General features: G+C 30.8%; 8 protein-coding genes and 1 long non-coding RNA gene across 10 annotated transcripts; 3 read left to right on the top strand and 6 right to left on the bottom strand.

The window, feature by feature from the left end:
* Window positions 1-1,232: 1,232 nt before the first annotated feature.
* LOC124939893 (chaperone protein dnaJ 20, chloroplastic-like) lies at window positions 1,233-3,188 on the bottom strand. The gene is made up of 2 exons (XM_047480350.1): window positions 2,548-3,188; window positions 1,233-1,633 (listed from the first exon to the last, which is right to left on the bottom strand). Exons 1-2 carry the CDS (start codon window positions 3,055-3,057, stop codon window positions 1,502-1,504), a joined length of 642 nt encoding a protein of 213 aa, XP_047336306.1. The 5' UTR covers window positions 3,058-3,188; the 3' UTR covers window positions 1,233-1,501.
* A 32,354-nt stretch (window positions 3,189-35,542) lies between these two features.
* LOC124937530 (small subunit processome component 20 homolog) lies at window positions 35,543-54,587 on the top strand. Its single transcript, XM_047477806.1, has 31 exons — window positions 35,543-35,748; window positions 35,873-35,995; window positions 37,079-37,236; window positions 38,163-38,207; window positions 38,346-38,424; window positions 38,502-38,575; window positions 39,194-39,300; window positions 40,303-40,485; window positions 41,573-41,791; window positions 41,888-42,101; window positions 42,193-42,267; window positions 42,357-42,697; window positions 42,873-43,065; window positions 43,177-43,432; window positions 43,512-43,845; window positions 44,044-44,227; window positions 44,320-44,460; window positions 44,607-44,868; window positions 44,977-45,411; window positions 46,135-46,595; window positions 47,308-47,444; window positions 47,556-47,737; window positions 48,033-48,386; window positions 48,799-48,924; window positions 49,156-49,221; window positions 49,303-51,104; window positions 51,183-51,462; window positions 51,902-52,135; window positions 52,719-53,213; window positions 53,303-53,465; window positions 54,129-54,587. The coding sequence occupies exons 1-31, from the start codon at window positions 35,683-35,685 to the stop codon at window positions 54,383-54,385; spliced, it is 8,046 nt and encodes a 2,681-aa protein (XP_047333762.1). The 5' UTR covers window positions 35,543-35,682; the 3' UTR covers window positions 54,386-54,587.
* Window positions 54,588-56,498: 1,911 nt separating this feature from the next.
* On the top strand, window positions 56,499-60,828 carry LOC124939772 (probable magnesium transporter NIPA1). The gene is made up of 10 exons (XM_047480214.1): window positions 56,499-56,609; window positions 56,794-56,972; window positions 58,497-58,553; window positions 58,909-58,999; window positions 59,263-59,423; window positions 59,510-59,634; window positions 59,731-59,868; window positions 59,949-60,041; window positions 60,170-60,376; window positions 60,641-60,828. The coding sequence occupies exons 2-9, from the start codon at window positions 56,843-56,845 to the stop codon at window positions 60,353-60,355; spliced, it is 981 nt and encodes a 326-aa protein (XP_047336170.1). The 5' UTR covers window positions 56,499-56,609; window positions 56,794-56,842; the 3' UTR covers window positions 60,356-60,376; window positions 60,641-60,828.
* An 8,742-nt stretch (window positions 60,829-69,570) lies between these two features.
* On the top strand, window positions 69,571-88,284 carry LOC124938698 (beta-galactosidase 9). The gene is made up of 19 exons (XM_047479192.1): window positions 69,571-69,838; window positions 70,610-70,705; window positions 71,110-71,222; window positions 71,735-71,801; window positions 75,475-75,567; window positions 75,667-75,810; window positions 76,015-76,103; window positions 77,916-78,021; window positions 78,423-78,510; window positions 79,139-79,260; window positions 80,217-80,420; window positions 80,668-80,897; window positions 81,732-81,847; window positions 82,809-82,906; window positions 83,241-83,351; window positions 84,886-84,996; window positions 85,732-85,940; window positions 86,551-86,899; window positions 87,872-88,284. The coding sequence occupies exons 1-19, from the start codon at window positions 69,656-69,658 to the stop codon at window positions 88,019-88,021; spliced, it is 2,679 nt and encodes an 892-aa protein (XP_047335148.1). The 5' UTR covers window positions 69,571-69,655; the 3' UTR covers window positions 88,022-88,284.
* A 941-nt stretch (window positions 88,285-89,225) lies between these two features.
* LOC124938501 (RPM1-interacting protein 4-like) lies at window positions 89,226-91,863 on the bottom strand. 2 transcript variants are annotated; one of them, XM_047478945.1, is made up of 4 exons: window positions 91,697-91,863; window positions 90,954-91,481; window positions 89,945-90,133; window positions 89,226-89,612 (listed from the first exon to the last, which is right to left on the bottom strand). In XM_047478945.1, the coding sequence occupies exons 2-4, from the start codon at window positions 91,377-91,379 to the stop codon at window positions 89,577-89,579; spliced, it is 651 nt and encodes a 216-aa protein (XP_047334901.1). In that variant the 5' UTR covers window positions 91,380-91,481; window positions 91,697-91,863; the 3' UTR covers window positions 89,226-89,576. The 2 variants fall into 2 exon arrangements, with proteins under 2 accessions (XP_047334901.1, XP_047334900.1); XM_047478944.1 differs by having other exon boundaries at window positions 90,954-91,478; window positions 91,697-91,862.
* Window positions 91,864-95,401: 3,538 nt separating this feature from the next.
* Window positions 95,402-99,616, bottom strand: LOC124939982 (TBC1 domain family member 13-like). The gene is made up of 9 exons (XM_047480451.1): window positions 99,081-99,616; window positions 98,863-98,955; window positions 98,622-98,726; window positions 97,850-98,002; window positions 97,379-97,477; window positions 97,174-97,302; window positions 96,416-96,595; window positions 95,927-96,043; window positions 95,402-95,763 (listed from the first exon to the last, which is right to left on the bottom strand). The coding sequence occupies exons 1-9, from the start codon at window positions 99,405-99,407 to the stop codon at window positions 95,602-95,604; spliced, it is 1,365 nt and encodes a 454-aa protein (XP_047336407.1). The 5' UTR covers window positions 99,408-99,616; the 3' UTR covers window positions 95,402-95,601.
* A 1,662-nt stretch (window positions 99,617-101,278) lies between these two features.
* Window positions 101,279-107,658, bottom strand: LOC124939799 (chromatin assembly factor 1 subunit A). Its single transcript, XM_047480246.1, has 12 exons — window positions 107,392-107,658; window positions 107,073-107,229; window positions 105,848-105,943; window positions 105,361-105,437; window positions 104,613-104,692; window positions 103,650-103,710; window positions 102,995-103,062; window positions 102,821-102,902; window positions 102,212-102,295; window positions 102,063-102,140; window positions 101,765-101,884; window positions 101,279-101,673 (listed from the first exon to the last, which is right to left on the bottom strand). The coding sequence occupies exons 1-12, from the start codon at window positions 107,557-107,559 to the stop codon at window positions 101,497-101,499; spliced, it is 1,248 nt and encodes a 415-aa protein (XP_047336202.1). The 5' UTR covers window positions 107,560-107,658; the 3' UTR covers window positions 101,279-101,496.
* Window positions 107,659-109,144: 1,486 nt separating this feature from the next.
* LOC124939752 (ER lumen protein-retaining receptor-like) lies at window positions 109,145-112,043 on the bottom strand. The gene is made up of 6 exons (XM_047480192.1): window positions 111,736-112,043; window positions 110,202-110,467; window positions 109,875-109,990; window positions 109,716-109,789; window positions 109,483-109,546; window positions 109,145-109,397 (listed from the first exon to the last, which is right to left on the bottom strand). The coding sequence occupies exons 1-6, from the start codon at window positions 111,824-111,826 to the stop codon at window positions 109,361-109,363; spliced, it is 648 nt and encodes a 215-aa protein (XP_047336148.1). The 5' UTR covers window positions 111,827-112,043; the 3' UTR covers window positions 109,145-109,360.
* Window positions 112,044-117,829: 5,786 nt separating this feature from the next.
* Window positions 117,830-119,974, bottom strand: LOC124937626. Its single transcript, XR_007099378.1, has 4 exons — window positions 119,849-119,974; window positions 119,257-119,301; window positions 118,526-118,564; window positions 117,830-118,067 (listed from the first exon to the last, which is right to left on the bottom strand). It is a non-coding gene; the product is annotated as an uncharacterized LOC124937626 (long non-coding RNA).
* Between the last annotated feature and the right edge of the window lie 24,205 nt (window positions 119,975-144,179).

The following is a 144,179-nucleotide window of genomic DNA, read 5'->3' as shown; positions in this document are numbered from 1 at the left end:
ATATGTACACCTATTTATTGATTTTTCTAAAATCAATTGGTGACTTTGTCTTCAAATAAAAAATCTTTTATTTTTAAATAATTTAAATCGAATTTCATGAAAATCAAATCGACATTTAATTATAGAAAATTCTTATATTATTAAAATTTGAATAAAATTAATTAATTTTACATTTTAAAAGTTGTCGGAAACTAATAAAATCTTTTAAAAATATTTTTTTATTTTAAAATATATTTAGCACGCAATCAATGTTGAAACTATCGAATTTTGAGCTACCAGGGACCCCGTATTGCATAGTGTCCACCAAACACGTGCTAAGCTACAAAGAGATTTTCTGAGAATTAAAAATAAAAAATAAAATATAATTGGTAAAAATATTTTTTTCCAAATCATGTGATGTAAATCTTTTGTTCGGTTATAATTATTTTTTTTCACAAATGTATTAAAACAATTTATTTATTTATTTATTTTTGTCAAAAACCAAAATATATTATCCGTAAAAAAAATTATAAGTATATTTAGGTTTGAATTATTTAAATAATTCAAATCTAAAAAATATTATTTCACTCTCCTTTTTTATCACATTATTTAATTTTTTAATTAAAATACTAAAACACTATTTATTTTAAATTATTATTATTATTTATTTTATCATTATATATTAAAAAAATTTAAGTTTTTTTACTAAAAAAAAATAATAATAAGTTTTTCATCTCCTCAAAATCATTACTTATTATTAAATTTTCAAATAACTCAATTTTTTTAAAAAACTTTTATCCAAACAAGACCCAAACTTATAATAATAATAATATATGGCACAGAAAAACAAAACTAGAGTAGGATATATAAGACCACACATTCTCCAATATTTTATCATCACATGTATTAACAAAACAATGGATGATGCTTGTTAGCAAAATATAAATAAAAAATAAATAAATGGATGATGCCTAAATTTCAACAAAATATCAAAGATAGCATGATTTGATTCTACTTTCTTTATTAATAAATACAGAACATTCAATATTATATAATTTAAAAATCACTGGAATTGACAGATCGCTACTATGGGTTTTGGTTTGTTGAACAGTTGTTGCGATGGTTACATGTTTTGTTTTAGTTCTAGAATTCTGTAAACCAAACAATTTTTTAATGTTACAATAAAAAAATTAGAAAATTAATTATGGTAGTTAACAAAATAAGGAAATTTACTCTAAAGTCAAACCTACCCAAAGTTAAATTATTTTTATAAGCTTAATTATTCATGCTATAAAATAGAGCTAAATGATTTTACAATTACTTTTTGTTAATAAAAACACCTTATTATACATATAAAAAAGAGAAATAAGTTTTCAATATATATATATATACACGGTTTCATAATAAAATATTATAATATAGTGGTTCAAGATAAAAAAAAAAAAAAACTTTTGAAAAAAAAGAAAACCTTAACTATAAGTTCATTCTTATATACACTCAACTCCTAAGATTTCTCAAACATTCATGATTCCGAGTTCCTTTGCCTTCGCATTTGTGCACCCCAAGACATGTTATTCGATTCTTCCTTCTTTCTCTTCAACTCCGATAGTTGTGACTTCCATCGAACCTTCCATTCGCTTTTTTCTACCATTACCTATTTTAAACAAAATTATAGCCCAATTCATTATACAATCAAGATACATAAAAACTAGCGTAAATTGAAGGAATTAAAGGATGGTTTCAACCCTATTGTTTCCTTAAAATTTATTAATTACATCTAATTGGGATTAACATGAATAAAAAAATAAGTTTTATGTTAGCATAAAACCACATTCATGACACCCACTTTAATTTAAGACTTTTTAAATGTGAATCGAAATCAAAACCAAAACTAAATGAAGCTATGACTAAATCAACAATGTGTACATCATTTCAACTCAAGAAAATCTTAGTGAAATCAAAAATTGATAGAATTAAAGGATGGTTTCAACCCTATTGTTTCCTTAAAAACTATTACTACATCTAATCGGGTTAACATGAATAAAAAAATAATTTTTATGCTACACATTTGTGACACCCACTTTAATTTAAGGCTTTTTAAATGTGAATCGAAACCAAAACCGGGACTAAACGAAGCTATGACTAAATCAACAATATGTACATCATTTCAACTCAAGAAAATCTTAGTGAAATCAAAAACCTTATTTTGGTGATCTTTATGTTGGTTAAAATTCAAAATATTTTAGAAAATAATTTGAATAATATAATTTGACTTTACTTTCAAATAAAGCCATTAACTACAGCTCATAAATGATCAAAGAAAGTTGACATGAAAAAAAGTAAGATTTCTTCACAAGAACCTTATTCATGAACACAAAATCAAGAAGATTGATGGGTTGCTAATCTTAAGAAACCAATGAAATCTATTCCAAAAGCAAGATCCTACCATAATCAAATGGTTTATCCATGAAAAATTCCCTAAAAACAGTACTATTATGACCAGATCCAAATTGAGAATCAGAATCTAGCACAAAAAAATAGGAAAAAAGCAATCAAAATCAACCATACCTGATCAGACTGATAAATCTTTCTAGCAGAGAAAGCCAAATGAATTCCTCTAGACATATCATTATCATACATAGCTCTCCTTCCAGGATCTGAAAGCGTTTCATAAGCTTCCTGAACCCTAATAAACCTCTGAGTATACTCAGCCACAAGATCCGGCGGCGAAACATCAGGATGATACTTTCTAGCTAATTGCTTATACGCTTGTTTGATTTCCCCCAAACTACCTTTCTCCGATATACCTAAAAGCTCATAGAAGCTCATATTGTCAAGAACAGAGATCGAACCTGACTTAACATAAGTACCGTCGTTTATCGCCGCTCGAATAACTCGCGAGCGTGATTGCGTCTGATAGGAAACTCTACCAGGTCGAATAGAAGTTGAATATCGACTGGAAGCGGCGACGGAGACGGCGACGGTGACGGTTACGGCGGCGGCGGGGATTGGAGGAGACGATTGGAGATTTGAGAAGCTAGTATTGCTTCTTGATATCAATCCGTAGCTACAACACATCTTGATTTGATTGGAAATCGTGTTCTTAGTTCAGATTTGGTTGATGAATTTGATGATTTTTAATTTCTCTCTCTGTGTATATTTATATGGGATGAAGTTCATAGGATAAGGAAGGGGATGATGAGTCATGACCGAATAAAGGAAAACCTAGAGAGTTACATAATATTTTTTAAATAATATTCCACTTATAAATAATTTTAAAAATATTATTACTGGATTGGATTTATTTGAAAAAAAAAAAATTGTATGGATAAGAATTTTCTAATTTTTTTTGGTAAAAGATCTATAAAAAAAATTAAATAAAGAAATAATGAATATTATGGTATTTTTTTTTAATAAATTAAGGAATAATTAAATTATGTTTGAATATAATTTCAATTCAAACTTCTTAGTTTGAAGAAGTTGAGCTTGGATATGATAAATTGATGTTAGGAAACTTAATTAAATATATATTTTATAAATTTATTAATATTTTATAGTTTAATGATAACTTCAACTTTAAAAGTGTTTTTTAAAGGGTTTTTTTCAGTTTTTTTTTGTGTGTAAGAAGTTATATAGTCAATATCAGTTACAATATAAACGTTGAATATGTATGACATTTTTTTAAATAATAAAGAAGCTGATGATGCATTTACTTATGAAATAAGTGTTTACAGATAATGCTGAGCTTCATACAAACAAAAGAATTAATTAATATATATATCTATATATATATTATATATATATCTATATAATGTTTTGTTCTCTTAAAGGATAACTAAAATATATTTTAATTAATTTTAAATTTTATTAAAAAAATTACATTTTTCATTCACTCCTCTCCAAAAATAAATTATTTAATTAAATCACATTTTCATATTTTATGGCGTAATTTGATTTACAAAAAATAATAATTTTTTTTTTTAAATGAGTATAATTTTGACAAAATATTTGTTTAGAATTAATTTCAATCTTCAATCAATCTATAGAAGAAAAGATAAACAAAGAAAAATGTTATACTGACTAAAATAGTTTTCTATTTAATATTTAAAATGTTATTAAAAAATGTAAGTATGATTTATTATTTTAATTAAATAATTTAATGATTTAATAATAATGTGATAAATGATTCTTTGATTAATTCATATAAATATTTTTCTCAAGAGTTTGTTAGGCAGTAGATTATTAGAATAATCTATGAATTATTTTTTTTTTATATAAAAATTGTAAAATATTAATATATAATGATAAAATATTTATATTTTATAAAAACTTAAATATTTTAGTATTTTAATTAAGAGTAATGATATATATAGCACCCTTATACATATAAGACACTTCATAAAACCTATCTGATTTGTCAAAAAAAGAGAAAATATTTTTCTAAGATATATTTTATATTTCTTGTCAAATAAGTGTTGTATGAAGGTGTTATATAAAGTTGCGATATATATCACTATTCTTTAATTAATTAATTAATTACACAATGTAATTATAAGAAAATAGATAAAATAATATATGATTCTAGTATATTTTTTTAAGATAACTTTATTACAGTAGTTTTATCCACTAGATGCAAACGAACCGAATCAAGTTGAATAATATAAAATGTTTTGATACTCGAGCTCGAAAAGATAAACAATATTCTATTTCGATTCGAAGTTCAAAAATTCAATAAAATTTGGCTCAAGTTCAATTTGAAGTAAAGTTTAAATTCAATTAGAATAATTCAAACCTTAATTTGAATCATAGCTCGAAATATTCGAACTCTAATGTAAATATATTTGTTATTCTAAAAACAGATAAACATTATGCTATTTTTGACAAGCAAAATTAAAATTTAACTCTAGCACTAAAATATTATCAACTATGTATAATCAAAATGATTTCCTAATAAGTCTTTCAATCTCCATCATTAGGTAATTCCACCTTGCTCCACATCATATCTAGAAACCATTGGATCACACACAATTACACATATATGATGGTTAGTTGAAAAATCCCATCAACCAAATGAAGAATTAATATCACTTCCCATAATTAGTAGTCTTCTTTGATCTCGATTGGGTATTGGATCTATCCTCATTTTTTATAATTATATAGATTTAGTTACTTGTTCTTTTTCGCTACTTATAAGAGCTCAACCTAAATTTGAAGTTATTATGTTTTAAAATAGTTAAATTTGATTTCTCAATTGTTTTTTCGTAACACAACAAAACTTGTTCATTCAACCGATCAAATAATATTAAATTAAATGAAGTATCGATTCGAAATGCTAAAAAAATCCACTTCTTTCATCAATCTTTAACCTATAAAGTATGATAATAATCCTCCCCTCTTATAACAAATTAATGAAAATATCCAAATGTGTACTTATCTCAAAACAAATTTTATTTTTGAAGAAAGAGAGAAGATGGGAATAAAATGGTTGCTTCTTTTGTAATCTAGATAGAAGTGAATGATTTATGGGGAGTGAACTTTAAAATTAAAGAAAGAAAGAGTGTAAAAATAAATTATATTAGGATCAAAATAGTATTATTCAGTCAAGTAAATTGAGAAATGATTTTTCTTTAGTAGAAAATTGTAATCAAAGAAGGCACTGATTTTTAGGTGTTGATGGGAAGTGGGACATGTTACACATAAATGATGATGGCCACAAACTTTTTATTGAGAAATAATTAAAATGTTTAATGAATTCACCTAATCACATGGTGTTGTTTATGACCTAATACTTTAGTCATCTTCTCTTCTCTTTTTAGCATATTATTTAACCAACATATGGTATCTAACATTCAGCACCAACTTCAATACTTTTTTTTAAAACATTTTTAGTAGTAATCAAACCTAATAATTTCGATCATTTAGGTAATCATCACCAAATCATTATCGATGTTACTTTGAAAAGTCACGCAATTACAATCATCCTTGTACTCTCGGCATTTCTCCTCTTCAAAGTTAAATATCGATTAACGACCCAAAATCCGTCAAATATTCTAGAGTTCTTGAGGTTCTGAATTCAAGCCCGTTAGATTATACATTTAACCCGTCTGGTTAAATTAGTTGAACTAGCATTTATCCCGTGCATTTGCACGAGTAATAATATAAAAACCGTGAAAAAAAATTATGGATAACATTTTTAATTTTATTTTTAACCATTTTAAGTTTATGGGTGGGTCAATCCACAATCCGACCCAAGTATCCATTTACTCAACATCATTATATATTAGTTAGTTAAAAAATTGAATTTATAATAGTGTTAAAACGTCCCGCGTTCATCAAATTTGGTGTTGAATTTAAAATATAAAGTCTTAGTAGTTTAGTTGGTAAAATGTTGTACTTGTTTTTGTTAGGTTGCAAGTTCGAAACATACATCTAACATTTTTAATTTTATTTTTAACCGTTTTAAGTTTAATGCAGGTCAACCCACAATCCGACTCAAGTATCCAAATTAACCACAACTCTCGACCCGGCAATCCGGACACTTTAAAAATTAAGCATCATTATATATATATATATATATATTAGTTAGTTAGTTAAAACGTTGAACTTATATTAATATTAAAACGTCCCGCATTTATTAAATTTGGTGTTGAATTTAAAATATAAAGTCTTAATAACCTAGTTGGTTAAAGAGTTGTACTTGTTTTGTTAGGTTGCAAGCGCGAAACATACCTCTAGCATTATTAATTTTATTTTTAACCATTTTAAATTTGAAAGCGGGTCAACCCACAATCCGACCCAAATATCCAAATTAACCACATCTCTCGAACCGGCAATCCGGAACTTTAAAAATTAAGCATCATTATATATATATAGATTAGTTAGTTAAAAAGTTGAACTTATATTAATGTTTAAACGTTCCGCGTTTATCAAATTTGGTGTTTAATTTAAAATATAAAGTCTTTGTAGCCTAGTTGGTTAAAGAGTTGTACTTGTTTTATTATGTTACAAGTTCGAAACATACCTCTAGCATTTTTAATTTTATTTTTAACCGTTTTAAATTTAAAGGCGGGTCAACCCACAATCCGACCCAAGTATCCAAATTAACCACTGCTCTCAACCCGGCAATTCAGACACTTTAAAAATTAAGCATCATTATATATATAGATTAGTTAGTTAAAATGTTGAACTTATATTAATGTTAAAAATCTCGCGTTTATCAAATTTGGTGTTGAATTTAAAATATAAAGTCTTTGTAGTCTAGTTGGTTAAAGAGTTGTACTTGTTTTGTTAGGTTGCAAGTTCAAAACATACCTCTAACATTTTTAATTTTATTTTTAACCGTTTTAAATTTATAAACGGGTCAACCCACAATCCGACCCAAGTATCCAAATTAACCACAGCTCTCGACCCGGCAATTCAGACACTTTAAAAATTAAGCATCATTATATATATATATTAGTTAGTTAAAAAGTTGAACTTATATTAATGTTAAAACGTCCCGCGTTTATCAAATTTGGTGTTGAATTTAAAATATAAATTCTTTGTAGTCTACTTGGTTAAAGAGTTGTACTTGTTTTGTTAGGTTGTAAGTTCAAAACATACCTCTAGCATTTTTAATTTTATTTTTAACCGTTTTAAGTTTATTGGCGGGTCAACCCACAATTCGACCCAAGTATCAAATTAATCACAGTTCTCGACCCGGCAATCCAGACACTTTAAAAATTAAACATCATTATATATATATATAGACGTGTTTGCGAATTATAGAGTTAACTCGCGATGATTAATCACATTCAAAAGAGTCGTGAAACTCAGCGTTCTACAAAATTTTGTATCACCTTTAGAAGTGAAGCTACCCTTAAATGACTAGTGACCAAATAGTCATATGATGGAGAAAGGAGGGTAGTAATTCAATAACCAAAGATATTTGGTATTCTTTACCTAAATAAATTTTATTTGCATTCAAACTATAATAATATTTTTACATGTTCAAATTCCAATAAGATACGGAATCATAATCGGCATGGACCGATTAAAAATAATGAATATTATAGCAGCAGACACAAATAATCAAATCTAGAAAAGTTTTATTTTAAAATAAAATGAAGAACGTGACTATCCAAAAATAATATTCATTTTTTGTCAGGATAGTTAGTAAATAAATAATTCCACCTGTCTTCTAGAGACCCTCAAAGGACTAGAAATATCTATATTTTGTCTTAACTTATGAACACAGAATATATATATATACAAACAATTTTGAAAACTCAATATTACTTTTACATGATTTTAAACAAACAAATGATTACATATTATATATGTTGGTCACTAATAAAATAAAATAAAAATTGAGTTTTGACCCAAATTCCAATTTTGGCCTTACCTACATGTTTGTTTTTCTTTGTATGAATAATTAGGGACATTAAAAAAAACAAAAAGGTAAAACAATAATAATAAAATAGATTGGTTCAGTAGGATTATTTAAAATTATTTTCAAATAGATTATCATCTCATGAATCACACATTTCTCAATCTCTTCTATTCACTAAAATCATTAATTATTAAATTATTTTTATTTTATGTTTTATAAAATTTAAAATATTAAAATACAAATGATTTCCCAAATAAATCATGTTTTACATTACCAATTATAATCCTAACTCTTAGCGCTTGTTTGATCTGAAGTTATTTGGGATAGAATTTGAATTATGAATTAAAAACTCTATTTGATAAAAAGAAAGAAATTCAATTATTTTGGTTCAACTATTAAAATACATAATTATATTTTATATTTATAAAAATAAAATAGGAATAGTTTGATATTTTTATTAATGATCTAAATATGATGGTATAATTTTTATTTTTATATTTAAATAACCCCACATTAAACCAGCTCTAAATTTTTAAAATATAAATTTAATATTAATTACTCTAATATTTTTTTCTTTAGATGTATTAGCATACCATTCACTCAAACTTAATAAAGTTTTAAGTAAGATTTGAATTCTTAAAATTTGAACTCTTAAAAACACTCTAATATAATGAGTAATGATAGAGTTAGAGCGTAAATTTAGTTAAATGAATGATATTGGAAATGATACGAAACTATTTGATAGAATTTTTTCAAGTGCACTCATATGTTAACATATAATCTCGACATCATTAATAACAACAAATTAATTCTTGCTTTTATCGTTATTTATATATATATATATATATATATAATTAAACTTAGAGGGCTAATTTCAAAGTTTAAAATGAAAAAATAATTAAGTGTATCTAGTTAATCTATTTCAATAATAAATCATGATTTACTATAAATAAATAAAAACTATAACAAAAGAAAATGATTGATGGGTTCACCATTAAACTAATGCACAATCTATTAATTTATTCAAAACAAAATTATTATAAAAATGGTGTCATATAATCTTACCAAGAAATTAGTTAATGACATTAATGAATTGATTTAAATTTTTGAAAAGGTCTGTCCACATCAAATGAATTTCTTGTAAATATCAAAAAATAAACTTGCAATGAGTTGTTCAAATAGTTCCAAAGGGAACCAAACAATCAAAATCACATATATTAAACCCCACTTGTTTCCAATAACCACATCTATAAGATATTGTAATATTATACCATTCAAATTAACTTGTTTAATACAAAGAAGATCTCATAATTAGACCACCAAAATTAACTTTTTTTAATATTAAATTTGTATCACTAACCCTAGATAATAACAAACTATGATGTCACCTCAATCGTATTAGGAGTTGGAATTCGTTTTTGTTACTTCTTTTGACATCATCTTTTAGTTAGGTAATTTATGACTTTTTATATTATTCTTTACTATAAAGTCGTTTTCTTTGTGATTTTTTTGTTATTATTTAATTAAAAAAGTATTAGTAATATTGATTATTTTTAAGGAATTGAATGGGTAATATTTTGTGTTTTAAGAAAAATCATTTTCACAATTGAGTCATCTTTCAATTTCATATTTAATAAATCATGTTCTTCAAAATGAGTAGAGTTTTTAAGTAATATGAGATGTAAATAAATATATATACTTGATTATTTTATTTGTAAAAATTTAATAATTTATTTGTAATAATTTGTAAATAAATTATTGATATAGTGTATGCAATAAACAATTTAACCACTTAATTTCTTATGTTATCTTTTTTTTTTATTGGTAAATATTTTTCATTATTGCTCTTAAATAGTTAATTTAATCATATTTTGTGTGTTTGGTGAATAAGTGAACACTCATTTATTAAATTATTTTATTGTTATGTTTAAAAAACTATCATTTATATTATGACATATTTTTAAAAATAATATTATTTTATCCAACATTTAATTTCAATGTTAATATATATTTTTTTTTAACAAACTTGTGATGGGACCTAATAAAAGGTGGGTAATTATTATATAAATATTTTTTATTAATTTAATTTTACACAAATTTATTTATTTTTTAATATAGTGTTAGGATCGGGGACGCCCTTGGAGGACCGGGGTGTTTTCCGGTTTCAGTAGAGGGTGACCGCTTAGAACAACACACACACAACTTGGTGATAGTCCGGTTAGAGACTAAAACCGTTCTCAGCACTGCACAATCTGTCACAGACTCTTGAACCGGTGTTCAAGGGCGGAAGTGTCTGTTTCAGGTTGAAGCAACGTTTGCGACTTTTAGATGATGTTTAAGGAGGAAGATGTTTAACGAAAGTGAGTGACCGGTTTTGGAAGTATGATTGGTTTGCGGTTTACGGTAAGACAGCAGGGAATGAAAGAGAAATGAAAGAACACAAGACAGGAAATTTGTTTATGGATGTTCGGAGCAAACCCTCCTACGTCACCCCTTCTTCTCAGGTTATGAGAAGGATCTTCACTAACTCTTTAGAGTTACAATTTACACTTCCGGTCGAGCCCAACTTCGCTACTCGCCGGTTACACCAAACTCACACAATTGACTTCCGGTTTTAGGTAAACCGACTTTAGAATATATGACTTTATCTCTCTAGAATTGAATGCTTTATGACTTTCACGATTTCAACTACTCAACTTCTCGTATTCACAACTGCATTAAATGAAGACGTTTGATCTTCCTTTTATAGCTGAAAGTAGCTAACGGCTACTTTCTTCTCTCTCTTGCGGATTGGTTGATCATTAGCACGCCTATCTGCAGGAGGATTTCTTGCACGCTTCAACTTCCTCAACACCTGGCATTCATGCAGGTGACTCTGAGCAGATGATGACATAACCGGTTTTCAGATTGATACACGTGTTGAACATCCGCTTCCGGTCGTCAGCATTGGATCACCAAGGCATCATTGCTTTCCTCCCATGCTTCTGATCGGATCCGATCTTCTTTTATCTTTTCGAGACACGTTTCTTCCGTCACAGTACGTCACTCTTGAGATTTGAATCTTCTGACTTTTAATCTGTACTTTCCGGTTTCTGTGTCTTTGTGCATTATGATCCGGTTGAGGTGTAGTCTTCTGTTCTTTACTAACCGGTTGCTTGAGAGAGTGAAGCCGGTTCCTGTGATCATTGATCTTGATTACTTGAAGCCGGTTTCTTTGAAGTGATAGCAACCGATTGTTGATGCAGGATTTCCGGTTTCGGTTTGTTCAGTACCTGCACATGAAATTTAACTTCTGTTTAGTTTGTCTGGCCGGTTCCAAAATTAATCTTCTTAATTTTTTCTATCAATTTCTCCCTTTTTGATTATTTAGAATAAATATTCAAAAATTGTAATGTGTGGCCGGTTTTAAGAAAATTAACTTACTTAATTTTTCTATCAATTTCTCCCTTTTTGATTATTTAGAATAAATATTCAAAACTTGTAATGTGTGGCCGGTTAAATTTCATTTGCGTGTTTGAAAAACATGTATTTGATTTTTGATGGGTGTATGTTTTGAAAAACCTGGAAAATATGTTTGAAAAATATGAAAGTTAGCAAAAGTAACCAAGTTCTGAAACATATCAAAAACATAATTGTTCAAAATAGTTATGGAAATAGAGTTTAAGGCTTGGGTGGTCCCCCCTTGTCTTGCTCCTCTTCCAGTTCTTTGTCCAGCCGTCTTTTTGCTTCTTCTACTCGTGCTCTGTGCTCTCTAGCACGTCTGTCAGCATCGATTACCACACCGGCCCATACACTTGAATGACCGAGGATCTTCTTCTTAAGGTTGAAGTTGGGGCAAATTGGTTTTGGCGGTGGACGAGGTGGAACAGTCACAGGTCTGCAGCTTGGAGTTGCGGTGGATTCTCCGGTTGACCTTCTTTTCCGTCTGTTGAGTTCCTCCGAGTCTTCTTCTTCTTCTTCATCCAGCGGTTCCGCAGCCAGTGCAACCGGTTCGGCTGTCTTCAGTTCTGCCCGCTTCATTACGTTTTTAATGGCACTTCGTTTCTTCTTGTTCTTGTTCCTTGTGCTCATGGAGTGAGATGATTGACCCTGTGCCGGTTCCTGAGCATTAGCCTGCTCCTCTTCATTACATTTTTGGGCAAGCTCATGATCCTTATCTTCAATTTCCTTCTGTAACCGTTCTCTTTCAATTTCTTCTTCTTGCAGCTTCCGAGCGGTTTCAGCGTCCTTCTCGATTTGAGTTTGGGTTGAGCCGACTTGAACTTTTGACAATTCACCGATCTGGATTGCCATGGCTTGCAGCATGTCCAAAAGTGGAGCGGTTGCAGCTTTGACAGACTCGGTAATCATAGCTTGAACAGAGTTTACCATTTTAGTTTCAGCCGCTGAGATCCTTTCTTCGGTTACTGCTTTAAAGTTCCCAAGGCATGAGTCAGCTGTTTCTACCACTGCTTGTTTGATCTGCTCGATGTCCAGAGCCTTAGCCGGTTGGAAGGCTTCTTGTTCCCGGTTTTCGGAGTTGCCAGATGTTTCACTAGTTATAAAGAAAGGCTTACTCTGAAATAACTCAGGATTGTTGAATTGTCGTTGGCAAGTATCCCACCATTTCTTGTCAAGTCGTTCGAATCTTTGCAGAAGCTGTTCTCGTACCCCAATGAATCGTTCTGCCATCTTCATTTCAATCGGTTCCAGCTCCTTTCCTTGAATTTCTTGAAATGCATTCTCAACTGCCTGTAGCCGCACATTTTCGAGAATTACCGGAGCTTTGGAAAACGCCGGTTGGATCAATTGGGTGCTAGCCAACTCGAGTGCCCTCTCCTCTAGCTGGACTAGAGCGTCCCATTGCTTGTTTCCACTGAAGCCTGGAAGCATATCGGATAACTTGGTCTCGCTTCGGAGCTTCACCCACCGCATATATGGAGCTAGTGCCTCACTTGCACCTTTGTTCATATCTTGGATGAATTCATCAAATAACTCATTCTCTTGCTCTAAAGTGTATGGGTATTCTTCTCCGGTTGTGGCTTCAGTCTGAGGATCAATCTGCAATGTGCCCGTTCCGGTTTCAGTTGGTTCTTCAATCAGAATGCCCTTGCCTTTATCTGCTTGAGTAGGACCTTCTGGAGCTGCCTTGTTTCCTGCGGAACCGGAGGGTTCCCTTTCTTCAATGTTTCCCTCCTGAGCCGGAGGTGCTGTTTTTGTTGACTTGGTCGTCTCATCGACCGGTTGGATTTCTGCTTGATCAGGCATTTCAACCTGATTTTCTGGTTTTCGACGACTGGAGACGTCGTCTTCTTCGGTTTCTCTTGTGATCTCTTGGACCACATTCTGAATGGCTTCAGAGGTATTCAAGCCCACTTCGGCTAGTACCTCTTCGGCTTGTTTGCTTGGAGACTTGGAGGTTGCAGATTGAACAATTTCTTCTGCTTCCTCCTTAGATTTAGATTTGTTCTCCTTGCTCCCCGAAGATTCGGTTTGCTTTGGAGAATCGGATGGGATGGGAGTTGGAACGACGGTGTTAATGGGGATTGGCTGGAAGACATCAGCGGTTCTTTCAGGTGGATTGTCCGAGGAGAGAGTTTTCTCGGAGTCCGCCGGTTTCTTCGCGCTTTTCTTTGCGGAGACTTTCTTCCTCCTTTTCGGTTCTGGTGGAGCTTCTGCCTCAACCGCTTTTCTTGACGGTTTCCTTTGCCTTGTTTCTTCTTCAACCGGAACCGATGAACTGGCTCCCTTGGATGACTTTGTTTTTGAGGTTTTAGGCTTGATTGTCTTCTCCGGTTTCTCTGCCACTGACTCAGAGTCAAGAATGTTGGAAATCGGAAGCGGTACGCCTTCACCTAGTTCCACATTCAGGAACTCAAGAATTTTCACGATTTGCATAGCATAGGCCTGCACTCGGCCTTCTTTCTTGATTACCATTTGACAGAACTCTTCGTATAACACGTATCCCCAGTCCACCTTATCGTTGCGGACGATGGCTAACAGCATTCTGAGTTTAAATTTTGTGAGATTATCAAAGTTACCTCCTTTTCCTTGGAGTGATTTGGAGATGATGGTCACTAGCCATTTGTATTCCGGTTTCAGCTTGATTTTCCGGCTGTTGTGGAGCACCAGGTCCTGACCTGAGAGGGATACAACCAACCGGGCAGCATTTGATTCTGCGTCGGTTAAGTCGAACTTTAGGTCCGAACCTGTGTTGGGCAAGCCGAGAGCCTCCGCAAAAATTTCTTCAGTTATAAGAACCGCCTTCCCGTTGACGGTAGCCGATACTTTTCTTTTCAACAGTGTCGCCGTCGCCAAGAGCTCCGTCACCGCCGCTGGATATAGGGTGAACGGACCAGAGAGAAACTTCTCCAGCCCAGAATCTCGAAGGAGTTGAAGAACAGCTTTGTTCTTGTCTTCAGCGTGCTGGTCGATGTCTTCAAAATCAACCTGCAACATCCATTGAAACGGGGCTTTGCCTAGATCCATTGATGATTTTTGAGAAAGAGAGATGAAGATTGATGATGATCGGAGAGAAAGGATCTTTGAAGTTCTGGAAATTTTTAGAGAGAGAAAGCGCATGTGTTGAATGGGCTGATTTGAGTTTATATAGATGACGGTTCCAGGCAGTTTTGAAGATGAACCGTCATTCTGGAGTTTTTGGCGCCAATTTTCCCTCCAAAAGTTACTGCCGTAACTTTCGGCGGTAAAGGCGGAATTTGATGGGCGGTAAATTTTGAAAGGTAAAACCATGGGCGGTTATGATTTTTCAGATTTTCATTTCTGCCTGAATTTCCGGCTTCTGTTGATAATTTGTTAACCGGAGATTTGTTAAGTTAACTTTAATTTTGAGTATGAGTTTGAGAAACCGGAATGAAATAATGAGGATGAAAAATCGAAAAACCAAAATTATTTCATTAATGAGGAAAAGGAAAGACATAGGAGCGGTTCTGGTCGTACAACAAAATGACCACGAGCCGGAAAGAAAAATAGAAAAGGAAGATTTACTCAGTGAACCATCCTCCCTCCAGCCTTCTTTCGTACCACTTGTCGATGGTGTTCTGAGGAGACCGTTCCGCAATCCTGCACATACACTTATAGATCATGTCTATAGTGATGGTGTTGAACGATCCAACCGGAACACCTTTTCCAAGGTTGCGACGTTTGGACATGAGGAACCGGGTGATCTGAGGGGCGTAGCTGATCTTTCCCCTCTTACCGGTCATAAGCAGCTTTAGCTTATTGAATAGATATGATGACCAGTTGATGTCGGTTTCTCGGATGATGGCTATCATGATGTCGAATGCCTCCCGGCTGTAGTTCTGGTTGGGCATTCGGCCTATGATAGACCGTTGGACCAAGTCTTGAAAGACTTGATAATGGGGAGCGAGGTCTTCTTTCTTCCCGAAGTCCTTAACCGGAGCATAGGAAGAAGAGAAAATTGTAAAGAAGATTTCCTTAGCCGGTAGATGCGGCGTCGGAAAGTCGGAGAAGCCTTCCGTTGGAAGGTGAAAGAAAGTGGCAAATTCCTCCTCAGAAAACTGGAGGAATTGGCCGTCGATGATGGTGCGAATGCTGCCATCATCAAGAACGTGACCGTTGTTGAAGAATTCGCACACCTCATTCACAAGGATGAGGTCCGAACCCTTAAGGAAGCCTTTCAGGCCAGAGGCTATGATATGCTGAAAGATGCATTCATAGTATGAGCTGTGCTTGATGTCCTCAAAGTCGATGATCAAGGTGTTTCTGATTTCAGTAGACATGATGAAGAGAGAATGAAGAAAACTTAGGAGAGTTCTTAAGCTTTGAATTCTTAGAGAGAGGAATGCTTGAAGGCGTGATTTGAAATATGGAGGTTGAGCCCCTTTTTATAGCTTGGAATGAATGAGAGCATTTAATGCTGGGATTTGAAAATCTAGCCGTTTATGCTTAGGTATTAATGATTTTGCAGTTTTCCAAGAGAATAAGAGTATGTCTTATCAAATCAATTCAGGCATGCTTTTTGATAATGAGATTTTATGTTTCCAAGGATAGAATGATACGACGCATTGAATGTTATAGATTTTGATTTGGAAAGAGAAAGAGATCTATTTCATTAATTGAAGTCTAAAACCGGTAGTACATCAAAAGTACCGGTTTTGGAAGGGAAAGAAAAATAAGAGAAAGGACAGGTTTAGACGTTCGATGATTCAGCTGCTTGAGCGGTTGAAGTTTCAGCCGCTTGAATTCTTCTCGCTTTGACCGCTTCCCACCGGTCGATCATTTCCTGTACTCGTTCTTTGGTGAGCACGTGCCTTGGATGCAGAGTGACGAACGCTCCAGAATGGATCTCCAGACTTGCGCAGAAACCGCTCAGCTGAGGAGCGTATCCGGTTTTGTTGGAGAGAATCATCCTCTTCAGGTTGCTGAAGATGATCCAGGACCAGTTGACCGGTGTCCCAACCGTTACAGCTATCATCATTTCGAAGACCCTCTAAGTGTAGTAGTAACTTTTCTCTCTGCACATGACAGATTTTCCCAGAATCTCGCAGAGAATCTGGTACTTGTGAGAAAGTTTACTCTTAGCACCCCAGGGCTTAACCGGAATGTTAGATCCAGAGAACCGGTGACACATCTCTTCCATTGTCGCCGGGGAATAAGTCAAGTCGGTTACCCCTTCATTGGGTAAACCGCAGTATACAGCGAAATCCGTCTCGCTGAAAAGGAATTTTTTTGCCCGTAAACCTGTGCAACGAGTATCTCTCGATGCACCTCTTTTGCGGTTTCGAACAGTTCTTCGACTACAAGGTAGTCGATGATGAACCTGTTCTCAAGGAAACTTCTTAGCCCGCTCCTTTCAATGGCTAAGAACATTTCCCTGACTTCATGATCCTCATACTGGTAGATTGACTCAAAGTCTGCCAGTAGGATCTTCTTGGCTAAAGGGTTGGAGTTCATGTTTGTTTTGAGAGAGAAAAAGGATCAGGATGACTCTTGTGAATAGTGAACTTGTGATATTTTGACAAGGATTAAGCATGGTTTATATAGCCCGTGGATTCGGCTTGGTATTAAATGAAGTTAAGCATGCCTGATGATGTCATCGCCTATTAAATAGACTTAACTTGTTGAAGTAACTAATGGTTATTTCCAAGATAAATCTAATAATTACTAAGATAGCAATGATGATAATATCTATTGACAAGATGTAAGTTTCCCTCTCTTGATGATGGACACATGTCGTCATCTCGATTGTGGTAGACTTGTTTTTAATTTATCACAGGCTTCATTTATCAAAGCATGCATGAAAACTCGGTTAGTCATCTCAGGTTAACCGGAAAAATTCATTTCATCATACCGAAATGCATATGTACTAAGCGGTTTTCCATGACCGGTTTTAGTAGAATATTTCCGTTTATGAAAAATAGTTGATTAATATCAACAATTGTTCAATTTTTGGATTTATCTTATCTACTTCAACCTCGTTATTTCAATCGCATAGTAAACATACATTTGATTTGAGATTTTGAAGTAGTCGGGTATAACCGGAGATTTCCTCCCGGTTAGCATATTTGATTTATTAATGGCCTATTAAATTATGATTTGAGAAGCTTTAGCTTCTTCCTGAACATTTATCCCGGTTTTATATATATAAGCATGCATCATGATTATATCAATTGATTTAAATTAGTAAGACCCAGGATATTTCGAAAGTGTGAGAACTTAGCTTCCTGTAGCGGTTTCGTGAAGATGTCCGCTACTTGTTGCTCGGTTGACACATATTCCAGCCGGATGTGTTTTTCCTGAACATGCTCCCGGATGAAATGATGTCGAATGTCGATATGCTTCGTTCTTGAGTGCAACACAGGATTGTATGTGATTGCTATGGCGCTGGTGTTGTCACAGAAGATTGGCGACTCCTTTGCTTCTATTCCGAAATCCCTGAGTTGCTGTTGAATCTAGAGGAGTTGTGCACAGCAGCTTCCAGCCGCTAAGTACTCCGCCTCTGCGGTTGACGTTGCAACTGACGTTTGCTTCTTGCTGCTCCAGGTAACTAACCGGTCACCCAGAAACTGGCAGGTTCCACTTGTACTCTTTCTGTCGATTTTGCATCCCGCGTAATCGGCATCGGAATAACTAATTAGATTGAAGCTCGAGTCTTTTGGATACCAGAGTCCTACTTCTTGAGTTCCCTTTAGATATTTTAATATTCTCTTAGCCGCCGTATAATGAGATTGCTTTGGATTTGCCTGGAACCTCCCGCATACTCCAACCGCAAACAGAATATCAGGTCGGCTGGCTGTGAGATACAGCAACGAACCGATCATTCCTCGATATGCTGTGATGTCAACGGCTTGACCATCTTCATCTTTGTCCAGCTTCACTGAAGGACTCATTGGCGTAGCCGCTTCGGCACAAGTATCCATCCCAAATCTCTTCAGCAGTTCGGCTGTATACTTCGGTTGGCTAATAAAAATTCCGGCTTCCATCTGCTTAACCTGAAGCCCTAGAAAGAAACTCATTTCCCCCATCATACTCATTTGAAATCTATCAGTCATCATTTTCGAAAATTTGTCACATAGCTTTGGATCGGTTGATCCGAATATGATGTCATCAACATAAATCTGAACAAGTAGAATTTGATCCTTTCTTTCAAATTTAAATAAGGTTTTATCTACTGAACCGATTGTAAATTTGTGATCAAAAAGAAATTGAGTCAAAGTGTCGTACCAAGCTCTTGGTGCTTGTTTCAAACCGTAAAGGGCTTTATTCAGCCGGTAAACGTGATTTTCATGTTCTGAATTTTTAAAACCTGGAGGTTGATTAACATACACCTCTTCATTTACTTTACCATTTAGAAAAGCGCTTTTTACATCCATTTGATAAACTTTAAACTTTTTGAAAGCTGCATATGCTAAAAATATTCTAATGGCCTCAAGTCTAGCTACAGGTGCGAATGATTCTTCAAAATCAATGCCTTCTTCCTGTTTATAGCCTTGAGCCACTAACCGGGCTTTGTTCCTCGTAACTAAACCGTTTTCATCGAGTTTATTTCTGAATACCCATCGTGTGCCTATAACCGGTTTATTTTTCGGTCTAGGAACTAGGTACCAGACTTTATTTCTCTCAAACTCGTTTAATTCCTCTTGCATTGCCAGGATCCAATCTGGATCTGACAGTGCTTCATCCACCTTTTTCGGCTCAATTTGTGATATGAAAGCAGAGTTTCCATAGTGATCCAAATTTTGTTGCCTAGTTCGGACGGGTGAGGAAATGTTACCTATTACTAGTTCAAGAGGATGATTTTTGTTCCTTCTGAGGTTAATCCGAGACGTATCTACCAAGCTTTCGGCTGGCTGATCAAGATTAGACTGATCGGTAGGTTGAACAGAGTCAGACCGACCGATTTCTTCAGTAGAAACTGAAACGTCAACTTTCTGCGGTAAAGCAGCTTGATCAGGTTGAATTTCAACATCAACCGCTTGGTCCTTGACAAAACGTCTAAAAACCGGAACCTCGTCTTCATCATCAGAATAGATATTGAAATTTTCCATTCTGTTGTGAAGGTCGAAGGGTAATGCAGTGTTTCGCTCAACCGATTCATCGAAAACAACGTGTGCGGTTTCTTCAACTGTTAAAGTCCTAGTATTATATACTCGGTACGCTTTACTTACAGCTGAATATCCCAACATTATTCCCTCATCGGATTTAGCATCAAAAGCGGTCAAGTACTTCTTGCCGTTATTATGAACAAAGCATTTACTACCAAAAATTCGAAAATACCGTATATTTGGAATTTTATCAAAATAGATTTCAAAAGGAGTTTTTGAAAACCGTTTAGTTACTAGAGATCGATTTTGTGTATAACAGGCAGTGTTGATAGCTTCGGCCCAAAACTTTTGAGCGATACCCGAATCGGCTATCATTGACCTTGCGGCTTCCTTGAGAGTTCGGTTTCTTCTCTCAGCCAGGCCGTTTTGTTGAGGAGTTCTGGCACTAGACAACTCGTGCCTAATACCGGAATCATCAAGAAAAGTAGTTAAATTATTGTTAATGAACTCAGTTCCTCTATCACTTCTAATTTTGTTTACTCGAATAGATTTTTCATTTTGTATTCTCAAAATCAGTTTAATCAAGTTTGAGGCAGCTTGATTTTTAGAGGCTAGAAAAGTAACCCAAGTAAATTTAGAATAATCATCAATAACTACCATAGTATAATGCATGCCTCCTAAACTAGTTACTCTAACTGGACCAAACAAGTCCATATGTAGCAGTTCCAAACATCTTTCAGATTGATAATTTCCTTTACTTTTAAAAGATGATTTCACTTGTTTTCCCATTTGACATGCAGCACATACTTTATCTTTTGAAAATTTAACATTTGGAAAACCGTGAACCAGTTCCTTGGAACAAATAAAGTTAATCGTTTTGAAATTCAAGTGATTCAACCGTTTATGCCAAAGCCAGTTTGGATCATTTCCGGCTATCATACACACAGGTTTTTCGAAATCTGTTTTCCAGTTTACTTTATAAATATTTCCTATCCGGTTACCGGTCAACAGGGTTTCATCATTCTGATTCTTGACTAAACATGAGTTTTTATGAAATTCAACCTTGAACCCCACATCACACATCTGACTTATGCTTAATAAGTTAAAACTCAGCTTTTCTACCAACAGCACATTGTTTATGGAAAGTTCACCATGGACAATCTTACCCTTGCCCACGGTTTTACCTTTTGAGTTATCCCCGAATGTGATGAATGCTCCGGTTTCATATTTGATGTCGGTCAGTAGCTCCTTGTTTCCGGTCATGTGCCTTGAGCATCCACTGTCTAAGTACCATTCAGAGTTCTTCAACCGGTTGCTCCTCCTAACCTGCAACAAACAAGTATTTACACATTTTTGGTACCCACATTTAGTTGGGTCCATGGTTGATTAGTCCCTTTGGGATCCAGACTTGAATTAATCGGATCACTTTCCCGGTTATTGTTTTGATGATGTTTGGCTTAACTTCTTGATCGTTGCTCAATAATGCTTTATGTGGTGATGGACGTCGATTTTTATTTGTTTTCCGGTTGGCTTTCATTCTCTCAGGATGAAGCCATTTTTCAGATTCGTTAGGACCTACATACTTAAGCGTTTCTTCCGGTTTTAGTTCATTTTCTGTTTGTGAACTTTTGACAAATTTTATAAACGGAAGATTATTTTTAGTTAGTTTCATCCCGTTAGATTGTTTTACTTCATTTTGTTTACTTGGATCATAACCGATACCATATCTACATTTCGGATGTCGTTTATAGTTACACATTTGTTTTACTGCTTGACGTGATCTCTCCCACGCAGCCGTAACATACATTGCTCGTTCATCAGTTTCCATTTCCGGTTGAACTGTCTTCTCATCATCCGAGAATAGTTCATTCGATTCATGTGTTTTAATCTCATATGTTTTATCGCTTTCATCATTTATTTGTTCGTTTTTAGTTTCTACAGATGCTGGCATATACGCAGATATATTTCTGAACTCAGCAACCATTTGGTTGAGTGCAGAAACTAGATCTTCCTTAGTAAATTCATCAGAAGAGAAATCAAATACCTCTTCGTTGTTTGCCATGAAGCATGTTACTTTCTCATCACCATCTTCATTGTCGGAATATGCCCATTCACTTCCACCGTCTGAGGCGATGAGAGCTTTTTGGATCTCCTTTCCTTCATCAGCACGTTGATCATTATTTCTTCGGTAATCGTTTCGTTGGTTATTGTTGTTTCCCCGATAGTTGTTTCCTTGATAATTGTTGCCCTGATACCGGTTGCCTTGATGATTGTTTCCTTGATAATTTCCTTGATAATTTCCCTCCGGTTTTCTATCGTCTCTTCTTGGTTTTCTACATTCCGACCTGAAATGTCCAAAACCATCACAGTTATAACATCTTTTGTTTGATTTATCTACATAGTTATAATTAAAGTCATTATTAGATGGTGGCTGGCTCTTCTTCATGAATTTTCCGAATTTCTGGGCTAGCATCGCCATCACATCGTCGGTTATTTGATCGGTGTTTTTGACTGGAGCCGGTGCGGTTGATACTGGAGCCGCCGGTTCCACCGATGTAACTAAAGCTCTTGTTGCGGTAGATGTTGATGTTTCATCTTCGATCCGAGAATTGATCTCGAATTCGTAAGCTTTCAGGTCCTCAAACACATCGTGCAGCTTCATCTGCCCAAGGGTGTTGGATTCCCTCATCACCATGGTCTTGATGTCCCACGTGCTTGGCAAGGATCTTAGAGCTTTGATTATTACTTCTCGGTTGTCGTACTTCTTTCCGAGTGTCTGAAGCTCGCTTACTACGCTGGTGAACCGGTTGCTAAATTCTTTCATATTTTCTCCCGGTTTCATCCTTATGTTCTCATACTTCTGCGTAGCCACCAAGATTTTATTTTCCTTGGTTCTTTCGTTTCCCTCGTGAATCTGGATAATCGTTTCCCAGGCTTCCTTTGCATTTTCGCACTCTGATATTTTATTCAAAGTGTTGTTATCTATGGCCTTATAGATGTGCCTCATGTAATGGTTGTCCAGGTTGCTTCTTCTCCGATCTTCACTTGTCCACTGACTTTCCTCTTTGTTAATCTTGATCGGTCCTTCTTTCAGGACTCGGCTCATCTCATCATCTAATGTTATCAGATGTAAATACATCTGCTTCTTCCAACTGCTAAATGCTTCGCTGTTTAGCATTGGCGGCTTGTCGCTGTGAGTCATGCTTCCCACCATTTTGGTTGCTTGAGTGCTAAGAACCTCGCTCTGATACCACTTGTTAGGATCGGGGACGCCCTTGGAGGACCGGGGTGTTTTCCGGTTTCAGTAGAGGGTGACCGCTTAGAACAACACACACACAACTTGGTGATAGTCCGGTTAGAGACTAAAACCGTTCTCAGCACTGCACAATCTGTCACAGACTCTTGAACCGGTGTTCAAGGGCGGAAGTGTCTGTTTCAGGTTGAAGCAACGTTTGCGACTTTTAGATGATGTTTAAGGAGGAAGATGTTTAACGAAAGTGAGTGACCGGTTTTGGAAGTATGATTGGTTTGCGGTTTACGGTAAGACAGCAGGGAATGAAAGAGAAATGAAAGAACACAAGACAGGAAATTTGTTTATGGATGTTCGGAGCAAACCCTCCTACGTCACCCCTTCTTCTCAGGTTATGAGAAGGATCTTCACTAACTCTTTAGAGTTACAATTTACACTTCCGGTCGAGCCCAACTTCGCTACTCGCCGGTTACACCAAACTCACACTTTTGAGGTAATATACTAACTCAACACAATATCACACAATTGACTTCCGGTTTTAGGTAAACCGACTTTAGAATATATGACTTTATCTCTCTAGAATTGAATGCTTTATGACTTTCACGATTTCAACTACTCAACTTCTCGTATTCACAACTGCATTAAATGAAGACGTTTGATCTTCCTTTTATAGCTGAAAGTAGCTAACGGCTACTTTCTTCTCTCTCTTGCGGATTGGTTGATCATTAGCACGCCTATCTGCAGGAGGATTTCTTGCACGCTTCAACTTCCTCAACACCTGGCATTCATGCAGGTGACTCTGAGCAGATGATGACATAACCGGTTTTCAGATTGATACACGTGTTGAACATCCGCTTCCGGTCGTCAGCATTGGATCACCAAGGCATCATTGCTTTCCTCTCATGCTTCTGATCGGATCCGATCTTCTTTTATCTTTTCGAGACACGTTTCTTCCGTCACAGTACGTCACTCTTGAGATTTGAATCTTCTGACTTTTAATCTGTACTTTCCGGTTTCTGTGTCTTTGTGCATTATGATCCGGTTGAGGTGTAGTCTTCTGTTCTTTACTAACCGGTTGCTTGAGAGAGTGAAGCCGGTTCCTGTGATCATTGATCTTGATTACTTGAAGCCGGTTTCTTTGAAGTGATAGCAACCGATTGTTGATGCAGGATTTCCGGTTTCGGTTTGTTCAGTACCTGCACATGAAATTTAACTTCTGTTTAGTTTGTCTGGCCGGTTCCAAAATTAATCTTCTTAATTTTTTCTATCAATTTCTCCCTTTTTGATTATTTAGAATAAATATTCAAAAATTGTAATGTGTGGTCGGTTTTAAGAAAATTAACTTACTTAATTTTTCTATCATATAGGAAGATAACATTTTACCTTTCATTTTCATTCATATATATATATATAATTACATCTCATATTATTTATCTAATGGGTTGTTTAGCTTGAGCCTTGAGAAGTGATTTTAATCTGTCCTTGTTTGAATAAAATAAATTAATTTGTTGAATTTTTATTTGGATTTAATAATATAAATATCCTTGATATTTAAGTTTTTAAAATATTATATGAAAGTAAAATCATATATAGTAATTTAAAATTTTAAATAAAAATTTAAATAATAAAACAACAAAATTAATAATTAATTATTAAAGAAAATACCAAATAACTAAATCAATTCCAAATTTTATATTTTCCATTGGTAGAGAAAGAGAAATTATGTAAGTTAGATAAGCTCTTGATTTTTTTAAAAATTTAAGCAAATCAATTTTTCAATTAATTATTTTTTAAAATTATACCACTTATTTCATTAAAAGAAATACTAAAATACATTTTATTTTAAATTATTATTTTTTATTTTATTTATATATATTAATATATTTTAAATATTTTTATTAAAAGTAATTCCCGTTCAAAATCATCCATAATCATTATTATTTTCTCATTTAAATTTTTTAAAAAATCCAAACAAAACTTTATTGTCTCCTCGCATAAAATGAATTGTGTTCTCCTGCTTTTCAAAATTTCATAATTATAAAATTATAATTGGTTTTCATTTAAATTGTCCGGTGGTGTTATAATTAGTTTCATTTAAATTGTCAAGTACAGGTACAATTTTAATTGAAAAATTAATAAACTCAATTAAATATATATATATATAAATATATATATATATATATATATGATATTATATTATCAATATATTTATTTTTTATATTTTATATAAGTTTTAAATTTATTTGTTTAACATTAAATTTTAAATATATAAAATATTAAAAAAATTGTTTATATAATTTTAGTAAATATATATATTTTAATATATTATAATGTTGTTCTGAGGAGAATCCCAAAATCGAATGGGCATGAATGATAGTAAAAAAATCTACAAAATAAAATGAGATGAGAGTGATAAAAATATTTTATTTCTGATCAGAGACTAGCATCAACAGTGCAAGCGCAAGACTATGCCCTCTTATTTTGTGAAATTAATATTCCACATCAGCAAAAAGCGGTACATATTGTACTTGGCCAAAACACTCCAATACTTCCGCCGGCCCTCTTATCTAAATAATAAATTTTATTTATACTATTTTAAATAAATAACTAATTTATACTATTATAACTATATTCATATATTATAGGAAAATCCTTAAAACGTGTTAATATAATTAATAAAAATATTTATTTATTAATTAAATATATAAGTAATATTCCTGTATTATATATATTATAAGAAAATTTGAAAATTTCACCCTTAAAACATGTTAATATAATTAATAGAAAAACTATATTAATTTATTTAAAATATATATTTATTAATTAAATATATATATAACTAATATTAAATAAATTAAAATATAAAATATTTTTATAATTTAAAATATATTATAATATTAAAAACATTACAAGAATAAATTTGAGAATATATAACATATATTCCTATATTATAGTAAAATTTGAGAATATATAATTAATATTTTTGTATTATAATAATATTATATTATATAATTATGAAAATGTTAGAAGAGGGCATGACCGGCATAGAGGGCACTGTCCTCTTTTTGCTTTTATCTAAAATGCAAAAAATGAAAAAAAGCAATGACCTGCCCTTTTCCACGCTGTCCGATGCGGGCATAGGTCATGCGCTGAAGATGCTCTAAGTACCTGTATACTCAATATTCGTGAGTACTTGATGATCGAGTTCGGGTATTTTAAATCAGGTTTAAGGTCGGGCATAAGGAGAGAAAAAAGTACTTGATACCCGATAACCGTTTATATAAATAATAAAAATAAAATATTTTTTTATTAAGATTAACATGACCTTTCTTTATTATCTTGATAAACATTATCTAAATAAATTGTTTATTATATTCTTATCCAATTTTTTAATATTTCCTTAAAATAAAGTTAACCGTGTCTTTGTTATTCTTCAATTCTTATTCTTCAACTTTTTAAAAAAAAAAAATAACAAAATGTTTCTCTCTTATCTTCTTCGTCTTTATTTTTTAACTTTTTTTAAAACTTCATCCTAACATTTATTTTTTAACTCTCTGATAAAATTATTATTTTTTCAACAGAAATATATATAAGCAAGATAACTAATGTTTTCATTTTATTTTTTCTAACATTTTAATTACTAATTTTAAAATTATTTATTATTTAATAAAATTATGTTTCTTATTCTCCAACTTATATAATCTCAAAAAAATTTAATCGGGTAATAGGCTATCCGACGGGAATCGAGAATGAGAATATAAAGAGAGGTACTGTCAAGGTCGGATAATAAAATGATAATCGAGTTTGGAGATAAGTACTCAACTACGCGATGAGTAGAGTATCCGTTGTCATCCATATATCCAACCCATTATCATCCATCCTAACCACCATGATAAATGTCATAATTAATATTCAAAATTTATTAAAAATAAAGGAGATGTGTTTTAATATTTTAATTCACAATTTCAATAATTTGATTAAATAAGTGATTAATGACTAGACTCTGAGGTTAATTGATTTTCTTGGTTACTTTTAATAAGAATTGTTGAGGTATACAAGGAAACAAATAAAATTGTGTAACATTCAGAAATAATTGTCATTTTTTTCTTATCAAACAAGTTACAATTTTTTATCCACAAGATACTATTTTATAGAAAAAATAGACCAAAAATATCAATTTAAAATCTCGACGTGGTTAAAGTGTTCATAAGTTCGATTTTTTTAAAAAAAAAAAAGTGATAGTGAATTGGATTTTTCAAATAAAAGTATTTTTATTTTTTTTTGAAATCAGGTTTTCTTTCTCAATTCTCAATCAAGTAAGGAGGCTAGCTAGCTCTCGTAAGAACATGATGTACATGGTTTTCTGAATTACCTAATCAATGTTTTCTAAACGTAACTCCTTTTTTTGTGATAAAGAAAGTTTTTAATGTTTTGAACAATACACATGTGATCAGAATATTGAAGAGTTCTATACTTATCTGTATGAGTTTAGTTAGGATATTATGAGTTCCTCTTCTCAGAATATCTTAGATAATCTTAGTGCCAAATTTTGGAAAAGTATCGGATATATTTTAATTATGTATATATACTATTAACAAATTTAATAAATTTGTTATTTTAAATTTAGTTGTACTCTAATTTTAGATATTTTCAAATAGGCTCAATATACTTTTAGTTCATAAAATTTCAGTCCTCGTCTTATTTTTATTTCATATGTATTCATTTTGTGACATTTTTATATTCCATTTTATATATAATATTGTTTTTATGTTATTTGTTCCATACTTTTGTACAATTACGTTTTAGAAAAATAATTAAATGTCAAACTAATATTGAATTATAAAAATTGTCGCGTCGTCGAGAAAAACATATATAACAATTTATTTCAACTACGTTTTCTCTCTTGTATCAGGATACTGTATCATGGCTAGCAGTACTTAGAACTTTTACGAGTTTTTCCGTATCTAATTTAGCTACATACTCGTCGTGCTTAAACTAATTTAATTTTTCAATAATATGTTTTTTATTTTTAAAAAATGATAAAATTGTTTCCTTCAAGTACAATCTTATCCAACTCTAGACATTCTAGGTTTTTTTTTTTATTTCTCTTAATTTTAATAATTGTAGTTTGTAATGAGTAGTGATCATTTTAGGCATTGATGGAAAATGTGGTAAGAGCAAAATATGATGGGAGGATCCGAATCCAATTGATTTAGAGCTTTAAGGGAGGGATCACAATATGTAAGGTGAGGATTTTGGTTATTTGGGAAGATATTTCATGGATTTAGTCATCATTTTCAATTAAAGTGGCTAATGAAATTACTAGAATTTTGGACAAACTTTTTTTTTAATAGACTTCGAACTAGATGTCCATGTCATATTGTGTTTTTCTTATTTTAATCATTCAATTTTTATTTTTTTAAATTGTTTATGTATGAAAACTCTAGTTTTCGCGCTCTAATCCACTGAATTATGGGTCTCCATTTTTTTTTCAATCAATTTTATTAAAATAATAATTTTAAAGTATTTTAGAAGAGACACGGTCAGAGAAAGGATTCATGAACTAGAGTTAAAGCATCTAAATAATTATTGAATTATAACTAATAATTATTTTTATATATAATATGTTAGGGTAAACAAAATGTAAATTTGTCATAGCTTCATTATATAGAGTTGCAAATGAAATTTAATCAATTATAAACTAAGAGATAATACTCAAATAACTTCAAAGATAGAGACCTTTTCATTTTTAAAGTGCTACTTTATTTCATATCCCTCGAAATTGCGGAATCCACAACATCAAACAATTACAAATTTTAGCATAGTTTGTCAAAGTTAGGTTAACAAATTAAACTCAAAATGAGAACAATATCATGACCAAAGAAAAAAAAAATGCTCACGTCCTTTTTGTAACCACCATTTTGCGGTTACTATCACAAGTTAGGCCAATTTTTTTCTTTTTTTTAATTAATGTAAAAACTATTATGATCCAACAATCATGACACTTATTTCAACTTTAGACGATTTAAGTGAGAATCAAACAGGTGATTTTATCTCTACGAATTGAGCCGATTATGAGACTCATTGACATTTAACCTCACAAATTGGCTAATTATGAGACTTGTAGTACTCTTCTCTTTTTACATCTTAAAATATTTATTTGGTGGACTATTTTCAAAATGTTGGTCATCCTCCTTGAATATCGAATGTGTATTTTATAATAATATTTTCGTCTCAATTGGATGAGATCAAACTGGGATTTGTTGCATTTGTTTTGTGTAAGAATTTGTTGAAGTCAACATTGACAATAACAAAAGATTTTGTGCCTACAATGAAGTCAAAATGGACATAGTCCAAATTTATTGGCTCGATATTAAAGTTGGCATTGGACTTATTAGCCTCGATATTGAAGTCAATCTATTTTCTTTGTCACGATAATGAATTCAAATTCAATGCCTCATTTGGAGAAGTTTCTTCCAAAATGGAAGAGTTTGTGTCCCAAAGGTTTGTAAAAATCTATGTCAATCAGTTACCTTGGATTGTCCTAGTGTTACCACATGTAAGCAATACCCTTCAGGAGTAACATAAGTGAATAATTCAAAAACATGTTACATAATTATATTTAATTGAAATTAAATGAGTTTATGTACCAGTCTAATCAATATTTATGATTTTAATACTCACAAAAAAAATATCCTACCTAATTTTTGACCTTTTTATTTGCTATAATTAATGGACAATAATAAGTCTCTACATCAAAATCAACAAGAAATAGACTCTCCATCTGAATTATTATTAGCCACAAAATCATGTTACAATTCTAACCATAAAGGTAAACATCATGTAGTATATTCTAGTTACAATTTTTATTTAAATCAAATAATAAGTTACATCTAATAAATTAATTTCATATTTTTGAACATATTTTGTAGCCACAAGTTAATATGAGCTGATGATAATTTTTATAATCATTGGGCTATCCTTATCTCAAGGCCCACCTTGCCTACATTTCTCCAAATACCCACAAGTTAAACATCTAAATAACTATTAATATCAATCAAACATTTTAAATAGTTAATCATATATTATATTCTCCCAAGCTTCACCAAAAGTCACATTAATAAATTTTATATGAGTTAGATGGGAAAAGATGTTGATAGCTAAGTTTACTTCAAAAATTACATTAATTAATTTTATATAAGAGATAGAAAAAGACTTATATTGATCCCCAAGTTTAATCCAAAAATTGCATAATCAATTTTATACAAGTTAAATGAGAAATGACTTGTGTTTACTCCCAAAAGCCACGTTAATCAATTTTATATAACGATTTAATACTCTTAGGATCTTTGGATTCATTATATATATATTTTTTATTTTATAATTTAGTGTCTTAGTGATCATTTAATTTGTTTCTCATTGATGTTTATAAAATAGTTTTGTTTCACTTATCTACTTAATATTTTAAACCACTCATTTTGTGTTGTTTTTTTAATAATTGGTCAACGCTTGGGGGCTTGGGGGACTGGGGGTTAGAGTTAGAACTAAAACTAAGTCTATTGAAAAATCGATAAATAATTTATGAATACATTTCTAGTTACATTGAATATAAGCAAATTGCTTCTCTCCTATCTTTGACATCCCCACTCTCGATCCTTCTTCTCACTCATCCCCAAAATTACATATTTATCCCTACCACTTTTATATACTTACATTTCTTATTTTATTTACTTTATTTATTTTAAATTAACTTTACTTATTTAATTTAATTATTATATTTTTCTTATTCATTAAATTTAATTAATTATTTTTTAATATTTTTTATTGTATTTATTTAATATTCTTTATATCGGTTTTCGAATATTTTTTTTGTTTTCTTATTTTTTTTTATTTAAAAAAAATATGAATTCATTAGTTTTGCGTTAAATCTTATTTGTTATAATTTTTTTAGTTATAAATAACGATAAATAAATATATTAATAAAGAACTAAAAAAAATGTTTTTTTATTAAATCTATTTTGGCAAGATACTAATGTGATTTGATTAGGCAGTACTTAAAATTTGAGGCCATATGCAAATTTAAATTTTAAGATTAATAATATAATACTGTTAAATATTAAAAAAGTAAGGGATCCTATAAAAGTGAGGGCCCTATGCAACTGCATAAGTTATCTTACCCTAACGCACCCTACCTTAAGGCCAACCCTGAATTATCAAAATCAAATCTGCTTTTGTTGGCAACTCACTAAATAACAAATCTATTTTTGTTGATAACTCACCGAAGAATGAAATATGCTTTTAATATAATGAATAGGGTTGTAAATGAGTCAAGTCGCTCGTGAGCCGCTCGCAAACTACTCGATCAAAACTCGACTTGAGCTTCACTTTGACCGAGTTCGAGTCGAGCTCGAGCCGGCTCGTTTATTATTCGAGTTGAACTCGAGCTCATATAAAGCTTGCTCGATGGCTTGTCGAGCTTTTTCGAGCCTCAAAATAATTAAATATTTTTTATTTATTTAATATTAAATTTTACACAATATTTTTTTTTTTATTTCCCTCTCTCTTCAAAGCCCAATACGAAGGCCCATAACCCCTAAACTAAAACCCTAATTTCTAATATATAGTTCATTCATCATATTTTACGGTCACTCTTCATCTCTTCTTCTTCATTCGTTACTCTTCATCTTCTTCGTCACTCTTCATCATCAGTGTTACTCTTCATCTTCTTCATCAGTTACTCTTCTTCTTAAGGTTACCTTTCATCTTTTTCATCAATTACTATTCTTCTTCTTCATCAGTTACTCTTCTTCTTAAGGTTACTCTTCATCAATTACTATTCTTTTTCTTCTTCAATAACTTTGATCTCTTCTTCTTTACTTATTCATCTTATTATTTAGTTATTATTGTTCTTCAATCAATCTCTTCTTATTTAGTTTTTATATACTTCTTATTCAGTTTTCACAATTTCTTTTTCTTCTTCTTTCTTCAATCTTCACGTCTCATTAATTCATAATTAGTAATTAAATTTGTTTTAACTTGTTTTTGCTTTTAGATAATTTCTTCATGTATTAGGGGAAACTTATGTCATTATGTTTATATATTATGTTTATATAGATAGAGTTGAATAAATATAAAAAAACACTGATTTTCAATTGATTGAAGATAAAAAAAAAGTCACAAACAATATATATTATATGATAAAAAAAAATGTTAATATATTATATATATAATAAAAGTATGTTATAAATAATAATGAAAGAGATAAATAAAGATTAATATATTATATATAATAAAAATAAATATTAGGGATATAATAACTAATATATTATATATAATAAAAATAAATATTAAGGATTTAATAACTAATATGTTATATATAATATTAAAAAGATAAAAAATATATATTAATATAATATATATAATAAAAATAAATACTAAAATGTAATAATGAGTATATTGTATATAATATTAAAAAAGATAAAAAAAAAAAATTAATATATTATATATAATAAAAGTATATAATATATATAATATTAAAAATTATAAAAAAATTTAATTTATTATATATAATTCAATTTTGGTTCAAGCTTTAGAGTCGAGCTTTTGGGTAATATAGTCGAGTCGAACTCGAGCTCAAATTTATAAGCTCGTTCGAGTCGAGCTAATAAATACTTAATCGAGTCGAGCTCGAGCTCCAACAAGCTTGGGCTCGGCTCATTTGTAGCCCTAATAATGGATAACTGTTCATTTTCAGATAGTTGGTCATTTGAGAACGATGTTCCTAGTGGGAAGAGCATCTCCAACAATAATTATACACCCGATTTTACCACAGACCAGGTTAGTTATTATCGTTGTTTTATGCATATTTCTTATTTATTTTGAAAAAAATTAATATCAATTAGAAAAAACTATTATGAAACTAATTGAGTTCTTACACTACTATTTTATATACTATTTTATATAGATATTTGAAAGTAGCGAAGATATGATAAATTGAGAGTAGCGAAGATATGATAAATTAGGCAAAGACAGCTAGTTTGGAAAATGGTATTGTTGTAGTGATTAAAAATTCTTCTAATTTAAAAGGCTGCAAGTTGCCAAAGTGTCATTTAATGTGTGAAAGAGGAGGAAAATAGAAACCGCCACGGTATTCTGTTGATGGACAATCCGTTAAAAGGAATACAGGGACAAAAAATGTGAATTCCCATTCGAGCTGCGAGTTATACCAATACCTCTTAAAGGTGTGATGTGGTTGGTGTTTAAGAGTTGTATGTAATTTCCATAACCATCAATGAGTAGAATCTATGTATAGTCATGAGTACCTGTGTCTAGGTTAAAACCAATGAAGCGACAAACCTTCATTTTTCATTACGCACTACGCACTGGTTTATGTGCCAAATATAGAGGATGTGACATGCCATAGAAAAACAGTGCGTAATGAAAAAATTCACAAACTGTCGCTCCATTGGTTTTAACCTAGACGGGTACTCATGACCATACATAGATTATGATAACTGATGGTTATGGAAACCACATACAACCCTTAAACACCACATCACACCTTCTGGAGGTATTGGTATATCTCGCAACTCGAATGGGCATTCACATTTTTTTGTCCCTGTATTTCTTTTTACGAATTGCCCATCAACAAAATATTTTGGCCGTTTCTATTTTTCTCTCTTTCACACATTAAAATGACACTTTGAAAACTTGCCGCCTTTTAAATTAGCAGAATTTTTAATCACTACCACAATATCATTTTCCAAACCAGCTGTTTTCACTCAATTTATCATATATTCTCTACTTTCAAATATCTATATAAAATAATAATGTAAGAACTCAATTAGTTCCATTGATTGATATTAGTTTTTTTTTTTTCTAATTGATATTAATTTTTTCAAGAAATATGCATAAAAAACGATAATAACTAACCTGGTCTGTGGTAAATTCGGGTGTATAATCGCGATTGATTATTGTTGGAGATGCTCTCTCCACTAGTAACATCATTCTCAAATGACTAACTATCTGAAAATGAACATAAATTGTGGTTATTAATTATGTTAAAAGCATTCTTCGAACAAAAACATATTTATTATTTAGTGAGTTGTCAACCAAAAAGCAAATTTGATTTTGATAATTTAGGTTCGGCTTGCTCTAGGATAAGGTAAGACAATCTAGACCCTACTTTCCATTTTTATAGACACAATTCTTTTAAATATTTAACAGTATTATATTATTAATATTTGTTTTTTCCTTTAATATTAAATATATATTATATATATATATATAATTTTTTATCTCCTCTTTAATATATTATTTTAATTATTATAATATATTAATCATTTATATCTAAATTTATATTATTAAAATGAAAAGAATATTTTAAAGGATTCAAAATTTAAATTTGAATAGACTTCAAATTCTCAAGACTAATCAGATTATCTTGCCAAAATAGATTTAATAATTTTTTTAAAGTTCTTTATTAATACTTTCATTTATAGTTATTTATAACTAAAATAATTATAACAAATAACATTTAATGTAAAACGAATGAATTCATATATTTTTTAAAATAAAAAAGATTTCGGAAAACAAAAATAAATATTTGAAAATCAAACAAATATAAATAATATTAAATAAAAAAATAAAAAATATTAAAAAATAATTAATTAAATTAAATAATTAAATTAAAAAAGTAAAATTAATTTAAATAAATAAAATAAAAAAAATAAAAAAAAATATAAAAGTGGTAGAAATAAATATATAATTTTGGGGGTGAGTGAAAAGTGTGACCGAGCCATAGAGAGAGTAAGAGAAACAATTTGCTTAAAATATTGTATTATATTAAATAAAATAATATTTAAAATTTAAATTAAAATAATTTGTAAATATATGACTAAATATTTTTAATAAAAACATTAAGATTTTGTTAATAATATATATATATATATATTATAAATAGTTTTGATAAAATATAGGAGATAATAGAAAATAAACTAACATCACATACCACCGTGAATAGCTATAATTATATTGATTTTTTTAATATTACTTGCAATAAACTAGTTAATATTTGAAAATGAACATACACATTGGAGACTAGATTTATTCATAATTTTTATCAAATCGATTCTAACCAGTATATATATATAATAATGCATTCATTATTTTTAAATATTACTTTTTCCATCATGTTAGTCAAAACATTAATATACATATTTTATACATTTTTAAATATTATATTTTCTTAATATATTTTAAAGTATTTTTATTTAATTTTCTTTTCATAACCCATAAATAAACAAAGCTTATTTAAATAAGCCCCGAAAGATGTTTATTATTATTATTATTTTAGGTCAGGCTAGTTAAAACTTAAACCCTCCTTCCCTAAAATTTGTCTAGTTCATAAACCTCTTAAAATTTTAGGGTTCTAAAACCTAAAGGAGGCTGCTTTAACCGACCGGAGCTCCGTTCGGTGAAGGCGCTCTCCTCTCTCCCTCTAATATATCTATTTGAATTCTGCCCTTGTTTAGAAGATCTTACAACTTACAAGGGAAGAAACTAGACAAATTTCAATGGCGACGGCGTCGGACGCTCGAGCTGTGAAGTCTCTCGATGAGACGGGTCGAAAGCGCTTTGTTGTAAGTTCTCTTTCCTAGTACTTGATATGTTGTTCCGTTAGTTCTTGGATTATGATACATTGACAAGAATTCACCTCAATTTTGTTGCTTTACAAGTGAAGTGTTTTTTTTTTGTTTTCTTCAGTTCAAAACTTTCACCCAACAAATAGAAGAAGTTGAAATTGACGTTTACCGGAGTCTTGTTCCTGTTAAGATAGAGCCCTCTGAAGGGTCATCTTTTTTCAGGGATTGCCTTGTTGAATGGAGGGTATGTTTGTTTCTCTTTCAATAATTTTCTTTTTATTGTTCCTGAAAATTTAGTTGTGGTGTGTTCGGAGAGTTCCTCATAACATTATGTAACTGCTTAGTTTGTTGGGTTTGTATGATTTCAAGTACTGACCCAAAGATTAAACTATGTATTGAAAGGGAAGTGAATGATTTATTTCTAAATGTCTTTCTTACTAGAGCTTGATCATCTAGGTTGAAACTTTTCATAATAAGCTTTGCAGGATTACTTGAAGTCTTCAGTGTATTTTCCATAGTCCATCCATTGCCTAGGTTGAGGCCATCAGTTTTGTAGTTGACTGTTTAGTAACGGACTTCTTCTGGGTCCTTTATTCCATTATTGACACAAGCTTTCAGGCTTTTCTTCACATGTCATATATTTGATTTGATCTTCTAGTCAAATGTATTCTTTGATCCTCTCAATGTGGTAGGAATTTGTACAGACGGTCAGCTGTCATGATCTTTTAGCATCATGTCACAGAAGTTATCTCCAAAATTAACTCATGGCTCGATATAAATTGCTAGCCCATTTTCTTGGGACATTGTATCTGGTATAATCCCACTGGCTTCAGGCAATATAGAGTGCAATAAGGGTACTGAAGCAATGAGCTCATTAATTTGATTGAGATATTTTTGAAGTGCCAAATACTTATTTGGCATGATAATAAATACTGGATGTTTTAAAGTATCAAAGACCACTTTGCATTTGTGGAGTTCTGGATGAAATATACCATGATAATGCTAATACTTATAGGAACTCAAGCATTTTCCCTTCAAATAATTTTTTCCTATAAAGTTTATGCTTAACGCCAACATGCTACACCTAGTGGTTGTTTTATTTCTTCTCATTGATTAATATGTTTATTATACCTGTATTTTAGCTCAATATTTTTGACTGTACTCTTTTATTTCATATTGTGCATTGTTTCTTTCCATTTGATGTAGTCATTATGTTCATTGCCAATCTCTCCATCCACTGGACATTTGCATTAGTCTCGCACTAAAACTTTGTGTATTAGTTTCTGGGATATTTAGTTTAATGCTTATTCATCATTTTGATGTCCAGGAACTGAACACTGCTGAAGATTTCATATCTTTTTATGAAGAAAGTATGCCGTTTGTGCAAACTCTACCCCAAATAATACTGCATAAGGAGCTGATTTGTACAAAACTACTCTCAAGATTGCAAATAAATGCGAGACTGTCACTTGAACCCATATTGAGGTAGGCTGTTGCAAAGAGTTTTGATGTTTCAGAGGCTGAATGCATTCCTTTGAAGATGGATGTATTTAAGGATTTTAATATCATGCGTGAATTTTATGTCATATTTTTATATTATGCGTAAATTAAATAGGGGTTTCAGAATTGTTACGTCGCTAAAGCGATTTCTTGCAATACAAACATTGTTTCAGAAAGGGTAGGGGAAGAAAATATGAAATAGACCTCAACATCAGGTTAGATGGAGGTCATGATCACTGAAAAAACCATAAAGAAAGAACAACCCAAACAAAATCTTTGCATCTCCAGATTTTTCCACAAAAGTGGGCACCACTTTATTAAGACCATTGCAAACCAAAAAGAAGCATTCATTATAACGTCCATTGGATTCCATGTAAAGTATTTTCCTGTATGGATTTTGACCTTTTTGGTCTCCTTTGCGATTTTGTTAATCCACTCCAACCCTTGTTGGGTATCTCCTTCTTCAGGATTTTCCATTAAGGATAATTCAACTAGACCACTTCCCTTTTTATTGTTGAGTAGTGCTCACCAATCATGTTCTTCTCACACTTGGAATTATCTTGTTCTTTGGTGAGAAGATTAGGATCATATTCATGGTATAACTAATCTCGAGCTAATTTTTTCATGAGGATAAATAGTTCACAAATGATCCAACCTACTTTATGTTGGTCTTCAAGTCATATACCACTATTTGTTTAAATTTCTCTTAATTGGTTGGGGTGAATCTGTAGTATATGTTTCCCCTATTTATCAGAAGCCCTATGCATGCAAGTCCCCAATCTCATCCTTCTTGTTTTTATTAGGTTATCACAATTTCAAGGATAGCTCCTCTTAAAATGTGACGTGTGATTTCCTTTCTCTATCCTTCTTACGATGTTTCTTACAAATTAAACTGTGCTTTTCCTCAACAGGCTGATTGCAGCCTTGGCTAGAGATCTCCTGGAGGACTTCTTGCCGTGAGTTTTTTCCCTTGCATTTGTTTAATTTTCAAACTCATAAGGTGTTTCTGTTCTGTTTTCTTGTTTCATGGATTCTGTTTATCTACTTATTAATGAACTAAATAATCCTGTTTCATGATTATGAATCTTTGACAGATTTCTTCAGAAACTAGCTTGTTCTTTAGTGAGTCTTCTAAAAAGTGGAGCTGACAGGGAGCCAGAAATTATTGATCAGGTTTAAGCAATGATATTAACAATTCTTTGTTATCTTTCTTGAGTATGACGTTCTAAAACTGCTACTTTGTCCTGCAGATATTTACTTCATGGTCATGCATTATGATGTATTTGCAAAAATATCTCACACGAGATATTGTGTCTATTGTCAGGTTGGGTTATCTTTCCTTTGCCTTTTTTCCCCTCTCTTTTGATAATTCTACATCCATGAAAGTCTGAATAAACTCACAAGAATTCTGGGTTTTCTTTTTATTATCCCAAAAAATATAATTTGCTTTCAATAATCAAGAATCCCATCAAAGTTTTCAGGATATAATATGCTAAGAGATATAAGAATTAGGTGTTATTAATTAGTTGAATAGGCATGTATAATGAATTATACTGAATAAAGTGATACGGCTTGTCTGTGTGAACGCGGCTTGTGATTGCTGGTGCAACTCGTCTAATTTATTCACGACATTTTTGTTGTAAAGCGTCTTCATATTTGTTGGTTAACTGTGTAACTAGCAAAATCCTTTTTGGAGGCCTTGTGACATGACTATTTGGCACTTATTCTCTGTAATTCCCTTTTTAGACGGCTTGCGCTCACATCTGATAATAAGTATGCAATTTCATTCAGAGTGCTTCTGATTTTCTTCTCTTGTTCGCTTGAGGGTCTTTGAATGTGGGAGTGTTCGAGTCAACTTAGACCTCTTTGCAGGTGCATGGAGATAATTGGATGACGTATATGCTTATTGTGATATCCTTTTGTATTTTTTTTTAATTCACAGGATTACAGTTAAATTGAGGTACTACTCCAAGGAATATGTACAAGAGTTCATGGCAGAATCTGTGTCATTCTTGCTACGGAATTCCCCTGTTGAGCAGCTCATTAAAGGTAATCCCTTCACTCTTAGTTATATAGAAATACTTCACGAAGTTAAATTGTCTAACTTCTATTAGCTTGTGATATGTTCTAACTATATTGGGAGCTTGTATATAGTTCTCGAGTTGTTTAATCAAACCCTGATGGTTATGTTTCTTTCTTTTCATCAGCTTCTTTATTGCTTCATGTTTTGCTTACCTGCCAGAACCTTCTTCTAAGTATTTGTTAATATTGTTTTTGGGAGTATAAATGATAACTTCTATTAGCTTGTTGAGGTCATTAGTTTATGGATTATGTGACCTCATCCAGTAATATATGTTGGATACATGTTGATGTGAAGCTAGCAATATGTCATAAAAGTTGAGATATAACAGCTAACTGGCAAGAGAGTGAGTAGGGAAGGGAATCTAATTGTCCCATCAGTATGAAAAATTCTCCGACCTTCCCCACATAACCCTTCTACAGCCTATCAATTTTTTGCTAGTTGTCGGTTACGTGGGGATGTGTCTCTCATTGATTTATGTAGTTTGGATCAATTTGAGGCATGTGTTCTTCATTTTTCAGTCTACACATGAAGGGATGTTAGCAATAAAAGGTTTGCCATGGAAAAAAATAGGAAAGAACATGTTTTTTTTTTATTGTTTCTTTCTTTTCTTTGCAATTTTTTAATCTTAAGGTTGGAACCTTTGACCTCTCATATTAGACATGTCTGACTACTAGACCAAGTCTTTTTTTTTCATATTTTTTGTAACTTTTTTTTCCTTGCATGTTATTTCTTAACTTTTATGTTCAAATAGTGAAGCATAATAGTTTTGAGAATTTTCCTATATCACATCTTTTTAATTGAAGTAAATTATCTATTTTTCTCTTCCAAAAGGACTCCTTGATTTTACATTAGTAAGTTGCTCTTTAAATTCATGTTTGTAGCCAGGAAATAGATGCTGAACTGTATGTCATATAATATGATTCTTCCTGAGTCAATTTTGCTGTATGTTTATTATGGGATTATCTCAGGCATAAAAAGAATCATGCTTGAAGTTACTAAGAAACCTGTGGAGTTCAGAAAATCTGGATCCAGTGCTTTATTATGGTATGCCATGAGAGGAACTTCATCAAAGTTGCATTCAAGAGCAGGGCAGGTGCTGCGGTTATTGATGGATAAATCAATACTGGGCATTGGAGACAACGCTGTTCAAGGTAAGATGAGATTGTGAGCATTGTAATATACAGGTTGGAATTTGTTAAAAACCATCTACGTTACAAGCCTCTCATATTAAATGGTTCTGACTCCTTTAGGATCTGTCTGTTCCTAATCATCCTTGCAGAATCACTTATTCTGCTTTGTATACTGTCCCATGAGTTATGCCTGTTCTCATGATATTCTTCCTTTAGATGACTATGCTGGGTTAATTTAAATTTGATTTTGGGCTAGTAGTATTGATTGCATTGGGGCAACAAGCTTGTCTATTATAATTTTGTTGGTCCATTATACTATCTTTGGAGGTCATTTCTTGGAAACTTTATATTTATTATCTTGGAAATTCGTTTTGAACTAATTGAATTCTTCTCGCGTTCACACAAATTTATCTATAATGAAAAGTTCACCCTTTCAACATGAGGTTTGGCCATTATCTGGATTTGTTGCTTCTATTTCAACATAAATGTGGCATTGGTTATCTATGGTTTTTTTATGTATTTTTGTCGAGAAAACATTTGGGATTCCTGAAAATTTCTTGAGTACATTTGATGGTCTAGTAGTGAATTTACAATACAAGGACTGCCAGCATTTCTATGGAGAGAACACTGATAGTTAAATATAATCTTTATCGATTCTTATGCTTAATTTATTGAACATAAGTTGACACTAATGTGAACAACATTAGTAGTCTCCTTGCTTTTCAAAGAACCACATCATTATAGTAAAAATCTATGGTGCATGGATAGTTTTATAGGAAGAGAAATATTTATATTTTACGAAACAAACCAAAACTCCTTAAATTGCTATAAAGAGATTTGAGAATGATCTTGTTCAAACTTTAGTTGCTTTTGTGGATATGCATTGTCTGGTTTATTTCTTATTGTTGAAGTATATCATAGTTAAATTAAAATATTGGGATTATCCTAATATTTAATGTCAAGGATAATTAATCCTAGAAATTGTTATCTTATTATTCTAGAAAATGGTATATTTTTAATGCGCTTTCCTTAGATTCTTTTTAGATCTTTTGTAATTCTTTCATTCTAATGCTCTATTTTTGTGACTTGCCTTTTTTTTTCCTGACAGACAACAATCCTGTCATGGAGGTTGTCACTACTGTTTTCCAAAGATTATGCCAGGAGCTTGAACCAAAGGAGTTGAATCTACTGTGGGACTGTTTGATCCAGGGCATTTCTGAGTCTGTTACTGTTACAGCAGTTACCAATGGTTCTCAAATGCATCTGAGTAGATTGTTGTCCCTGCTTGTTACTACAATTGAAATTGAGCATGTGAAAAAACTTTCAGGTAAGATTGATCAATGGTGACTCTTAATCATGGATTGATTAATATAATTTGCATTTCACTCTTGGGAAGATTTATACTCACTTTTTTTTATTACAGATTTCAAACCTTTCCTTCAACTCATTGAGGTGCTTATACGGAAATTTATAATGCCTTCTGGAATATGTAAACCTGACGATCAACCTGAAGTTGTTAATGAAGTGCTACAGCTAATGCGGTGCATACTTGATGGGCTTCATCTTTCTAGTAACATGCAAATTATTTATAGTCTATCAAATGATTGGAGTCCTGTTTTCAAATTGAGAAATTCAAGGTGCTATGTTTGTTTCTCTTTGCTTTTGTCTGAGCTCTGGTTAGTCTTCCTTTGCATTTATAGACTGATGTAATCTAACTTGACTTCTCAGTTTGCTTGCATTTATTCATAAATTGCTTCTGAAGGACCCAAGTATTATACATGCCTTCAAACACAACATAATAAGGTACTCCTGAACTATGAAATTGTTTATACTAGATACTTATTTTCATTTTTCCATTTCCTCATAGTTCAATTTTACCAATTGGGTTACAGTGCATTGAGTGAGCTTTTAGAAGACAATGAGGAAGAAGTTATACTTCTGTTGGTTATTTTCTGTGAAAGAATTAAGGTGCATCACTCCAGCTTTTTAGAGGAAGCATCAAAAGAAGACATTTCAAAGATCTCCAGATACTTGCAGAAGAATGTCCAATACTGGATACAGACGATCAATGATATTGTGTGTGGTGAACTGGAGTATCAGTTCCAGAGCTCTAAGCTGGCTTTGCTTTGGGCAGTCATTAGCTGCTACCCATATATGATAGACATCCAATCCAATTCATCCTTGTTATTGGATTTTGTAGATGCAGTTGACCAACTTCTTATGACTGCATCTGGTAAAACTTCTTGTTAATTTCCTTCTTTCTGATATAATTATGATAATCTCTACTGGGTTTTACCGTGTTTATCATGCTATCTTCAGTAATAATGAAAGTTCAGTTCTTATTATTGTTACCATCTTCCTGATATATGGTGTGATCTGAAGCTGGTATTGATGGTTATTTTGTTCAGGAATCACGTCAGATTTTCAATGTCAGACATGGGAAGGCCTAATTGGTGCTGCTTTAAGTTCCTATAACAAACTGCTTGTTGATAACCACAATAGAGATAGAGATTTGAGATATTTCTTACAGATTGTAGAAAGGCACAAGTTATCTCCACAAATCCTGAATAGTGTAGCTGATATGCTGGACTCTATAAATGGGTAATTAGTTACTTTCAAATGTTATCTATTCTTTCAATTTTGTCTTGAATGGTCAAAAGTATTGCTGAATTAACTTTTCCTTATTATCTGCTGCCTGTTATACAAGTGAAGACCTCCGCTGGAAGCAGATGGAAGCAATGAAGCATTATTGCCTGTGGAACTTGGTATCAACAAATCTGAGGAATTATTTTGCAAGTTGAATGAGAACTTGAGCCATCCCAAGAAAATAATCCGGCTTTCAACTTTAAGGATACTATGCCATATTGACCCTTCTAGTGGTGAAGTCTCTACCAAGAATCAGCATCATGTTGACAAGACAATGATAACTGAATCATCCGAGACTTTCTTTGCCAACAATGGAGTAAATGTATGTGTTTGATTTGTTTGTTGTTTTAGTTTAATGTGATCATTTTCCTGACAATCATTTTTGAGCATCCAAATGACAGGTTCTCCAGCTCTTTTTGTCCATAGAGACAACTCCTCTTTCAGTAGGCTCCAGTAGAACAATTGACCTTTTGATTTCAAGAATAGAGACTGCACTTGCTGCTGGAAACATATCTGACTCATTTATTTCATCTGCTTTATACGCGATTATTGGCATCTTGCACAACCGCTTTACGTATTTATGGGATCCAGCTTTGAAGTGTCTTGCAGTTCTAATTAGCAAGCACATTCAAACAACATGGGATAAATTTGTCAAATATCTGGAACACTGCTTAGCTATGTGTCTAGCATCAAAAGACACGCCTGATGAAGGCAAATCTGAAACAACTTCTAGTGGTAAGTTTCTATTTCTGCACCTTGTTCTAGTAAGGGCTTCCAGGTTCTTAGATGAGGTTCTCACTATTGGTCTTACATTGATATTACACGTTCTTTGGTTTCTTTATCTCTATTTACAAAATTGTCTTGCTGAATCTTAAAAGTGAACTGATAAAATTTGTGTTTACTTATTAACCAGAACTTGGTGTAATTTCACAGATTTGGTTGAGCGCTTCAATTTGTTCCTTTCCCCTTCATCTGACAGTAGCACTCCTTGGATGTCGGTTCTCTCCTCATTGATACAATGCCTGCAAAAAATTCCATCTCTAACTGAATCTAAGTCAAGGCAAATGGTCCCTCTGTTCTTAAGGTTTCTGGGCTACAACAGTGATGATGTTGTCTGGTGAGTCCCATGAGATCGATCTTGTGATCTATTAAGAATTGAACATTTGCCTTTATCTTTGTATTATAACATATATTTTCCTAAACTCGCAGTGTGTGGTCATTCAACATAAAGGCATGTAAAGGAAAAGATTGGAAAAGTAACCTTAAGGAGTGGTTGCAACTGTTTACATTGATGCGGAATCCCAAGTGCTTATATAAGGGTCATTTTCTTAAAGAAATTATGCAACATAGGTTCGTAAAATTGGACATTTTATTCTTACAGATCATGAAATGTATATTTTCTCCTTATCTTTGACCATGTCATTAAGCAGGGTTGTCAAAATATTCTTGATAATTAACATATAAAGGTGATTTTCCTTTTTTCCCTTTCTTTTTAGGCTTCTTGATGACAATGATTATGAGATACAGATAAAGGTTCTTGATTGCCTGTTGAATTGGAAAGATAGTTCCTTGCTTCCCTATGATCAACACCTAAAGAAATTAATCTGCTCAAAAAATCTAAGAGAGGAATTAACAACATGGAGCTTGTCCAAAGAATCCAAGCTTATTGAAGATCATCACAGAACTTATCTCGTTCCTTTGGTTATTCAAATTTTAATGCCAAAAGTACGGAAGCTGAAGACATTAGCCTCTAGAAAGGTTCTGTTTTTGTTAGATCTCGATTACCTTCATTAATTTTGCAGATTATTTGTGCACTTCCACATGATCTATCATGATGTCTCTGATGTTCTTCGTTTTTCTTTTCAGCATAAGAGTCTGAACCATCGGAAGGCAGTTCTTGGATTCCTGTCACATGTTGACATCAATGAGCTTGTTTGTTTCTTTGCGTTGCTATTAAAGCCATTGCTCAACATATCCCCTGAAATTTGGTTTGAGGAGATCTCCAAATGGTCTTGGGATTCGTCTGAAAGGTTAATGCATAATGCTGATGTGTGTAGTATCTTAAAGTATTTCACTGAGAAAAATATACTATCTCTTTCTTGGAAGAAAAGAAATGGCTTTTTGCATGTCATTGAAGATATTCTTGGAGTTTTTGATGAACTGCATATCAAACCTTATCTGGATCTGCTAATGGGTTCTGTCATCCGCATACTCTGGAGCTGCACAGTAAGCATTGACTGCTGGAAAAACAGCAGATTAACTGAAGACGAGACTATCAGTGAAGCAGATGGTTATGACATGGTAATGTTATATCTTGTAATTTATTTTTGAAAAAGAATGTTATATCTTGTATTGAACTTGCCAAATTCCTGGTAGAATAAATAACTCTCACATTATAGCATTTGGAGGAAGAATATTAGATTTCACTAGTAACAGATGCTTAGAAAGTCCATAAATCTCCAACTGATTATTCTCCTTTGAGTCAACTTTTGTTCTTCAGCACGGAAATTTAGATTTTATTTAGCTATTCAAGTACACTAACATTAGTGAGAATATCTTTGGATAGATAAACAAAGTTTTTAGTTGAGAAAGGATTTATTTGCAGAAATATATATTTCTGGTGCGACTCATTGGTAACGATGAAGATTCTATAAAAGTTGCTAACACTGCTGCATATATTTCAGTATATGGATAATGAAATAAAAATATAATTATGCTTTTCTAGTTTCCTTTTTTATTGGTTTCTATAGGTTGTCGTGATGTCTATTCATAACAAGCTCTGGAATCGTCAAACTAGATAAATTTAACCAAAAGTTAATATTAACTCATGCAGGGAAAGTCACTCAACTAAAAATTTTCCCAGTAGCTAGGAGATATCTCATACTCATTGTGCTTTTGCTGAAGGCTTTCAAATGATATACTTCCATTAAATGATTAACCAAAAGATTGAGTTGTACATAGTGAACTCTTAAGACATTTTTTTTTCTGTATTTTGATGTATGCTGAAATTCTTACTTCATGCAGACTAGCACCTCTGTGAAGCAACTGAAGGACATTCGAACTTTATGTCTGAAAATAATTTCATTCAGCCTTAATAAATATGAAGACCATGATTATGGCAGTGGATTTTGGGACATGTTCTTTGCATCAGTGAAGCCTTTGATTGATGGTTTCAAGCTAGAGGGTGCTAGTAGTGAGAAACCCAGTTCATTATTTTCTTGTTTTCTTGCTATGAGTAGTAGCCACAAGCTTGTATACTTGCTTCATAAGGAGAATAATCTTGTTCCGGATATCTTCTCCATGCTAAATGTCAAGACAGCATCCGAAGCCATTGTTTCTTGCGTATTGAAGTTTGTGCAGAACCTTTTGACTCTGGATAATGAATTAGATGAAGGAGATGACGCCATCAAGAGAGTGCTACTTCCTAACCTTGATGTGCTTGTCTGCAGTTTGCACAGGCTTTTCAGGTCCAGCACTGTCACAAGGTAGGAATAGTAATTACTGGGCTTATCTTGATTTGTTTGTTTTTGGGTTTTTTTTCTCTGTCTAGTGTCTTCATTTAATGTCAATTAGCTAGGTTAGATGCCACTTTATTCCAAAGATGTCAACTCTTACCATAATCTATATATGTTCTCTCAAATTTATACCCAGTTAGGTTATTGCTGTGTTGGAATACCATGATTAGAATACCTCAAGTCCATTGGCGCAGTCTTTCCAAAATAAGCACATGGTTATAAATATTTTGTTCCCATTAAGAGCAATATTTTGTTTGCATACAGATGTACCTACATGAGCAAGGGCCATCCTACACTTAAAAAGGGTCAAAACAAATATAGTTACTCTTATGCTCTCTCTCCAGTTAAAAAGGGTCATAAAGGTTTTCTTATACAGATGTACCTAAAGGTTTGATTAAATTGTTAATTAAAGTTCATTCAGACCTGTTGTCATTTAGAAAAAAATAAATTTATCAATTACATGTTTTTTTATTGTTTGGTTCAATGGAAAATGTGGAGTTAGGTGGTTATCCATTTAATCAGTTGAAATAGGTTATTTTTGTAGAAAGATTTAGTGACATTTTAGCTGTTATTTTAAAAATAAAATACCTATTTCTATGTTATTTGTAGAATGCAACTATGATGCATTACAAAATATGAAGACAAAATGTAATTAACACCAAAAATGATGTCCCCATCTTAGGAAATTGGTGAAGTCCCTTGGAGAAAGAGAGCTCAGGATTCTCAAGCCATTATTGAAGTACATCAAAGATCCTTCTGCAGCTAAGAAATTCGTTGATATCCTGCTCCCGCTACTTGCAAAGGGCATAAAAAATTCTGGTTTGTTTGCTGTTGTATTTGAGTTGAACTTTGTTGCATTTAGCTTTATTCAATCAAGTTTCTGCATGAAGACACTCACAAATCTCCCTATTTTCTTCCTTTCTTTTATAGATGCATGTATTGAAGCACTGGAGGTGATTAGACAGCTTATACCTATTTTGAATGATGATTGCACAAGAGACATTCTATCCTCTGTTCCCTCACTTCTCATTTCTTCTGGTCAAGATGTCCGGCTGTCTATTTGTGATCTTCTTGATGTTCTTGCTGAAAGGGATTCCTCTGTAATCCCCGTGGTAATGTTCCTCTCTATTGACCTACTTGTGTTATACTTGATTGTAGAATAATATCCAGATTTATTAGAGAAATTTAGTATTTGATTTATTGGATAAATCCAAATATAATTGGGATGGCTATTGAGGATAATATTCTGTTCTAGTCTTCTAGAATCCCATGGGTAGTATGTATTTAAAGGCATGACCTAATGAATAAAACATAACTCAAATTTCTCTTAATTTCTGTATTGATAGTTCTTGACGGTTTAATGTAGACTGTAGTTGTAATCCTTAGTTCTTGATTATGACTATGTAGGCAAAACTTATCCATGAACTGAATGCAACGTCTACCACTGAAGTTGGCAGTCTGGACTATGATGTAATAATCGGTGCTTATGAGAATATTCGGTCGGGCTTCTTTCAAACTGTCAGAGAGGAACATGCTCTAATCTTTTTGTCTCATGCTGTGCATGATATGTCATCTGAAGAATTAATTTTAAGGCAAAGTGCTTATAGCTTATTGCTTTCATTTGTTGAATTCTCTGCTGAAATTATTGGAGTGAAAAAGTTAGATGGGTGTTGGACTGAAGCATGCATCCACAAGATTGTGAACAAGTTCCTCTTGAAACATATGGGAGATGCAATGACCAAAGAATCATCTGTTCAAAAGGTATTCAACAGTCATTTATTCTCCCACAAAGTTATTGTCTGTTTTTTGCCATTTGTTCCATATTTTTGGTTTTATATTTTGAAATCAAGGATCTTATGGTGTTCTCTTTGTCTTGATGCTTCTTCTCATCCTTCAAATTTTCTATTAATCAGTAAAGAATATTTATTGCTGTCTGGTATTATATCTTTGTGAAAGTTAAGCAAACAAGCAAGGGTATTTATGTTCTGTGTATGATATTTTCCAGAAGCTTGGTCAAAGTTTACAATAGCATTTACTAGGTTTTCTTGTATTTGTAAATTTATTTTAGTTTGTTCGTTTTCGGATTTCCAGGCATTACGGTAAAGATGAGTTTATCTGCTAATTCCACTATTCAATTCTGCTGATTATATAGTTCTCAATCTTCTGATTTCAGATATGGCTTGATTTGTTGCGGGAAATGGTATTGAAGCTTCCAACTGTGCATATTCTTGAACCATTTAAGGCATTGTGCAATGAAGATGCAGAGCAAGATTTTTTTAAAAATGTTCTTCATTTACAGGTACCCTTTTTATGTTTGCTTCTCATGGTTCCATTTTAAACTTGCTCTAGGAACTATCTTCTCATAAAAAAATCCCTTTTATATTGAAATGAATATAAAATATTTCTACTATCTTGACTAATAAAGAATTTTGAAATTTCATAATATCTTCCTTTTATATCTCCTGACACCCTTGCAGAAATTTGTTATGTATTCTTATGATAAATACTATTCCACACATCCTTATTGCAGAGACATAGGAGAGCAAGGGCTTTGACAAAATTTAAGAACTTTGCCGACTCTGGCAATCTGTCGGAGGTATTTTTTCCTTCATTATTTTGTTTGCTTGAAATCATACTTGGAATTCTTTATTTACACCGTCTTACATTGCTGTTTCAGGCTGTGTTGAGTAAGATATTTATCCCTCTATTTTTTGCGATGCTATTTGATGTTCAAGATGGAAAGGCAGAACACTTGAAAAATGCATGTGTGGAGGCTCTTGCATCTGTTTCTGTTAATATGAAATGGCAGTCATACTTCACATTTCTGAACAAATGCTTCCGAGAATTGGTTAGGAGGCCTGACAGGCAGAAAATTCTCTTTAGGCTTATTTGCTACATTCTGGACCACTTCCACTTTACTGAAGGTCCTATTGTTCAAGAAGCTGACTTTTCAGCTATGGATGTATCAAAACCAGGCATGGACGAAGCAACCTATTCAACTAAATCTATTGATATTTCTGAAATACACTCTTGTCTTCAAAAAAGTATATTGCCAAAGATTCAAAAGCTGGTGAGATCTGATAGTGTTGATGTGAACACCAATCTTGTCATGCTCAAACTATTAAAATTGCTACCTATTGATGTCTTGGAGGTGCAACTTCCAAGTATCATGCATCGCATTTCTAACTTCCTTAAGCATCGGCTGGAAAGCATACGTGATGAAGCTAGGATTGCTTTAGCAGCCTGTTTGAAAGAATTAGGTCTGGATTACTTGCTTTTTGTTGTGAAAACGGTTAAATCCATCTTAAGACGAGGATATGAATTGCATGTATTGGGGTATACTCTTCATTTTCTTTTGTCAAAACATCTTGCAACTCCAACTATTGGAAGATTGGATTATTGTCTTGAGGAGCTTCTTTCTGTGGCGGTGAATGACATTCTTGGAGATGTTTCAGAGCAAAAAGAGGTAGACAAGATAGCATCAAAAATGAAAGAGACAAGAAAGGTAAAGTCATTTGAAACCCTAATGATTATTTCTCAAAATGTCACATTCAAAACCCATGCCTTGAAGATGCTTTCACCAATCACAGCTCGTCTGCAGAAGCACATGACACCTAAATTGAAAGTGAAATTGGAAAATATGCTGAGCAATATAGCTGTTGGCTTTGAGAGCAATCCATCTGTGAATCAGACCGATCTGTTTATATTTATTTATAGCCTTATTGAAGATGGAATTAACAGCGAAAATCATAAACATGCAACCGCAGTTGTAAAACCTAACCAAGCCTCTGAAGATGAGATTAACACTCCAAGAGTCATCACACAGGGAAGGTTGATTGATGCTGGTCGACAATGTTCTCATCTTGTGACTGTTTTTGCTCTTCGTATGCTTCAGAATCGTTTGAAGAATAACAAAGCAGATAGGAGGGAGGAACAATTGTTAGCAATGTTGGACCCTTTTGTCCGATTGCTCTCTGATTGCTTAAATTCGAAATACGAGGATGTTATGTCTTCTTCACTTAGATGTCTTGTTCCATTACTTAGTTTGCCTTTACCATCCATAGAATCACAAGCTGATAAAATAAAGATGTCTTTGTTGGTAATTGCTCAAGGTTCATTAAATGCAAGCAGTCCCCTAACGGAATCTTGCCTGAAGTTGTTGACAGTCCTACTGCAGAGTACCAGTATTACCCTTTCTACGGATCAATTGCATATGTTGATCCAATTTCCAGTGTTTGTTGATCTTGAAAGAAATCCATCGTTTGTTGCTCTTTCACTCTTAAAAGCGATTATTAGGCGAAAGTTGGTTGTCCATGAGATATATGATGTCGTCACATGTGTTGCAGAACTCATGGTAACTAGTCAAGTTGAACCGATCAGAAAGAAATGCAGTCAAATCCTTTTGCAGTTTTTACTTGACTATCATCTTTCTGAGACACGCTTGCAACAACATCTTGATTTCCTGCTTTCAAATCTGAGGTGCGATAGGAATCAATGTTAAAACCTCCATTCTTTCTTACATGGCCAATTTTCCTTACAATGTTATTGTTATTGCAGGTATGAACATTCTGAAGGAAGAGAAGCTGTTCTTGAACTGCTCCATGCTATCATTGTCAAATTTCCAAAGGATGTAATAGATGAACATTCCCATATGATTTTTGTCCATTTAGTTGTCTGTTTGGCCAATGATCATGACAGTAAAGTCCGGTCCATGACTGGTGCTGCTATAAAACTTTTAATAGGACATGTCAGCTCACGAGCACTTGATTCCATCCTCGAATTCAGTTTATCTTGGTATAGTGGCGAAAAGCAACAGTTGTGGAGTGCTGCTGCTCAGGTATGATTATATCAAAAATCAGGGGGTCCTGTTCTTGTGGCTATTCATGTTTGATCACTTCATTTAGGACCTAATTAGCACCTGTTAAACCTCTTAGTTAATGATAAGTCTTCTTTAATCCCCCCATGGGTAGCTCAATTGGTAAGAGTCTTGAATTAAGAGGCTAAGGTCTCAGGTTCGATTCTCACTAAGAACACCTTGATTTAAGTGAGGCTCATATGTCGGTGACATCTTGTGCTATCCTCCTCGTGGGAAAGAAGAAACCTGGTCTCAAAAAAACAAGTCTTGTTTTATTTTGTTAGTTTGTTTTTCATTTTTAATATTCACGGGATATCAATTACTCCATTTAGAATCCAGTCTCTAACAGTGTATAAACTTGTCCATATTTGGTCTTGGAGTATGGAATTTGTTTCCTTATATCCTTCTAAATGCTATGCAGGTATTAGGTTTATTAGTGGAGGTGATGAAGAAAGGATTTGGAAGATACAATGACACTATCTTGTCAATGATGAAAGTTATTTTGCAATCTTCTATGAAGGCTTGTGAAAACAAAGACCTGGGTAATTCTGATGAGGCCTCTATTCCCATGTGGAAAGAGGCATATTACTCCCTAATTATGTTTGAGAAGATGCTTCACCAGTTCCAGGATTTGTGCTTAGCAAGTAAACTTGAGGTATAATCTAAAGTTACAAATTTATTTAAGTGGTATTTTGAATTGTGGTATGGTTATTGAATCTCTTGCTGAAATTTTCTTTAATGTGATATATTCTAGCATTTGTATTTTCTTGACCGATCAAGCTCATACATGAAGGGTTCCTCTTTCCTCTAGGATCAATATTTTGTTTACTTCTTTTCCTTTAGGCTACGTTTGGTTAAAATTGAACTATTATTTGTTTGACTTGAAAAGATGAATTGAAATCAGAATTAGATTTCTCATGGAACTAAATGTGTATAATTTGTTTAGGTGCAATTCTACTCTAATAACCTCTGAATTCCAGTTCCAATATACTCAATTCAAGTCAAGGCCATTCTTCTAACAATTTGTTTATATGTTCTTCTTAAGTTTGTTGATCAAATAAACCTCTTAAGAAATTCTCCAAACATAGGAATTTGAATTGTAATTCAATGTCAATTCATATAGAAATTCTAACTTCTATTCTGCCCGAACCAAACATAGCCTCGTTGTCTTGTTAAATATACTTTGTTTTGTTGAGGAACATTTAAGGTCTCAATTTTCTTCTCCACTTAATTGTCAGGATATATGGAACATCATTTGTGAGCTACTTTGGCATCCACATATGTGGTTGCGCAATATATCAAACCGTCTGGTGGCCATATACTTTAATTCTGTAGCTGATGCGACGAGCAGAGGAAATAATGAAAGGCCTTTTGGAACTTACTTTCTGACAACACCAAGTAAACTGTTTCTAGTAGCTTCTTCTTTGTGTAGTCATCTGAAGTCTGAAAATATTGACAATGCAACTGGTAGCTTGATTACACAAAATGCTGTCTTTGCAATTTGTGGTATTCATTCTTTGATGGGAGAGAGACAAAGCATGAACTTTGACACTAAAGAGAATGAGATTTTTCTCAAAGCTTTTCAGTTACTCGAGTCAGGAAAAGGAAGAACAGAATTTGCTACCATTATTTCTGGTGATAACATGCAAGAAAATGGCGATCATCAGTCTCCACTTGTCGTTTATTTGCTCAAGAGAATGGGAAATGTTGCTATTCAGATGGAATCTATACAGGTATATATCTTCTAAAATTTGTCTGCAGTTTTTTATTTCTACTTTGTAACAAACTTTTGAATTGATCAAAACATATCTAATGTTTGCAGATGAAAATTGTTTTCAACATTTTTACGTTACTTGCAAAGAAGATTACTAGCCAAAACAATGTTTCAGCTGACACAACTGAGCATGAGAAACAGAGTTATGTCTATCAATTGCTTCTGCCCATTTACAAAGTTTGTGAAGGATTTTCTGGCAGAGCTATACAAGGTAAGTCTTAATTTATGTACTTTTCTGCCTGCTTTGTCTCTGTTCCTAAATTAATTAGAAATTTATTTTAGTTGGTGCATGAGCTTGCTTGTAATGCGTATTTAGAGTAACTTACATAAAACAATTTATTGGAAACAAAAATTTTAGATAGAGAAAAGCAAGTCACTTCAGATAGTAAAATAATTGTAAACAACCACAATATATGTATTTTTTTCTTGGGACCGGTGTTTATTCCCCACGAAGGCTAGAATGACCCCTATTTAAATCAGAGCATTGTTAGTGGTAATAGAGCATTGTTGGTCTCTTAGGTAAAACCCTTTATCACTTGAGCTAACTTGATAGGTTCCATCACAATATTTCATTGATAATTGTAACAGAAAAGTAACTACTAAAGATATATTCTTTAATTTACAAAAGACCAAAATATTTTCAAAATTCAATTGTGTCTGATTCAAATTTCCTATCGTTATAATTTTTATTTTAAAATAGTAACGCTTGTATTAACAAACCTCAAAAAGTGAAGGATAGGAAAAATGGAACATCCAAAGAGATCATCGAAACAATTGATCGCAAGGGAGTCATTCCACATATACGATCAATCATTGATTTTAGATGTATAAATAAATATATTTGTGTTAATTTGCTGTCTTTTGTATTACGCAGATGAGATTAAGCTGATGGCACAAGAGAGCCTTGAAAGCATAAGAGATACATTAGGTATGCATAATTTTGTACAAGTGTACAACGTAATCAGGAAGGATCTGAAGGAGAATAGGGACAAGAGAAAACGAGAAGAGAAACTCATGGCGGTTGTTAATCCAATGCGAAATGCCAAGAGGAAGCTGAGACTAGCAGCAAAAAGTAAAGCCAACAAGAAGAGAAAAGTCACGAGTTTGAAGTTGACACAATGGATGCGCTAATACTATTATAACAAGTGAGAAACAATCTCTTGCGCCCGCATCAGATTGCAATTTTGGGACCGGATAATCATTTTAAATTAGTTGTTCAGCCTTTTTGTCTTTATAGCTTACACTAACTAAATCAACCATTTTTTCAATGTTTTTGATTTTGTGTGTACATGTATATAATATTTATTTAAAAGTCTGCATTTTAATTTGTTTTCAGCAGATTTCTTAATATGCATTTTGGCTTTGCTACTTCACTTATGATCAACATTAAAGTGTGATTATTTTTTTAATTAAGGAGAATTAGTATACACCGACTTGGGAGAATTAGTATACACCTCGACTTGAGACCTTGGTCACTTTAAGGTTTGGTTTCAGACCATTGAACCAATCAATGCAATGCATATTTGCCCTATTTGTAAATAATTGTGTTTATCATTTGCTAGTTGCTAATATATTTTTGAACCATTCATTAAATTTATAAACATTTTTGTATTTGAACAAAAGAATTTTGAATCGACAACAAATAAGTTAAAATTTCAAGAGTTAGTCTTAAATTTTTTGTATTTAGTTATAAATTATTAAAGCAGTAAAATTTAAATAAAGTGACTTTGTATTTATAAATTTACAAAAATAAGTTATTATTTATTTTAATGAATAAATTATATAATTTATTTTATAATTATTATTTTTTGTTTTTTATATTTATTTTTTGTATTTTTAATTAAAAATTAGTATGATACTCAAATTATGGACTTTTGTTTTAATTCAAGGTATTTCTAGTGGGAATCAAACATGTGCTTTTTTTTCTCTTAAATTTCACGGGCTTTCTCGGTTTTATAATTATTTTGTAGAAGGAGTTTTATTTTTTCAACTCAAATTATCGAGATTTATCAATAACACAACTAATCCCCAATACAAAATATATTTGACAACTATTTGAATAATAATTCCTTACTTTAATAATGGAATTGGAGCCTCCTTTTTTATTTTAATATTATCATTATCATACACTTCAATTTATCACATTATTAGTAAAATCGAATTCAATATTTTTTTTATCTCTTGGAATGAATGCTTTCTATTTAAATTAACTAACTAGAATCACACTTATAAAACTGCACATTTAAAGGATCTTATCTAATAAATCAAAAATTTTAAGTTCATACTATTAAGAATTTTCTAATTTAAAAGAGTTAACGAGGGTAGAGTTCATACTAGCCCACCCTAGAAATAAACCTTAGTGATAAATAAATAACACTTTTTTAATTTCTAATCTATTAAACTTATTTGAAAAGAAAATTATTGTAACTTTTTTTTACCGAACTTTTAATTTTGTCGTATTAAGTTGAATTATCAAAATTTTAGTCATTTGAGTTCAAAATGATAAAACGTCGGTTATATTATTTTAACATATCATATCTTTTTTTCTAATTAGTTTGTAAATGACATTTAAAAAGATATTTCAAGATGTTTTGAATATATTCTTTTAATTGAGATTTACGAGTTTTAATTTGTCGAAGTTGGTTTAGTGACTAAAAAGTGTATAATCTAATGAAAATTTTGAAAAAAATTGAAAAAAGATAGATTTTGTATTTATTTTTCAAAAAACTTTATAAGGATATAACTTTATGTACAATTGATAAATTTGAACATATTTGTGTTTTAAATTTAGTATATATTTATTCTATTTTTTTACAAAAGAATTTTCAACATATATGATTTTAAAAATTGTCAAATACAATTTGAATGCATTAAAAAAGTATATAGTGTGGGAGAATAATTAGAAAAAAATAAAAATTTATTTGAATTTTACAAATTTAGTAAAATAAATAAGAAGACCGACATTTATTAGCTTAGAAACAAACCATTCAAATTTGACAACCAAACCAAATAACAATGTTGTTATATTGAGTTAAAATAATAGCAAAACGAAATATTTTAATAATATTATTATTAATATATATATGTCCAGCGCGGGATTCGGCTGTCTCTTTTAGATTGTCTCTCTTTTTCATTCATAGAGGTGCACATGTTGATGTAACGGACAATACCGTTTCCATCTATACCCTGAATCCTCTTCAACTCTCCATTGACAGACAGAACTCAGAAGAGACGACGAGAGATTCAACTAGACAACAACAGACTGTGTGTGACCCAGAAACATATACCAAACTTCACTCAACCCATCCATCATCCTAACGATCAAGAACAAGACCAATCTAATCTGGGTGGGTGGGTAAGCCCTTATTCCAAATTCGGTATCTTTCTTTCTTTCTTTCTTCTTTTGTCATGTTGATTTACAGAAGTGAAACCAACCAACCCCATATTTGGGTGAGAAAGAAAGATGGTTTTTTTTTCTCAATTTATGTATTAGTTCATCTGCTAATGATTTTGTTATTTTGTTTCATTGGATGCAAAAGAAGAAGAAGAAGAAGACTAATCTCAAGTATTGGTTGATCTCTCCTAAAAATGGGGGCAATGTCCGCGGATAACATCCATGGACTCATTTTAGCTCTCTCATCTAGTGTATTTATTGGCTCAAGCTTCATTATCAAGAAGAAAGGTCTAAGAAAAGCTGGATCAACTGGAACAAGAGCAGGTTTTGTTTCCTACATTTCGGTATCTCCATTGTTTATAATGCTTGTTTGCTCAATGTTGTGTTTGTGTATACAAAGATATAGTAAGTTTCAACAAAGATATATCCCATTAACATAAACATAGGATTCTTAACGAAAAAAGAATTTTCTTTTCCCCCTTTTCCAAGTACTTTTCGTGAGTAAGGAAATCTTGATTTGAGGTCCAAAACTGGTTAGTTTTGTGGCTTTTGAAGAATAGAAAAGGATATATGGAATTATTCAAACATAGGATTCAAAGCAACAAGCCAGGTCCATGTAATGTACTAACATGGTGTCACGCCTTGCGAACCATCTCCTTTGTTGGTGCATCTTTTATTAGCACACCATTGAACACTCTTTCATTTCTCTTATCCAGATGTTCCATTGATTCTTCTTTCTCTTTCTGTCTTAGAAAAGGAAAACCATGTTTTGAAAAAGTATTCCAACGGTGCATGATCCATTTTACCCACACGCATATTTGATGCCGGCAATTTCCAAATCTCGAAGGAGAAGGGGCACCATACACATTGCAACTCCTCCTTCATACTCCTTGTGACAGAGAGTGAACATGCTTTCTAACTGAAGTTATTTCTTTTGGATCAACTTCTGCATATTATTTTTGAAAAGATAAAACCTATTTCATTGATCCACTAATCGCGATAATCACAACCAAATGGTGCTTCTGCACATGTATTGTTTTATGAAAAACAAGCCATATGCAAGGAGACCTTCAATGTGTTAAATGATTCCAATAGCCTTTCTCCACTTGCATTCTGTCCCCCCCTGATCACCATGCGCCTTTGTTAGGAGAGCATCGGAGCTTTTCTTGATCAAGTTCTCTCTTAAAATTCCAACAATCCTTTGAAATCACCATAAATCTTTCCTTCTCCAAGAGCTCAACAAGGGATTTGATCATATTCTCTTAGTTGTCTCCTCACTTAGGCTTAATCTAAATAACTCAATATCAACTTTGTTAACATATCATTAATCTAATAAGAGTATCAAATAGATATAACTTTAAGCTTGCAAATTAATCAACTCGCGTCATTATAAAGGTAAAATATTTTTTTATGTATTTTTCCAATATTAGTTCTACATTTAATTGAAGAACTGAAGGTTATATAAATGTTTCTTATTCAACCTTATCTTATATCTTGTATTTAAATCCTTTTCACATAGGAACATGTCCTTGTATTATACTCAGGTTCTTTTATGGTTTTTAGGTAAATTGGAAGTTTTCTTACCGTCGTCAATAAAATTTCTCTAACGGGTTTTTCTCTAATTCCACATTTTATTAAATCAACTTGTATACAAAGTAATTAAATTTTTTGATACTTTCATTTGGTTTATTCTAACATTTTTATTTTTCACTTACTTGACTCATTTGGGAATTAAAACTCGTTAATCGGCATTTGAATGCACATAATTTTTAGTTTTATCAAATGCACTGGACTCTTTTCAATGTGAACAAATCTACAAGTATGTGATGATATTGTGAATTCTTTTAGGTGCTGGAGGCTACACATATTTAAAGGAACCTTGGTGGTGGGTTGGCATGATAACCAGTAAGTATTAACACTTCTGTTTCTGTTCAATATAATTCTTGTTGTGCTCCTTTATGCCAAAATCTACATGAATGAAGTTGATTATTTTAGTAGTGTATTGAAAGAATTCCATTGTTCTTTCACTTATATTGCACTATCCTTCATTCATGTTCCTAACAACTATCCTAGTACCAAATGCGGTTTGTCAAAGAGGAGAATAACACCAAAAGTGAAAACTGTTCTATTTTCTACAACACAATCTTCTGCTTCATTTAACTTAGGATTTGTGTTTAATTCTTGCTTCGTGTGTATTCTTATCTTGCATAAATGAACATTTTTTGTTCACATTATAGACATAACACTGTTTTCTTGACAGTGATCTTTGGGGAGGTCGCTAATTTCGCTGCTTATGCATTTGCTCCTGCAATTCTGGTAACCCCATTGGGAGCTCTAAGTATTATATTTAGGTAAGAGACTAATTATATATTTTTTTCTATAACATATTGAAAACAGATAACTTTTATTCTTTTTTTGCACGATGTTATCAATAAATAGTCCACCCACCCACTCTGGGTAGCCAGTGACAGTGAGGTCCCAGGTTTGATTCTCATTGAAAGCACCAAAATTGAAGTGGGAGGCGATGGCAGGGAGTTGTTAGCCTCCCCTGTTTACAAAAGTAAATAAATAAAATCATAAATAGTCTCGTCATAGTATTTCACTTCCCACGCAGTGCAGTGCTGGCCCATTTCATTCTGCACGAGACACTCCACATTTTTGGTGTGGTCGGTTGTATGCTTTGTTTAGTTGGCTCGACTACCATAGTCTTACACGCCCCTCAAGAGAGAAAAATTGAATCTGTTAAGGAAGTCTGGAATCTCGCCACTGAACCAGGTGTGAGCAAGCAATATTTTATTTTTATAGAATTAAAATCTTTGTTATCGTGTTTGAAATGTTTTTTTTGTTGGTCTTGTTGACAGGTTTCCTAGTTTACACTGCAGTGGTGTTGATTCTTATTGTGGTGCTCATTGTTTATGCACCACGTTATGGGACAAAGCATATGACAGTGTATATTGGGATATGCTCACTTACTGGTTCGCTTACGGTTCGTTTCACTATCTTATAATAATAATAATAATAATAATCTTATTAATCCTTAGATCAGAATTCTCCAATAAACTTTGTCCTTTCCTTTGCTCAGGTTATGTGTGCGAAAGCAGTGGGAATTGCTTTAAAGTTGTCATTTTCCGGGTCTAATCAATTCATCTACTTTCAGACATGGTTCTTTACTCTTGCTGTCATCATTTGTTGTCTTCTTCAACTCAACTATTTGAACAAGGTAAGTATTTCATGATGATATGAACAAAGATGACCTTAAACTGTCAAAAACATTTTTTAAAACGTTATCATTATGTGCAGGCATTAGACACATTCAACACAGCAGTTGTTTCTCCTTTCTACTATGTGATGTTCACCACCCTTACAATCTTAGCCAGCATGATCATGTTCAAGGTGATTGCTAATATCAATAATAGTTGTTTGTATTGAATTTTGATTAGAAGAAAAAAGGCAACATTTTTTTTGTGCCCGTTTGAAACATGTATGTGGTCGTGTTGGATGTTTATTTTTTTCATTTTCAGGAATGGGACTCTCAAAGTGCGTCTCAGATCATGACTGAACTTTGTGGTTTTGTGACGATTCTATCGGGGACTTTTCTTCTTCACAGAACCATGGATATGGGAAGCAGTTTGAGCTCAGGTTCTACCCCAATTTTCTTGCCTCCTAGCTCAAACGCTAGTGTACATTCCAGGAACTCAGATTTGTAAAACTTCTCTTGATTTAGGAAGGTACTGGCATTTCATCATATATGTCTGTCTAGCTCAAAGCATTAGAATTCATTTTGTCTCATCTGAATCAATTCTTTTATGTTATTTTTGTAATTCACATTTACAGAGATTAATGAATATGCAGCAGAAATGTAAAAAAGAGATTACACCTTCATAATTGTGCACCTCTTATATAGATCATCATGTTTATTTGTGTATAAAATAATCCCAAAGGAGAAAAAGAATAACATTTCATAATATTTGATTCTCGTTTGGCCAGCGTAGTGCAGATAGAGTTGATATTCAGTATGGATTATGAATTTATCGTGGAGAGTCTTCTGAAGTTGTTTTTTGGCACTTTCGGCTTGCTCTACCTTAGGTTTGTAGCCCGACAAGGTTTCTCGATGGACAGACTAGTGTCTTTGTTTGGGATTTCTTTTTGTTTATTTGATTTTGTAATGTGTTCTTTCTATTATCTCCTAATATTTGTAATAAATAAAGATTGACATATTAAAGTTAGAACTTAAACTATTTTGGTATTAAAGTTGAGTCTCAAAGTCAATAGAATTTCATAACATTATCTAAGACAGACTAGCCGTTGGGACAGATGGACATGGATTTTTGACTTTTCCTAGATGCTGGAATGGGACTCCACGAAGATGACAACAAAGAAACAGATGTGTTGGGAGAGTCCTTTGGGAAGACATGTTTGGAATAGTCTGGGCCTGTTTGGACAACGTGTTTGACCTATGCAAGCCGAGTTGTTTTCGATTGTAAATTCTAGTTACGAGCCTAAAAAATCGTCTAGACTTTTTGGTCATGATTGCTCGGGATTACAAATCAATATTGACAAATTTGAAATCTTTTCTACAACATGAATAGATGACCTGATTGACATTCTTGGGGTTCAAGAAGGGATTTCCCTGTTAGTTGCAAAGAAATTTAGAATTCTATTTTGGCCTATATGAAAAACAAATTCACCTTGAAAAATCAAGTATATGTCAAAAGGTGGTAACTTAGTATGATCAATAACTCCTATTTCAATAGTACACTTATATGTTCTCTCACTTTTCGCATTCCTGTGGGGTTCATTGTTGAAGTCTAGCCTTTAGCAATTAAGTATGAGATGGATGAGTTGTAAATTTATAGCTTTTACAATACAATTGAACAAATCATTTAAGGAATATATCATATGAATTAAAGAAATTGAAAGATCTTTAATTTTATTGTTGCATGTGATAATCAAAGTTCTATTGTCTTAATCATTACATATTATCCAACAATAAAAATGAATAATGTGAATTCACACTTAACAAGTTTTACTAAAATTAATTAATAGCAAATGTTTTGTAAAGTTGAAATTTAGATAAATAAGGTTTTTCTTTTTAGACAAAATCACATCATTAAGGCATTCTTTAAGTTAAAAATAAAATAACACAATTAAATTATTGCCATCATTATTTATATAATAAATTACTTTATTGGTACAAATTAATTGCATATTAAATATATTAGTTTACACTACATTTGACATAGAGATGGTAATGGGTACTGAATCCGATACACGTAAATATCCGATGATTAAGTTTAAGTATTTTAAATTGGGTTCGGATTGGGCATGAGGAGCGTTCGAAACTCAAACTTGATACCCAATACCCATTTATATTAATAAAAAAATAAAATATTTTTTTATTAAAAATTAGTGTGATATTTCAAATACTTTATCATGACAAACACTATCTTAAATACATTATTTATTTTATTTTTATCCACCCTCTACTTTAACTTTATTTTTTAATATTCTAAAAAAAATATTACTCTCTTAATTACTCTCATAACTTTTTTTTAAATAACAAAATATTATTTCTCTCCATTTTCTTCTTCTTCATTTTTTAATTTTTTTTCAAACTTTATTCTAACATGTTTCTTCAACTCTATAATAAATTTGTTATCTTCAAAACATTTACAACATAAATATATAATTAAAATAAATAATGTTTTCATTTTTTTTTTAACATTTTGATTTACTAATTTTAAAATTATTTATTATTTAATAATATTTCTTATTATTCTTCAATTTATATAATCTTATAAAAATTTAATCGAGAAAGGAATAAGGATAATAAGAGAAACACTCGGCAGGGACAGACTTACCCAAGAGCTGAGAACCCACCCCTAATTTTCTTTTCCTTTTAAATGCAATATATATATATATATATATATAAATGATTTCTTTCCTTTCAATTTCTTGTACAAGTCATTAAAATGTCTTCAATTTTATTTTACTAATTTATATTCTCATACTTTTCTATTGTCTAATTATTTTTATTTAAATTTTGATATTTATTTTTTTAATTCCTAAAATAGGTAGAATCTCATCTTCTTTAAATAATTTTATTTAATTTTCATCCCTAATTTCTATCTCTTAAATGATATATATGTTAACTTAATTATGTATATGATATTTATAATTGATTTTATTATGTTTGATGGAATATTATAACTTTGAAAATTTTATCAGGTTAGACACACTTAATTTTTATTCTTCTATTTTTTTATAATTGAACTCTAATTATTAGATAAAATGTTTACTTAATTTTAACATTACATTTTTACCGCTACTACGAAGCAAACTTTTTCAATAATGAAAGAGGTGAAAACAAAATATCGCAATAACATGAAGGGTGATTTTTTAGTCGATTGTTTGACACGGTATATTGAACTAGATTCAGCTAATATTATAAATATATTTTATTTTAAATGAATTTTATATTTTTAAAATCGGTTATAACTCAACTTATTTAAATATTATAATATAACGTACAATTTTAACTAAATTTAAGTCCACCTCAATTTTAATTCCTAGTCCGTACCTGCCGGGTTAGGGATCATAGTAATCTCTTTTTCTTTCACTAATGCATTTTATTTAAAAAAATGTTTAAATTAACCCATAATAACAATATTAAAAAAATTCATTCTTTTATTTTATTTTAAGACATATTTATTCTTTTATATTCTCATTTTTATTAATATAATATAAATTATGTAAATCTCCAAATTTCAACACTAATTTAGTGAATCAACATCAATTCAATACTTTGGCTAACTTATTGTTCTGTGTGTTTGAAGTATCGTGTCATCTCCATCTAACCACATTTCTCGTTAACATATGCGGATATATGTTAGGGTTGTATTGAGCTTAATCCGAAAACAAAAATATATTATCTAATAAACTATTATATATATTTAAAGTAGTCTAATAAGTTTTAAGATAAAAGGTGTACATTTTACTCCTAAGTGCATTTTATTTTAAATTTAAATTTACACTAAGTTTAAGTTCCCTTCATCTTTTGTTGTTTATAGTATGTTCAATTCTTTTAACTTTATTTTTTTAGCTCCCTCCTTTTATCAAATTTGAATGGGGATTGAGTATTGATGAATTCCATCAAGGCTCAAATTGTTATCCATTGCAAGTTACATTCAAATATTACAAATAATAGGGGGTGGGAATGGGAGGTATATAAAAAAAACATAAATACAGGAGATTAGATGACAATAAGATATTTTTTTTCATTCTTTACAAAAACCTATTTTAATAGAAGCATCCCCTTAAATGAATTTACATGAAATCTAATCCAATCCAACCCTAAATTGTGTAGTTTTGGAACATTTTGGTTTGAGTAAATGGGAATATAGGATTGGGTTCAAATTAGTGATGCCCTAATAAAAAAAAACTTATGTCATCAAGATGTATTAGGTCATGCGACTCATGCCTTATATATATATTAAAGAAACTAACACAACTCTTCACACTTTTTATTAATCCGGTTTCGCTTCTATTTTGAAGTGTGATTAATCCCCGCTAGGGGTGTAAACGAGCTGAGCCAAGCTAGCCCTAGCTCGAGTTCGACTCGACTCGTTTTTTATTGGCTCGGCTCGAGCTCGATCGAGCTTTCAATATTAAGCTCGAACTCGACTCGATCGTATAACCATATACTCGAGTTCGGCTCAAAAGGCTCGAATTTAAAGATATTTATATATTAATTTCTTATATTAAAAAAACATAATGGAAGTCGAGAGTCCATTCAATGAACCGTGCAACCCTCTATGTATTTGTTTTTTGTTTTATGCCTTGTAACTCTTTCTCAGTCGGGACTTGGTTCATGTAAGAGTGGACGTATTGATTCGCGTAAGAATACACCTAAAGGAGTTATTCATGTTCAATTAAGTTTAAAAAAAATATTTTTAAGTTATGTATTGTATTTGAGATGTACTTGAAAACGTATTAGACTTTATTATGTTTATTTTAAAAAATAAAAATTTTTATAGTGAAATAAAAATAATTTTATATTTTATAAAATATATAATACACTATGGCATATATTATAATTATATTTTTATTTGATGTTTAAAAATTATATTTATTTAATTAAATTAATATCAAATCTATTTATTTCATTATAACATATTATATAATATATATTTTTTAATTTATAAATATTATTTTGGTATATAAATATTTTATAGTAAAATAAAAATAGTTTTATATCTTATAAAATATAATACATTGAGATTATATATACTAAATAATATTACAGTATAATTATATTTTGATTTAATTTTTAAAAATTATAATTATATAATTAAAATAATATCAAATCTATTTATTTTATTACCAATATTATATAAGTTTATAAGTATATTTTGGAAAGTCCGATATCCTATAGAATATAGAGGGTCTTAGGAGTATGTTTCAAATTTTGATTAAAAAGTAAAATATAATAAATAAAAAATTATATGATTAGACTCGAAAAAGCTCAACGAGCCATCAAGCGAGTCTTACCTAAGCTCGAATTCGTCTCAAATCTTAAATGAGCTGACTCGAGCTCGGTTTGAATTCGATTTTGATCGAATTCGAATCGAACTTTGACCGAGCCAGTCATGAACAGCTCACGAGCGGCTCAGCTTATTTACACCCGTAATTCCCACTTCTGTTTTAAAGTGCGATTAATCCCCGCTTTTTTCTTTTGAAGTGCGATTAATCCCGCAGGTTAAACACATATTCCGTAAACATACTTAACTATTTAATCAGATGCAGAATTTGACGCCTGACAGACAAATTTGACGCCTAACAGACTTAAATTGTTATCCATAATAATTACATTCAAATATTACAAATAAAGGGATGAGAGGTATATACATAAAAATACATTAATAAGATAATTTTTTTTAATCTTTATAAAAAAAACTATTTTAGTAGAAGCAAACCCTTAAATGATTACATGAAATCTAATTCAATCCAACCTTAAATTGGGTAATTTTAGGACATTTTGGTTTGAATAAATAAGAATATAGGATTGGTTCAAATTAGTGATGCCCTAATAAAAAATAAATTCACGTGGTTCTGTCTTTTTTTCGTGAATTAAGCACATAATTTTTAAATGAGAAATGATAGAGAGCGCGACTATGAGACAGCGAATGGGAAAGCGATGGTCTATGTGGCCCCGACAGGTGAAATTATAAATAAATAAAAATATAATAATAATTAAAACAAGCTTTTAGAATATTCTCTCTCCTTCTATTAATTAATTTCTCTCTTTTCTTATTAAATAATTTCTCTCTCTATCTTTACAAATTAATTTATCTCATTTATCCATATTCTCACGATTATTATTTTACTCATTTATTTGATATTTATTATCTCTCATTTAACGGTTAAAATAACTCAATAATTTACAACAACCTCTCACATTAAATATTTTAATAATATGTTTAAATAAATTCTAAACCATAAACCTTAAATCTTAAACTCTAAACCCTCAACTCTAAACCCTAAACCCTAAACCCTAAATTCTAAACCCTAAACCCTAATTAATATCATTAATTAGTTGAATTATTAATTGGGAAATGATATAGGGAACGAATTGGGGGAACGAAATCTTGAGCGAAGCCACCTGGCATGCCATGGAGGAAAGAGAAAAAATTACATTTTCTCTTTCTAGCAAACTCTCATCTCCCGCTTATTATTAAACAAAACCCTCATTCTTCTTATTCTTCCATTTTCTTCACCCTCGTCGGCACGTTGTTTATCATCTTCTCCTTTCATTCTTTAGATTCGTCTTCATCCTCTCCGTTTAGCTTCTTCTCATTCCGTTCTTTAGATTCGTCTTCATCCTCGTCGTGGCACTTCTTACTGTTCTTTTATTCGTTTGAATAGATCACTACTTTTGGAGATCTGCATTTTGTTTAGATTCGTCTTCGTCACTGTCCGACTGTCCGTTTAGTTTCTTCTTCTAATGGTATATCTTCTCTGTCATCATACTTTACTTTTTTCATTGTTTTATTGTTCTTCTGTTTGTTTCAATAGATTCACGTTTTCTGTTATTTTGTGATTGTTATGAGTAGGAATCAACAATCGGGGACATAAATAGGTATATCTTTTTGTTATTTATGTATCTAGACTGTTAATATTATGTTGTTTTCAAGAACCTGTATACAATTGTTAATATTTTTGTTGGCTTGTGTTGTCATCTGTTTTGTTCTATGTTGTTCCGTGTCTTAAACTATGATGTCCCGTGTCTTAAATTATGTTGTCCCGTGTAAATATTTAAGTTGCTTGAAATGTTAATATTCTGATGTCATTTGTGTTATTGTAATATGTTGTTCTGTGTTTTAAACTATTTTTTTTTGCGTTTTCATGCGTTTTATCCAATATGTCTTTCTGCATTTTATCCAATACGTTGTCATGTATTACTATAATATGTTGTTCATGTGTTGTCATGTATTCTTTGTGCTGATTTCTCTTTTTGTCTTATGTAGCCCTATGGATGAACCATCATCACCTTGTACCGAAGACAAAATTCCCAAGACTGGGATATCGTTTATTTCTAAAAATAACCTACCAACAACTGGGGACATAAATAGGTATATCTTTTTGTTGTTTATGTAGTTAGACTGTTAATATTCTGTTGCTTTTAAAAACCTTTGTAAAATTTTTAATATTTTTGTTGTCTTGTGTTGTCCTCTGTTTTGTTTTATGTTGTCCCGTGTCTTAAACTATGATGTCTCGTGTCCTAAACTAAGTTGTCCTGTATTTTTATACACTGGTGTCATGTGTTGTAAATATTTAAGTTACTTGAAATGTTAATATTCTATTGTCAGTTGTATTATTGTAATATGTTGTTCCGTGTTTTAAACTATATTTTCATGTGTTTTATCCAATATGTTGTCCGATATTACTGTAATAAGTTGTTCATGTGTTGTCATGTATTCTTTGTGTTGATTTCTCTTTTTTGTATTCTTGTGTAGCCCTATGGATGAAGCACCATCACAATGTACCGAAGACAAAATTCCAAAGGTTGGGATGTCGTTAGTGTCGAAAATTATGTCGTCATTTGTCCAATACTATGTTGTCCCGTGTCTTATACCATGTTGTACTTTATTTTGTAATATGTTGTCATGTGTTTATTATTATGTTGTCCTGAGTACATAAATATTGTATTTCTACAACAAGTAATTGTTAAGTACGATTTGTTGTTTCACATTAAAGCGTTAAGTACAAATTGTTGCTTCACAACAAGTAAATGTTTTAATTCTACTAACATGAAACCATTACATTAATGTTTCGGATAATTTGGTTTCATACAACTTTATGGTCTTGTATGTTAAGTTCATCCGATAATTTTAGACTCAGGTTGTATTGTTTTTGATGGAGTTGTGGTCTTAGATTTAGAAGTAGCCTTCGCAAGCACTAATAGGGGGTCAGAGCGAGCAACATTCTTCTTGATAATCTTCCTGTTATATACCACCCCACTAAATTTTCTGCAAAATAAAAAAGAAGACACTATTATTGTAATCGACAGGACAACATAACTAAAAACACAGGACAACATAACTAAAAACACATGACAACATAGTCTAACACACAATACAACAAAATATTAACAATTTAAGCTTAATATTTATCAACAATGGACAACATAGTATATGAAAACAGTACAACAACGATAAGTTCATATTACCTTTCATCTCTATCTGAAGATTTCCTTTTACCTAAAGTCTTACTGTTCTTCTCTGTCATTGTTGACATACTTACTGTAACAATAACCAAATGCTAATTAGTAACAAAACATTTTATAGATAGGAGAAGAAGAAGTTGAATAACGTTTCAAGAAGAAGAAGTTGATTAACGTTTGAAAAAGAAGTTGAATAAAAGAAGCAGATGAGCGGATACCGTTTGAAGAGCATCAGATATTTAGGATTAGTGTTTGAGTAGATTTCGTTTGAAGATTAGCAGATACTTAGGATTAGGGTTTGAGTGGATTTTGTTTGAATAGCAATAAATACTTAGAGTTAGGGTTTGAGCGGAGATAGATTGAAGAGAGGGAGTGTTTTAGCGGAGATGAAAGGCAGTTTGAGCTTTGAGCGGAGATGAGAGGTCGTTGTCGTTTGAACTTTGAGAGGAGATAGATTGAAGAGAGATAAAGTTTAAGAGGAAATGAGAGGGTTTAAAATGAGGGGGAATTATCCTACGTGGAAAAAAACAAAACAAAAAATTATTTTTTAACCTACGTGTCCTGCCACTGGGATTCGCTGAGGGATTCGTTCCCCCAGTTTCGTTTCCCGTATCACGCCTCTTATTAATTTATCTCTTTTATTTTTATTTTATTTTTTATCACATTTCAATTATTTTATTTATCAAATATTATTTATTTATTTTTTATGGCCTTGTTTTTTTTTTATATTGACTTATTAATATATTTTTAGTTTTATTAATTATAAATAAATGTTTATCTTATATTTCTATTCTCAATTAATTAAATAATTAATAATAGGAGAGAGAAAATAATTAATAATAGGATAGAGAATATTCTACTTGTTAACCATCACTTGATCAGTAACTGTCTCAAGTCGCACTCTTTATCATTTTTCTTTTTAAATATACTTAATAATTTAATTAAATATAGAATTTATCGTTGGCTTAAATCCATGACTTTCAAAAGATTGGATTATAATTGAAATTAATATTTTGGCTTTATATAATGATTTTGAGCTATTTCCTATTTCCTAGTCATTAAGTTGATCAGTTCCTTATTGATGACATTTGCTCACTCCATTATTATAATCTTCCTTATCCAAAACTAGATTTACAATTAATTAACTTTTGATGTTAGATAAAGCAAGATTACCCTTTTCGTCTGCTTCTCCATTTACAAGATTCTATCGTTTATTCCTTTATCTGTTTTGAACTCTGACCCCATTTAAGCAATTCTCTCTGCGTTTCTCTACATCTCAAGCAGAATGATTGAGCTTAGAATCGCACTCTCATGTCTGGCTCTGTCGTTGATACTCAACTTAGTGGTTACCGCCGGAGAGTTCTTCAAGCCATTCAATGTCACTTACGATCACAGGGCTCTGATAATCGATGGGAAGCGGCGGATACTCATTTCCGCTGGGATTCACTATCCTCGTGCCACTCCCCAGGTGCCATAGATTAATCATAGACCTCAATTTAAGCGATATTAGTTCAACAGTTTCTTAGTTGTGATATGGGTTTTAGCTTAAACTTAAATTTACTGATCTCTATAGAGGCTTATTGCATGTAATTTTAGAGCTTTGATACAAGACATGTGAGTTAAGTTCTAACATAAAGATCCTGCATTTACACCTTCTCTGTTGACTTATTTCCCTTGAGTTGATTTTATTATACTCTTATGCAACAATATGTTATATAATCGATGGTGAATTATTCTCTCCTTAATCACTGAATTAAAGACTATTCTGATAACCCATCATCTCTAATGCTCCACTTGCTTTCACTAGCTTCCTGTACACTATCGAGATTAACCCTTTCTGTACTACAGAATTACCAGCCATCTGAAATTTTCCAGACATAAATATGATTTGCAACTCTTTGCAGCTTGAGTAGTCTGTATAGGATGAATGTTTTAGTGCATATATTCTCAGTTGTGCAGCAAGATATAGTTATTTTATACATTGTGTCAAGCTGTAGGTAACATTTTCAAATAGTTAGTGGGATAAAGTTATGTATTACACTTAATTCTTTTATTTTATTTTAATATTGTTGATGTATTGCTGTTCTTAATACTATTATGGTATTTATTCTGTGAAATGATATATACAAATCTTGTGTTTCTCTTTAACTAAAGAGAAGATGTTTACTAGAGTTTCAAGTTATTCTATTTGATTAGCCAAGTAACTTTAGTTTCTGCTTGTATATATTAATGGCATCAGATGTGGCCTGATATCATTTCTAAGAGCAAAGAAGGGGGTGCTAATGCCGTTCAAACTTATGTATTTTGGAGTGCCCATGAACCAGTCAGGGGTCAGGTAACAACTTTTTGTTATCAAAATTTGCAAAATTGACAAAAAAAAATATATATATATTCATTTGACAAAAAAGTTCTGATCTACAATTTTTTTTACAACTTTTCACACTAAAAGGTTTGATCACACTTTTCATATCAAATGAAAATATAATCACTTTCTCTTTTTACTTTGTCAATTTTCAAAGATCAATTGTGACAAAATATCACATGCCATAAAGGCTCGATTTAAGTACCTTGAAGTTAAATCTAGTTGCGAGGCTAGCTTCTCATTGATTATGAGGAGGACATTGAAGAATCTAACACTTAGAAATCTGAATTTGTCAAACCTCATTTGTAGCCTTGTAATCTCTTTGCCACATGTTAGATTCTATTTGCACCACTAATGAAATTATCTCGTTTTCTCAGTACAATTTTGAAGGAAGAAATGACATTGTCAAGTTTGTGAAGCTAGTAGGATCTAGTGGACTCTATCTTCATCTTCGAATAGGTCCTTATGTTTGTGCAGAGTGGAATTTTGGGTATCGCCTCCTGTCTCTTTCCAACTGTATTATGTTTCTTTCAGTTAAATCTAGACTAAAAGGGACTGTCTCATTGGAAATAAATTGGAATACACTTTAATATCATATGAATGTTGTAATCTATTTGTTTTAAACGAAAGTGGTTGCATCTAGATATAAACTAGATAAATCATGCTGATGGTTATAATTACTGGAACCTAAGAATCCTATTTGATGGTTATACTTATAGGTCAATATATTTGTTTACATATTTGCATACGACCAGATAGTTTCTAGGAGCATATAATTTCTAAGCAGTGTCATCTAGTCTGGTGCGTGTTTTATCTCTCTATCACTTGTATTATTTATCTGAGTGGCTTATGGTACATCCCAATTTGTAGCCTATCATGCATGAAATTCATGGCATAAGAAATGGATGTGGTTTTAGCCAAGATGAATATTAATTTCTGTAAGTTGGGTAAATTATTTCAAAGTTCTCTAGTAAATTCTGACAAGTATTTATCACTTCACAGGGGCTTTCCTGTCTGGCTACGTGATATACCTGGCATAGAATTTCGAACAGACAATAAGCCCTTCAAGGTATAAGTTGACTGAATATTACACATTGTTCTTCATTTAAGGTTTCTTCAATTGAAAGTATTGATTGATGTCATTCCAAAAAAGGTTTTCAGTCTATCGATGAAGATATACTAACGTCTATATTTCAATTGACATTCTTATTGGTTGATGTCGTTCCAAAAATTGTTTTTCAGTCTATCGATGAGGATATATTGCTAAACATGGATGTCAAAATATTGATCATTAGATTGCTATACCCTATTATGATTACTTCAATTTTGACTTATTACTTTGGGATTTTAGATGGAGAGGAAAATAGATGTTTTTGATATTTTATTATGATAATAGGTTATACCTATTTATAAAGTTTAGAGTTTATTTTTCTTAGTTAGGATAAATTCATCATTCCTTTAGATGACAACTATTTTCACATTTACCTTATGGAAGGCCTCAAACTGCATCAAACTAGGCAGCCGGTGAGACCGCTGCCCCTTTTTCACTCGAGCATCCATTTGGGAAGGAGTCTCATTACCACCTGTGAACAAAGAGGAGGTTTTAGTCTTTCAGCTGAAGATATTCAAGAGTGGGCGTCGGAGGCTCTTCTCTTGGAGGGCAAAACTGAATTGCAAGACCTTTAAGCGCGACACATCTGTTCACTCTTTCATTGGAAGCAGGCATTAATAAGGTTATAACGAACAAATGGCCTTGCTATGGACACAAAATATCTTTTAGAGATAAAATCGTTTTAGCGTATGTAACCCGACGCCGGAGCTCTCCAAAGACTCTTGGATCAGGCTTGTAGGTCTTCCGATTCACCTATGAAACCAGGAAGCTTTCCAAAAGATCGGAGATGGCTGTGGCGGTCTAGTCGCAATCGACAAATCGACACTGGAGAAAAAAATCGTCAAATGGGCAAGAATCTGAATCAAAGGAAACGGGGGGCTTAATCTTCCAGCTAGAATTAACGTCAACGACGTTGGTCTCGTCTACAATGTTCTAGTCTGTTCGGAATCCGGTCCATCTAATTCGCTGAAAGACTTCGGCCCTATGTCCACGTTCCCCGTAGCAACGGCAATCCTAATACTGCCGGATATTCAGAAGACGACTCATCATCATATGCCATCGGGTACGACTCACTCAAATATTAGCACACATGTCATCCCCATTTCACCGTCAGGCCCACTAATTTTTGCTAATTAGATGGACCGGATTCCGACCAGACTAGAACATTAGACAAGACCAACGTCGTCGACGTTAATTCTAGCACCCCATTTCTTTTGATACAGATTCTTTCCCATTTGACGCTTTTCTTCTCAAATGTCGCTTTGTCGATTGCGACTAGACCGCCACAGCTATCTCCGATATTTTGGAGAGCTTCCTGGTTTCACGTGTGAATCGGAATACCTACAAACCTGATCCAAGAGTCTTTGGAGAGTTCCGGCATAGGGTTAAATTCGCTAAAACGATCCCATCTCATAAAAGAAATTTTGTGTCCATAGCAGGGTCATTTGTTCGTCATAACATTATTGATGTCTTTTTCCGATTAAAAAAATGAGCAGATGTGCCGCGTCGTAAAGGTCTCGCACTGGAGCTTTGCGCTCCAAGAGAAGAGCCTCCGATGTTCACTTTTGAATATCTTCAGCTTTAAGGGTAAAACCTCCTATTTGTTCAATTTGGCAATGAGACTCCTTCCCAGATGGATGCTCGAGTGAAAGGGGCGACGGCCTCACAGAACAGCCTAGTTTGGTGCAGTTTGATGCCTTCCAAAAGGTGAGAGTGAAACGAGTTGTCATCCAGAGGAATGATGAGGCGAAAGATAGAGTCAGTGTTATATTTAACACCATATAACGAACCTCGGCGATTGGTGCCCACCCAAGTGGAGAGATGTTTGATGGCTTGTGTGACCTTTGAGAACAGTCATCTTGGTTTAGTAGATGCTGGGATTCCTCCATAGTCCGGCCGGAGAATCTGTGAGAACGTCCATGCATGGGCTGCGGTTGAAGGGTGGCGAGGGGGTGGTTGTGGGCGAGAGGGGATGAATGGATTAGAGAGGTGGGTAGTGGTGTGGGGTGAACGGAGGTAGTTGTTGCACTTTCTCACTCTTTGTACTATTTTCCTTACGATGAAGGAGTTTATGTGGAGGTCATATCAAATCTTGTACTACATTCCCTACGATGAAGGAGTTTCTGTGGAGGTCATATCAAATCTTTAGTTGTTGATAAGTTTGAATTGGGCTATTAAATTTTACCCAATTTGAGATTCAAATTTCGCTTGCTTTGAATCTACCTAAATGACCAATAAGGACCAAAGTTCGACTGACTTAAATAGTTTGTATGATGAGTCTCGGAAGAAACGAGCTTCTTGGAGTTTATTTTTTCTCTCATTCTTCTAGTAACTGAAATAAAATAATCCATAAAAACAAAAACAAACACAAACCCGAGGCCCAAGAAACATGTGGTTGAATGTTATTATATTGCCGCAACCATCAACTTGTGAATAAGAAAGAGACGAAGATTTACAGTTCTGTGTAGTAGGTGGGTGAGGATGGTGCATCGGTGGCTTGAGCAACAAAATTTTGATGGTGATAATGCTCGACTGTCGAAGGGTGAGATGACGGTGTCGAATTTCATTCGAGAAGACATCGAGGATATTTATGGGTGATAGGCTTCACTAGATCTGGGAGACTACTCTGATGTTTTTTTTCTGTCTCTTTAAAAACTAGAATACTTATTCTATTAAATATTTCGCGATGGCTAATGTGTGGTTTATGTAAGAAAGGATAAAAATAGTATAACTAAAAATAAGGTTGGTTTATGGTTGGAAGCAGCAGAAGAAGGTGGTCTGCATAATCAAGGAATTTTTTTTTTCTCTCATACCATGTGTTATTTTTGAATGAAGTGAGAATATTTTGATATATTATTATGACAATAGATTATATCTATTTATAAAGTTTAGGGCTAATTTTTCTCAATTAGGAAAATAAGAATCCTATCTCAATTAATTTATTCAAATACATCTAAGAATAAATTTTAGAATAGAGTAAACTTAATTTGACTATTTCCACCGCAGTTTCTAATTTATTTCTCTTATTTGCTTCCTTGACAAGCATGTTAGCTAGGAGAAAAAGAAGGATTAGATGCTCAATTGAAAAGTGCAAAGGAAGATGAATAAGCATTTTAGAACTCTAACCACTTAGTAGACTAAGTCGTATTTTAATTTTATTTTGTTTGAAGTTAATGAGAATTTCATTAAAACTATTGTAAATCCTTGAATACATGAGAGACATTCACCTTTATTCTTGATTCCAAAATTTGAGACAAACCCTTTTCCAATAATAATTTTCCTCAGAAAATCTACAGCCATTTCATGATCAACTTCGTTAAAAACAGTAGTGTTTAGGATGTTAAGGCCTCTTTAGTTCCACGGTTTTTGAACCACTATCCATCGCACCAGATGTACATAGTTAGTAGAGGCTGTACTTTAGAACCACAATTTTATATGTTTCTCCCTATGCAAAATTTAGTGTGTTATTGTGGTCATAGACTTTTTGTGGAGTCATTTGATTTGAGTGGATGGGGACTGAATCAGTTTTCAAATATTGGATGCTAATTTAGCAAATTTCTTCTTGGTGGTGGAAAGCTAAAACTAACATAACTGATCATGGTTACCGTATTGGGGGCTCATTTTGTTTCAGGATGAAATGCAGCGGTTCGTGAAGAAAATAGTTGATCTAATGCGGGAAGAGATGCTTTTTTCTTGGCAAGGTGGCCCCGTTATCATGTTGCAGGTTGTGCTAAGTTCTGCTTATCTGAATTAATGGAGTCCTTTTGTTTAAAGTGCTATTTTCACGCAAATTTATGTCATAGCTTAACATTTTTTCATTCAGATTGAGAATGAATATGGCAATATTGAAGGCTCTTTTGGTCAAAAGGGTAAGAACTATGTGAAATGGGCTGCTAATATGGCTCTTGGTCTTGGTGCTAGTGTTCCATGGGTCATGTGCAGACAAGTTGATGCTCCAGAGAATATTGTAAGTTCAATGTGCTTATGAGTATTTGATTTCATATTACTATCTAGTCAATACATGTGTTAGGTCAAGCAGGAAGTAGAAAGCTAGCTTGGTGTGACATTTGGATATGCGGTTTTGATGTTATTGGCTGTGTTTCGAATATGCATGCCTTTGTCATGAAACTTAATTTGTTTGTCACTAGTTTGATTCTTGATTCTTCTTCAGATAGATGCCTGTAACGGATACTACTGTGATAGTTTCTGGCCAAATTCTCACAATAAACCAAAACTCTGGACCGAGAATTGGGATGGATGGTAAGGATAACCAACTGTGATACATTTGCCTATTTTATTAAATTTGATTGTGCTACTCAAGGAAACACAAATATTTTAAGGGGTCTGCATATATGAGGGAACAAAAGGTCATTACACTTTTTATTACTTTAAATTGTTTTATCCACAATACATGTATTGAATTTGTATGAGTATGCTTACAACATATTTAAGCTATACTCTTTCGTTTCTTCTTATATTAAGTAAGAGACACATTAATTGTCTTTAAGTTCAAAGATGAGTCAGAATTGTCTTTTTAAAAAAAATAGATGAATCAGAATTGTATGATAGATGCCCCTGAGGAAGGCTTCTGATACATGCAGAATTGGAATAAGGATTGAGAGAGAAGAATCAGGGATGAGAAAGGAGAATTCCATGAGATGTGTAAGAGAGAATCCTTAACAATTAATCACACCTTTATTAATTAATCTGTCTGAACATTTATACAAGTATATATAAAACCATTCTTACCTCTAGTCTTATCCTTATTCATACTTATTTATGTTGGGATAAGGCCTCTAAGGCCCATTAAAGGTATAAGTAAAGATTTAACTACAAACGGTTACATTTGTGCAACTGCAGTGCCTATTCTAGCCTAATCACACATCAGCTTCCCTAAAAGAAAAACAAAATGAAGGGGGTGGGGGGTGGGGGGAGGAGGGAGTTTTAACTGTTAACTGATAGTTGAACTAATTTTTACAGGGAATGGTTAGGAACTTAATTTGATTATCTTTCTTTTTCTGATCGCATATTTACCAATTTAAATTAAATGCACGGGAGTACCTATAGGCTACTTTTATTTGAATCCTAGGTTTAATAGAAACATCTTCCCGATGATGCATATCAACTAAGGTTTATTGATCTCCCTGTTTATTGTTATGTTTTTCATTGATATGGTACTTTATGGCTTGAAATTAACCTTTTAAAATTTGGATCTTTTAAGTTTTACATATAAAAGCTCTACGTGAACAATTTTCATGGGATATTATTATGATGTATATTTCTTTCTTTATTGTGTTTGTTTTTGTTACATCTCCTAGTAGTGTAGCATGTTAGCCGATTTACATATGAAAAATATAAGAATTAGCTATATCCATGCCCCATATCACGTTTCTTGTTGAAATTTCATGTACCATTCCAGTATCCTCATTTAGTCATTTGTATCTGTGTGTGTATTGGTGCTTAATAGTTGCCATTATCTCTAGATTTCTTAAGGATTCTTTGTTTTGACACTCCTGAAAACTATTATTTATGATGCATGTCTTTAATAAGTTGAGTAGCAAAAGGAAATGGTCGTCTTCAGTTATTTATTTTTTTTGCTTTGGCTTCTTCTTATTTTAGTAAATGTTTTTTTTCTGACTTTGCCAGGTGTCAATGATGTTCTTATCTTCCTTAATAGGCTTAAGTTCTAATGACAGAAGTAAAACCTATGTTCATGCAGAAAACAGTTTTTTACAGAGATGTTTATATTGTTTAAATGAGTTTGTACTTATTTTTTACTAGGGTTATGATATACAATGATATGATGACTTGACAAATTTGGATGAAACTATAGAATATTAATTAGTCTACAGGTCACTGTTCTAATCCTATCTATCATTAGAAATGCCCTAAGAAATTCCAGTACAATTCATTGAAAGTGGTTATATTTCGTACTTTCTAGATTCTTCAAACCGATAGATGAATTTTCTCCAGCCTTTGGATTTGTACTAAGATGAGATATTCCACCAGTTGGTATCAGATCCATCTTCTTTTATTTGACTCCTAATCACATTTTTTCATTTTATATTGAAGGTATACAAAATGGGGTGGGAGACTACCTCATAGACCTGCTGAAGATATTGCATTTGCTGTTGCCCGATTTTACCAACGAGAAGGGAGCTTCCAGAATTATTATATGGTAAGTTACAATTGATCTGGTACCTTGTGCACGGAACTTCACCTATTAATGATATAAATGTCGACATTTATTTCAAAATAACAAAAGAAATAAAAAATTGAACTTATTAAGTTCAGTAAACAATTAGCTTATCTTAAGAAATATGGTTTACTTAATGCACCTCAGATATAGAGTATAATTCTGTATCGCCATTCATCAGTTACTTGTTTGCAAATTTATACTCTGCCCAAGACTGCAGGAAGATGACTTCTGTTATTCTCATCCCTTTTCTAGGAATTAAAATCTATTACCCTCCCAATTTTAGAACACAAGATAACTAACTAAGTTATCTTATTCATGCCAAGATCTAACAAGAATGTTCTCAAGTGATTTATAATATATTCATGCTCCATTTTTTTCAGTATTTTGGTGGAACGAACTTTGGCAGGACTTCTGGTGGCCCAAACTATATTACTAGCTATGACTATGATGCTCCCTTGGATGAATATGGTTAGTTGTTCAGTTCCACACTTGAGTTTTTCTATAAACTATAAGGGCCTGTATGGTTGGAGTTACAAGAACATGTAAAAGTTGTAAAAGATACAACCTATAAGAATATAATTGCATTTGTTATTTGGTTGGAGATTATTCTGTTTTATGGTTGGGAGCATAAGAATAAAATACAGAACAAAAAACGACATTTTTCCTTTTATTGAAAACACCAAATTCTTTTTATTTTGTAAAAAGTGACACTTTTTCATTAGTCCTCATAAGTGTGAATATCACTTTTATCCATGAAAAATCCAAAAAAACCATTACATACCAAATCATGACATTAGTTGTCTTAAGTTCATCCGAAGGCAACAAAATAAAATCATCAAAAACAATCCCAGAGAACTCAGGAGCTCAAAAAACCAAGTTCAATGCTCGAGATCGAAGGAATAATAACTCATTGTCCTTGATTATATTTTGTTGCCTAATTTATGTTTTCGTAAAGTATTTATTGCCGAAGCACCTTATCTTGTTGATCTCACCAACAAAAACAGCTAATACCTGGACCAAAAATAATCTCTCTCTCAAAGTTCAAGCAAAAGGCTGCTCTTATAGTTGTTAAATTTATCTATTTTTGCATTTACAGGAATACTGAGGCAGCCTAAATGGGGCCACTTAAAAGATTTACATGCCGCTATAATGCTTTGTGAACCTGCTCTAGTTGCTGTTGATTCACCGAAGTATATTAAGTTGGGACCTAAACAGGAGGTTTGCTTACATGCCTCAGTTCATACAAAGAGTGTGCTTACTATATTGCTCATGATATCTTGTTGGCCAGGTTTCTTTCCATCCTCGTGGACCGTTTTTTGTTGGCCTAAGGTCCAACTGTTGATGCCTTGTCAACTTTCTTTCCCATGTTCAGTTTTGATCCCTTTCCCCGTGAGGGCTTTTACTTCACATTTTGAGGAAAATATTTGTACATAACATCTCCAAGTCTCAACCCTTAAAAAAAACAGGAATGAGATAAAATTTATACAAGTACAAAGTGTTGGAAAGATTATGACGTAAACAGCTTTATCCCTGTTTTTTGCAAGAGGTTGTCTCCAATTTAATTTTGTGACTAAGCAAGTGAAGTGTTAGGCATGAGCTTTTACCCACAAATTTGAACATTTGTTTTGTGACAAAATTATCTCCTTGTGTGGATTATAAGATCTGTATTTGAGATTGGTGGTCATGTGCAAAACTGGTGAATGAGTTGAATAAAATTTCTTCCAGATGTATGTTACAACACCAAATTATAATAGATAGAATTGACATAAGCTATAGATGGAAAGATATAAGAATGGAGTTGATCAGACGCTTAGAAGAACGGCCCAAAGGTCTAGATGAGAAGAGAAACCAAACTATTCAAGTTGAATCAATAACAATTCAACATCCCTATTACATGATAGTTGCAAATATTTGTAGTACTAGATTAGTAACTACTAATTACTAACTAATTCATTAATAACTACTAACATAACTGCTCATAACTAACATGTTTATACAGTTTATATTAGGTAGCCTTAGGGTGCCAGTATTGTAACAATGTACTTCCAAAGCCCTTTTTCCACATTCTTCATGTTGTTCGTGAAATAAAATAATATCCCTGGGTTGTTATGTTATCTATCGTCTTCACTCCATATCAAAATAAATTTACTATAGTTGGGTTTGACTATTTTCAGGCACATGTGTACAGTGAAAATGCTCATATTCGTGCTGAATCCACTAATGAGTCCAGCAATATTGGCAGTTGTGCTGCATTTTTGGCAAACATTGATGAGCATAAAGCAGCTTCTGTCTCATTATTTGGACGAACATATACTTTGCCCCCTTGGTCAGTGAGCATATTGCCAGACTGCAGGAACACTGCTTTCAATACTGCAAAGGTTCCTCCTCTTCTTGATATGTATGCTGGTTGACTGATCAATATGCAGTATATGTAGCCAAGTTTGTATGTTGTTTCTGCAAACCTTGGTACTTATTAGGACATCTGGTTTATACTATTGACAGTTCTCCTGGCTGCCAATAAAATACTAATCTGTGAATATTCACAGCATCAAGTAGCGTTTTCCCCTTTTCTTTTATTTTTCTTTTTGGTTTTCTCAATCAATTTTTTATTTTATTTTTCCCCAGGTTGGGGCTCAGATTTCTGTCAAGTCAACAGAGTATAGTGTGTCTTCTCCAGATATTTCTCCACTTCAAAAGACAATGATTCAGGATAAAGTTTTCCCCATCCCAGAAACTTGGATGATTTACCAAGAGCAACTTGGTGCATGGAATAATGATAGCTTCACTGTCTCAGGCTTACTAGAACACCTGAATGTGACCAAGGACAAATCTGATTATTTATGGTATATAACAAGGTACATCATTTTTTAGGTCCAAATATATTGGATTAGTCTGAAACTATTGATTGGCTGTAAATGTCGGTAGTATGTAGTAATCGACATGAATTTCTTTTTTGATGAATGCATATGTCCTTCCACTTTGTAAACTCATTTGTGCACCAGCTTTTCACACTGCTAGTAGGAATTTTCTGTTTCTAGAAACCACCATATGATTCCTAAAAATTCCTCTATATTACTGTTTTTTAACAGCAACCATCATATTCACCATTTCCAGTTTCCGAGTTCTCTCCTGGACAATATTTAAAAATAGTCTTTAACATTTATTTTACTTCCATGTGTCCAAGAATGTTGACCAAGTCAACAATTAGCAAAAAATAATTCCACACAATGCGATTAATTTTCATGATTTTATAATATGCATTTTTTTTCTGCAGATTGATCTGTAGAGAAACTAAAATAAGCTTACTGGAATCTTCTGTGCATATAACACATACTCATTGTTTAGTTCAATCATTTGACAGGAGACCATATTGTTCCTTACAAAGTTACTAATTTTGAGCTTTCTTAGTGTAATTTCTCTGAAACATAAGTAAAATTATAGCTTCATTTCTCGGGCTATGTTCCAAGCAAATTTAATATTATAACATAATTGTTCTGTTCCTGGATACTTGGTGGTTACTGTTTGAATTTACTAGAGAAAAACTGTTGCTCGCACATAGGGTCAACAATGCATATATAAATGTTAATAAAATGAAGTACTTCACATTGAATTCTGTGGCAACATTCTGGAAACCAAGTTATTTTCTGATAAATATATAATATATACATATGATTTTCACTTGATTGCAGAATATCTGTCTCTAAAGAAGACATTTCATTCTGGGAGAAAAACTCTGTTAAACCAATGCTCACAATTGATAGCATGCGTGATTTGGTGTATGTATTTGTTAATGGGAAACTTGCAGGTAATATTTTGTATATTGAAGTTTATCTTTTATTTTGCTTATGGGTACAATATGCACATGCAAGTGAATAGCACTAAACCAAATGTTGTCAAAGACTTCAGCTTGTGTATATGTATTTTCAAGCCTTTGTACTTTTTGCAATTCCTTGCCATCCGTTTTATATAGAGATACTGAGCCTTTTTTTCAAATTTGATTTTTCCCCTCAAACCCAACCTCAACCAACATTTGAATTATTTTTGTTTTACTCCCTAACAATGGAAAATACAAATGGATTGGCAACATGATAACACTGTTGGTGTCTTTCCATTAGTAAGGGGTAAAAAGTCAAAACATTTCCATTGGAGGCACAAAAGCCATAGAGGTCGAGTTTTAGGGGCAAAGTTAAAATTGAAAGAAAATTACCAATAATCTCTGTTACATGCATTATGGACTTACTTCTTATGCAATAAACCCCATCTATCAAGTGGGTTCAAGATAATTTTATTCACACAGAAGATCTAAGCTGCAAGGTTACCTCAATTGTTAGATAGAGAGTTCAGTGGCTGATGCATTTTCTATCTGTGTTGGATTGAGGGGATGATCATCGTTCTAATTGGTCATGATGATACACTAATTATTGTGAGAAGCATATAACCTCTTCCACCGCAACCCACGACCAAGAGATAGTATCATGGGCATAATACATATTTGAGCTATGGTCAATGTTTATAAGTTACATTTCAGAATAATCATATTAATTTGACCCTGATTTTCTGTATTGATTGTTGTATCTACTTTACTTATATTTAATATACAACACAAAATAATTTTGTACGAGTTACTGACATGAAAACAAAATAATGTTACTGTCTTTCTGATCATTATGACTCCATACACATTTATGTCGACTTTTCGGGCTGATAGTTTACAAGCTAAACTATTTTGTTTGTTTGGCATTTGGACATGTTTACTTGAAGTAAAGGTAGTACATTTGGCCATTGGGTCAAGGTGGAGCAACCCCTTCTGCTTGTGGAAGGACACAATGATATAATATTGTTATCTGAAACCACTGGCTTGCAGGTAACCTTGTGAGCTTAGGACATTTTCATGATTTTTTTTAAAATGGTTATAAGGGCTAAATCCCACTACCTTGTGGCCACGAGCTTTGCGCTCTACCACTATTGAGCTAAGCGAGCAGTCAAAATTTTCGTAATTAAGAAGACCTATTACTATTCTTCTAAGATTTAGCATTAAGTTCATTTCAACTCTTTGTTTGACACGAGTAAAATATTTGAGGAGAGATAAATTTCATATTTTTGTATCAAAGAATCTGCTTACACCTTAGGAGCTGTTTCTCTATTTTAGTCACTTGTAACAATATTGAGAAATATTAACTATTCCATGTATCTTGCAGAATTATGGTGCTTTCTATGAAAAAGATGGTGCAGGCTTTAAGGGTCAAATTAAACTTACTGGACTCTTAAATGGGGATATTGATATATCTGCTTCATTATGGACATACCAGGTATCCATTCTTTCTTTTATCCTAGGGCTCAACTTTTTCTTTAGAGGAATATCATGATTGTCAATGGAAAAAACATAATCCTTAAAGATCTCGGAAATATTTGCCACTACATGGTAATTTAACATCCTATTAAACAATCTCTGTTACAAATTTTGTTTCTCGGAAAGATCAATGGCTCCATTCTCCTAACTTTTGCATCTATCAAGAAAAAAAGAATATTCAACGAATGGACTTCCTCGATCTTATTGGAATCTAATCAACTCTGTTTTTGGTGTTTTTTCTATTTTTTTTTCTCTGCTTATGTACCCTTTCTCTTTCAGTGTTTTGTAATAATTGACGCTACTCATGAGTTCACACAAATTTCCCTTTAATGAAAAGTTTACCCTTTCTCAAAAAAAAAACAAATTTTGTTTTGCCACCTTTTATCACTGGGCCAACTTTCAGTTTCATAAATGTGTGGAACTCTATAAATTAGTCATATTCTCTCGTTTTTACATTGGTTGGTGCTCACTGCTCAGTCACACCATAGTCAGGTTTCTTTCTCATCCCCTTGCCAAATTGATCTTGACCAGTGTGATATTTTCAAGTAGTTAAATTCTTTGTTATCTTGGGGAAATATTCCTATTTTCATGTTGCAAGTAGCATATGAAAGAAATTTTGTTTTTTCCTTCCCTTTTGTATCGTTTGAACGCATTTTGCGTTTTTTTTTAAAAAAGTTGACCTTTTTAAAAAAAAAAAGTAACATGAAAGAAATTAATTTGATCCCTTATATCCCAATATCACCCATATCTGCACAATGCTCAGAAACCACAAATTGGTAATTCATACTCAGTGGTGCTTTGGCATTATAGATAAATAATCAAATGTGATGAATCCTATTTGATTATTGTATTTTTTTTGTTGATCAAGTAGAAGGATGTAAAACTATGAAGTGAAACCTATTTATTTCAGGTGGTTGATTAGTTTGAAAGAAATTAATGAAAAACTAAAAAAATAGGTATAGAAAACCCACAGTTAATCTGGATAATTCTTTCTTAATTCTTCCACAGAAGTTGTCATAATTAGTTTGTATGTATTTTATCTTTTATTCATTTGATTTAATCAAAGTTAGGGTTTGTCTTAGCTTTGATCTTGACTCATTTTTTATTCTCCCCCACTTTTGGGTTTCTTTAATGAAATGACATTAAGCCGTTTTCCCCCCAAAAAAACTTGCATAATATTTTCTTCACTTCAAATAAATTGCACTCTTAAAATCTTCTCTTAATATGAACTATGCACCCAAATAACATATTAGGATGATCACATAGTACTGCTTGTAAAACCAATACAACGATTGGGTAAAATTTGTAATGACAAAACCTAATAATGATTGGTATAGCAGATAGTTTCAAACCATTTGATGCCTGCTTGTAGATATTGTGATAGATTCAGAGATAAGTATTTCCAGTTTAAATGCTATACCTATGAGAAATGAATGATTTTTTTTTTTGTTAAATATCCATCATATTCCATTACAACCTATTTTTGCTTGTAGGTTGGGCTAAAGGGTGAGAGCTTGCAAATATATACCACTGAAGGCAATGAAAAGGCTAACTGGACCAACCTAACACCCGAGGCTATCCCATCCACTTTTTCATGGTACAAGGTAAATCCACTCTTCCTGGAAAAAATAAATTAGTAGGTTCTTTTATTGCTTTTACACCATGAGTTACCCAGGAATCACTATACCAAACTGAATTATTTGATATTTTCATTTTTTTCTTTCTGATATTAGATTGTATTAATGCTTCATGCCCCTTGATATAGTATCTTGATATATCTGGCTTTAATAGATGATTATACTCTATCAAAACCAGCATGGCTAGGTGTAGCCTTTTTTTCTTTGCTTGTTTGGCTCTATTACAGTCATGTAGGTTTAGTGCTTTTGATTGCAATACTTAGTCTGTTACTCCGTTCGGTTTATTTTCTTTTTGGTTCCTTATTCTGTGAATAACATTATCTTTTATTTATTAAAATAAGGCTCCCACCTTTCCAAAAATAAAAAGGAAAAGGAAAGCAGTTCTAAATGCATCATCTACATTCTCACATGTATCGTATGATAGCAGGCCTGGTTTATTACACAGGGCACCACATAATTTTTTTGGTTTTGTTTGATATGCCTTCATTAAGTCCATGAGTAACCATTATATAGTAAAGGCTATGGATAACCTCATTCTCTCTAATAAAGAACACCCTGTAGAGATGTATGTCTAGTTTTATATACCACATAATATTGCAGTGGCCATTCTCAAGCTTTGATTTATATGGTTGTCTATTAATTTCTTGCATTCTTTGTATCCAATGACAATGCTCTCTTTGATATACTGTCTTGATTTGAAAGGCATATTTTGGCCCACCTGTTGGAAATGATCCTGTAGCTCTTAACTTGAGAAGCATGGGGAAAGGCCAGGTTTGGGTGAATGGACATCATTTGGGAAGATATTGGACATTGGTCGCACCAAAAACAGGATGTCAGGAGGTATGTGATTATCGAGGGGCTTACGATTCAGAAAAGTGTACGACAAATTGTGGGAAACCTACTCAAATCTGGTATGCTTCTATCCTGAAAAAATTTTATTCAATTCTTCTCTGGTCTTAGAGAAGTCATAATTCTTGATTTAGGTGCAACTATGGGCCTATTGAAACACTTTTAGATGAGAAACCATGAATTGTGTCCGACTATATTTTGTTTCCAAATGTGATCTCATCTGTATCCACATCCAGATGGAAAAAATGTTTCCAAATTGGGTCAATATTATTATGTAATCTAAGGCACTCTTTGATAACACAACTTATTACTTAATTTAAATAATTAAGTGTTTATTTGAATTAAGTTCATTTGATAACTGATATCGAAAACCACTTAATTATTTGGATTACGTTTAAATTAAGCTAGAAAACAGTTTAACCCAGTAATATAATATGAGCGTACAAATGACAACTTTAACACTTGTACAATTGTGTTACTAGAAGGGTCAAGTAGTCTTTAAGTACTTTCTCGTTCCACATTTGATCAAATTTACCTAAATCAAATATTTAAATTCAGATCTTTTTTGGTTTATTTAGCATTTATTTTTCACACTTAATTTTTCAGTTTTATCAAAAGCACTTTAAACCCTAATGCAATTATTCTAAAAGTGAGTTCATGATCAATATTCAGGTATCATATTCCACGATCCTGGTTAAAGCCATCAAACAATTTACTCGTGATATTTGAGGAAACTGGTGGAAACCCATTTGAGATTTCAATCCTGTCATATTCCACAAAAACTATTTGCGCTAAAGTATCAGAATCTCATTATCCCCCTCTTCACATGTGGTCCCATCCTGATATTGTAGAAGGAAGAGTGTCAATAACAGGTATTGCACCTGAAATGCAGTTGCAGTGTGATAAGGGGCATATTATATCATCTATAGAATTTGCTAGCTATGGAACTCCTAAAGGTAATTGCCAAAAGCTTGTGAAAGGCAATTGTCATGCACCAGATACACTATCCGTTGTGTCTCAGGTTAGTAATTTTAATTTTCTATTTCGTCTGAAATTTATACAGTATTTGGTAGAATTTAGGTGGCTGAACAAATGTCTTCCCCCAAAATGGCTTCCTTTTTAATTGAGTTAAATTTAGATAATCCCATAAATGTGTTTAAGATATATATTCCAATTTCTAAGGTTAAGGGTAGATTTCCAAGAACAAATAATTAACTCAAGTTAAGATATATCTAATTAATAAGTTTGAAGATCCATAATATGTGTATACATGTCTGTGGAGCTTGTTTGATGTAGGGTTTTATTTTTTGAAATAAACTCTGATTTTTTTAAAGGAAAAAAGTGGATTATTGGATTAAATGATTAAAATATCTTTGTAGATAATATTTTAAATTATTATAAAAAAAAAACCATCACCTCTTCTAGACGCTGGATATTAACCCTAAGGTCTTGGGTTCGAGCCAAGATATTAGGGTATAAAATATATAGAGAAATGTTAGGTTATTTTTTAATCCAATCAAAAGATGACACATCATTCCCTACACTTTTTGTTAACATATTTCCCACCCTCTATCATTTCTCAAATATATAATAATTTCTTTTAAAAAAAAAATATAGTGTTTTTTTTTATCCCAAATAACCCACATAAAAAAGCCAGATCTGAGCTATTTTATGCTTTCATCTATAGAGACATTTACGCCAACTTAGAGTAAAAGTTAAAAGTTCGAGAGATTTGATTGATAATACAATAAGAGGTTATTTTGATTAAATCAAAATAACCCTTCATCTCAGGCCTATTTTGATTTAAATCCAAATAACCTCTTATGATATTTAGGTTATAAACTAATCATCAGGGTTGAATTGAATTCTAACTGAAATTATAACTCTCTTAAGAGGCAGTTGATTTGGTTCTTGAACAGTTAGTTTAAAATGATTGACAGAATAGTCTCTGAGATTTTTTTTCCCTCTCTTTTTATATCGTTAAAAATGACAGGCATGCAATGGAAAGAATAGCTGTTCAATCAAAATAGCCAACTCCATATTCGGTGTTGACCCTTGTCACGGCGTGCTTAAAACTTTGGCTGTGGAGGCAAAATGCTCACCTAATACTATTACGCTGGAAAGTTCGGTTTCTGATCTTTGAATTCTTCACACGCGTGCATACTTTCTCAGTCCTCTTCAAAGGTCATTACTTCCACCCCCAAGCCATGATATATAGGTCATTACTTTGTGTATTATGAAATGTTCTGATGAATGTATTTTAATGGAGAGATGTCAACTTTACATATGATGATTTCTTCTGATGATCATGTGTATAGAAATAATCAAATCTGACTCTTGAGGGAAAATAAAGAAGAGAAGGATATAATTTTATGCTTTGAATGGGCAGGTATTCTTTTTGTTTTATGTGATGTCAATTGCTCTAAGCACCAGAGATACTACTTAAATTTAAAATTGTTTTTAGTAAAATAAAATTACTTAAATTTAAAATTAAAGTGGTTTAAGTAAAAATTGTACAATTTTTTTTTATCTCTTAGCGAAGACTCTTAGTTTTGAAATAGGATGACAATGGGACGGCCTATTCCTTCTTCAAATATGAATTAAAAATTAATTAAAAGTATTTTAACAAAAAAAATATAAATAATTATTTGAAAAACTATAAATTTACTATGACTATAAAAAAAATTATGTATAAATACTATAATAGTGATTACAATAAAGATATATATAATTATAAAATGAGAAAAATTAAAGAAACTTACAAAATTTTGAAAAAACCTTTATTGTCAATCTGCATATTTTTTGAAAAAACCTTTATTGTCAATCTGCATATTTTAGTAATAGAGACCTTTTCGTTTGGATTATTAAAATAATTCAAATTTAAAAAACAATATTTAATGAGGATATTTTTTTTATTTTATCATTATATATTAATAATAACAAAATTTTACTCTTATGATTCAAACTCTTTAAGATATTCTTTTTCCTTATGAGTTTCCAACTTCTATGGGATGATAAAAGGAAAAAAAAAACTAATTCATTCCTTTTACTTTAAAAAGAAGTAATTACTTGAGTTATCAAAAAAATGTTAAAAATGTTCATGGTAAAAATGTTCATGGAATCATAGATAAGTAAAGAATCAGCAAGTATTTTGATGTATAATACAGCATCCTTGAGGTAAAATATCCTAATTCCCATTTTTATTTTGCTCGAGATCATAAGCTTCTAAACCTTAATATTCATTTTCTGACTAAAAAACAGATAACCCACTAGTAAAAATAATATTACTTAAGAGACCAAAAGGCTCGACTCGAAGTGAGAAGTCATGACCGTGAAATAAACAAACATGTAGAATTATAACCATCAAATAAAACCCTTAGTGGAAATACATACATAAGTTAGGGATATCCTTCAATTGTATATACTTTACAAGCAAGTGGAAATGAAAAGCAAAAGATTGTAAAGATCAATCAGAACACATAAAAGAAGAGAATTTGAATATGACAAATGCTATTTCTCCCTGGATTTTTAACCCCCTTTATTTTGGGTTTTCTTTTCGTCTACCAGATGAGACTGACTTACTTAGAGTAGAAAGAAAAAAAAGCACACAGAAAAAGAATGAACTATCTATAAGTATACAACAACAACAGATTGTTGATGCCCCCTTCTTTTTCATCAACATAAAAATCTCCAAAACATCATTTTCTTCCAAATGAAAAGCATCCACAGCATTTCTGTCGCATAGAAGAAGAAGAAGAATAAAAGACTGTTCAAGTTCAACGAAACCCATTTCACCTCTAAGAGCTTATTTGTTTGATCTAGGGTTATTTGAAAAAACAAATATAGCTTATGAATTCAAAATTTTGTTTTTATGTGGGTTAAATTACTATATTATCTTGGTTGATGAAGTAAGGATGATTTGATTGCTAAAAGGATATGTGATGTGATAAGAAATTGTTTGGAAATAATCTAAATAACCAAAAAAGATCAAACAAGTTCTAAATAATCAACTTTCTGTTTTTTGGGAATTTGATTATATCTGAAGAACAACATATTATTAAAGTACCTTGGGGGAACTTTCACTTCTAAATGGCTTTCGACCATTGGATTGAGAACCCTCATTAGAATTGATGGGTAACCTTCCTCCACTACGCCTCTCCTCTCGAACCAGCTCGAATACTTGAGTCAACCCTTCGGCTGCACTAGGATCAGATTCATCCCAATCACCGAATTTAGGAACAACAGCTTGTTCAGACTGCCGCACACAAAAGAAAGATGAATATTCCAATTCAAGTTTACATAGTGAAAAGATACTTAAAGACCTATATATATAAATTGTACTAATCAAAATCAAAATGATGATTAAACCCAAATGGACAGGAGAATAGTAAGTACCCTGAGATACTATTCCAAACCTTTAAAAAATTTAAACACAATCGGCAAATATCTTAAAAGACACTGAAAGAATACAACCAATAAAAAGTCTGATAGTACCCTGAAGCAACCATGGTTGGATATCACAACACAAGGAAAACGAGAACACCAAGAGCTTGTTTGTTGTAAGGTTCTTTTGAAATAATCCGACTTTTTAAGAAAATAAACAATGTTCGATGAAAAATTGGATAATTGGGAGTAGATGACAAATATCTTTGTATTTAATATTTTAAAATAAAGTAATGGTAATTTGGTGTTTGTTTGATGTCGTTTTTCTTAATAAGATTGATGTTGGGAAAAAGGGTTATTTGGACCCAAATAACCTGGCCTTGATATTTTAGTAGTGATTTCATTCATGAAGAGATTGATGATGGGATAAAGGTTATCTGGAGAACCCTTATTGAACAATGCCCAAATCATCTCTTCCTCATTAGGATAATACTTCCAGGGTTTGTCAACAAGGATATCATACTTAGCTATAACCATCATTAGTTTCTTTTCACTTAATTTCCAGTGTTTCTCATATGCAATTTGAAGCATGAAAAGAACTTGAGGATTTGTCAGAAAAATCTAAAAACTATGCAGGCCAAATGTTATATTATATGAAGAAACATGTATTTTCAGAGAAAATTTAAATTTACCGAATCATCGCCTCGTGTAACCTGTCTTGGTAAATTCCTTCCAGGAGTGGCAGAAGGTGTTCTGCTGCCTTCAGATGAAACTCTTCTTTCATTAGCAGAGGAAGGAACTCCACTCACTCTTACTCCACCCATCTTCGCCTGAGAATGTGGGTGAAGTGGGGAATTATCAAAACTCCTGTCAGATCCTGTAACTTGCCTTGCAGTCCTTTTCACATTTTCACCAGAATTCCCAGCACCAAGATGTTGATGATATGGAGAACCTGTCAATTTCCTAAAATCAACTTCTTCAGATGCATTTGCATTGTGGTGTAATGGAGAATTAGATGGTTTCCTTATTTCACCATCTCCACTTATCTTCCTAACATTATTCGCTGTTTTCGCTACCAATTCTGTAGGACTCTTCATTTCCCCAGCCTCCTTGTCCATATCAGATTGACCTGGATTGAATATATTGGTAATACTTTCCCAGACTGTCTTCTATTTCATTTTAAAAGTTAAATCTTCAAACTATTGGACTCCAGAATGCTGCTGAAAGCAAAAAAAATCAGAGATTTGATGAAAATACCATTCTTCTTCCTATGGGTTGTCTATTTCAAGATCGTAAAGAGTGATTGAGAGTACATGATTCTACAAAGTTAAGAGCTTTAATAAACAGATATTAGACTATTAGGAAAAGGGTGAAATGAAGTTTTGCAAGACCTGTAAAAAAAGGGGAAAAAAGGAGAGATCGAAGATGAACTAACCGATAAGTGAAGAACCCTTTTGAGAAAAGTATGGGAAGTTGGTTTGATAGATTCATATCTTCATTTTTGCGAAAGATGAATTGGGGGTAATGGCAATTAGAAAAGAAAAGAAAAGGGAAGCTTGGAGAGAAGAGAGGAGTGACCGGATTGACTGGCGCCACCGGTGTCACTTGACCTGTCTTCACTTTGTGAAGACTTTTATTTTTAACTAAAGTAAACACCGACCCTGGGTCCCGCCATCCGCTTCTGCCGGTGACAAACCAGCCGTCATAAATGTCTCTTAAACATTCTTTTATTTTCTTTTCTTTTTTTTAATTCTCATAATATAATTTTATTGCATTTTTCTTAAAAAAATAAAATTAATTAATAATTAAATTGTCAAATTGAAACTCTAAAGGCCTTATTCTTTATAGGTTTTATTTTAATTTTTTTAAAATCAATTTTTAAATAATCATTTCTCACCTATCACATCACTCATTTCATTAACCAAAATACTAAAATATAATTTATTTTATATTTTATTTATATATATCAATACTTTTAAGTCTTTTATCAAAAATAATCATCATTTCCTTAAAATCATCACCCATCATGTAATTTTTTTCTCTCTTAATTTTTTAAAAAACCTATAAACGAACAAGGCCCAATGTTGGATGTTGGGTTCGATAGAGATTTCGGACTCCTTCTTTTCTGTTACTAATTTAACTGTCAACAAATTTAGGGTTTCTACTACTGATTTTATGAAATTCATTAAATTCAGTCTTCAAAACTTCAAATTATTGAAAAAAATGTTCCGTAGAAAATGTTACCTAAATTTAGGTACATTTATATGATCTCAGCTTATTTAATCGTTAAGTTTGAGTATGTTTGATAGTGCTTCTTGGCAGCTATCTGGCATTGGGTGTATTGGGATTTAGAAAAAAATCCGGATGAACGTACAGGAAAACCTTCTTCTTCACTCCAAGACATCTAATAAGTTCAATTAGAAATCTTGGGCTCGAATTATGTAACTGCGTCTACAACTTCAAACCACCAAAAAGCAACAATACAGTACTGTCCAATGAGGGGAGAAGGTGCCTGTTTAAGAGAGAAGCTCGGGTAGACTCAAACTCATCCCAATCCACGAAATAATTTAATCTATGGATAGCGTCGTTGTGGTAAAGGTCGTAATGCCAGATGAATTATTACCGCAGGGCATAGAGGGGAGGTCATAAGCGTCTATACCGTAAAATCGATTTTCCACGGAATGAAAAAAACAGATATCAACTTATTTATTTTTAATATTTATAATATATTATTTAATAATTACCGTCAGAGGAATCATTACCAACCGGGCATAGAGGGGATGTCATAAGCTTCTATACCGTAAATCGATTTTCTACGGAAGAAAAAAAACCAGATATTAGCTTATTATTTTTAATATTTATAATATATTATTTAATAATTAATATTATATATATATATATAGATATAATGTTATATATATTTATTAATTTAATTTTAAATATTAATAAATGATTTAAATTAAAAAATAATATATATTTGAAAATAAATTATATTAATATATTATTTTTTATAATTTTTTGTTAATATATAATTTAATTATTAATAAATGACTTAAATTAAAAAATAATATATTTTAAAAATAAATGATATGAATATATTATTTTTATAAATATATAATTTTAAATATATTAAATATAAATATGATATAAAAAATATATAGATATATATAAAAGTATTTAATAATATATCTTTTTCACATTTTCACACTCCCCTCTCTAATATAATCTTTGAATTGTCAATTTATTTTCATACACTCTCACACTCTTAATATTATTATTCATTTCAGGATTCATCTCAATTCTAATCAGTATTTTAGATAATTAATTAAGGTTAGTTTGATTTCTAAAACTATAATTATAAATAAAAAATATCAAAGTGTATTTATTTTTCATATTTTGCTTCATTATTTTATATATTAAGATACATATATTATAAATAATAAATAAAAATATATTTAAATGTATATTTTTTATTATAATAATTTTATATAAAAATATTATAAATATATAAAATAGATGAGAGAGAATGAATAAAATGATTAGAAAAAGATTAAATAGATGAGAAATAATGAATAAAATGATTAAAAATAAATGAAATAGATGAGAAAAAATGAAAAAAACAATATTAAATACAAAGATATTATAATATGAGAGAAAGAAACACTGAAATTATAATCTTAAAAGTAGAAGGGAAGTAGGGAGAAAATTGAGTTTAAACGCAAAAGTATGTTTGGTTGTAATTTTTTGCGTGAACTTATTACGCAAAGTTTGCACCCATACGTGACTTATAAATACTAAATCAAACTAGCCCAATAATTTAACGGATTTTAAAACATTTTGCAAATTTTTTTTTTTATATAATTTAACAATAATAAATATTAAATTGTAAGATTTAAAAAAAATATATTTGAAATCTCAAATTAAGCACAATAAAAAAACCTAATTTAAGGGTTTGGCCTGAATAATATATTAGTGTGTGAAGATTTCGTACTTGTATATATTTTATTTTATTTTCTAACCAATAAAGACTAAAAAAAATAATGCTCTTATCATTGAAACTCTAGAATACAAGAGATAGGATAATATATTATATATAAGATTGTAAATTAGTGGCTGATAGTTGTCATGAGGGAGAAAAAATAAAATAAAAATCCAATTGATCTAGTAAGGATACTTTTATTCTTTAATATAAGAACAATTGTTTTAAATATACTCCTATTACTTAGCAATATATACACTTAACAAATGTTTTTCAACTAATACTTTTTTTTTTTTGCTAAGAATTTTCATCACAAACATCATTGAATGGGTTTTTTTGGTATGAAAATGTGTTCTTAAATATGTGTTTGATTTATGCTTCATTTGATACATTATTAAAATGCTTGATTAATTCTTTATCTATATTATATATGTAAAGGCCTAGATTGGGTTGAATTATTTAAAATAATTATTCAAATAATCAAACATCACGCAATGATTTTTCACTAAATCATCATTGTTTAAAATATCATTCTTTTATTTATTAATTATCAATAAAATAATTTGTATTATCATATGACTTAAAGATCTATTATGCCACCGTACAGAATTGTTGATAATGTGAACAATTATGCATCCTTGAAAAGTGGGTCTTTTGAAATTGACAATACTTTACCTAACAAGAGACACCAAATTATAATTTATTATAAGAATCAAATATTAATAGCTTAGACTTCTTATTTTACTAAGTTCCATGTGGATTATTATTAATAAGTTCAATGCTCGAAATGTGGATTAAGCATGTAACCCGTAATTTGTTTCAGAAAAATTGGATATATCTAACTCTTTTTACCGCTTAACAACATTTATTTTTTACATGTAAACAAAATCTATCACATGCAAGGATGATGATGACCCCATTTTAAATTTTGGTGTTCCAATTCCATAAAGGATCAAAAAAATAAAATACTATTCCAAAAGTATAATATATAACCACTCATTTTTAATAATTTTTTCGAACAATTAGGCTGGCACAACAGCTTTATTAAGGCACTTTTAATAATAATTGAACCTAATTCCTCCATAAAGTGCTCTTTATCTTTACCAAAGCAACTATAGCTAGTATTAGTATCACAATTATGAATGGATGGATACAAACAACTAAAGGCAAAATAAAATGAATAATGTTAGGTAGTTCTTTTAAACACAAATAATTTTACATTCTTTTTCTTTTTTGGAGACTAAATTTTACATAAGCAAATTTCAACACAAGAATAAAAGGTTTTTTTTATGTTTTTATAAAAAAAAATCTGGCTCCCTATTCAAATAAATAACTTCACATAACAATATACCTATGATCAATCAAACCAAATGTGTGCGAAGCTTGTTGGCAACGTAGAGTAAGTGGCTGATGTTTGTCGGAGGATAGTTCTGAAGTAACTTGAGGTTAGACGTGAAGTCTCCAGCTAGTATTCGTCTCCTAACAATTATCAGCATCGCACAACATACTCGTAGTAGAGTTTCCTGAAGAAACAAGAACAAAAGTTTATTATTAATTCATTTTGAATCCAATCTTGCCAAACAAAATACTAGCTGCCTTAATCGGTTGTGTTTTTGGATCAGATAATTATGAGGTTAATCTTCCATAAACAGGAAGAGAAGATTAAATTGGGGAAATGATACTTACAAGAGGACCCTCGGGATCGCTTAAGAGTGTATCCCATATGAGGAGGCTGTCAGAGAAATTGAACTCTTGAGTCAGGAGAAGAGTAATCCATCTGAATGCGTAAAACTGAGGATTTACCTGCAAAACAATATCCAGAGCCAATTCATAACTCCTCGTCTCCTCAAACATAGACAATGAAAAATACAAAATCAGAATAAGGTGAAATCGAAGAAGATATTATAGGCCCCATTGAGAAACTGCTAAAACATGATATCATCTGGATGTGATACCACATCCAGATGATATCACTTTTGGAAACATATTGAGACGGAAATTCTCATCTGGATCGGTTTACAGGAATTGTTTCTAACTTCTAGCTTTTTATAATGGGAAATATAAATCGAAACAACATACTAACATAATTAATTTTCTATGAGAAATTCATGGATGAACCAGTAGACCAACTCTATGAATGGCTAGATAATTAATCACATCAAGGTGTATTCATACTTTTGTTGTGACCTCAAGATGACGCCAAAGCTCCTCGTCGTGTTCTCTCACAAGTTTGGACAACTTGGAAATTGTAGAACGGATTCCAACGACACTGTTATCTAACTGTTGACAGAAATGATCCCGGAATCCACTTAACAACTCGACAAAGCAAAAGAACGTGTCTGCTTCTGCAGCGAACTGCAAAATTTGAAGGATACTGATAAACAAGATGCTAATGAAAAATAGAACAAACCATCGAGCGAGTATATACCACTGTATTAACTATTTAATTCATTATGTGTCCATATAATTCATGTCAAGAGATTAACCGTCTAGTAAATTCTTTCCAAAATCAAAATATTAGTTCAAAAGATCTAATGTCTAAGGTCTTGTTTGATGAAGGGTAATCCAAATAACCCCGCCAAAGGTTTACAAGGAAAGGCTAGTCCTACATCAGACAGCTCTAAACAAGAACACAATTTCCATCTTATTCTTAGGTTTAAAAGGAGAGGCTAGTCCTAATATGGTCCATTTGGAAACACTTTTTTGTTCTTGGATCTGGACTTCAATAAATTGTTGAATCACTGTCTAACAGAGTTTTGTTTCCATACGTGATATCATCTGGAAAACAAGTACTTCAAAACGGGACATGCGATAACTAATATAATCAAACAAGAGAAGGTAAAGGAAATATCATTGAGAATACTACCTCATCCTGAAAAAAATCATTTTATCAAGTTCTAAAGACAACATGCAAGAGATGTTTATATCCTTACCGCATTTTCCTCATTAGGGTCATTTCTGAAAACGTAGAATAGAGGTGCCAGAACTTCATTCATTCCTTGCACATATCTTATACCCGGATTCAGCTTTGCAAAGACTATCAATATGCTTCTCAGAGATTCCTGAAATGAAAGAGAATGTTGGCTAATATATTTTGCTTCTTTGGGACATATCAACAATTCAGCAATAGAAGTTTACCTGGTTTGATTTTGCAAATTGATTGTCCCCGCAAAAAAAGTTCATGTCAGGATGAGTCCGTTTAACATCTCTATCTATCTGCTCTATAATCTCCGAATCCTGATTTTTCCATCAGGAATAAGACAATGAAGGATAGCAGCTTCTAAGAAGTATGTGCATAAAAATCTCTTCATTTTTGCACAGGATCTTTAATGTTGTGCATCGTAATAGTTTTTAAAATTTACTATGAATTGATTTTTAGATTTGCTACAAATGGATATTTTCACTAGTATGCTATTAGAATAAGGAGATTAATTACTTGTACTAGTAGGAAGAAGAACATAACAACTCATTATAACATGTGTCTCATTTTATTGCAATACATCTCATTGTTATGCATGATTTTCAATGAATTTATTTATTGTATAAAAAAATACATATAGCCGGCCAAATTATATGACGCCTAAGTTCCAGCCTCATTTGGCATAATACCTGAAAGAACTTATTCCATAAGCTGGTGTTCCCAAGACTCAAAGGGTGTTCTCCATGAGGTATCTCTGATCTTAAGAGTAAGGCACCACCATTTACACATTTTACTTCCTCATTCCCGATATTTGTCTTCTCCAATCTCCTCGTAATATCTGACTGACTAACACAGAAACAATTAGAAATTCATAAGCTCTTCACAATTGCAAAGAGAAAAAGGCTACAAACCATACAAAAAATAATATTCCTATAGCCTTAATGACTTGACTACAAGATTGTACTGCTTAATTCCAGCTTATTAACCATCATATGGATGCTAGAGTAAACATGCGCTAATATCTAATTGTATCATATGAAACATGGATACCCACGAACAGTAGTTCAAGTGGTAAGAGTCTTCAAGTGAGAGGTTAAGGTTTCAGGTTAGATTCTCACTAAAACCCCTATAATTGAAATGAGGATCATATCGGTGGGATATTGTGCTAACCTCCTCCAGGAAGGAAAAAAAGACTTCATCTAAAAACTCATAGGTTTCAACTTTTTATCTTTCCTCCTATCTTATCAAACTTTTCACGAATCGACAACACTTCATCTCCACTTGGAGGAAGAAAGCTGAAGATACAAAACTAACCAAGGCATTATTGCGCATTATCATTAAATGCACATACATCCATATTATCAATCATAATATATATATATATCCAATTCAATGCAAGGGAAGTGCATATAAGATTAAGATATGATTATTCAATTATACTAAAGCATAATACCAACTTACAGGATTCAGAAAAAGCTCTTCTTTGAAATGCTTGTACTGAGACCTCTTTTTGGCTAGTTCAGATGACCATAGCCCTCGATCAGGTGGCAAATATCCCAATAAAAGCTGCACATGTGAAGAAACGAGTTCCGAAGTCAAGCGATTTAAAATGCAAGCTAATTTTGATATGTATTCTCTACACTTTCCATCACTTTAAGAAATTCATAGTTTCCTCATTATCTGTCAACTGAATCAACTATACCTTCCACACTACTGCTCGAATGCCATCACTATCCGGTATACCTTGTGATGCAATTCTCCTCAATTCTCCCATATTTATCACTTTCCTTAAAAGCTTAATAAAAACAATAGTCTCATCAAACACATAACGCAGTATAACAATCGAACATATTAAGAGATTAACATGAAATGATTATTTATTGCATTGTAAAACAAAGATAAAACGACTGTATGTCTAACCTCTTGCATGAGCTGAGCTTGTCGCGCCAATTCATCGGCGGAGGAACTGACAGAGCTACCATTATCATCTCCATTACTCAACTGATCTCTAACTTCCACCTTCTGAGACTCCGGTTTGATCATAGCCGGAGGAGTAACCGTTACCGGTTCTCGAATCGGCGACTCCGTACGAGTTGAAGTCTCCGAAGAGACAGTAGAAGTTCCAGATTTTCGTATGATGCGATTATCTCCACCGTTATCTTCTTCGTCATCTGGATGTGTAGGAGTTGGAGGAGGAGCAGACCAGAGAGAACTGTTGAGCCAATCAGGTACTTGTTTTTTCACCATCTCGATCTCGACGGAAGGGAGAAGGAAGAAGGTCCAGGAGACTGTAAAGTGACCTCCGGCGAAGTCTTCTAGGTTTTCCAGAGCTCAACGATGAAGAATAACAGTTGAAAGTCACCTTTGATTCATCAAACCCTTTCTCGTAGTCGTGGAATCATCATACGCTTGCAGCTGGTGTAGAGAGAGAAAGAGAAGGGCACGAGGGAGGGAAGATAGAGAGAGAAAGATCTTATGACAGTACGGTGAGAAAATTATGCGAAGGGATTCTCTGAAGATGCCACGTCGACAGAGGAAAAGGGTAAAATAGTAATTTTCAAAGTTTATATCATATTTGTATGTATTAGTAAATTATCAAATAATAATGATTTGTATGTGATATTTTTCAAAGAAATTTTATGAAATAACCCTAATAATTGACTTAAACGTATAGATGACTACTTTTTATTTTTTTTAACAAAAAATACCTTGTTTTGTAACTCTAATTCGTCGAGTGTGTCGTTGCGTGATTCTAATTCTTCGAGTGTGCCGTCCCTAGACGCGTTTATGCCGACGCGATGAGATATTTTTATCTAAAAATAAGAGGCGATCATTTGCGCAATTAAAACAATTATTAGATTCATCTCATCAAATATCTATCTTTTCTCACTTACTAATACATCTCAATAAAATAAAATAATATAATTTCTAAATTATCTTAAATAATATTGATTTTTTCTCCCATCAATATGGCTCATTTAAAAAAAATAATTATTCTAATATAATAGTTGTCACAAATATTTAAAAATTAATTTGATTTATATAAAAAATTTAATTTATGTTATATACCAAAATAGCTCAATATTATAATTAAAAAAGTTATATTAAAGGTTGAGGGACCAAATGATACCTACTCATCATATCATCTCAATCAATCACATAGTTATAGGTGGCAGTTAATAACGAAACAAGCACAAAGAGCCACATTAAATCCAAATAATTTCTAAGAACTTGTTTGGTTATTATAGGATTTTTAGTGAATTTTTATTTATATTAAAAAAAATTGTTTGATGATAAATTATTATCATTTTTAATTAATTAATTATTATAAATATAATTTAATATTTAAATTTTATAAAAATAAAATAAAAATATTTTATTTAATAAATTAAATGATTTAATACTTAAAAATAAATATTATAAAATGATTATATTTTAATTAAAAAATTTTAAAAAAAACTCACCAAACAAACTTAATGCCATCTATTCACTTCAATAATTAAAATATCATTGACTCCAAACTTTATTTATCTTTTATAAAATTTAAATATTAAATATTAAATATAAATACATATTTTAATAATTTATTTAAAAAAAACAATCAAATTCATATAATTTGTTAGATTTTTTTTTATAAACATTTCATTCCTCTTGCAATCACATCATTTAATCTATTAATTAAAATAATAAAATACATTCTATTTAAAAAAATATATTTTATCATTATATATTAATACATTTTAATCTTTTTATAAAAAAATAAATAAAAATAAAATACTAATAAACTCAAACCTAACTCATAATCTATTATTGTTCAAATTAACCCCAAATCAATGCAACTTTAAGTAAACTTACATTTATATTTGACAATAATATGCATAAGAAATAATCTTCAGCTACCGAATAGCATCATGAAGATTGAACAAATATTCAATCCTAAATCACCCAGGTCGGATCTATACAGGAGTCATAATCTTTTAAAAAATAATAATAGCCTCGTTAACTTGATGGTAACTTGATGAACATCGTATACCCTGCCCTAGTTCAATTCTGCATCCTGATCTTACCAACAGATGGATGACTCTCGATTATTTAACTTATTTGAGATTATTTTCAAATAACCCAAAAGTAATAAGACCATAGACATTATTAGATAAACAACGAAGTAATTGGTTTCTTTAACAGTTGGATGTAATGGCATTTGAAATGAAAAAAAAAACAAGATTGTAGAGATCCAAAAACAGAGTGATTAAAAAGGTAAAATAGAAACCAAAAGTGTTCCTGCTGCCCAAACCATCAAATTGGAAATAGTTCTTTTCAAATCAAGTACTTCTTACTAAAGAACACCGAAAAAGGGGTTGTTTATTGCGCTACTTAACTCACTTCCAGCTGAGTAGAGCACTGTTTTGTCAACTTTTTCAATGGGGAGAAATAAGTACTCACCACCTTCAATCTTTTCAAAACCGCACAGCTCAAGAAATTCCACTCCACCTTTTAGTGCACCCACTCGAGCCTGCCCAGAAAACATTTAGAGGAGAGATATATGATGAAATGAATAATATTTGAGATTGAGAAAAATAAATTAATAAGAATATCAGTTTCACCTGAAAATTTGCATTGGTGACTCTAATCTTGCGGAACTTCTCCTCAGTAGGATTTGTTGCAGCATTCTTTACAAATGTTAAAAGCGTCTCAAACGCCTTTTTCACTTTGGCTTCGTCATCCTATAACATGACGGAATTAATTAATATATTCCCAGTTGGTCAACTTCAAGAGCCTCTAACAATAATTTCCCCAAACTATTTTTTTTAAAGGAAACAACTGATATCAAAACATCCTTTTCTTGTTCTCATCCTTTTTTTAGGAAATAAAAAGCAGCAGAAATAGTTAACTGTTTGTTACCTTATGGTTCTGCTTAAGAGATCTTAGGCACTCTCTCATTTGCTCTGTTTTTGTAGCAGGCCTGATAGGCAAGGAGCTCTGCATTTTGAAACAAGTCAGGCACAGAAACTACAGACTTTGATGGGATTATAAAATATGGAATTTTTTACCTTTTTTTCCTCCACAACTGGAGTAACAACTTTAACTGTAGAAGGATCTTCTGGAGCCAATCCAAGCTTCCTCCTTCTTTCTGCCTGTACAACACAATAAATTTACTTCATCAAATCACATCAAGACAACACATGTTTACAAACTGTGAACACTCAAACATTTTCAACCTGTAGTAGTTTTACAGGTTTGGGACATATGTAATAATACACACTCACCTTTTGAGATCCAACTAGATTCTAATCAACCAAAGTTCAATCCTACATTGGTAAGATGTGGGCATGCTGATATGACTGCACTAACTTTAGTACTGAATCATTTGATAAGAAAGTTGAATAAAACTGATTACAAGTTTCAGTTCAATGTCACAATTTGAACTGGAACTTTTTGCATAAGAAAAAAGGTATAACAACAGTAAAGGAGCAATTTCCATGGTAGATTACATGCAAAAGAAATATACACCTACTACATTACAGCACTGAGTCTAGAGACTTATGCTCTATAAGATTATGTTTCGATCCAATATTTTCTCAAATAAAACCTGAAGAGGCGATCAACATAACAAGTGCATTATAAAGTTTTAACTGGAGTGCTGCAAAAAAGACAAGAACCTTATCTTCCTCCAGCTTCTGTCGAATTCTCTCCCTAGCTCTTTTCTCCTCTTCTTTCTCAGCCTTACGCAATGCTATTATGCTGTGACAGTTTTGGCACATCAATCTCCAACATCGGAATGTATTGCACGGTGATTTTTTTTTCAAACATTAAAGAAAGCAATGAATCCCCACCGTTTTCTTTCATTATCTTCCTCTGCTCTCTTTGCTTCAAGGAGGTCCTTACCAATCCGAATCCTCTCCTAAAAAATACCATAAGCCATGTCAATTAATAGCAAGATACCGGAAACTTACACTGTTTGTCAGTCTACATAGACAACTCTCATTTTAATTTCAATATATCAAGCCCTATCCACTTACAATGCAATTGTTGAAACACTTCAAGGGCATTTATAATACAACCTAAATAGGCCTCACTCAAGATCTAAGGGATTGTGGCCCACCCAGTCTTAGGGGTAAGCTCCGGAAAGAATAGAACATTCCATACAAATTTTCCTTGTTTGATTATGAGAATCTATACCTCTATTCAGATTGATAATGGACCGTTTCTTTATAAAGTTGCATGCAATCATATCCTCAACCACTAACAAAAGTAACTGAACATTGTGTGAAGTATAAAAGCCAGATTTAGCTAAGATATTTCCTGAATATTTTCTTTTGGTACTCAAACGATTATAAGAGTATAAGAAAGATCTTGCAATTATCGTTGAGAGAGGAGATGTCGTCCATGATTTCTTCACAGGTTCAATGACTACTATGGCATAATTAAGACTTTGGGAAATCTGCCGCAGAACCCAAAGATATATAGAACTCACTAAGCAAGAATTACCTTCTCTTTCTCCCTTTCTGACAGCCTTTCTTCCTCTTCTTTCTTCTTGCGAGCTCGCTCTCTTGCGGAAAGAAAAACATAGACGAGAGCAAGAGAATTTAAAATGTGGTAAGTAACAGGCATCATGAAAACTTTTTCAATATACTCAAATGTTATGTTACACTAATACATCCTTAAGGAGTATATGAAACTATTACTCAAAAGAAACAAAGAGAATGAAATACGCAAAATGATTTTATTCAAAAAAGAAAAAGAAAAAAAAAAGAAATACGCAAAATGATAATGTCAAGTTAGATATTGGGATCACAATTAAATACTCAAGTCATCAATAACCGCTAAAAGTAAGTGCAGAATATATCTAAAATCACACACAGCTAGGGCAAGGAAAAAAGACTGCATGCATGTCTTTGTTAAAGGATAAAACTGGGAGGCCAAATTCTGGATGGTACCCCTCAAACTCCCTTCTTACATACATTGGAAACTAACAATGGACGATTTCAAGTTTCAATGATTTTGATCTTAGAAACAACATTTAAAACTACAAAAATGGAAGATAAAAATCAAATCACACACAGCTAGGGCAAGGAAAAAAGACTGCATGCATGCAAGATGTCTTTGTTAAAGGATAAAACTGGGAGGCCAAATTCTGGATGGTACCCCTCAAACTCCCTTCTTCTTACATACATTGGAAACTAACAATGGACAATTTCAAGTTTCAATGATTTTGATCTTAGAAACAACATTTAAAACTACAAAAATGGAAGATAAAAATCAAATTTTATTAGATTGGACAGCTTAAGGTGCTCGCTAATCACTTTTTGCTGCTACAACGAGTTGAAAACACTGAATCCCATAAACAAACCTAATTGACATGAACTAGAACAGAATTGGTCAAGGTAAAAAAAATGAATTCAATCAGAGAAACAAGAATAGTGATGTCCATGGTGACATTAAGGCCTTTACCTTAGTTCTTGTTGTTTTATCTTAATCTCTTCAGGAGTAAGAGAAGGCTTAGGAGCCTCATTTTTGCTACCGATAGGCACCTAAATAGATAAAGAAGGAATTAGGCAATCAATTTCACTTCCTCTTGTTCTCTTGCAGAGAAACTTGGAATATACCAACCCAATTCATAATATAGAAAGTATATTTAGTGATTCAGTATTGGTTTTATATACAGACATCAGATGTTAAAAGATATTTAATATATGAAATTCAGAGCTAAAGTAGGAGAAAAATTAATAGGGAAAATGAGTTCACTAAACTGATCATAAAAGAAGTTGTATAGAGTAAAATACATGATGATCTCCAGCAGCAGTCATATGATTCAGATCATGAACCATGAATTTCTGCTATTTATTTGCAAAGCAATTATATATTAAATATGCACCACTGCCAAGCTTAAGAAAATTGATCATTTGCATGGATCTTTGTTTTCCATCTTCATAAATAAGAGTTATTTTTGTTTCCTTATTTACAGGTAAGGATCAGGGGTTGATTCATGCACTAAATCTACTAGTTCAATGGCTCTCTATCAAATATGCTATCATCTAAGAAATTGCTGCATCATAGCAAAAGATCCAAGCAAAACTTGTTCTTCAATAGTAACAACTTTGAATAGCAAGCTAATCAAATTCTTTAGTCAGAAATTGAATGAAAAATATGTAAGCAAGTGAAGAAATTTCAAGGAAGATATTAGTGATAAAACAAATACCATGGGCATCTGATCTATATCTGCATCATCCTCATGTTCCATTGTCCAATTTACAGCAGCCTCCAGACTGGAATTTCCTGTGTGTGTATAGAAAAAGAAAGATTACTTGAGTCTGAAACTAAGCTGCAAGTATTCCTCTAAAAGAGAAATGTACAAGACAGATACACTATAGATAACATTCCAATGTACAAAAGTTGCAATATAAGGTCTTCCTGCTTGGTGTTTTGTGGGATTTTTTAATTTGCACCCATCTAGGAAGTTAGGGAACTTGGTTCCACAAGCCCAATTTGTTTAAACAACCAAAACTTCATAAGGATTATGATTATCCACTATTAAAGAAGAATATGGCCCAAGACAACTATGATGTGCATGACTTCATCAAGAAATTGTATGTGCAATACTTTTAGTATGAGATATTTATTAATTGATGTCAATAAATAAATAAGAAATGTCAGGTCTAAGATACATATTATAAGATTTTTCTCACCGGAAAAATGAAGTGCCCTGGTTGCCTTTGCCTTTGGAAATCCCATCTCTTCAAGTTCCTCAAGCAAATTTTGGTCAACTTCTGCAACAACCATCTCTGCATACAAGAGAAAGAAACTTGATGTGTATATACATATGAGAGAGCAAGAGAGAAAAGCTATTTAAAGAACTTCATATTTGAATTATCACTTTTTCCTATCAAGTAATTGTGTGCTATCACATTTCAATGTCATGAAAATAAAACCAAGACGCTCTACAAAGAAAGTATAATGAAGCAAGCTGACCATATAATTCACAAAAGAAGCAACCAACTATCCTGCACCGAGTTCGGCATAGTGTCCATCTTTCCCTCTTCATATAAAGGACACATGGGAAAGGTGTGTGCAACAACTTCCTCCATTATTACCTAATACTTTGATTTTCACTATAAGATGATAAATCTTTGCCTATTATGCAAGTTTCTACAAATATTTCCAGATGAAGCCAATATTAGGACCCTCTAACAAAGAATTGATTAAGAATCATCATAAACTTAGTGAGATGCCTACGGGACAGCTTTACTATTTTTCCTTGTAAACATCCATGTGAAAAGAGACCAGCAAAGCGACAAGTTAGAACAACTTGTGCATTTTGATGAACAAACTTCAAAATGTTTTGACCGGATTCCTTTGAAAACATAATGGGATGAATCATGCAGAAAAGGGAAAAGGGTTTCGGCTCATATACCACAAAACTTCAGTGAGCAAATCCAGTATCTACTGAATAACTCTACAACTTTTATCTAAGTCTGGACATCGAATCTTCATTCAATTGGTACCAAGCTCTGCAGTATGCAAAGTGATATTTTTTTAGTCAGAACTCAGAAGAAGCCTAAATTGAGCAAGCCTTTTCTTTTCAGTTGTGGACTGGTCTTCGTCGACTTGTTTATCACTTGCTCAGACTTTCAATTTAAAAACTCAAAACCTGACCCCAAACATACCATTCTGTGGCATGTTTCAACTGATCACAAAGTCTAGCAAGCGAAAGGCCAAACACAGCCTAAATATAAGGAAATCATATCAAACCCAATCTCCCTTTCAAATGCATTCATTCTATAACTGTAAACTGAATTGGTATCCAACTAAAAATCATGCTCATTTTTTCATTCAACGAAGACAACAACAAACATCTGATCTGAAGCTTCTAGATTCAAATAATTTACACCCTAAATCCAATTAATAGCGTACCTTCAGGCTGATTGCTAGCACTTCCTCCAGATCCCTCTCCCATTTCAACATCATTCTTGACATCCTTAGGGACCTCCAAAACAATAGGCTTTACCGCCTCAAAAGTCTTATCCTGAAACTCAGTATGCCCGGTCCTCTTAGTATGCAAGTCACTCTCCTGAAAATAGCAAAAATCCAATATATTTAGGTACATTCCATATGTGACAACTAGTTTATACACATTGAATTATGCTGATTAACCCATGATTACAATAAAATATCAAAAGATCTAGGTGAATCAGAAATCAAAACACGTGTAGAATCAGTGAATTGTACTTACAGTCTTGGAGCGACAAGGTTTGCTACAGGTAGAACAGACAAGATTGAGGACGGCCTCAGTTGATTCACTGAAATTGGAATGTTGAGTTAACTCAGCATGTTCTTGAGCTTCTTCTACCGATTTCAATAGGACGCCGCAGTCCCCGCACTTGAGGGATACGCCCGCCATTGATACTCTCTCTCTTTATCTCTATATCTTTCTCTCACTAGTCTAGATTCGCTGAATTACACCGAACCTGAAAGATCGAAAGCGATTCTGAAGTTCCATTGATCCGTCGTCGAGCTAAATAAAATGATTTACAAATTATGAAAGATGTTCCCTGAAATTATGAAAGAGATCCAAACTGACCCTTTATCTTCAAAATAAATCAAATGTTTCTTACAACTTGTACAAAATATAAACTTTTTAACATTTCAACCCATAAATTGAAGTACTAAATTTATGGTCATGTTAGTGTTAGCTTACATTGATTTATTTCATACCATAAAAGAGCTTATTTAACAATTTTACCATCTTAAAGTCTCTCGATGGTTCTTGGAAACACATGTAATGTAATGAAATAAGAAAACGAACCTAATTTATTATAGAATAATGATACATACAGCACCTTCGCATAGCACCTACTTCATTTGGAAAGAAAAGAGAAAATATATCTTAAAAAAATACAAAAGAGAGAAAAATATTTTTTCTTTCTTTTCAAATGAGGTAGGTGTTATGCGAAGGTGCTGTATAAGAGTGCTGTATATATCATTATTCTTTATTATATTAGTATTATTAAAAATTACGTATATACAACTATCCGATTATTATAAAAAATCTTACATTGATTTTATATGTGAAACTTTAGAAATAAAATTCGATTAGATCTCAATTATTTTAATGTTAATGATCACTTCACTTTGGGCAATTTTGTAAAATGTATTTGATCAAAATGCGATTGTAACCCTTATGGGCAATCGCAGATTGTATTAAATCAAATTGTTTGGATAAATTGAAATTCAGTCATATATTACATTAAGTGGTTATTTTCTATTAAGGCCCTACATCCGACTATATATTCAATGATTCAATTCATATTTCATATATTTTGTAATAACAATTTCAAACATTTTTTTTATTAGAATATATGTAAAATCAAGTTAATATATTTTTAAATTTTTTCATACATAATAGCGTTAATTAATGTAGTTTATGGTTCGATAATTCAAATTATCATTATCCGACACTAAGAGAATATGTTTTGTTCGAATTGAATCGGTATAAGGATTTGACGGTTCAGATTGATTTAACACTCACCCATAGGGCCAGTCATAACCTACATGTAGAACTTGTATGGGTAATAATACAATCAAATTGTTTTGAAAGTTTGAGGAAAAAAGCAAATAAAAAGTAAGTTTGATGAAGAAAGTTCAAATTTTAGAAAATTTGAGTGCCAAATATCAGATTTCTCTATTACTTGTTAGGTAAACAAAGGAATAATGAACCTCCACGCAAGCACAAACTTGTCACCAATAGTTTTTTCTTTTTTAAAGTATGATACACATGTAAATAAATGACAACTAAAGCAAATTTCACATCTTATCCCACTTAACACTTCCAAATTAATCAACAGTTAAACTCCAAGTCCTAACAAATGAAACCTTAAAACTAACCAAGTTTATTATCGGAGGAAGCTAACTCGAGTCTCGTGTTTTAAACCCTAGTTTATTATTGGAGGAAGCTAGCTCGCGCCTCTTGACCACATTTACCAAACTAACAAAATATCATTTGATATAATCATTTCTCAACATAACAACATTTAGTTTTCGGGCACTGTTAATAGTTATTAGTTAATCACTAGTCACTACAAATGACCTACTGCTATCTACAACTTATAACAACAAGCTTCTAACTCATTTCTAATGATTCTTAAAGTATTCAATACGAAAAAAATAATCAAGAAATTGAGACAATACATTAATCGTGTTTCTTAAGCAGGCAATTCAAGCTTTGAGTTGTTCTTCCAACTGCCAACCGATTAAAAATGAAGCGATCAGTCAAACATATCTTATCCAGCAATATGGAATTTTAAATGGGAGGGAAAGAGTTTACCTTTGGAAGTAGTAATAGAAGAAATCAGCATATAACAATGTCTGAACAAGTCCTGATATCCAAGCTACAATGTAACATTCCTCGAGTAAATTATACTGTCTATGAAGAATTTTAAATTGACAAAGGATCTGTCCCATTTGGAAACACTTGTATTTTTGTTTTTGTATCTGGAAATGTTTCTAGATACAAAAACTAAAAGTGTTTCCAAACAGGCCTGAGAGAGATTATCGTACTTATCCAGTGGACGAAGTGAGGTTCAGTGAAGTATCGGTAGATCCAGTTCAGGATGTAGAGTCCTCGATATGCTCTGTAGCAATAAGAGATGAAAACGCTCAATTTTATGCTTTATTGAAAGAAAGAAATAACATGGAAATCGCAAGCTGAGAGATTACCCGAGGAGCAAAACATATTGGCCAGTTAAGTTGTCAATGTTTCTTGTCCTTTGCAACAACACGAGCTGAGGAAGTATGGCAATTGCTTCCAAGTACAAGGAAAATGTCCACATTACCTGATTAAACAAGTTTCAATTCTTGGATCACTTTCAGGAACAAGAGGAGGGAAACAAATATAAAATTTCTTTACCATTTCTAGATCTTTTTTATTTTAATGGGTAAAACAGAACACTATGGCCAGACTTGGACGTTTCACAAGCATATGAGCCATGTTAAAGATGTGTGCTCCAAAGTTAATCCCAAAGAACTTTAAATGAAAATTCTTACCGCTTTGAAGGTAAACCTCTCATGTATGAGCAAGGCCAGAAAGAAACAAGGCAGCAAAAGAAAATAATGGCGAAACGTGTCTTGGTCTTTGTCATAAGATCTGCGAACAGTCTTGTGATGTCTAATGTACCAAACAATCAAGAAAGAACTTGCCAAGAATACTATCTTCATCAAAGAGTTATAAAGAGATATATAATCAGTAAACAAGTCCAAGTAACGAGTAGCAAAGACAATGGTGTAAAGCTCTTGTGTCTTTAGGGAAATGCCTGCAAACAACAAAGTCCAATAGCCTGTAAGTGAGGAGCTGAAAATTGACACCCCCCAAAAGAAAATTTTATCGAACTTTCAGTACTCAGTAATGAGAGAACTCGCCATATTATCATTAGCTAATCATACTTGTTTATACATCGAAAACAATAGATCATTGATTAATTAGGCAAAATTAACGCTATGGTAGACATTAATTAGCTCACAAGGAGGTTTTAACCCTTGGAATGTAGTCTTCCTTTAATATTTCAGATTATACAGCAAAGAAATGAATACCATGTGCATCTAAATTGTGTTCAATGTCCATATAATGCTCATAAAATCTTAAGTTCATATTTAGATCACATCACATAATGTGAGCATCAGCCAGAATCGTATTCATATAAAATCTTAAGTTCATATTCATATCATACCCTCAAAAGAATTTTTTATCGAACTTTCAGTACTCCATAATGAGAGAACTCGCCATATTATTATTAACTAATCTTACTTATTTATACATCAAAAGCAATAGATCATTGATTAATCAGACAAAGTTAACACTATGATAGACATTAATTAGCTCACAAGGAGGTTTAAACCCTAGGAATGTAGTCTTCCGTATTTCAGACTATACATAATCCCCTCTTCTAACCTAGCCTAGAAAGGTCCTGAGTTCGAGCCCGTTAGGCAGCAAGTTCTGCGTCTAGTTAAATTTGTTTGTGGGCTATATAAATCCCTTGTGGCGACATTTATCCCCTCTTCTGTACTAGTGTAAAAATGTGGATATTCTCAACCTCCTTCAAAGGTTCTGAGGTTGAACCCGTCAGGCGGTAAGTCATGCGCCTGAATAAGTGTGTTTGCGGGCTAGCCACATTTTTTTTCTTCTTCAGATTATACAGAAAATATATGAATCTAAATTGTGTTCAATGTGCATATGGAGAATGCTCAAAAAATCTTAAGTTCATATTCATATCACATCACATAATGTGATATCAGCCAGTCTAGCAAATGAACTTTTTCTATCAATAAGTCATAAATGTCTGTCAACCTCAAAGTTGCAACTAAAAATCAATTGAAGATGTTCAAAGGAAAACTAGTTACAGATTCTTATGCTGCCTGCAAGTCTTTAATCCATTGACCATTCAAAAAGAAGATAACATAAAATAGAAAAATATTCGCCTAAAACTCAGCATTTCGGATACACAAGACAGTGAAAGCTTGAGATTCAGCTTAAACGAGCAATGCGATAAAGAAAAAGAAAAAGAGTCAATGTGTGTCTACAAACCAGCACATGATTTGATGGTATGGATCTTGAGAAGTAAGACGAGAACACTGGCAAGATGAGTCATATCACCGGCTAATCGAAATATATTCATATTTGCTCTCTTCTCTTCTCTTCTCTTCTATCTACAGACGAATTTACCGTAGAGATCTCCGATTGGTAAATCGAGAAATGAGAAGCTTGTACTTGTTAATCTTCTTCTCTTCTTCTGCCCGTAGTTCGTCCGATTTGCCGGAGGTGGTTATAGAGAGAGATATAGCGACGGATCAACTGTAGGTTCTCGGCAGTTAGCACAGAGGAGAAGAAGAAGGAGACGGAATCCCCAAATTAGTATTTTCCGATTTCCTGATTTCAATTTGCTTTTAAACGACAGCGTATTGCAGCATTTGCATGCAATGTGATTTTATGAAAGATGAAATAATTTTATTAATTTAGAATTCTAAGTAGATCTAAAATAAGGAAATTTAACGGGTGATGACCCTAATAATTTTGTAAAAATGATATTTTCACTAGGTATAAAGTCGAAAATATGCTCAGCACCCTTATTTGATGCGAAAAGGTGGTCTGATAATGTTTATAAAAATGACCTCGCGGTGCTTTCGCGTAACGTAAAGGGGTATTTTCAATAGGTATAAAGTCAAAAATATCATGTGAAGCACCCTTATTTGACGCGAAAATGTGGTCTAATAATGTTTGTAAAAATGACCTCGCTGTGCTTTCGCGTAACGCAAAGGGGTATTTTCGTCCAAAATGATCATTTTTGCAAACTTCATCGGATACGAGATATTTCCCAAACAATAATCATTATTAGGGTCATTCTGTTAAATTTTCCCTAAAATAATGGGTGAAAACAACCATAAAAAATAGTTTTTGAATTAAGCTGTAACAAGTTAAAAAATTGACAAAAGAAAAGCAAATTATTCTTTTAAACAATTTAACATATTTGATTAATCATTAAATTGCAAACAAAATAGAAACTTTGTTAATTCAAGTTATAATTATCACCACTAGCTCATTTGATCTTTATTTATTTATTATTATTTTTTTTAATTTTATCCAATTTTGTATAAATTTTCTTTCATCACTGTTATTCTAACCCTCAAATTACTAATTTCGTTTTTCAAAATATAACATACTAGCAAAAAAAAAAAGACCGCACGAAGTTAAGTTAACACATATATTAACTAAAAAAACATGGAAAAAAAATTAAAAAGAAAAAAAGAAAAATTAAAATTTCTGTTTTTTTTCGTCTTAATAAATATTCGTTCAACGGCCACTAAATGCTTGTAATTGCTACTTAAATCTACCATTTAAGTGGATTCCTTTGTGTTATTTTTTGAAATTCTAATATAAATAAGATATTATAATAATTAGTCTGAGAGTTGTAAACATAAAAAATATAAGATTAAATAATAAGTATAATGAATATCGATAATTGGACAATATTTTTTACTACATTTTTTTAAGGTTGTAAGGATCGTAATTGAACACAACACAATGAATCATAAGTTCTAATTTCTCAAAATTTATAACTATAAATATCATTTAAAAGTCCTACCAATTTGAGACTATAAATATCAAACAAAGCTCTTATTCATAGTGTCGATTCAATCAAAATTTATCCAAATTAAATTACAGAGATTAATAAATACTATTGAAATCATCGTCCGATAAGAATTTAGTGGTTCTACACATTCAAACAATAAAATTGCTGTTCAAAATTTATCTTTTTATGTTCTTGCAGATAATTTCATTTTAAATGGAATAGATGAAAATGTAATAGAGAATAAAAAATATAATATCAAAAGGCTAAGAGTTTGGTAACATTCTCAATAAACATCTTATTATTTCAATTTCAAATCACCAAAATATAAAATAGTGACAAGAAAAATAAATAAGTTTATTATCAAATGTAAAGACAAATACATATATAAATACCAAAATAATGTAGATATTGAACAACCAGCGATATAACATTTTAAAGTTAAAATATGTCAAAAAATAATAATAATAAAGTTAATAATAATAATAATAATAAAGTATCCATTGTTTATGAATTTACTTGTACCACCTAACAATTTGTCTAAAATTTTGTAAAATAAAACTCATTTTTTTTGGTGTCGAAATGCTTATAATCCAATTTTCATAATATTTGCATTAATTTGTTTTATTTGATGTTAATTATTTGGATAAATTATTAATATATATGAATTTAAGGTTGTAATAATATTTAATATCCGTTAATTTTATTTCCATTAATTAGTTATAAATTAGAATGAAACTGAATAATTTATTTTATGGATGGGAGGTTATAATAATATTTATTATCGTTAGTGAACATATTCAATATATTTTTTTACAATTTAAATCTCCTAAATAGTTTTCATAATTAATATTAATATTTAATACAAATCTCAAATAGAACTGAAGGAGTTTGTTTTATTTGATGTTAATTATTTGGATAAATTATTAATATATATGAATGGAAGGTTGTAATAATATTTATTATCCGTTAATTTTATTTCTATTAATTAGTTATGAATTAGAATGAAACAGTTATATGAATGTGAGGTTATAATAATATTTATTATCCGTTAGTGAACATATTCAATGTAAGTATATTTTTTTATAATTTAAATCTCCTAAAGAGTTTTCATAATTAATATTAATATTTAATATAAATCTCAATAATTATAGATGACTTTTTTTAGATGAGAAGGGTTTATTTTATTTGAATTTATTTATAAATAATCAAATTATTTAGATAAAATATTTTATAAAAAATATTAATGTATATGGATGGTAGGTTATATTTATTGAGTTTATTTTTACTAACATTTATTTTTATAAAAATAAGAGTATCAAAAACTAAAATATACCATAAAATTAAAAGTTGCACAATAAAATTATATTCATAAAACACATTATTATTTAAATTAAATTAGGATTATTAAACAAAATAATTGATCTTCAATTATTCCATGTTAGTGTATACATATGAAGATACAAATCTAGAGCAATCTATTATACTTCTGAAAGTTTAGCTTCATATCTAGATTTATATCTTCATATGTATACACTAATTTGGAATAATTGAAGATCAAGTATTTTGTTTAATAATCCTAATTTTAATGAAATAATAATGTGTTTTATGAATTTAATTTTATTGTGCAACTTCTATTTTTATGGTATATTTTAGTTTTTGATATTTCTATTTTTATAAAAATAAATGTTAGTAAAAATAAACTCAATAAATATAACCTACCATCTATATATATTAATATTTTTTATTAAATATTTCATCTAAATAATTTGATTATTTATAAATAAATTCAAATAAAATAAACCCTTCTCATCTAAAAATTCATCTATAATTATTGAGATTATTTACATTAAATATTAATATTAATTATGAAAACTATTTAGGAGATTTAAATTGTAAAAAAATATACTTACATTGAATATGTTCACTAACTGATAATAAATACTATTATAACCTCCCATCCATAAAATAAATCATTCAATTTTATTCTAATTTATAACTAATTAATAAAATTAAAATTAACGGATAATAAATATTACTACAATGGCTGAAAGTACCTAAAATAAACCAAACAAAATCAGGAATTAATGTAATAAAAAATTAAAAAATCTTTTTACAAACGAATTTTATGATAAAATGATCCAAATTTCACCGACTTACCAATGCTCACACCTCCAGGCATGACCACACGATTATCACCAAAATAACTTTGCATAACCATGATAACACCATTATCGCCAAAACCTAATAAAAAAATCAAAGTTATTTAATCTTGAATCCAATGAACCCATCATCTCCATCAAAACATCAATTGAAATATTAAAAATCAACTATTAAAGTGATCACTAAAAGTATTTGAAACCAACCAAACAAATCGGAAATTATTATATGTATATATAGTCTCCAGATAACTTTGCTCTCATCTGTCTCTGAATAACAAAGTAAGACTTAAGGAGAGACGAAACATAATAGAGAAGAAAAGTTATATTTCAAGAACTAATAAAAATATATGATAAGAAGTTTAGACTTGAGCTCAAAAGTTCATACCACATTACACAAATATGGATCTTCTTTGAAATAACTGAAAGCCTCGTTCTCCCTATGAAAATGATAACATTACGTCAACAAAAACTCAAGAAAAAAATATGCATTGCATCAATAACAAATAAATACCTTTCAGAATATGTATAATCAACAACTCTCTATAACAAATAAAGACCTAAGGGGAGACGATTTATTACTAAGAATGAAAAAGGATTGAGAAATATATATATATATATATAAGAAAGAGAAAATAGTTATGATGATGTGAATCATTTTAGAGAGAGCATGATTAATATATATAATATTTTAGAAGAGAATTCATTAGGTTTAAGAGTAACCGAAATAGAATAATTAATGATGAAACTTCGTTAATAGAATTGATGAAAAAATATATTTTTTTATATATTATTAGTGTGAATACATATACGATAAAGGATAAAAAAATAATTAATTAATAAAAATAAATGAAAAGAGAAATATATATATATATACATATAAAAAAAGAAAGAGAAAATACTATGACGATGATGTGATTAGATATATAGATTCTTACTTTATCTTTAAAAATTTAAAATTTAAATAAAATAAATTATATTAATTTTACAAATAAAAAAACCTAAATACCCTTTCATCAAACAAGATTTATTTTTATAATATCCTAAATAAATCCTAAAAAAACACAAATAGGTAACATTAGAAAGCAGGATTTTATTTTGTTGAGTTTTAGTTCTAAATTTAACTCATTCAGTTAAGACTCTAGATGTGAGTACGTGACACTACTAAATAGACTAGGGACACCAGTCATCAGATGGATGTAGGACATCACGTGACGTTTCGCGATTCCATTCGTAGACCCAGCTTCACCGATCAAGATGCTAAAAGTGATTCACATAACACAATTCTATTCGATTTGTTTCTGACTCACTTGATGGTACAAATGAATAAATAAATATATATATATATATACATATAATATCTGAAATGTGGGGTTGGTGTAAAGCTCCGAACCCGAGTACTATTTTTCGTGAGAAAATAAACTAGGGCCACCAGATGTGAAACATCACAATCTCCCCCAACTTAGTCATGTGATATCATCGTCGCTCCCTCGTGACACTTTTAACAGTGTTTGAGTAGAGTCGACCCCGAATTTTAAGCTAACTCAGCCCCACATAAATAAAATATGGATTTTTTGGTTGCCCTAAGTCTAGTTTAAAAAATTGATAAAAAATTTTAATAAAATTTTTAAATTTTTATATTGATCCAATATGATAGAACATTTTATGATTATAAAATTTATAAATTTTAACTAAATATCATACTATTTTAATAAATGGATTGTATTGGAGAGTGAGTTGACCTAGTTTGAGGGTTTGTTAGGCTTACCCCATGGTATGGTTGACCCTGTGGTGGAGGCACGATCCGATCAATTAAAGTCAGGAATGCATGCCAACAATAGAGTCAATATGATCGATACTCACTAAGGCGAATCGATTGTCCCAACCTAAAGTTCAATTACTATTTTTTTAACTACAACAACTACAACAACTTAAATATACGCTATTAGAGCTGTAATTACCGTAGTTGGTGACACAAGACTTGCCCTCCAATGGATCCTCGTGACACTTTGTTCCTACTACCGAGTCGACTTTATACCATCTAAACGCCCTAATTCCAGGTATTGTTACCCATAAGTAAATAAATTAAAAATACTTTGAGCAAACCATTGGGCCATCATGCACATCCCAAACTCAACCACCTCACATTTATAAAGAGCTCCTATTTACTATTATTTTCCGTTAAATGTCTTTATTAATTTTTTTTATTGGTAAATTATTTAAAAAATGAGAATGTAAATATCCAATGAAACGTTAAAATAGGAATCAGTAACTATGGAAGAAACCTTTTTCTTAATTCAAATATACTCACACATTTATCACATGGGTATATGGATATATATCTCAAATTGTTGCAATTTTGGGATGTAAATGTAATTATAATAAGTAATTGTTTTATACAGATAATACAATGTCATATGATAAACATGATTAATTACAATCCCCATTATTTGAACAATAAAAACAAATACACTGTAACATAAATAGTTTGCAAAAACGTTAATTAACATATAATTAAGCACACAAAGACTTCATCCAACACTTACGAAAAATTCACTTAACTCGTCCAACACTTTACGAAAAATTCACTTAACAACAATGGTAACCATGTGCACGAGGGTCATCTTTTGGTCCTATTTATAAAAAGGAAATTACACTTTAGTGAGTATTAATTAGTATAGTGATAATTTGACCGAAATGAGTACTCAATAAGAATGAAATCATCACAAAATTTTAATGAATTCTTATAACTTATAATAAAAATGTAAATTTGTTATAATATTATCAATCTCATTAAAAAACAATTTGAAGTAGAGATGACATTATTAATGAAGATTTCTAGGTCAACTTATATTCACATCTAACTTTAATTGTTTTCTTAATTTGATTTTTATTCATTTTGTTATATGTTTCATGATTCGCATTTATTTAAGATCGATGACTTCTTTTTCAAATACCATCATTATTCACATCATAACTGTATATAATTAAGTTAATATGAATTAAAATAATAAAAGGATAAACAAAATAAAAGGTGACACATAAAAATAATAATAATAAAAAAGCTAAAACGTGTAATTAACAAACATACCTGCCAGATGAGGAGGAGGTGGAGGAAGCCGAGGAAGAACTGCTCAACAAAATAAATAATAATTGTTGAAATGAGTTGCAACAATTAATTTTAACAATTATACCGAATAATATATATATATATATATATATATATATATATATTTCACTTTGTATTAAAAATAATATGATTTAATAAAAAAAATGATATGATATAAGAAAAAGAGAGTAAATAAATACCTGGTTGACCTATATAGAATATTGGAGGACTTCGAACTACTAAAAAAGTATGATATTTAATTAGTTACAGAAATAAAATGAAATAGAGAAATAATGTTTGAGAGTATACTAATTTAAATTTAGTTTATTTTAAATTTAAGATTTTTATTATTATTGAGTGTTATTTAGAGTAATTTAAATGAAAAATATATTGTCTAAAAAAACTAAATATATAACGTTCACTATTTACTAAAAACGTTTTTATTTAAAATGAATATTGAGTTATTTTTTGAATTCAAAACGAAAGTTACATTTGAATATAAGCTAGTAGGTTACTATTTTATCCTTATAAGCAGGAGGTTTCAATACACAAGACATTAAAATGTAATGATATTATATTAGGGTTTATGATCTTGAAGAACATTATTAAGGTTATAATTTGAATATATAAAAAAAAAATTAGCTTAATAAAAATGATATGACATTTAAATTATGATAAAATATAAGTACCTAATTAGAGAAGAAAAAATATACCTGGTAATGATGGTATCGTTTTGGCCCATCCAGGAGACGTTGGATCTGCTCAAAAGAAACAAAATTTATATTTAATTTACAAAATAAATGATGAATGAAATTAAATATCCTAAATGTTTGAGACAATGCTACTTTAAAATTAATTTAGTCAATATATATATATATATTATAAACAAACAATGTTATAAAAAATTCAAACTGAAAACAATTCAACTACCAAGCAAGACTAAATTACTGGTTTTAAAAGCACTAATATTTAATTACCCAAAAACAAAAATTTTTGTTTTTTTTTTTATAAAAAAAATAAACTAGCACAACCCAAACTTAGTGACCACCCACTTTGATATTTATTTTGAACGAGAATTAAATATAAGATATTTGATCTTTTAAATAAAAAAATTCAAAATAAATAAATAAGTTAAAAAATAGATTAGTGAAAAAAAAACACCCTTTAACCTCCCAAAACGAAGTATGCATCCAATAATCTCATCTCTCGAAAGTTTAGTATATATTATATTTAAAAGTGATGCTTAAACTTATATTATCCCATTTTATAGATACAACGAGAGATAAATTTGAGAGAGGTTCTTACTTAATGGGTTGGGAGAAATGGTAACGTCAATGAGCTCTCTTGATGCCTCTCCCAATGTCGTTAAGAGAATGATGGATGCTAGAAATAAGGTGATCTTCAAAAGAAGATTAATGTAATTCTCAGTGTTCTAAATGGCGGTCGAGGCGGCCGCCTAGGCGGCGCCTAGGCGGTAGGCGGTAGGCGGTCCAATACCGCTCCGCCTATACATGAGGCGGTCAGATTATTTAATTATTTATTATTTTTAATTAATTAATTACTAGTATTAATATATATATATATATATTCAATAAAAAAACTCTTTGAAATAACTCTTTACATTCCAATTCATTTATCTTCTTCTTTTTCGTTTCTTATCTCATTCACCTCACCTCCTTGATCATTTACATATTCTTCGATCATCTATCTCTTTTTCAGCTCGTTTACATACTTATTTTTGTTAAATGTTACTATGTTAGAGAATATTAATTTGACTTTTTAGTAAAATGATAATTATAGAACATCTTTATTATATTTATATTCAACCGCCTAGGCACCGCTTAGGCACCGCCTAGGCACCCGAGGCAGTAGGCAGTCACTTACCGCTCCGCCACCGCCTACCGCCGTTTAGAACACTGGTAATTCTTAGAGTATCCCATTTTATTTTTTTATTATTCCAAAGTATATGTTTATTTATGGGAATTTATGAAATGTAGTTCTATATATAGAGAAAGATGGACAAACTCAGAACCAATATGTCAAACTTTCATTATTTTCATTAATCAGACTTGTGGCTTGTGGAAAACTTGGGTCATTTTCCAACTTAAAATAGTTGACTTCTAGACAAATTAACTTTACAAGTCAAAGTTATGCACTTAAATTGAATTATTTTGAAATCGGCATACTTACACAATCCACCGGCATAACCTCTTTTAAATTTTTTGAAAAATTGACACATTATCACTTGAATTATCATGAATGTTTTATTTTTTTTATCCAAGTTTATTACTGTATAGAAAATAACCTTTGTAAAATATTTTGTATTCAAACTAATTATGGTTGAATGGCATTTCCTTCACAATTTGGTCAAAATTAATACACCCTTTGGACTCATAGCAAATAATATATATATGTGTGAAATATTTACTTATGAAAACTAATTAAGGTTTAAGAACAAGGCTGTCACACAACACAATTAGTAGAAAATAATAAATTCTGTCTTTGTAAAATCTATCACAAACGTGCACTCGGATTAATGTATAGGTCACTAACACTTTCCGGAGTGGTTCATCGTCAAAATAACAATTCCAAATTTCAAAAAACATTTTCATCTCAAAAACCGTCAAATTATCATCAAAAATCACACATCACTGTCGCCAAAATCTATAGTTAAGGTTTTCATCTTTAATTTTCTTTTGGTACATTTATCTATCATTGTCATGCTTTAAATCAAATAACCTTAAATTACCTTCTTTCGTATTTTAAATTAACATCTGCACATTGGAAAATAAAACTAAATATAAGTATATCTTTTAAAATTTTGCTTTTAGTTCATATTTTGGGTCAACTTTCCATCTTCAATAATAGCTATGAATGTTGAATTTTTGTTATATACCGCGTGAAGATATATTAGTTATAAGAAAAAGAAAATGTTGTTTGACATGTAGAGCACTCCTTTCAATTTGAAAATATTATTACATCTTTTATTTATTATTAATTTTTGTTATAGTCAAGACTTTCTACTTTAATTCACGTGCCTAAATTTGTATTATCCATTTAGCCATTATAGTTAGGACCTTCCATTTTAATTGACTCAAAATTATGACTTTTAGGACCAAATTTTATATACTCTATGAGTCTATACTAAATATTTATCCTTTTACTAAGTAAAATGAGCATTTTCATCAAATTATCTCAATTGATTTTAGTTTAACCTCACTCCTCATGTAATTGATTTTTACTCATGTTAATTTTACTTGTTGAAAGATGTTTAATTATTATTATTCTTTTTTAAAAAAAAATTGTCGATTTAAGTGAATAAGAGATCACGAGTTTAATTCAATCTGGAAACGTTTTAAATAGAAGATGTGGTTCATGATTGTGATGTAATGTTAGTTCTCCTTAATTAAAGAAAAATAAAAAAATATTTAATTATTATTCATTAGCTTAGTTCATCGTGGGCTAAATATGTTTTTAAAAAATAAAAAATAATTTTAATTATTCATTTACACCATAAACTCCCAACCCTTTCTAGTTTTATTTAAAACCTTATCAATGCAAAAATCTGTATATAAGAATGCACTCACTTATTTGATTTTTATCCAAAAAATAATTATTAAATTTAATAATTAATTATATTAAAATTTTAAAATGTATAGTAAAGTATAACATTACCACATAAAATTCATAGTAATTAATAATATAAATTTCAGTAAAAAATTATAAATTAAATTAAAAATTTTAGTTGAAATATATTAGTAAATTAATTTTTTCACTAAGATAACTTTTAAATATATTCACCTTCTTCTCTCTTCATAGATCCTCTTTTATTTTAAAATATGTTCCAAAGAATCAATATATATTCACATTCACATATAAGAGCGCGGGTAAAGAGTATTGATAACTTTTTTTTTTATTTTTTTAACCAATTATATTACGCTACATCAAGATTAACTATTCCTTTATTCTTAATTTATAAAAAAAATCCTAAATTGAAGTGAAATCTTTACTAAAAAGTTAAGGTCATCACTCATCAATGTGAATAAATCTAAACCTAAAGTGAGAAGAGTTTATATAAAATTAAAACAGATATTTCATAATTTATTCTCACTAAAAAAACACTTTAAATTTGACTAAAATTGATAATTTTAGAGATCGATTAGCTTACTCCAGATAATAAACTATAATTTTAAAATTAAATAAGCATCTCAAAATTAAATTTAAAGTGGTGATCAATATATAACACATTATAAAAAAATATAACAAAAGAAATTAAGCAAAAGACTTAGCTGCCTCCAATACCATTATTTTGTATACAATGAAAACAGCCAATTAATTATTATATGTTCAATTACAATACCATTATCATTCTTCAACAAATACATAAACTTAAATAGTTTGCAAAATGTTAAAACATATAAATAATTAAACACACAAAAATATAACTAATAATAATTTATATTTTGCGTTTGTTTAGAGTGTATTTTTAGTTTATTTTAAAAATATAACTAATAATAATTTATATTTTGCGTTTGTTTGTTTGTTTTATTTATTAAATAAAGTTATACAAAAATAAGTAGTAAATTTTAGGTATTTAAGAAGAAGAGAAAGAATATTATGTACCTTCCCCTAGTGTAGTTTCGGGCGACCCGGGAGGCATTGGAGCTGCTCAAGAGAAACAAAAAAAAATGATATTTTAATTTAAAAAACAAATGAAGAATTATCTAACTTAAAATTAATTAAGTCAATAATTGTTGTACCTTTAAATATTTATCACTTTATATGCATGATTCTATTACTTAAACCATTTTTATTTATTTATTTATTGCACAGTATGAATCCTTTTTAAAAAATAACAATAATAATAATTATATCTATTCTAAAATAGGTGAATCATCATTTGAAAAATTCAGCTATGAAAGCAACACTAAATTACTAATTTAATAGTTAATTAAGTTGAAGTAATTATAAAGTGACAAAAAAAAAACCAATATTTTATTTTCCAAAAACAAGCTTATTTGAAAGAAAACTAATATATATTTATCTATCAAAGTTATGCATATTTTTTAGTTTCTAAAAATAAGAAGTGAATTTATTCAAATATTTCAATTATGTAAAAGTAAAATCATTATATATATAATTTTTTAAAACTAACACAATCTCAGCATAGAATTAACTTTTTTTTTAGTGAAGACTCCAGTGATTTCAAATATTCTCAATCTTTTTATTTATAAAAATAAAAATAAAAATAAAAAATAATATAGTCAACACGACACTTTTAGAGCTGGTTAGATTTTGGGATTTTCTGATTTTTTTAAAATATTTTTTTTAAGTTTATCTCTATCACATAAATATTATATCTCTATCATCTTAACTAATTTCTCCAGTCTCTTCTATATATTTCTTTCCATTTTTTCCTCTTTTATTAATTATTTAAATTCAATTTATTTAATTTATTTATAATACATTTCTATTTTTATTTTTGTATTTCTATTATAATATGTTTTAAATAATTAATAAAGAAAATGGAGGAGATAGGAAATAGATATAATATTTATTTAAGATTAAATATAAATAATAACATATGATAACTCTAAGTTGAAAGATTAAATATACCAATTTTGAATAATAGATAAACTTTTAATAACTAGATTATCAATTTTGAATAATAGGTACATATAGATATACTTTAAATAGCTAATACATTTAAATGAACTGCTTATATAAGTATATATATTTATGTTTAACAAAAAAAAAAAAAGACTCAAAACACTTTTATATTTCATTGAAAATTTAACTAATTAGGAGAAAATCATATGAATAACTATAAAGTTGTCAAAGCTATATAAAAAAGGAATTTGCAATTAAAGACACAAACATATATATTCTTCCTCATTTTATCAATAGAGCTTAGATGGAGATGAATCATTTGACTATTTATAGAACAACAGCAAAGACGCAAAACTTGTCTGTCTGACATGTTCGAATTTAGAACCTCAGGTTAAGAATATCATTTGATCACTACGTAATTATAATTATAACTTCCAACGTTTTATTTATTTATAAAATGGTTCATATAAAATAAAACTTTGTAAGGGCCGGGAATCAAACCTTCTCAAATAAAAAAGTTTTATTTAATATATAGAAATGTGAGATAAATTTGAATTTGATAAAAAGTCTTACTTGATCCCGTTGGAGAAATGGCAACTTCAGTGAGTTCTCTTGATGCATGACCTAGTGTCATAAAGAGCATGATTCCTAGAAACAAGACCTTCAAAAGAAGATCTATGTAATTCTTCTTAGAGTATTTCATTATTTCTTTCTTATAAACCCAAACTATATAATAATGTTTAATTATGGAGAAAAGGTATAACCAATATATAACCTATATATAACCTATATTTCAAATTTCCATATATCATTTTCAATAAGACTTGTAGCTGTGGAAAAGTTTGGTCATTTTTAATAGGAAATAGCAAGGTTCTTACGCGGTCAAGACTAATTAAATTAAGAAAGCAATGTTTGTAATTGAACCATAGTTAATTAAGGAAGGTATTATAGTATTCTACAAGAAAGTTGGTTCTTTTTTTAAGGGCGAGTTATGAATGTAACCAACCCTTTCTCGATTCATTTTTACAAATACCTTTTTTTTCTTCCAATAAATCCAACTCGCACAAACAAGCTCAAAACATATAATCAAACCTAAAATGAAAAAGATTTCTAAATAAGCATTAATGCAAATTGTCTTATAATACAAACTCTTATTAAATTAAATTAAAACAAAATAAACCAACAAAAAATCTTAAAATCCTCATTGTTAACTATGTTAAATTACATGATTTCATTTTATCCCTCAATGTTTTAGTATAATGTTAGTTTCTTTGATCTGAATTTTTATTTGTTTTCGTTTTACTGTTTTTAATTTTGTATGTTGATAATAAATCGAGATTATCAATAATAGCAGAAACATATATGAATCTATAATGAATTTTTTTTTTAATCTTTGCATGGCCTTAGATTTTTGTTTTGAATTTTGATATGTAGTGAAGAGATTGTTCAGATTGTCTAATATATGGATTAGATATTTTAACCCTTCATCGATAGTCTCACAATATTTTTTTTAGAGTGAACAAACTATTATATTTAGTTTAGTAAATGCTGTTTTTTCTCCTACACAAACATGTCACATATTTATTAAATAAATCTAAATAAGATTCCAAATTTTATATATTTAAAAAAATCACTTTAATTGAATTTAATATTTATTATAATACACTACTATTCTATTTTGTTAGACATGCTATTTTTTCTTTGTAATTAATATCTTTCAACGCGGCATATTGCCAAGTGACCATTAATTATATAAAACTATTGAAATATATTATATCATAAAATCAACATAATATCTTATATATATATTTAAGAATTTTCAATCTTCAATAAATTAGTCATAACGGTTGAAATTCGACTACATGCGCGTGATATTAATTACAAGGAAGAATGAGCATATTACTAATTAGTACGCCGGCGGACTATTCAATTTAAAATTTGTCTTTCTCATAATTTGTATTGGTTAAATTGTGATTTAGATTTTAAATCTTAGCTACTTATTTTAAAAAATAATAATAATACCATTTAGGTTTTGTTTTAACGATTTTAAATTCCTTTAATTTATTATTTATCAGATATATTAAATAATAAAAATAAATATTAATAATTTTTAAATTATTAATTTATAATCGTTAAATTAATAAATATATAGGATAGAGAGTTGTTAACCGCTCAAAGTAGACAGAAGAGTTATGCTGACAATAAGCGCGTCGTGATCAACAAAGGTGACCATGTTTTCCTTAAGGTAACTCCTGTAAAGGGATTATCAGATTTGGGAAGAAAGAAAAATTGAATCCTAGATACATTGGACCATTTGAAATCCTGGAAGATATATGAGATGTGACTTATAGATTGACACTACCCCAAATCTTGATACAGTTCACAATGTCTTCCATGTATCTAACTTGAGGAAATACATTCCAAATCCGACACATATCATCCAACACGAAAAGGTGCATTGGACATTTGACTTGTCCTATGAAGAATTTCCAACACAGGTTATTGCCAAAAATAAATCGGGAAGTTGAGGAATAAGGAGATCAACATGGTTAATGTGCTATGGAATAATCATTTAGTTGAAGAGGCTACTTGAAAAGTCGAGCAGGATATGCAAAGGAATTATCCCAAATTATTTGGTAAGTTAAATTTCGAGGTCGAAATTCTTTATTAGTAGGGTAGAATTGTAATGCCCTAAAATCATTTTTCTGACCGAACATCTTGGTCCTGGCCGATACCTAAGACCAAGAATTTCAAATAGGACTGAGAGGTTCGGCCGATATTCTTGAGTTGGGACCGGGAGGTCCGATCGAGACTTATGACCGAGAGGTCTGACCGATGTTCTTGAGCTAGGATCGAGATGTTCAACTCATGCTATATTTTGCCTTGCCCATACTTTATCCAGCTCATGCTATACTTTGCCTTGCCCATGATTTAACTAGCTCATGCTTGAACCAACTTATGTTTGACCCAGCTCATGCTATGATTTGCCCATACCTTGGCAAACTATCTTAATGAGCAAGTTTACCCAACTCATGCTATGACCACCCCATGCTATGACTTGCCCATGCCTTAGCTAACTATCTTAATTAGTAAGTTTCTAGAATGACACATGTTATCTAAATTAACCATCCAACAAGTCTCTCCATCTACCATGCCTAAAACCTTATTTTCTTCACATTAATTCATTATATTAGATGTTAACAATTTCCCTCTTCACAAGAATACAAAGAAACCTTAAACAGCCAGTGAAGAACAATCATCCTTAACCTTCATAGCAAAGATCAACCCTTAGCAATTCGAAATCTAAGGCAAGCAAGCTTTTCTAAAACCATTTTTAGAAATCCACACAATGCTATATAGTTAATGTATTTTCTATAACTTATACATACTTTCTTTAAAACATGATTTCATTGCATATCCATGTTTCTATTGATGAACATAATTCATAAGCATGTTTTCCAAAGTATGTTATATTTTTATGAAACTGTAATTTTAAGAGTATTTATGGTGAAACTATACTAATAAATGAGAATTGACATATGGATACGGGAGGAGGGCTAACCAAGATGAACTTTGGTAGTCTGATTCCAAAATACTGATTGTGAATTCTATGAGACTTGACTTTTGAGGATGATCTCTAGAATATCTAGACAAACTATATAATGGTCTAAAAGCAGGTTGAGACTCTAGGGATGTACTCCTAAATTACCTAACCAAATACGGCTCAAAACATGAATTCCTCACTTTTAGGATCAACTCTGAAGGTCTAAGGTTAAAATATGTGTTCAAGATGTAACTGTATCTTCCCACATGATAAAATACTCTAAAAACCAATTATTTATTTTATTACCAGCAATCAATCTTTTTAATGTATGAGTTACTCTTTGTATGTAAATTATCCCAGCATTGTTTTGTATATTTAATTGCTTGTTAAGTTTTAGATTCACTATGCTCGTGTGGTGTAGGTACACAACCATGGTTTTTATATTCTAGGTGAAGGGAGGCTTGGAGTGGGGCAAGGTGCGAGAAATGTGTGTAGAATGAGGGACTAAGACTGAACGACCATATTTTGTAGGGACCAAGACCAAAATTTTGTAGCATCACTTGACTAACAAGTGTATTATATAAATAAGACTTAGACTAGTAATGAACTAATGCACCTTGTAGCTTCCGCATATGTGTTTGCTTTATTTATATATATATATATATATCACTCATCTTTAACATAATATATAAAATAGGACTAGGGATGTTTCAGTTGTTTTTTAGAGTATTTTATCATGTGTGAAGATACAGTTACATTTTGAACACATATTTTGACCCTAGATCTTCAAAGTTGATCCTGAAGGCGAGGAATCCATGTATTGAGCCGTATTTGGTTGGGTAGTTTAGGAGTACATTCTAAAGCCTCAACTTGCTTTTACACTAGTATACACTTTGGATAGATATTCTAGAGCTCATCCTCAGAAGTCAAGTCTCATAAAATTTACAACCAGTATTTTAGAATCAGACTACCAAAGCTCATATTGGTTAGCCCTCCTCCCGTATCCATCTGTCAATTCTCATTTTTCAGTATAGTTTCACCATGATTCTATACTCTTAAAATTACAGTTTCATAAAAAAAAAACACATATATATATATGGGAAATGATTTGGGTAACGAAAATATAACAAAAACAAGACTACAAATTCAATGTGGCAGGGTCGTCATTTTATTTTTTATATTTAATATTATATATATATATTTTTAATATTTTTCTCCGTCGGCCTTTTGCATTCTTATTATTTATTTCTCCGCCGCTTCTTCTTCAGAAACATTTCTTCTTCTTCGACAATTTTTAAGTTTTCAGTTTGTAGAGAAAAAACATAGACCGACGTTCGTCTCTTCGTCAAAATGGTAAGCCTTTAAATTCGAAAACCCTATAATTTATTTTTCTATCGCAAAAATAACAAGTTCTGTTCTTTTACTTTCCCGAAGGATATCGTTCCTAAAGCTGCATCCAAGTCGGTCGAAAACATACAAAGGTATGTTATTTCTCAAATTATTGCTACTGATTTGGTTGATAGATTCCATTGTTTGTTAAGGCATATGTGGTTTTGATACTGTTTTATTTTGATTGTTTTGACACCGAACATGGCTATGTTCATGACTTTTTTATGTTGAAATTATAAGTTAGACATATGTGCAGTTAGTCTAGTGTTAGAGATGACTAAGATAGTTCAGGACGATTCCAATCCTATTATTATGAATTAAAAGATCTTCATTCACTAAATTAATATGTGTATATCTAAGTCAATGGTGGTATATCTATCTATAAACATAATTAGTCAATGAATGTATATATATCAATATCTATATATACATCTAAATATAATGAAAAATAAGAATAGATAAAGTAAGTGATGGAGTTTATAGATATAAAGTATACATGAAAACATAATTACTTTGAAATGGTGATTAACTTGAAATGCAAAACCAATGTATTGATGTTCTTGATTTTGATGACCAATTTGAAGATCCTCTCTAAGGTGGTGATGAAAGATGAAGTTTTAGAAAAGAAAATGATAAATTAATGATATAAATGAAGAAGAAGGTAATAAAAATGTAGAGAAAATATGGAGATAGAATAAAGGAAAATAAAGAAGAAGAATTGAATAAATTACATAAGTAAATGAGGTTGATGAGAAATAATTAATAATTAGTTAACGTTAAAATTGTTACTAATTAGATGTATAATATATTTGACATTCTATCTGCACTAGTTCTTGCAATACACATCATATTTGTTAGTGTAGACGTTAATGCATTATAATTTTCTAAATGGGTTAGTGCAAATATTAGTGCACACTAATACAAGGAATTTGTACACGAGAGTTAAAAAATAATTACAAAATATGATATTTGATATGCACTAGTTCTCGCAATACACATCCAAATTGTTAGTGCAAACGATAATGCAATATAATTTTTTCTAAATGCGTTAGTGTAAATATTAGTACACACTAATAAAGGGGATTTGTACCTGAGAGTTCAAAAATAATTACAATATATTTCATTCGATCTGCACTAGTTCTCGTAATACACATCCAACTTGTTAGTGCAAACGCTAATGTAATATACTTTTCTAAATGAGTTAGTGAAAATATTAGTGCACACTATTATAGGGGATTTGTACCCGAGAGTTCAAAAAAATTACAATATATACTATTCGATCTGCACTATTTCTCGTAATACACATCTAAATTGTTAGTACAAACGTTAATGCAGTATAATTTTCTAAATAGGTTAGTGCAAATATTAGTGCACTCTAATATATGGGATTTCTACCTGAGAGTTAAAAAATAATTATAATATATGTCATTCGATCTGCACTAGTTCTCGCAATACACATCCAAATTATTAGTGTAAACACTAATGTAGTATAATTTTTTTAATGAGTTAGTGAAAATATTAGTGCACACCGATATAGAGGATTTCTATTTGAGAGTTCAAAAATAATTACATTTTATGTCATTTGATATGCACTAGTTTTCGCAATACACAACCAAATTGTTATGATAAACGCTAATACAATATAATTTTCTAAATGAGTTAATGCAAATATTAGTACACACTAATAGAGGGGATTTCTACTAGAGAGTTTAAAAATAATTATAATATATGTCATTCGATTTGCACTAGTTCTCGCAATACACATTTAAATTATTAGTGCAAACGTTAATGCAATATAATTTTTTAAATTGGTTAGTGCAAATATTAGTGCACACTAATTTTCAAAATGGGTTAGTGCAAAAATTAGTGCGAACAGATCATGAACGATTTTATTTAATAGGTATAGCAACTACGTTTGTACTAATGTGTATAAAAACGTTTAGAAATATATCATAAGTATAAATTTATATAACTTACTGAAAATGTAATTGCGAACAATTTATGAACGATTATTTTTAATAAAAATAGCAATTACCTTTATACTGATGAGTATGAAAACATTTGAAAATATATACTAAGTATAAATTTATATAAATTAGTGCAAATTATATTGCGAACAGTTTATGAATGATTATATTTAATAGAACTAGTAACTAGGTTTGCACTAATGAGTATTAAATTTAATAACTTATTACAAATTATATTGCGAACTGATTATGACCGATTATTTTCAATAGAAATAGCAATTATGTTTGCACTAATGGGTACGAAAATAACTGGCAAATAAAAATTTATATAAATTAATGCAAATTCTATTGTGAAAGTATTTCAAATATTTAAAAAGATATTTAAAAGAATATAAAATGCTATTTTAATATATTTTGTAATGTTATTTTATCATAATAATACTGCAGATCTAATTGCGAAGAGATTATTTATTTGTACTACTGCAATATATAATACAAATTTAATTAACAAAATTATTTTAGTTATTTCATATTTATTATATAATATAAATTTAATTAACAAAATTATTTCAGTTATTTCATATTTATATTTGCAATTATAACCGCCTTATGTGTATATTATTTGATATAATAGTTAATGTAAATATAACTTATTGCTAAATATTTTGCAAACATTGAAACTTAATTTATTTTGCAAAACTATTAGTATCATCCATTGTTTTTTACTATTACATAAAAATACCTCATTACTGTAATAATTAATACAGATTTTACAAAAGTGAGTTATTTCGTTGCAATGTCAAATGCAGTTATTACAAACTAACATTAATAAATTATTTGTTACACGAAAATATTGTAACACATGCCACTAAAATAGCTGAAAGGACAAAACATTTGAAAATCGATTGTCATAGATATGTTTAAAGAGGGTTTTATTGTGCCCTAACATATTTATACTCAATTTTAATTTTTTCACCTAGACATTATTTTGTAAATAGATTTCAAGATTCTAATTAAGTTGAACTTTAAGGATCTGAAGTTTGAAGAGGGAGTGTTAAAATAAAGTATGTATCATGGGAATGCCCATATTGATGTATCAAGTTATAAACATGAGAATGTCCATATATCGAGTTATAATAATTTTATCTATAATATAACTACAAAATAAAACTGGATAATTTTGTTTTTATTTACTATGAAAGATTAGATTAATATTTGTTTGATGAAAAAAATAATAATAAAACACAACATTTTAGATTGTGTTACAAAACTAATTAATTTCAGTTTTACACTTTTTTCTATAAAATATTCCTTACGCCTATTGATAAGAAATAAATTTAAGAAATATTGAATTGTGTTAAGCACCATAAATTTAAATATTTGAAGAATGAAAACATATATTATTCTATTACAACAGTACCATTATTTGAAAATAAAGCAAATACATAAACTTAAAGAAAATAAAGCAAATACATAAACTTAAAGAGTTTGCATAAACTTATACATTATTTAATTAAGCACACACATACTTCATTTGGAAATTACGAAATTTCAAATACATAAACTTAAAGAGTTTGCATAAACTTATACATTATTTAATTAAGCACACATGACTTCATTTGGAAATTACGAAATTTCATTCAACTCTCACACTTTAGCGACCGTGGTGGTAAATGTGTCGTCGAGGGTCGTCACCCACCGCTATTTATCACAAAGACATTCCACTTTTGTTAAAATTATATATATAGCCTATTTTGTAACCAATTATCATGTCATACTTGAAAGAGAGCAAAACATAATATACTTGTATATTCATAGTCTTCAAAACATTTATCGCTTAAAGAAGGATGATAAATTGCTTAAGAAAAACATGAATGATATTTAACTAACTCCAATACACAAATGATGAATGGAATGAAATGAAATGAAAGAGATAAGATCTAACATTAATCATTTGAAATTTAAGAATTCCTTTACTATTAATAATTGTTAATGTGACTTTATAATGATTTTTTTACTAACTTCACTCATGAGAGTTCTAGTGATTTCAATTAAACTATATATTATGATCCAGTGGAGATATAATAAGTTACTAACTTCATTAATAATTTTATTTATTTATTTTGAATTGAATGAAATGTTTAAAAAATATTGTTGAACTAACTTTGTTGTAAAACTTTAGTTTGTAGTATGTATTTTTGTTTTATTTAAAAAAAATATATATATAACTAATATTAATATATATTTTGTACTAGCCAGCAATTATGTACTGCTCAAGAGAAACATAGGAATGGCACTTTAAAAATGTTTTTTATCATCTAACTTAACTTTGTTGCATAAGTTTACTTTTTAATTATTGTTCTTCGTTTTATTTAAAAAGTATAGCTATTAATAAGTTATTTTTTGTGTTAAATTGTTTATTTTATTTATTAATAAAGAAATTATAAGAAAATAATAAACAATTTGTAGCAAATTTTAGATATATACTTGAAAAGGAAAATAAAAATACAGCGAATACATGTGTACCTGGTTTGGGTCCGGCCTTTCTGGGAAGTGTTGGAGCTGATAAAGAGAAACAAAAATGATATTTTTATTTAAAAGATAAATAAATAATTTTAAAATGGAAGGATCTATATCCTAATAGTTTAGACTATGATAATTACAAAATAGTTATGTTAATAATGTTGTGCGACAAATCTGTATTAATAAAGGTGTTTGGCTAAATATTATTACTTCTCGTAAACTCAGTTTTGAACATAATGCGAGATTATCTAAATTTCAACCAAAATTTAAATTAGATTATTTTTGTAAAGTAATACAGGTAGAGTTAGTTCCGAGTTGGATTAAATTTGGATTATTCAAAATGTTTAAATTAATTTTAATATTCATTAAAAAAATGTAATTTGTTTAAAAACATGTTAAAATATATTCAACTAGACGAGACATATACCGATATACATGCATATTAAACATGTCAAATACATATTAATTTGGCTGAAAACTTGTGAAAGGAGTAAAATGATTCATATCCTAAATGTTTGAGATTGTGCTACTTTATAATTAATAAAATGAATTTTAATAATATAAACAAACAATGTTATACCTAATCAGAAAACAATTCAACTACCAAGCAAGATTAAATTACTGATTTTAAAAAGCACTAATATTTAATCACTCACATTCCAAAAAACAAGCTTGTTTTATTTTATTTATAAAACAAACCTATTTTTATATATCGACCAATTAGAATTGTTCCTAGGATCTATAAAAAGGTCAAATAAATATACATTATTGAATCTTTTGAATAACACTCAAGAAGATCTTACAAAAATGGAGTGATAATGAGAATCGAATACAAGATATTTGGTCTCTTTAATAAAAACATTTCAAACTAAATGAATAAGTTAAAAAAAAATAGTCGAAAATAAAACACCATTTAACCTCCCAAAACGAAGCATGCATCCAACACTCTCATTACTCGAAAGTTTAGCATATATTATATTTAAAAGCGATGCTTAAACTTATAGTATCACATTTTATAGATCCAATTAGAGATAAATTTGAGAGAAGTTCTTACTTAATGAATTGGAAGAAATGGTAACTTCAGTGAGTTCTCTTGATGCCTCTCCTAGTGTCGTTAAGAGAATGATCATTGCTAGAAATAAGGTGATCTTCAAAAGAAGATCAATGTAATTCTTAGAGTATCCCATTCTATATTTTAATATTCCAAAATATATGTTTATTTATGGGAATTAATGAAACATAGATATATATGTACATATAAATAAAGGTGGACAAACTCAGAACCAATATTTCAAACTTTCATCACTTTCAGTAAGACTTGTGGTTTGTGGAAAACTTTGGTCATTTTCTAACTTAAAATAGTTAAATATTTGACTTCTAGAAAAATTAACTTGTGCACTTAATGAATTATTTGAAATTCGACATACTAACCCAATCCACCACTTTCGGTTTAGGAAAGAAGACACTTTATCACTTGAACTATCTTGATGAAGACGCATAGCAAATAATTTAATATATATGAAATATTTACTTATTGCAAACTAATTAAGGTTTAAGAACAAGGTTGTCACAGCACAATTAGTATAAAATAATTAATTATGTTTGTAAATTTCATTACAAACGCGCTGGGAAGAAGTGCGTAGGTCATTGATACTTTTTAAAGTGGTTCATCGTTAAAAGAACTATTCACAATTTCAAACCAATTAAGGTTTAATGTTATGACCATTACAAATCCATAAAAAAGATTATATTTTCATAAAATAAAACGTCACATTATCGTCAAAAATCATACATCACCATCGCCAAAATCCATAGTGAATAACTCTTTCATAAAATTATTTACTTATGGAAACCAATTAAGGTTTAAAGATAATTAAGTCCAATTTTTTATTGCAAAACCATCCATAGTAAATAACTCTTTTTATAAGGAGGGAATAAAGCGGAATAGTCATACTTGTCATAACAAATATAAACGAAAATATAAATGACACAAGAACTCCAATAATTTAACGTGAAAAACCTCTTCAAATTAAGGAGTAAAATTACGCGACTTTCGTCCAAAACAAAATTCACTATAATCAAATGTTAAATACGAAACAAATGAAAATATGTGCTAAATAAAGAAGAGATCTCACTATCTCTATAAGTGAATATTAAATGTCACTAAGATGTGTTTTGATAAAATCGTTTCTTCCCATTTTTATAATAGAACAAGTACAGTTCAAAAGTTTTTTCCAATAAAAGAATTATGCCCCTATTTAACCTAGATGAACATCTAAAAAGATTGGAATTTTTTAATTATATAATTGGGAGCTCAAATAAATAGCCTAACATTATTTATTTATAGAAACCAATTAAGGTTTAAACATAATCTCATACAAAACTATATGTTTCCTCATAAAACACATTTTAAATAATCCTTTTATGATCCTAATACATAATTTATAAGGTTTAGGTCACAAAATGTTTGGAAGTCTTATCTTTGGTTGCATAACCATCCATAATAAATAACTCTATTTTATATATTATTTCTTCGTGCAAACTGACGAAAGTTTAAAAACTCTTCACAAGGCGTGTCTCAATAAAAAAAAAAAATCATATTTATTTTTTTTAAAAATTAAAATTTACAGACTTAGTTGTCACAAAATTCGTCAAAATTTATTTAAACACAACCAAGGGTATCGAGGTGGTGAGTTTTTACTGTATGTGTTTTGTGAAAGAGGATTCGACCTCCAATTTTCTCTTGCATTGCGGGTTGCGTATAAGTTTTGAAACATGTTATAGAGTATTTTCGACATTTTGGGTTATGTCAGACACCCTCGCCGGTTCTTGGTTGTCTAAAGAGAGACGATAATTATGGCCGGTTTGAATAAACAAAGAGACTTCATTCATGTTATTTTGTGTGTGCATAATATGGCTCAAATGCAATCAGACACATTTTCAATAATTCATCACCCTATTGGACTTATTCATAATTTTGTTTTCTAGATTGATTTTAGCCAATCTTTGTTCTGATTTTAGGTAAAGATCATTACCGCTCTTTTACATGATTTTAGGCCTTAGTTAAGTTTTTCATCTTTATTTTCCTTTTGGTACATTTGTCTTTCATTTAATTAGTTTTCTTTTAAATTAACATTTGCACTTAATTTGAAAAATAAAACTAAAATGAAAAATTGACCCAAAATATGAACTAAAAGCAAAAAAATTCAAAAGTTATAAGCAAAATTTCAAAAGTTATATACTATAACTATATAACTTTTTGAAATTTTGCTTTTAGTTTATATTTTGGGTCAATTTTCCATCTTCAATAATAGCTATGAATGTTGAAATTTTGCTATATACCGCGTGAAGATATAGCTAGAAGATGTTAGCTTGACATGTAGACCACTTCTTTCAATTTAAAATATTATTACATCTTTTATTTATTATTATTTTTATAGTAAAGACTTTCCACTTAAATTCACATGCCTAAATTTTTATTCCATTTTAATTGAATCAAAATTATGACTTTTAAGACAAAAACTTATATACTCAAACCTTTATTCTTTTACTAAGTAAAAATGAGCATTTTCATTAATTTTTACTCATATTAATTTTAGTTGTTGAAAGATGTTTAATTATTATCCATTAGCTTAGTTCATCATGGGCTAAATATGTTTTTAACAAATAAATAAATAAATAAATAAAAAGGTTTAATTATTCATTTACACATCATAAACACCCTACCCTTCACAGCTTTATTTAAAACCTTAACAAGCAACAAAACTGTATTATAGGTTTGGAGGAGTGGAATTGTAATTCCAAGTTCATCACAAATGACATTGAATTACAATTCAATTTCTATGTTTGAAACAACGATAATCTAGCGGTAAGATTCAGCTTAAGAGACCAAAAAGTCACGGAATTGATTCTACTTAGAAGCACTTTAAGTTGAAGCGATAACTATAGGGTGCCATGCTAGTTCTCCTTAATTAAAAAAAAATCGTCTGAGAAAACTATAAAATTATAATTAATCTCAATTTCTATGTTTAAAAAAAAGAATATAATCAAAATTATTTTAATATATATTATATATTTTATTAAAATATTGGTTTAACATAACTAATTAAGATAACTCAAGTATCAAAAGATTTTTTTTTTTTGTAAGTTTCATTTTCATTCAAATAAAAATATTGGTTCAACGTATTAATTTCATACATTACAAAAAAATATTGTTTAATATTGGTGAAGGTTGGTCGGTCGATATGAATAAATCTAAATCTAAAGTGAAAAGAGTTTATGAAAAAGAAAAAATATCTCATATTTAATTCTTACTAAAAACACAAATATAAACGATAATTTTAAAGTTCTGTCAGCTTACTCCGGGTAATAATCTATATTTTAAAATTAAATAAATATCTCAAAAATAAATTTAAAGTGTTGAATATATAACACATTATAAAAATATAACAAAAGAAATGAAGAAAAAACTTAGGGCTACAATACCATTATTTTGTATACAATGAAAACAGCCAATTAATTATTATATGTTCAATTACAATAACATTATTTGAAGAATGAAAACAAATACATAAACTTAAATAGTTTGCAAAATGTTCAACATATAATTAATTAAACACACAAATATTTTATCTAGGAATTACATATTACAGGCAACTCGTTGACGATCAACAGTAAGTCAGTAACCGTGCGGATAAGGGCAATCTACTCGTAGATTTATTTATCATAAAAAAAACCATTTCATGCACTTTAGTTGTTATTAATTTTCATATAATTTTTGTTGGAATAAATTTTGATAGTCAATAATTTCATCTAAGATCTTGTTTTTTTGGATAGAACGTTATTCACATTGAAATTCTTACGAATGATATGTGCATGAAAAAAAAATTGTATTATGGTTAGTCGTTGTCTTATGTGTCATGAGGAGATTGAATTGACAACTCACTTACTTTTGCATTATCAAAGGGTGACTACTATCTAGAGTCTTTTGTGGAGTATCACTAGGTTTAATTGGTTGATGCATGAGTTTTTGGGTATTTGTAGAGAAATTTGAATTGATGCGGTTAATATGTGAGATCTACATAACTAGGTTACCATCTCAATTATCTTTTGGTGACTATCTGGTTTGAGAGATATCATCAATCTTTCAATAATCATAGGCGTCTGATCCATATCATTCATAATTAATTCTATTATTACGATGTTTTTTAAGATTCATTCCGAAAAGTTAGTAGATTTCGTTGGAGAGTTAATCATTTTTCTCGAGGACTTACGAGCTCGATAACCTATTGAGTAACGTTTTTGGTTTTTGGTTTTTTTTGTTTTAGTATTCTATTTTCTATTTTTATTTGTTTTCTTTTCATGTAATTTTTTTGTCGTTTTGCTCAAACAATTTTTCATTATTTTTTATATATATAAATATTTTTCAAAAACAAACAATTTAAAGATATTATTAATTAATGAAGAAAAGTAAAAATTATGTTGTGCCAAAATAGCTAAGTGATCAAGTCACACTTGCTACCAATACCCACCATTTATTTTGATTTGCTCATTTTGGTTGTTCTCTTTTGTTAGAGTTACAGGAACTATGATGCCTTTTGATCGAGGCATGTGCCTAAGTTCACGGTGAAATAAAAGAAATCTTAATGGGGGTATATATGAACTTTTAGACCCAGTTATGTGACTTATAAAACTATGACCTTAAATAATATTTGTCAAAAAAAAATTCTCTCTCTAAACTGTAATTTTATCTTTTCAACATAATAAAAAGTGTCTTCCTCTGTCTGTGGTTTTTCTGCCTTTGATATTACGTAAATCTTGGTTGTTCTCGTTTGTGCTTTCTTTTTTAAGAAAAATATGACGTGTTCTCTAACTTTAAAGAGTGGAAGATTAGGATTGAAAAAATAACATGAAAACCAATTAAACGTTTGCGTACTAATTATGGTTTGAAGTTCTATTATGAAGAGTTAAATGCTATATGCATTATTGAAGGAATCGTAAGACACCACACACTTCCTGAAAATCTACAACTGAATGGTGTGGTAAAAGGAATAAATATAACTTTAATGGAGAATGTGTGTTTTATGCTCCTTAATAGTGATTTGTCAAAATCTTTTTGGGTTTCATCATGAACTGTTCTACGTTGACTTCTACATTGACTGAAATTAATAAACAAGACTCCGCAAAAAGTATGTTATGGTAATCCCTCTAATTATTATGACTTGAGAAGTTTTAGTTGTTCTACGTATGCTAATGTTAATCAATTAAATTGGAGGCTCTATCTATGAAGTGTGTTTTCATTAGTTGAAAGTTGTTCTACGTATGCTAATGTTAATCAATTAAATTGGAGGCTCTATCTGTGAAGTGTGTTTTCATTAGTTGAAAATCCGGTGGTCATGATTACAAGTTTTTTTATGGTGTCCAGAAACTAAAAATATAATAATTAGTCGAGATGTTATTTTCGATAAAACACATATGTTACCTGATACATTCTCTATATCTTATTATGATAAAATTCAACAAGAATCTAACACTTTTAATGATAAGGTTCAACAAGAATTACACATTTCTAGTAATAAGATTAAACAAAAATCTAGAGTTTAAGAGCAAATCTGAATCTAAATTTAGATCACGATAGTGATGTACAATAGAGCTGTTTGATATTTCATCACTATCTGTACTACCACAATACTCATTGAAACTAATTTGTTTATTAATGCATTCGGTGTATCAAAAGATATTAATTCTTATGAAGAACCTTCTTCATATTCTGATACAGTCACTTGTGATGACTTGTGATGACTCTGACAAGTGGATGATTGTCATGCAAGAAGAGATGTAATCTCTTCATAAGAATAGTACGTGTAACCTCGATAAATTACTTATAGGAAAGAAGACTATTTGTTGTAAAGAAGTGTATAAAATAAAAGAATGTACACCTGGAATTGAAGATGCAAGATTTCAAGCGAAACTATTTGCGAAAGGTTACAGTCAAATTCCGAGGATTGATTTTACTAGCGTATTTTCTCCGGTTGTGAAGCATGCTTCGTTTCAAGTATTACTTGACATCATGACGAACAACTAGATGTGAAAACCATGTTTTTACACGAGATTCTAGATGAGAACATTTATATGCATCAACTTGAGAGATTTATAATCTTATGACAAAATAAAACAAATCTTAATTATTTGATATTTGTACATTTAGGTCCAATTATGTGACCTATAAATAAATGGTTTTAGCTATGGTTTCATTACACACAAAATATTTGTCATTATTATTATTTTTCTAAGTTGTAATCTCCGCTTGTCAAAATAGTGAAAAGTTTCTCATATGCCTATTGTTTTTCACGTTTTAAATTTTAACGTAAATCTTGTGTTATTATCGTGCTTTATTTGTTGATACCCTATCTATTATTTATCTTGATTAGTCTATTATCCATATCCTATTTTTCAACATCTCTCCTATTATTTTTTTATTTTTATTTTGTATCATAATGTTACACTGTTTTTTCGTTTTAAGTGTTTGGTTGATTAACTTTAAATTATTTGTTGAAATGATGACTAATTTAGATTATAATAACTTTTATTTAATCATTATTCACATCATAAATATATATAAAGATAATATAAATTAAAATAATTAAAGGTGGGTAAATAAAAATAATATCAATTTAGTAACTAATTGTTATAAATACTAAAGAAAAAGAAGAGTAAAACATAGTACATCTAGTGATTTTGGAGTATCTGCTGGCCATGGAGAGAATCACTAGTAAAATTTTCTAAGTGTTGACAAGGCTTAATATAGAAAGAATTGAGTAATTCTCTCGTCATCATCCTTAAATACCAAAAGATTTAATTTAAATCTATCGATATTTCATCCTTAAAATTTAATAATTAATTAGATTTAAACCTAATTATATTTTATCCTTAAGAAACTAAAAATAATCATATACTTAAAAATTATACACAACCCCTACACATCCAAACACAAACCATATACACACATCTTATTTATAATCAAACACAAACCTTAATTTATACATCATTTTATAATCAAACACAAACTTATACTTGAAAAATCAATCACAATCTCTATACTTGAAAATTGACACATAATTAACATGCTTAGAAAATTAAACAAGATTCATATACTTAGAAACTAAAACACAACTTAGAAAAGGAAAAAAAAATAGTGAAGAAGGTCAAAACCGTCAGATTTAGTCTAAGTCTGTCGGCATATCCCCTCCAGAAAAAACCCAATACTTAGAATTTTTATCCTATTTTTTGGAAGGGCCAAAACCGACAGATTTAGACTAAATATGTCGGAATTTCCCCTCTAGAAAAACCCAACACTTAGAATTTTTTCCTGTTTTTTGGAAGGGCCAAAATCGACAGATTTTGGTTTAATATGTAGGAACATCCCTCTAGAAAAAATCTAACACTTAGAAAAAATTTCTTGTTTTTTGAAAGGGGCTAAAACTGAAAGAATTAGTCCAAATCTTTTGGCATTTCCCCTCCAATTTTTATGCGGTTTATGGAAAGAGCCAAAGCCAATAGATTTAGTCTCAATTTGTAAACATTTCATAACAATACCGACATATTTTGTGCATTTGTCAGTATATGTTTTTATTTACGATAGATTTCTTTATTTTGGTATTTATACCGACAGATTTATATATCTGTCGGTAAAAATTCAATTTTTACTAGTCAATATTGAAATAATGATATTTAATTAATATGGAAAACAAAGGAAGAAAAATGAAATTAAGGAGATAAGGTTTACATACTAAGAATTTAAGTTTAAAAATTTCTTTATATAAATAAGTTACTAGACAAGGACGGATCTATGTATGAGTTCGGGTGGGCTGAAGTTCACTCCGATATATATATATATATATATATATATATATATATATATATATATATATATATATATATATATATATATATATATATATATATATATATATATATATATTCGTTAATTTCTATAAACTTTCAATATACTTGTAGACATAAAATTTTGACATAACCTAAATTAAGATAATTTTAAAATATTATTTTGAATTTTTTTAATTCAAAATAACTATAAAGAGTAATTATAGGTTAATTATTGTTATAATTAATTCTTAATTAGGAAAATTATTCGAAAATCCAAAAATAATTTGAGGTTAAAATCTTATATTTATTTTACCCAAATTAAACCAAAAAAGATGTTAAAAATATTTAATTGTGTTTAATTTGTGACTTAAAACAATTAAATAAAATACCCTAAAATCCAAAAAATCCAAAAAAATAAAATATGAACATAATTATTAGATGTTGATAAAAATATTTTTTGTGGAATTTTTGGTGAAGAAATGAGTGAAAAAAGAATTAAAAATCAATTTTTAATAACATTTTAAATAAAAATTGATAATCGGGTGTAGCAGAAATTAATTTTAATCTCTGCAACATGATTCTGGACCATTAGATTAACGCTCAAATCTCATCCAACAGCCCAGAACGCGCCATACATCCCCGCGCGCACTCGCCCACACCCGATTAACTAACGGGATGGACTAACCCCGTTATTCAAGACCGCTGACCGTAGACGGAACACGAACGACGTTTGACGAAATGATGTCGTTTCGAGCTTCTACTTCGCTGAACTCGTGACCTTGCTGGAAACGCGACTCGCATGCGCGCAATTCTTCTAGAAGTCGTAGCTTCATCCACACACGATCTTATCTCTTTAAACTTCGGCCACGTGCTCCCTAAACCACGCCTACAAAATGCCCTTATCCAAAAATCTTATCCTGCCCTAGATAATGTTGCCACGAATTAGGGATAAACTCGCCGGAATTTAATTTCAACTTGAATTCGACCTCCTTAAGCCGACCTACCTCTACTATAAATACTTCCCAATAGTTTGTGATGCAAACCATCTAACAACATCAATTAATTACACCTTACAACACCCCAAATTAAAGGAATCAAAGTCATCGAAGAACTAGATTTTGTCAAAACCTTCTCTGGCGACTCCTGTTTCGATCTAGGCTTCTAGATAGCTTCCAGCTCCTTCAATGAGTGTTCTCCAAGTGTTAGTATGCTTACAAACGTTTGTATAATTGAAAATTTGAATGTTTTCAAATTTTCTAGTTTGATCATGTTGGATCTGTTCTAGGACTTGTTCATGTGATTTCTTTGTAAAGAATCATTCCCTAGATCATATATGAATTTTCTATTGAAATAGATCATATCAAATCAACTTAAATAAAATTATCGAAAATTTAAGCTTGAAAATTGGATTTTCAAAAATTTTGTGTTCTTGGTTTTACTTTGGATTTTTTTATTCAGTTAGTTGTTATACATGTTTTTTGATATGTTATGATGAAATCCAAGCAACTGTAACATCGTTTTAATCATATTTGATCAAATTTGTGTTTTTGAAATTTTTAGATTTTGATTCAATCTTCGAAAACTGTTTTAATGTTTGAATGATGTTCTTGTTTTGGTTGTGTTCAACTATATTCATCATTTCAAAGTTAATGGAACAAAAATCGGCCTTGTTATGGCCTAATTTAAAAGATCATTAAAATTTGACCTAAAAAGGGGTTTT

Source organism: Impatiens glandulifera, chromosome 5 (assembly GCF_907164915.1).
Source record: "Impatiens glandulifera chromosome 5, dImpGla2.1, whole genome shotgun sequence".
Lineage (NCBI taxonomy): Eukaryota > Viridiplantae > Streptophyta > Magnoliopsida > Ericales > Balsaminaceae > Impatiens > Impatiens glandulifera.
This window is presented reverse-complemented; position numbering and strand designations above follow the sequence as displayed.

What these genes read in the sequence shown, in the direction of transcription:
- LOC124939893 (XM_047480350.1), bottom strand. Translation starts at nt 3,057, where the DNA reads ATGTGTTGTAGCTACGGATTGATATCAAGAAGCAATACTAGCTTCTCA. An exon ending in AGATTTATCAGTCTGATCAG is followed by an intron (nt 1,634 to 2,547) that starts GTATGGTTGATT and finishes TGTTTAAAATAG; the next exon opens with GTAATGGTAGAAAAAAGCGA.
- LOC124937530 (XM_047477806.1), top strand. Translation starts at nt 35,683, where the DNA reads ATGGCGACGGCGTCGGACGCTCGAGCTGTGAAGTCTCTCGATGAGACG. An exon ending in TGGAGACAACGCTGTTCAAG is followed by an intron (nt 40,486 to 41,572) that starts GTAAGATGAGAT and finishes TTTTCCTGACAG; the next exon opens with ACAACAATCCTGTCATGGAG. An exon ending in ATTCCTCTGTAATCCCCGTG is followed by an intron (nt 47,738 to 48,032) that starts GTAATGTTCCTC and finishes ATGACTATGTAG; the next exon opens with GCAAAACTTATCCATGAACT.
- LOC124939772 (XM_047480214.1), top strand. Translation starts at nt 56,843, where the DNA reads ATGGGGGCAATGTCCGCGGATAACATCCATGGACTCATTTTAGCTCTC. An exon ending in GCTCTAAGTATTATATTTAG is followed by an intron (nt 59,000 to 59,262) that starts GTAAGAGACTAA and finishes CTTCCCACGCAG; the next exon opens with TGCAGTGCTGGCCCATTTCA. An exon ending in CACTTACTGGTTCGCTTACG is followed by an intron (nt 59,635 to 59,730) that starts GTTCGTTTCACT and finishes TCCTTTGCTCAG; the next exon opens with GTTATGTGTGCGAAAGCAGT.
- LOC124938698 (XM_047479192.1), top strand. Translation starts at nt 69,656, where the DNA reads ATGATTGAGCTTAGAATCGCACTCTCATGTCTGGCTCTGTCGTTGATA. An exon ending in GCTTCCAGAATTATTATATG is followed by an intron (nt 78,022 to 78,422) that starts GTAAGTTACAAT and finishes CATTTTTTTCAG; the next exon opens with TATTTTGGTGGAACGAACTT. An exon ending in CTGAAACCACTGGCTTGCAG is followed by an intron (nt 82,907 to 83,240) that starts GTAACCTTGTGA and finishes TGTATCTTGCAG; the next exon opens with AATTATGGTGCTTTCTATGA.
- LOC124938501 (XM_047478945.1), bottom strand. Translation starts at nt 91,379, where the DNA reads ATGGACAAGGAGGCTGGGGAAATGAAGAGTCCTACAGAATTGGTAGCG. An exon ending in TTACACGAGGCGATGATTCG is followed by an intron (nt 90,134 to 90,953) that starts GTAAATTTAAAT and finishes TGTGTGCGGCAG; the next exon opens with TCTGAACAAGCTGTTGTTCC. An exon ending in GAAGTGAAAGTTCCCCCAAG is followed by an intron (nt 89,613 to 89,944) that starts GTACTTTAATAA and finishes TCTATGCGACAG; the next exon opens with AAATGCTGTGGATGCTTTTC.
- LOC124939982 (XM_047480451.1), bottom strand. Translation starts at nt 99,407, where the DNA reads ATGGTGAAAAAACAAGTACCTGATTGGCTCAACAGTTCTCTCTGGTCT. An exon ending in TATGGAATAAGTTCTTTCAG is followed by an intron (nt 97,478 to 97,849) that starts GTATTATGCCAA and finishes TGGAAAAATCAG; the next exon opens with GATTCGGAGATTATAGAGCA. An exon ending in ACCCTAATGAGGAAAATGCG is followed by an intron (nt 96,596 to 97,173) that starts GTAAGGATATAA and finishes CAAATTTTGCAG; the next exon opens with TTCGCTGCAGAAGCAGACAC.
- LOC124939799 (XM_047480246.1), bottom strand. Translation starts at nt 107,559, where the DNA reads ATGGCGGGCGTATCCCTCAAGTGCGGGGACTGCGGCGTCCTATTGAAA. An exon ending in CAGGGCACTTCATTTTTCCG is followed by an intron (nt 105,438 to 105,847) that starts GTGAGAAAAATC and finishes ATACACACACAG; the next exon opens with GAAATTCCAGTCTGGAGGCT. An exon ending in AGAAGCTGGAGGAAGATAAG is followed by an intron (nt 102,296 to 102,820) that starts GTTCTTGTCTTT and finishes TGTGTTGTACAG; the next exon opens with GCAGAAAGAAGGAGGAAGCT.
- LOC124939752 (XM_047480192.1), bottom strand. Translation starts at nt 111,826, where the DNA reads ATGAATATATTTCGATTAGCCGGTGATATGACTCATCTTGCCAGTGTT. An exon ending in AGAGGTTTACCTTCAAAGCG is followed by an intron (nt 109,991 to 110,201) that starts GTAAGAATTTTC and finishes TTGTTTAATCAG; the next exon opens with GTAATGTGGACATTTTCCTT. An exon ending in TTCTATTACTACTTCCAAAG is followed by an intron (nt 109,398 to 109,482) that starts GTAAACTCTTTC and finishes ATCGGTTGGCAG; the next exon opens with TTGGAAGAACAACTCAAAGC.